This window comes from Conger conger, chromosome 2 (genome assembly GCF_963514075.1).
Source record: "Conger conger chromosome 2, fConCon1.1, whole genome shotgun sequence".
Classification (NCBI taxonomy): Eukaryota; Metazoa; Chordata; class Actinopteri; order Anguilliformes; family Congridae; genus Conger; species Conger conger.
This window is the reverse complement of record NC_083761.1, coordinates 62,789,948-62,900,509: the sequence shown is the minus strand read 5'-3', so window position 1 is coordinate 62,900,509 and position 110,562 is coordinate 62,789,948. Positions and strand designations below refer to the sequence as shown.

General features: G+C 41.1%; 6 protein-coding genes across 12 annotated transcripts; 3 read left to right on the top strand and 3 right to left on the bottom strand.

Moving 5' to 3' along the window:
• Positions 1-9,531: 9,531 nt before the first annotated feature.
• On the top strand, positions 9,532-44,212 carry cyth3a (cytohesin 3a). The gene is made up of 13 exons (XM_061223600.1): positions 9,532-9,934; positions 27,546-27,628; positions 27,896-27,960; positions 28,489-28,555; positions 29,030-29,148; positions 30,229-30,309; positions 31,062-31,174; positions 32,985-33,133; positions 33,746-33,857; positions 38,261-38,337; positions 39,133-39,204; positions 39,467-39,621; positions 42,525-44,212. The coding sequence occupies exons 1-13, from the start codon at positions 9,916-9,918 to the stop codon at positions 42,595-42,597; spliced, it is 1,185 nt and encodes a 394-aa protein (XP_061079584.1). The 5' UTR covers positions 9,532-9,915; the 3' UTR covers positions 42,598-44,212.
• Positions 44,213-44,302: 90 nt separating this feature from the next.
• usp42 (ubiquitin specific peptidase 42) lies at positions 44,303-60,683 on the bottom strand. 4 transcript variants are annotated; one of them, XM_061223570.1, is made up of 20 exons: positions 60,557-60,683; positions 58,832-59,078; positions 58,005-58,214; positions 57,811-57,921; positions 57,601-57,700; positions 57,327-57,394; positions 57,075-57,145; positions 56,735-56,817; positions 55,940-56,051; positions 53,736-53,876; positions 53,155-53,255; positions 52,799-52,952; positions 51,714-52,484; positions 51,308-51,444; positions 50,219-51,205; positions 47,815-48,032; positions 47,381-47,509; positions 46,374-46,475; positions 45,812-45,856; positions 44,303-45,582 (listed from the first exon to the last, which is right to left on the bottom strand). In XM_061223570.1, exons 2-18 carry the CDS (start codon positions 59,067-59,069, stop codon positions 46,378-46,380), a joined length of 3,729 nt encoding a protein of 1,242 aa, XP_061079554.1. In that variant the 5' UTR covers positions 59,070-59,078; positions 60,557-60,683; the 3' UTR covers positions 44,303-45,582; positions 45,812-45,856; positions 46,374-46,377. The 4 variants fall into 4 exon arrangements, with proteins under 4 accessions (XP_061079554.1, XP_061079561.1, XP_061079544.1 ...); XM_061223577.1 differs by lacking the exon at positions 47,381-47,509; XM_061223560.1 differs by lacking the exons at positions 44,303-45,582; positions 45,812-45,856; positions 46,374-46,475 and having other exon boundaries at positions 46,482-47,509.
• Positions 60,684-62,495: 1,812 nt separating this feature from the next.
• eif2ak1 (eukaryotic translation initiation factor 2-alpha kinase 1) lies at positions 62,496-76,639 on the bottom strand. Of its 3 annotated transcripts, none has more exons than XM_061227285.1 (15): positions 76,171-76,639; positions 74,203-74,370; positions 73,446-73,582; positions 73,298-73,341; positions 73,059-73,158; positions 72,864-72,944; positions 72,610-72,706; positions 72,286-72,343; positions 71,788-72,142; positions 70,003-70,111; positions 69,455-69,561; positions 63,836-63,956; positions 63,430-63,509; positions 62,868-63,101; positions 62,496-62,754 (listed from the first exon to the last, which is right to left on the bottom strand). In XM_061227285.1, exons 1-15 carry the CDS (start codon positions 76,304-76,306, stop codon positions 62,635-62,637), a joined length of 1,947 nt encoding a protein of 648 aa, XP_061083269.1. In that variant the 5' UTR covers positions 76,307-76,639; the 3' UTR covers positions 62,496-62,634. The 3 variants fall into 3 exon arrangements, with proteins under 3 accessions (XP_061083269.1, XP_061083268.1, XP_061083270.1); XM_061227284.1 differs by having other exon boundaries at positions 71,788-72,145; positions 76,171-76,638; XM_061227286.1 differs by lacking the exon at positions 76,171-76,639 and adding an exon at positions 74,782-75,038 and having other exon boundaries at positions 71,788-72,145.
• Positions 76,640-77,754: 1,115 nt separating this feature from the next.
• Positions 77,755-86,184, top strand: pms2 (PMS1 homolog 2, mismatch repair system component). The gene is made up of 15 exons (XM_061227283.1): positions 77,755-78,114; positions 79,724-79,863; positions 79,997-80,083; positions 80,183-80,285; positions 80,838-81,021; positions 81,324-81,491; positions 81,713-81,810; positions 82,061-82,160; positions 82,269-82,353; positions 82,591-82,743; positions 82,829-83,708; positions 83,968-84,135; positions 84,232-84,332; positions 84,692-84,861; positions 85,372-86,184. The coding sequence occupies exons 1-15, from the start codon at positions 78,101-78,103 to the stop codon at positions 85,513-85,515; spliced, it is 2,595 nt and encodes an 864-aa protein (XP_061083267.1). The 5' UTR covers positions 77,755-78,100; the 3' UTR covers positions 85,516-86,184.
• A 953-nt stretch (positions 86,185-87,137) lies between these two features.
• Positions 87,138-95,749, top strand: rsph10b (radial spoke head 10 homolog B). 2 transcript variants are annotated; one of them, XM_061232649.1, is made up of 18 exons: positions 87,138-87,391; positions 87,498-87,573; positions 87,662-87,730; positions 87,836-88,009; positions 88,282-88,367; positions 88,949-89,069; positions 89,495-89,671; positions 89,771-89,915; positions 90,371-90,495; positions 90,749-90,935; positions 91,100-91,208; positions 91,632-91,711; positions 91,964-92,100; positions 92,517-92,624; positions 92,864-93,046; positions 93,319-93,409; positions 94,847-95,042; positions 95,549-95,749. In XM_061232649.1, exons 1-18 carry the CDS (start codon positions 87,138-87,140, stop codon positions 95,703-95,705), a joined length of 2,475 nt encoding a protein of 824 aa, XP_061088633.1. In that variant the 3' UTR covers positions 95,706-95,749. The 2 variants fall into 2 exon arrangements, with proteins under 2 accessions (XP_061088633.1, XP_061088631.1); XM_061232647.1 differs by having other exon boundaries at positions 90,749-90,938.
• An 856-nt stretch (positions 95,750-96,605) lies between these two features.
• On the bottom strand, positions 96,606-110,091 carry ccz1 (CCZ1 homolog, vacuolar protein trafficking and biogenesis associated). Its single transcript, XM_061233139.1, has 17 exons — positions 109,949-110,091; positions 108,506-108,581; positions 108,292-108,388; positions 107,985-108,082; positions 106,621-106,714; positions 105,405-105,485; positions 104,959-105,006; positions 104,600-104,683; positions 103,435-103,610; positions 102,604-102,685; positions 101,863-101,924; positions 100,143-100,254; positions 99,752-99,785; positions 99,498-99,615; positions 98,199-98,357; positions 97,992-98,119; positions 96,606-97,139 (listed from the first exon to the last, which is right to left on the bottom strand). Exons 2-17 carry the CDS (start codon positions 108,517-108,519, stop codon positions 97,084-97,086), a joined length of 1,443 nt encoding a protein of 480 aa, XP_061089123.1. The 5' UTR covers positions 108,520-108,581; positions 109,949-110,091; the 3' UTR covers positions 96,606-97,083.
• Positions 110,092-110,562: the final 471 nt, after the last annotated feature.

Sequence of the window (110,562 nt, the reverse complement as noted above, 5' to 3'; positions counted from 1 at the left end):
GATATACTTACTTTTGATTCATAAAAAACCAAACAACAGAATTTAATTTCATGCTGTTCATTGCTCAAGGCTTGAAATTTTAAAGAATGGAAAACTGAGAAAACAGAGCACTTCCTGGATTGGACATCTGCTCTCCACACAGGAAATACTCCCCCAAACCAGAGGCCCGAGTCCCCTGGCTCCGTGCATCTCGTTCCCTCTCTTTCACTCCCTCACACTTTTCTCACTCCCACAAAAATATTCTCTCTCCCACTCATTTCACCTCTTATTTTCACATTAAAATGTGTAACATTGATAGCAATACACTGTATCTTTACAATGCAATCAACAACAAATGTAGCACTGATACAGGGCCAATTTTGATGCATCATTGATAAAAGAACAAGTAATAACACCATACAAAGCTACATACATTCTGTATACAGTACATATATCCAAATCAGTCAGCCAAATTCAAATATAACACACAGTGATAGTTGTCCTATGTTGGAGTTTTCTGTTCTACTCTAGAGAAAGTATCTGTAATATACTATATACAGAATACATTCAAGTCAGTAACTTCATTGGCCACCCCAGGGGGCTGAGAAGGATATGGGTGGCAATGCTGATGTTTTCCTGGATTTTTTTCCTGGATGTTCATTGGAAACCAGAATATAAAGAGCTCAGAGGTCTTACTCAGAAGCTTTGTAAAAGCAGGTCAAATTTGTCAATAAAGAAGGATAAAGCTCTGACTGTAGCATCTCCCTTCCTGTTATAGTTTGTCTGAAGTTCATAACATTGACATCCAGGACATATGGTGCGCTTCCCCTTTGCTCAGAATTTAGCCTGTAAGACTTATCTCTTCTTAGTCACACTGTCTTTCCCTTGTTGTTCTACCCTCTTTAACTTACATTACATAAATATTTCATAAAATGCTGATTAATGTAAAGCAATATGAAATGATTTATTGTGTTAAGTCAGTGAGATCACTTTATTTTTAGTCCTGATATTTTAATTTACAGTTGTTGATGCCTCAGAGGTCTCTTGCTGCTTGTATCACCTTCCTATGATAAAGTTGAGTTCACCGCTACAAAACTGAATGTGTACATAGGACCTTATTTGTTCATTCGTTTTATTTGTTTTCTCTCATCTGTTTTATTCTTATTCTTCCTCAATTTAGCTCAATGGATTGACATAGAAACAGAGAAATGAACAGAATGCACCTTTTAAGAAGATTGCTACATTCTTGATCTTTGAGGAAATATGCAGACAATGAACCAGCCCCTTGCAAAACTAGAAGCAAGACTAGCAAGAATGTGTTAATTGAATCCATGTGTGCTGCTGGATCACACACTCAGTGATAACCCTTTAGTAAAATTCTCAAAAAGAGTTGCCCAGCCCTTTAGTGTGGAGACACAATCATAATATCATCTTATTTGGTTTGCGCACACTGGCCAGTGCAGCAAGAGTAACAAATGCAAGTGAGCATTTTGTGCTGGAAGGGAAGCCGGCTGGTGGCAAGCATCCTCAGAATCAGCTCCTCCAGCTTTCTAAAATTTCTACTTCCTCTTGGCCCCTGTCACACAAATCACGGTCCTTCAGGGTCGAGAACCACTGGTTTCCCACCCTCCCTTTACCTGGGAGTCAGGTGTGAAGGCAGTCTGGTCAATCAATAGCACTAATTGTACAGTTAATTACCTGGGAGAAAGGTAAACCAGGGCCAGTATCTGTGTATCTGTGCCCTGTAAACTCTACTTGGATGATAAGCTTTCTCATAAGGCTGTTGTTGGATTTGCATTAGTTTCAACCTGATTACTTTTGGATTTGGTTATAAAAGTAGAGCAGACATGTATGTACACGGTCTGTCTCCACCATGATATTTCATGTTATTTGCTTGATGTGTTCAGATTTCTCGCAAAAGAAAAGCCAATTTGTTTTTTAGCATGCACTTCAAATCTGCTGGACAGATGTCAGAAGACATTATGGAAGGCTGAAATCTAGGATATCCAGAGTGTGCAGTTTGTCAGTCATACTTGAGATTAACAAAAATTAGCATTTAAGATTTGCCACTTTTAATAAAGCAATTTATCTGGGATTGTGAGATGGACGAGAAGCATCTGGTGTGAACAGATTAGTGTCGTACAAACCATGCAAATAACGTTACTTCAAACATTCCCTTTCAATAAGCAATTAGAGAAAATTTTTAAAGGCAGCACCAGTCAGTTAGTTCAGAATCAGAAATATAATCCATATGTATGGACAGTATGTGCATCTGTTTAACTACCATAATAATACAATTGACACATCACAAAAGATTAACACTGAATTTACATTACATTAACCAGCTTACAAACAAACATGTTTTATACATTTCTACATGATTCTTATTTCTTGTTTTACTATGGCTGTCTTTCTCTTTTCCTAATTGTCTTTGTATGTTTGATTATACTTTTTTTTTTTTAGGGTTGCAATTTTCTACACACATAAACATATTATTATATCCTGGTCCCCTACACCTGAACCCAGTCATCACCCATTAGTTAACTACAATTGTTAGATGGTAGATTTGCTGATGAGACAGAATCTGCCTTTAAAACATTTGAACATTTGTGGGACACTGCAGTAATTCACTGTGTATGGCTTTTTATTGAGATTATACTCATCCTTGTTTGCAATATAACAATATCATTTTTTTTGTTAGATACATAAAAGTGAGCTTCACATGTTTATTTCAGGTCACTGACATTTTCATCTCACCTACCCTTGTGTTCATGGCCATCTGCATAGCATAACATAATGCCCTTTATGTTGCGTCCAATTGTGTCAGCACAGGCTGTTCCAAGCTGAGAGAAAGTTTAATGAAGCCATCATCTTTAACGTCATGAGGTATGAATGCACACCTATAAACACATGTGTATATGTGCACCATTAATGCATGATTACTTTGTACTGCATCTCTAATTATGACCCCATGCATATGCACATATTTTCACAGTACATGATAACATTGTGACATTGTCAGAGACATTACACACACTGCTACACCCAGCCTGAGTAAAATATTGTCCATGTGGACTAATTCAAAATGGGGCTCTATAAAATGTATTCTGAAACTCCAGAAAGATATACACTCAGGGACCACTTCATTAGGTAGACCTGCATACCACATTGCAAATATTTAATCAGCCAATCAAGTGGCAGCAACTAACTGCATAAAAGCATGTAGACATGGTCAAGAGGTTCTTTCAGACCAAACGTCAGAATGGGGAAGAAATGTGGTTTGTGCATTTCAGAAACCGCTGATCGCCTGGGCTTGTCAAGCAGAACAGTTTCTAGAGTTTGCAAAGAATGGTGTGAAAACAAAAAACATCCAGTGAGCAGCAGTTCATGGGTTCATGAGAGAGGTCAGAGGAGAATGGCCAGGCTGGTTGAAGCAGACAGGAAGGTGACAGTAACACAAATAACCATGCAGTACAACAGTGGTATGCAGAAGAGCATCTCTGAACACACAACACATCAAACCTCTAAGTGGATAGGCTACAGCAGCAAATTTGTTACATGATATTTATATATTAGCAAACCACAGGATGAACTTATAATTTGTTAACCATAAACAAATACATTAACTGACTTTTTCATTCTAATATGAGCATGAATGAGTGGTGTAGAAATACATTAAGAGAGCTCTACAGATTAACTTCTCGGTTACAGATAGTTTACAACTACATTCCTTTATGACAATTCATGGAACCTTATTGTGAAGCGTTACTACTCTGGCCCCTTCATCTGTCCTGCCTGCCTCAAAAAAATCACCTCCACAGCTAGTTAACACTTCCCTCAAAAAACACTGCTTCTGCTGCTTTATCTGGAACCTTCTATCTCATCATCAACGACTTACACTTCTCATTATCACCATCATCCACTCACATTATTTCAGTTGTCACATTTCATTACATGATCATAATTTCTTGCCACTTGATCTCTAAAATTGTAGACCTTGAAACTCAGGCTTAATCTCAAGACAAATAAAATCTATGAATCCATCTAAATTCAACAGTGCAAACAGTTTATGCAAAATCTCACTCTGTCTCTTCCGTAATTCAACCACTGATCCCCCATTGGCGACATGGCTCAGGCAGTAAGAGCAGTCGTCTGGCAGTTGGAGGGTTGCCGGTTTGATCCCCCGCTGGGGCTGTGTCAAAGTGTCCCTGAGCAAGACACCTAACCCCCCATTTGCTCCTGACTAGCTGGTCGGTGCCTTGCATGGTAAATGGCAGGCATTTATAAAGTGCCTTTATCCAAAGCGCTGTACAATTGATGCTTCTCCATGCACACACTCACACACTCACACACCAATGGCGATTGGCTGCCATTTTGGAGCATTTTGGGGGTTGGGTGTCTTGCTCAGGGACACTTCGACACAGCCCAGGCGGGAGATCGAACCGGCAACCCTCCGACTGCCAGACGACTGCTCTTACTGCCTGAGCCATGTCGCCCCCTTGCATGGCAGCCAATTGCCGTTGGTGTGTGAGTGTGTGTATGAATGGGTGAATGAGAAGCATTAATTGTACAGCGCTTTGGATAAAGGCACTATATAAATGCCAACCATTTACCATTTACCATTTGGAACAAAAAGGCAATCAGTTTCTCAAAGCTGTTATTTCATGCACAAATTATATATGAATAATGTGCATTTCAGAAGAGCCACCGTGACACAACACACTATCGATCTCCAGTGGAGATTGTTCATCTTGACCAGATGGCAGGTTGCACCTCATCAGATGTGCGGACAGTGAAGTCATTCCACAGGAATCTCGATGTGTAGTTGAGTGAGCAACACAGCAGTTGTGACACAGTGGCAAAGCTCCTCTGGCCTTCTGACATGTTTCTTCAGACATGCACATGTGGCATTGATCTCAGAGGCAGACTGGAACGAGCAGTTTAACATGCCTCACAGATGGCCAGGGGCAGGACATCAGCTTTCCAACCTCTGCACTGATTCATTAGTTTTCTTCAGGGAAGGAGTTCTTTTTTGAATGGGAGATCAATTCCAAAAATAATGTGTAATGACAATAACTGATAGAACGGATATATAATCCCATCCCCAAATCTAAGCCATCAAAGAGCACCAATGCAGCGTTTGTTTATTTTTAAAGTAACTGTTTTATCAAAAAAATTTTCATCCTCCAATTTGTTCATGTATACCTGACCTGATGAAGACCTGAGGGTAACAGAGTTCAATAAATGGGAGCAATGAAGAGTTTTTCTTTCTTTTCCCAGAAAGCTACATTCCATCAATTTTGTCAAAGGCGCAATCTAGTAAACTTGTACAGGCACTGCAATCTGCCATTCAGCAGAGTACTGTACTAACCCAGACTATTGGCCTAATGGGCCAGAGGAGCAGTTGGTGATGACCAGATGAGGTTAGATGTTACCTGCTGACTGAAGCCCTGCTGCCAGCCATAGAAAATAAAACACAACATGCATCTTGTAGTGATTTACAAAAATGGCGATCACTGAAGAATCACATTTGTAGACATTGTCACCTGGCTGGTTTTTGGACCTTGGACAGCAGTGACCTCGCCTCCAGGTAAACATACCTGGGCCTGATTATTGCCCATTGCAGTTCTTATGTAGAGCCAAATTGTTTTTGGAGAGCCAGAGAATTGAAGAGTTCAAAACACTGCACCAGAGGTATTCATTTCTAACAGCCAAATGCCATGTTCTTCAGCTTATTTTTTGCCCTGTAGTTTATCTGTTGTCTTCTGTGTTTATTCCCATGTGTTGCCTATGACCAGGGCACTCATACAAAAAGAAATATTACTGTCAATGGTACTTTCCTGGTTAAATAAATTATAAATAAATACAAATTAATTAAATCAGATCACTCCTATTTTGAAGTGCCTTCTTAGCCTTTGCAGAAATACCCAGCTAAGTGCTTTCTGTTTGTATTTGTTTCGTTATTCATATTCAGTATTTCTCAAGCACAGAAGTGGGAATAATAATATGATTTTTTCTCTACTCAGAGCACCTTCCATAAAGTGACCATTGGCCTATTTACCACCTGCTATTCCTGCTCACCATTCAGCATGGTGGCCATACCCATCACCATGCTACACACCTATTATCCTCTTCCTGCTCAAACTTGAAACTTGATATTCTTCCACTAGGGATTCATATTTTTCTTGAAAATAAAATATTTAATTCTCTACATACGTTAATACTATCACATACACCCACACACACACACCCCTAAATAGATATAGCCAGCCTATGCAGGCAACACTGGTATATGTAATGGTATAATGGTTCCCTGTAAGCAGGGATTGAGAGCAGCAAAAGAAAGATATGACCAGCATTAATTCCATCACTTAAGGCCACGACTGTCATTAGATGTGAGCCACTACTCTCATTTATCAAACCCCTGTGAGAGCCTTGCATTCCTGAAAGAGAAGTTTTTTCTCTACTTGCTGATGTGGAGTGTAAGAATATCATAATTTAACAATTCAGATTATATGGTAGATTAAATACCTCTGTAAATTTCAAACCATTTCTACTGATTAAGAAATGAGTAAACTATTGCAAAATGTGGTGATATGAATTCACTTTCTGAAATAGTTACATAATCCTCAGTCATCGTCTGAACAAGGGAGTGTCTCCAACATATTTTTGCTACAACAGAATTGAGGAGACTACCCTTAAAAGCACCTACACCAAACCCTGAGAAAAAGCAGTTAGGACTTTTATTAACCTGCATATGTGGCTTTGGCAACCAAAATTACATTTACTGGACAGCTCAGCCCAGTTTACAGCCAAGCTCTGTGACCCAGTCCCGCAAAGTCAGGGCAGAAAATAAGCTTTCCATGTACAGTCATGTATTTGTCCCTCACATGAACCTTCCAAAATAATGCTTTTATGCAGCAAAGAAACATTAAAATAAATAAATAGATGTGAAAATGGTTTTGAATGCCCCACCAAATGGTACAAGTATAACAAATTTGATTTAAAAAATGTGTTGTGTATTTACTCACTTTCCATGTGTCTCATATTAAAGATCTGAAACCATTCAATGTGACAAATATGCAATAATAGAGGTGATCAGGAAGGCGGTGTATTCATTTCAGGGCACTATAGATCTTGTGACACAGCAAAGTGATCTTTAAATGGAACGGAGGTGTGGAAGTTAACATTTCTTTGAGAATTTTTCTCCCCAGAGAACTACAATGACAACGCCTTTCTTATGTGAGTCATTCAGGCAGAAGTCATAGCTGTGAGGGGGAATAAATGTAGTGACCAAGCTCAAGTTCCCGGAAGGCTTCAGAAAATGTCATGCCAGGTGCTAGCATTATTCTTGTATGTATGCGTTCCTCAACTATAGGTATAGGTATGCGAAGCAAAGGGAATTTCCAGTACGTCACTGAGTAAATTCCTTGAAATTCCGTTTGTGTTCCTGCTTGTGTAGATTTCCTTTGGAACATATCTGAATTCTATTCAGGTTTTAGAAATCCTCATTTTTTATAGTACGTGAAACAAAGCAATTGCAGCTAGACTAGTCTAAGCAGTGATGTGCTTAAACAGATTAACTTAACCCCTTATGTCTCATCTTTTCAATCACTATGGTAACAGGATATACCGTTTGAAGGGTTAAAGATACAATTGGTCATTTTGGACTTCTAACGGTCCGTTAGACTTCTAGAAATCTGAAATTACCTATTGTACCTTTAACCCTTCAAACAATATATTCTGTTACCATAGTACCTAACACCTTCAAAACACAACACTGTTTATCCCTCCCCCTCTCTGTAAATGCACTGATCTTGAAACGCCATTGCCTGTGGCAATTAAAACCAATTTTCATGAGCTATAATTATTGTACAGTTATACAATGTTTTGGTACAGAGCGTCAGGCCGTCAACTGTACATTTTGAAACCCGAATTTAAGGATTATAAAAACTGGCAGAGGGCGAGTCAACATGCCAGTGAGCCTTTTTCAATGATTGGAAGGGATTTACAATGGTCTTGTAACAATGTTTTAACACAAAAATCTTACCTATTGTACCTTTAAAACAACAACAACAACAAAAAAACAATACTTAAAATCAACAGTAGCATGACAAATATTGCCAATTTTAGAAATACATCACGACATGCATCGCTTCCTCTGTGAACCCATAGAATTCATTAAATTAAATGCATTTACATGTAATTCAGCAATCTAGTTGTCCACACCAGTTTCAAACAATTGTAAAAAGAACTCTGAACAATGTGACTGTGTTTTCCATTCTTGCATTCATACTGGCTATGGGGTTATTAAGGCTATAAATCTCCTCATGTTTACCTCAAACAACTGTTAAGCAATAAATGCATGGCCTAGAGCAACATTCTAACACCCAACAAAAACTATTTTTGGTCATATTAACTTCTGCCTGAAAAAGGTTGGGGAGAGGTAAGCAAGACAAGTATTGTGAACTTTCCTCTGCTGCAGAAGCCCATAGATTTGCAGTAACTTGTCTGTTAGTTTTATTTACAGAAAGTTAATCATTTACTGAATTTCCCTCTACATGAACCTTTGGGGATTCTCTGACCTAAAAGGGAAAAAAGGGATTTTACAGTGTAAATGTACCAAAAAGTTATAGCTTTCTGTGTTAGAACCCAAGTACCATAAACATACAATTAAAGATGATGATGTTGGTGTGTGTGTGTGTGTGAGAGAGTGTGTGTGTGTGTGTGTGTGTGCATGCTTGTGTGTGCACATCTACAACAGTGGAAATACAGTAATTATAGAATAAGACCCCAAGATTCCATGATCCCAATAGGAATGCTGAGTTTGACCTGCTGGCCTGTGCAACATTCCTGCATTATAAAAGCATGGAATATTATTTGTTGGATAAAACAAGATAAATAGGAGCATGTGACATTTTCTGAAAGCTCAGAAAATGTTTTGGCTAAATGAATAGAACGTTTTTAAGAATAAGCATGCAGAAACAACGCAAACATCATTGGTGGTATTAATTCAATGGTACATGATGGGGTGAAAAATATATGTATTATTACACAAATACAGCCTGCCTGACTTGGACTTGGACTGTTCTGGTAAATCAAACAGCTTGTATGTAATGAATCACGTTTAACCACGTTTAATCACGCAATTAATGAGCTCAGAGAAGAAAATACATGCACATGACTTATAGGTAAAATATACCATTTTCACCCTATGCTGAAACTATTCCTGTAATGGTCTCGTCTTTGAAATGGAAATAATTTGTATATGCCTAATTCATTTAAATAAATAAATAAATACATTCAACTCTACAAAGATAAAAAAAGAAAGCGTTTAGCAAATGTAATCTCTTGATGTTCAATTAAATTATGCCCATTACCACATCGCTGAAAATTGTACAGTAGTTTCCATTATGAAAATATGCTAACTCAATGTGAAACAACTGACAAACGTGCAAGGCAAACATGACTATATTCTGGATATATCCCATTTCATTTGCCGTCATAAATCACGTGCCAGTGGATTGTTAGCTATCTTGCTGAGGGCGGAGTGGGCTGATGACGTACAGCAAGAGGTGTCTAAGCCGACTGCTCTCATACAATGAGACCGTTCAGATGACCGTCTCGGTCTTATGGAAGCGTCCACATTTTTCAGGAATACTCAATTAAATTACTTGCAAAAATATTGTTAATGTACCCACGAATTATAGTGCATAACAAACGGTTATTTGAAATAATACATATTCTGTGATATCTATTCGTGTTGGTTACCTACCTTCTGCAAAGCAAAAGCCATCTATCTGTTCATTGACTATCCGTACAGTACTTACTGCAAAATAAAGCTGTCGTAGGCATATTCCAGTATATTACATTCATTCACTCACTCCAAGTTTCACATCTGCTACGTATTTTTGGACTGTTTGAACTGCAGTGAACATGGAGGAAGACAGTCAAGGTAAGCTGTGTTTCTGGTTATTTTTTCACTAGTATCTCTATTCGTGTTAACTAGAATTTCAATGTAGCTGACAGAATGAAGATTAAAAAATACATCAAGCTATAATTATTTATTTAAATAGTTAATTAGTAGTATTGTTATTATGAGAAGAATAAGAAGCGACAGCAACACTAGCAGTACCAGCCTACTGTCATCAGTGGTTGAAGTAGTGGCAGCAATAATAGGGAAATAAGCGAGTAGTAGCAGGTTCCCTTTGTATCATAAATAAAATGTTGGCTTCATTTTTCCGGCTAGTTTGGGAGTGAAGGTTAATGTTTTTCTCGTGTCATTGGACACTTCCGCTTTCAGCTCATTGTGATGTGAAATTTATCACTTTGATTTTTAAAATTGTTTTATTCATTTGTGGTTCCGTTGGCTTGGTTTAGTATTTTTAAGAGCCACGGTCTGAAGTTAATACTTAGGCTAATACCCCTGAATGGCTAACCGTCGGTTAAACTTATAATGTAGAGCGATAGGCTAGCCTGCCATGAGTGGCTGAAATGTTTCAGCTCCACGCTGCATGATGCACCGACAAACATAACTTTGAAATCATACACATATCATCAGTATTTCTCTTCGTTACATATTTTCGTGTTTCACATTGTGATTTTCGTCTTCTCCGTTTAAAATGTTGCACTTTAGAGCATTGCATTACGCTTAATTTGTCAGCTGTTATTTTGGATCGTAACCTATTAATTTCAGTGGCTATGGTGGGCTAAATATTCTTCGGTCTCCGAAGCTTGGCAAATGTGCTGTAGCCTCGTGAATATATCATGGAGAGCCTTAATCTTTGAGTAGCCAACGAAACCTATTTTTCTGCATCATATAAAGTCTGATTAGCCTACTTAAGACTGTGGTCTGGGGCCAGAGTGTGGTGTTGAAATCCATCTAAAACCAGTGGAGAAGCCGTGTGGGACAATTTCAGTATACCTGTAGCCTAGATGTGTGATGCAAGAAAAATACCCTGTTGCTGTCAACTGCCTCGTTTATTTGACGATATGTGAGGTGATGCTTTGAAGTATCCGCAGCGATAGTGCCGTCTGTCTTTATACTCTGATCTTAAGGGGTGGACATCTTATGCTGTTGACAAGAAAATTAACAATGACTAAAATAATAAATAACTGGGAATGCATGTCGTCCGTATTTTGTCAACACTATGCCACGCTTGTTGCCACGTCTATCAACTATCCTCTTGGATCACCTTTGTCTGAACTAGTGTTAAGCAATTCAATAGGCTACAAGGCCAAAATCTGCTTTGTTTACGAGATAAATGGACGGATACATGCTATTCTTTCCAACAAGAATGTAGGCTATTTTACGGGAGTTTGTTTTCATGTCTCTTGTCAACAACAGGGACATAGCATATCGCCTACACGGAAAATTCAGTTTCCTCTCATGCCATAAATGCGATGAATATGCAATCACATACTTCTTACGAAAAGCAGGAATGATACTGTGTATTTATGTAGTACAGGCTAAACTATATCTCCACAGTGTGTATATTTTTCCACTCACTCAACCATTCCTAACCCGGAGCGTTAACCCTTTTCATGCTCTATATAATTTACAGGCGCATTGGCAGCCATACGGTTAAATTGTATTCCACATCCTTACTATCATTCATCCGTTAACAACCTCAATGTTCATTTTGTGCTGCAGAACAGTTCCACAAAGGAAAATTGACATTCAATTAGTTCGCACATACGTCTGCGGAAATGTACACAGTGAAATTACGTTGTTTATGGTTACGAGAGGCGTGTTTGTAGTGATTAACTATAAACTGTGTGTCACATAACATCCCCCCTATCAAGACCCTCCCTCTAGTCAGTACATTGAATCGCCTGCAGAGGAAACTAGTGAAAGCACATAAACATGAAGGATAGATTTTGTGTAATGCGTATGCATGATAACAACTGTATAGCCTGCCTAAACTAGATGAAACTATTTATACTTGTTTTTATAATTCTATTTCAATATGTTATAAAAATATAATTGTTGTATTCAGACTGTGATTAAGTTCTTGATCACTTTGCTGTCACATTTTCAAAATGGTAACACACTTTAATGATTGCCTCGGGCAATCTTTAATGTAAATCCAGATCTTCAGAGTAGGATTATGGGTGTTGCTCAACAGAATGCATTGTCTGGACTTGCTTTTAATGCAGTATCTGTATATGATTGAGTTGCAAAATTTATGAATTTATTCAAACAACACCAGAAGCAGACATATTGTCAATTGTCTTCAACCAGATAATTTTAAGATGAACGGTATTATTCAATATTTCCTGTATTCCAAGTAGGGTACAATCATTTGATATAAATGTATCATGTGTTGTATATGACGTTGTTAATTAAAGTACAGTTTTTCTAGATGTGATGTCTCTGGCTTGATTGTGACCTGGGAGTAGGCCAACATTCTGCTTTAAGAACCACCTTCCTTCATATGTTATTCCTCTCTCTGTTAAATTAAGGGCAAAGGTTAATCAGAGAAAGAAGGCAAGTGTGGCACATTTAACATGTGGGAGGAATATGCCTGTCTCGCCACTTTACACAGAGGAGGACACTATGGACCACCTTTAGAAATAACCTTTACTGAAACTAGATCTTCCCTTCGGCTGCAGAGTCAGTTGTGTTTATTTATACTATTCTTACATTGCTGATGGAGGGCACAGAGATTTCTTTGTGCTTTTGAAAAATATCACCGTTCATGTGACTTAAGAACATCGACATAGATATGCATGCTTGGGATAAAAATGGTAAGGTCTGAGGCATGAGTTTTAGTGTAGAAACATGTGAAGCTACAGCATGAGAAACCCTTCATTTCATCTGGTGTTGTCCATTGGCCATGGAGAGACGACTAATGTGGTATTGTTATTTGCACCTGTGTAACCAAGAGTGAATTTAAGGTCCGTGTGTGAAGTAACACCTTAATTGATGTCCTTGGCCTTTACTGCAAAGGGTTTCTCACATTTGGAGTCACCACCCAGTGGTCATGGTAATGACAGCTCTTAGACTGGTCACTCTTCTCTGACGTCTCTTGTTTTACATATTTAAGTTCCACAGCAGTGATGACGGCCAGTGGCAGGGCCAGTGAGGACTGCGAGATGAACAAACAGGCAAAGAGGCCCCCTCAGTTTGTGATCCCTGTGTTTCACTGGGTCTGCTGCAGCAGTCAAAGCCTGCACAGCTGTGTGCAATGTGGGTGTAGGGAGCTGATGCTGTAGGTGCTGCTTGTTTGGATGGGAAGAGAAGCTGGAGAGAAAAGACATGAACCTGTTCGCTTTAAGAACAACAGTGTGGACAATGGCTATGCTAAGATGAGGATTGTTATGTTATTTCTGTTTCTGTGAAGATTGCAGTTTTTCTCACAAAGTAATTTGTCTCCCTTCCCCCGACTGCCCTCATATTTTTCATGTTTTTTCATGGTATTTCTTGCTGCAGTGAATGGGTAGGTAATACTATAGCAGTGGCACATGTTTCCCAAATCACAGCATTCAGAGAGCATAAAGGACATCCAAACCCTAATAATACATTAAAAGAATCAACTATGTACTAATGTGAGCTACTCTGCAGATTCCGCTTCAGTCTCGCCCTGAAACCAAAATCAGCCTTCTGTGTCGAGTAGCCATTGAGCATATGGTCAAAGTTGGGGCATCATTTGTTCTGCTTCAATTGTCCACTTGCTAATGGCACAGAGTGACAGACATAAATGTGCCATAAAGTGGAATTAGATCACATTATATCTGTCACTGAGGACATTGCTTTGCATGCATATCCCAGACCACACTGTCTGTGTGTAGAGCAACTGGCAACAGCCATATGGAATTCATTAATGCTCATAAATTCTCAGCAGGCATTTGTATTTGCTGCAAAACCACTTTTATTTTATATGAAAAACTAGCCTCAAAGTCATAAATGTTTCTGCAGTAAGGCTCTGTTTCTGGGATGATGACATATTTGGCTTGGGAAGAGGTGAAAAAGGACTCCGGCTCTCGGCTGTGCTCTTAAGGGTGCCTGGTCAGTTCTGATTGTGTCACAGTAATGAGATAACCTCGGTGACTTGCTTCCGTATTTTCCTTGGCATTGTTTGTGCCTTACACAAATTTGCTGCCTTTTTCTGACTGTGGGAATTACCGGTTAGAAAACCCTTTCCTCCCATTCTCTGGCGGTTTTACGGTAAGTAATTGGCCAAAGGTACTGGAAGTTCCAGCTGATATCCATTAGAACTCTTAAGTGGTAGTTGTTCAGTGATGCTTCTTTGGTTGTCACCAAACATGGGCATATCTTCACAATGCCTATAATCAATCACAACATAGAGGAACAGAAGTGAACCGTGTAGCCATTTTTTTATTTTCACACTTCTGTCTGCTGAATATACTGGTTGTTTATTCAGTCCACGCAAAACCTTTTTTTGCTACATAAAAATTACCATCTCTGATAATTTCATGGTAAAATATGCTTTTGGCAACAACTTACAGGGTAACTCGTAACTCTTTTTTTGATTGGTTTGTAGGGACACTATAAAGGAAGCCTGAACAGACAGAGGAAAACCATTAGTGGCTGTAATGCGCACGGTCACTGCTGCTTTGCATTCCTGTCTCTCGTTTCATGGGCCGCTGCCTGGCACGAGGCGTGGAACAAGCGGCCATTGTCACCAAAACAGCTGTTGGGCTGCATTCCTCCCTCAGCAGGACACTGTCGGGGCAGCAGCCCGCCGGTACCTCGTGCAGTCAGGACACTACGCTCGGGGTCACAGGGCTGGCTGTCTGTGGCCGCTGCCCTCCCCCCAAACCAGCAGCTCTGCCATGGTCACTAGGTGCTTTCAGTGGCACTCTGATACTCTGTCATGCTTCTGAAAGGAACTGGCCAAAGAAGGGCCTGTACTAAATAAATAAATAAAAGCCTCGCACTCGTTCAGTTTAGGGTAGGGCTTTGACCCTCCGAAGTGTAATTACAGCTGATCAAAACACTCCATGATGTCAAGGGGTGGGGTGGGGGGGGGTGGGGTGATTAAATGCTTACAGTCATTAGGAGGCCTTCCTCTTGAAATCATATTGTGTTATTTAAAGACTTAAGTAGCGATTGAGAAGATGGATAGGAATTTTGTTCATTTTGGCAAGTAAAATGATGGATTTCTGCTGTAGTTTTTAATTATGGAGGGTCCACAGTAAACGTTGAAACAGCTCTTGATGAGAGCTGAATCATCAGGCAGCCAAGAGCTGACTAGAGAGGAGCTTGAAATGACTGCTGGACACAGAAAAGTCTGGATACTACATATGGAATTGATTTGTGGAAATGTTGTAGACGCCTCTAAGAGGTTTTCTTCTCTTTGGAATGGGGTGCTTGAGATGTGAGATTGGCAGCGATGACTAAGGCTAACTGTTAACTTTCTGTCTGGAAAAAACCCCTTAACTGCAAAAAAAGAGAATCCAGACCAGCCTTGAATTTGCAGTAATAATTGCAGTTGAAAAACAGCTAAATGAATCGGATTTTGACCAAGGGGTTTGGGGGGGGGGGGGGGGGGATCGTAGAAGGTGCAAGGAAAATGTATTTTTTTTTTTCTTCTCCGAACAGGAAAGGAGATTTTCATGTGAAAACCTCTGGAGTTCCCAGCTCTGTGGGGAAAAGACCTGAAGGCTTAGGATCAGGCTTTCACAGTGTTTCCATTACCCCAGTAGAAGGATTTGTTCTGGGCTGGTTTTGGGAAAGGGAAGAGTACGTAGATGAGAGGAAAAGGCAGGGAACAATTATGTAAGTGCCCACCAATTGTTAAAACTCCTGAAGAAGCAGGAAGTGTGTGTCCTTATTACAGGGACATTCTGTCTCCCCCATGAAAGAAAGTCTTTTCTAACCCTAACCCTTCCTAACTGGCTAGATGGTATATCTCGTGAAGGGCCATTTGTGCTCATTAACAATAGTAACCAGGGCTGCCGTTTGGATGTATTTTTGTAGAATATAACAAATGGTTGCTGTTGCTGGGGAGATTACACTGATACAGGTGCATGGAGTTAGATGTGTGGTGATTGAGTACTTCAGTAGGAGGGAAGGACGAGCACCTCTCTCCTCCCACATGGTCATGCACACACACTCACACGCACACACACACCCACACACCCACACAATCAGGAAAGATTAGAGAAAAATTATTGAATTATTTATAGTAATGAAGTATATAAGTACTGTAATGTTACTGTGTGATATGTGCATGAATTTGTACCATTTAACAAAGAGTATATAAAATGGCAGCGATTGGGTTAATGGACTATAACATTCTCAGTAAAAATGTTTTGCATAACTGAATAATTGAAGTGACATGAGGCTGACATTTTACAGAAAGACTGAATGCTGAACTGTAAATGTCTTACGAGCATGAGAGGCATTTTATATATTGTAATCATTTATATATGGAAATAGCACAGCAGGAACACATGACCGAATGTATAGAATTCCAGGAAATGTCAGACCCCCTTCCCAAGGTATGTCCCACCCTTTCCTATTTCCAAACAAAATTAGACGCACTTGTCAAACTATGTAGTGGGTATGAGTCATCCGCAGTTAAATCTGAATTACATCATGCGTCCTGGCTAAAGTTGTATTATACTTACTTTAATGATTATTTTTAAAGCTAATTATAATGCTATCACATGGAGTTTACTCAATCTCTGTCCAGTTTTCATACTGCAGACATCACATTTGGCTCCCTAACTGCAGTGAAGATTAATGTACACAAGGAAGTCTGTGTTATATTATCACTTCCTGAGAAACTTTGGTGTGATGTCTACTATACAACACACTATTAATAAATACACATATTTATCTACAATATATACTGTTTTTCAGACCAAATGTCAGAATGTGGAAGAAATGTGATGTAAGTGACTTTGACCGTGGAATGATTGTTGGGGCCAGACAGGATGGTTTGAATATCTCAGAAACTGCTGATCTCCTTGGATTTTCACGCACAACAGTCTCTAGAATTTGCAGAGAATGGTGCAAAAAACAAAGAACTTCCAGTGAGCAGCAGTTCTACGGGCAAGAACGCATTGTTCAGAGGAGAAAGCTGACAGGATGTAACAATACTGCAAATGACCACATATTACAACAGTGGTATGCAGAAGAGCATCTCTGAACACACATGCCTTTGGATAAAGTCTAAAAAATAATATTTAAGAGTAAAATAATATTGAGTGTAAATAAGAGTGAAATGAAAACCAATACAATACATCTAATTAATTCCAGATGCATTTTAAACGACATTCATTGTCATCTGACTCATCGGGGGCTCCTTTAGGATTTGATTGCTGTCGATTTTGCTCTTCGTTTTCAGAATGCCACATAGTAGGCATTCATGGTAAAGCATACAGAATTTACTGTTAGATGGTTCCTCAGACAAACAGCCCATATGAATCACCAATCATGTAAAGCCGGATGCGTCAGTCACATTTGTATATGGCGCTAAAGTAGGTTAGCGGAGAGACTGTGTGCAGCTGCGTGGATCTCTCACTTCCTCTCTGACAGTCCGGGATGGGATTGTGGATAATCGCAGTGGGAGGGTGTAGGGATTACAGCCAGCTGGCAGCTCATTCCACATGCATATGAAAACTGGGTGAAATCGAGTTAGAGGGATTGGGGACAGTCAGTAGATTATGGGTACGAGGCTCTCCATCACTTGTTGTCGCTTTCTAATCTGAAGAGTAGAGCAAAAACAAGAAGCACTTTTCAAAATACCATTAGGTCGAAGCAGTGAGGAGAGCCCAGACCAATTATTTTGTCACTAGTGTATTGTGAGTGTATTGTGTCATAACTTGGAGGTTTACAGTATAAGACGCTTAGAAACCTCCTTGGATATACAAAGATGTAACTTAGTATCAGATATAAATCTAAAAGCCCTGTTTTATGGTGCTCAGGCAACATGGATTTTGAGTGAAAGGGGACAGTCTTTCAGCTATTCTAGTCGCAAGGTATGACTGAAAATACAAAAAAAATGTTTGCTGGAGCTTGCTGGCATGAGGACATTTATATGCTGAGTTTATAACTGCCTTCTCCTCTGTCACTGATGCAAATCCTGCCCTCCAGCTGCAGTAATATCCCTTTTTGCATAGGCGCAAGCACATAAAAAAAAAAAGTACTGCTACTAATGTCAAGGCTTACAGTTCTATGTAGCAAAGAATATAAAAAATTGGATACAAATTGTGAAAAAGACAAATGGCCTAATGAATTCCTTGCACTATTGAATTGAAATTTCAGTTCCCCCTCTCCGCATAATCAATTAGCTGAAAATTGTGACAGAAAATGCTCCCTCACGATTGATGTGCCAGCAAGGAAACTGCCTCTCCTCTCTCAGAGTCTCATACTCTTCTCATTTTCCATCCCAAATTGCTGCTCATGAGTCACTGTCTCTCAGGCATGAGCATGGTAGTCATCGCTATCACCATCTAAATAAGGCAGAATTACTGTTATATGGGAGGATTTGACGATTCCTGAACTGTATCTCTTAAAGCGAATATGAGACCTGGGAGCAGTTGAAGTAGGCAGTAGGATGGGATACATAGCTTGAGTGGTTGTTTGTTCTGGCCACCTGTTAGCGGTGAGGTAGGAGGGCTCTGAAGATGTTAATGAGGGCCTAAGGGCCACACAGGGATTTCTCTTAGGGGGGGGGGTTGTGGAATTCCTTCTCTTTTCATCATTTCTTTCACATTACTTAAAAATGTAGGTTGCCTTGCATACTGTGGTCTATATTTTTACAGGTGACAAACAGTGTACTCCTATGAGTCATCTTACTGCTGCAGGAGTTGAGTTTTCTGTTTGAGAAGCAAATTCTAATTCGAAGGACATCTTTTTTGGCATGCCATTTTATCTGGAAGCAGTTGGTGGTACTGCTCTTCCTAACTGAATCTGCATTTCCATGGAGAATCACCACAGAGATAATCCTTGACAGTTTATCAAGGTTCAAAGAGCTTTGAGGATATGCTGTAGGATCCTATAATGCTGGCATGGAGTTAATTTTGGGCTTTCATCTCAGTGGTGTTTCACAGACGGGGGAATGCACCCTTTCCAGCTGAAATGTATCAGAGTACTTCCTCTGGTTCTGTATTCAGATATTCCGATTTTTATCAATAAACCTAATTAGCAACTCAGAAGTTGGCGAAGGGGCGACAAATTTACCCATGATTTAATGAGTTATATTGTGACCACATTTTGGTGTGCAAGTTGGGCTTCCCAGTCCAGATGTGACTAAACTCCAGCTCATTCATCCTTTGATTTGTTAGGTTGCTCATAGAGACAATAAGCATCAACACAGAATACTGTATTGCACTTAAATTGTTTCGGTGGCTATTCTGTTGTTAAAACTATACTGACAGATCTGAGATTGTGTGCAGCTCTTTTGAATTCTGATATCAGCTCTGTAATAGTTTACTTCCTGGCCCTAATCGGTAAGATAACGTTTATGCAATCCTGCCTCGTTTAAAAACGTAGATGAGGCAGGTGGCCTTCCATTTGCATGTGGCATCTGTGCATGTATGTACTTCTCTTCGCATTTTTATGTGTTTTTTATTGTTCAGCGTACTCCTCTCCTCCTGAGAGAGGAAGATTTTAAGGCACTTTTCACAGACTGCTGCTCACTCCTCTCAAAAGGCATTTTAAATAAAGGCAGGTTTGTTTTATTTGGCCATAGTTTCTTATTTTTCAAGAAACTTGATGAGCTGTCAGGCAGCTGGATGGCCACTTTGTTCCTTGGCGGTGTCTTTTGGCTGGAGTGAACTGTGGGCATCAGTCCACTACTGCACCAGACACTGTATAGTATCCACAACCACTGAACACTTACTATAGGTAAAGAGGAAGAATGCATGCGTTGTTGGTTTTAAAAACGGATTTCAGTATTACAGTGTGTGGGAGAGACCTTTGCTCTTACTATGGTATGATTCCTGGTCTTCAAACTGGTGTGTTTAAGCTGCTTATTGAGGATGGGCGATGAAGTAAATGGACTGACTGACGTTTTGCTGAGACTAAGTTTCTGAGTGTGTGTGTGTGTGTGTGTGTGTGTGTGTGTGTGTGTGTGTGCACGTGCACAGCTCAGCAGTTGCAGCAGGCAGGAATATGAGTGAACAGAGGGATGCCCTAAGTGCGGTGGGGACAGTCATCTTCTCCGCCCGGATTGTGCTGGCGGTTCAGTTAAAGCATAATAGCACTTGGGGGAAAGGGCAGTGTGCACTGTATTAAGAGGTGTGCTTAGCACTATAAACTGGGTGGTGTGCATAGATAAAGAGGACTCTCTACTCTCATTCATCCACGAATATGGTGCTGAAAAGCTTATTTTTTCAATTTAGCTTTTGCCTATAAAAGCAAGAAAGACTGAAAGGTATCTGTGTTTGGCACAAACTACAGTGCGTCCACCTACAGCACTGGCTGGAGAAGATAGAAATAGCTGTGCCACTAGCGCTGCTCTGTTGGTTTCATGTGCAGTAAGATATGGTTCCATAAGGCAGAAGCAGGGCACTTCACCAATTTCCTGAAACAGTTGGAGAGTGCTGCAAGGGATTCAAATGGCAGTCTAATTTTTAGAGCCTTGTTAATGTCCACTTTCACTATCTTGTTCTGGCTCTCTCCAGAGCCTGTGTTTTTCCACAATCAGCCTTTTCTTCAGGCCTTAGACACAGTGGTGCAGAGGGCCAGTGGATGTCTACCATGAGCATCATGCCCCTGGATGTCCTGACTGCCCAGCCACTGGGCCTCTCAGTATGTGGTCTTAGGCAAAGTTTCTATCACAGACATCAAACTCACAGCTGATAGGAAGCTTGAGTGCACCCAGCTGTTTTCACCAGTATTTTACAGCTTAACTGATAACAGATAAGGACTTCTGAAAAAAGTCAATTTGCATGATACCTTGGCTTGTGTCAAGTGGAATTTTAATTAGAAAAGGAACAGCAGGGTACAACAAATAAAATGGCACAGGCTTAGTTTTTAGATTCTCTGGACGAGACCATAGACCCCTTTCTGACAAAATACTAAATTCAATCCAATGGTACCATTGAATTAATTACAGTTTAAGTCTTTCACTATATTTTCCAGTATAAATAAGGAACAGTAAATACAGATTCAGATAATCAACATTATACTTATATTTATGTCCTAAGCAAGTGGCTGCATATGTACATTAAGTCGTATTACACATTACACACCAAGCCAGAGATCATTCTGTGACCTAACTGACTGAATAAACCTAATTTCTGATTTATAGTGCAATACTTTATGAATATGTTGTTTTTTTCATGGTCTCTTCTGTTATGAATAAACATATATGGTATAAATAATGTTGACCCATGTTTGGGGCTTGGCAGAAAAACTCCCTGGTCAAACCTCAGCGATAAAGTACTGTGCTGCAATTTGATGTCAGGGAACTGATAATGAGGAACTGATCATGAGATAATAAGGAATTAAGAAGCAACATCGTTATCACCAACATGGCTCACTGGTGAATGGCATTTTTTTTTAAATGCATAAGTGTTCCTTTTATTTTATAGGAGCAATTATATTACAGCTTGATGTGTCACTGTGCAGGCAGTTCCTTTTTATTACAGTAGATTGTACTGAGTGTATTTGCATTAATGTGGTACCACTGCCTTTGTAAATGTTCCCTGGAACTTTAATTGTAAAGGGAAAAATACAGATGGGTTTAAAACCAGTCTCTGATCTCTGTTAAATTCACAATTATCTGTCTTTGTTATGATTAAAAAGGTTTGATGTTAAGTGCATGTATGGTAATGCTCTCACATTAGAGACAATTAAATAAAAAGGAATCAGCTCCTGGCAGACGATCCCTACTAAAACTGGGCATGTCTTTTAATGATGAAACACAGGTTCAGGATTATTATCAGTTCAGAGATAAGTCCTGCTTCTGCCTCTCCTGCTGTAGCTCACTGGTTGCCATTGGTGACAGCTCAGTCAAGGTTACTGGGGAGTGGCAGGGCCTATTGCACATAAAGTGAGAGGGATACCCGCCAAGGCAAGGTTCCTTCTGCTCTGTCCTACTGTGCTGTGTCTCTGCACTATTACCACAACTGTAGTACCTTACACACAATGCTCTGAATGCCTGTCTGTGAACCGAGGAGGGTTTATCTCCTTTAGCTTACTCCAGAATCATTTGTTATTATACTTACATTAACTTAATAACTTAATGTATGTGCTGCTTGTAATGGGTGATATTGCCCCATTTCAGGACCTAGGAGTTATCCAGCTGAATAGATTCATTTAGGTTACTCATGAGATACGTCCGTGTAGTTTATAGGGCAGTGGAGCAGGGTGAATCATGGGAAGCTCTTCTCAGTGCTGCCCCTGAATCATCAATGTTCTGCAGTAGGTAAATATTTGATGAACTCTCATTAAAGTTTGAGTGCGTGGATAGGGAATGGTTTCCTTAACATTTAGAACGTGTTCACCAAGTTTGGAAAGAACAGTCATCTAACAGCAGAGCACTTCAGTCACTCTGTTCATTGATACTATAGTGTGAACGAGAACTAAAAACAGACCTATTTGACCTGAGCTTGCTTGTAAGCTAAATCTATTTGATAAGGGCCATTGCATTCATGTGTGGAATTGTGTGGGAAAGTAAACAGGCATTGGAGGCTGGCAGGACCAGGTGGAGTGGTGTCAGTGAAGAATACAGGTCCTGTGAGAATACTGCATTTCACACTCATTGAAAAGTAGTGTCAGTGAGTCTGTAAAGGAAGCCTTTGAGGACAACAAATTGTGTTTGACCCAAGTCACCCAAGTCCCAGTAAACATTAAGTTATCAGTAGCTTGTCTCAGAAATGCTAAAGGATTTTGAATTTTAGGAAACAAACAAACATCCTCCAGAATTACTGATAGAGAAAGCAGCAGCACGGTAGGGCAACACAGGGAGAACCAGCTATTCTCAGTGCACCCTGCCTGCAACAAAGCAGCACTCTCAACCAGGGCAGCATCAGTGAAAATGACACGGCTTTAGAGAAAACCCCAGCCAGCTGGAAACTGTTAAACATTTTTAAGTTAGCAGATGAGCGGATGCAACCTTTTTGGCAGTCGTTCACAACCAAGTATTCAGTTGTTTTCCCTGTCATCCTATGTAATAAGTACACTTTGGAATACATTTCGTGCCCAACTTGGGACTAACTGACTGGCTTCAGAACAATGGACCCAATAATGAACTCACAGAATTTCCAATTAAATTCTTTATTGAAATTCGGGCAGGTTAAACTGGCAAAGGGTGGTTGCTGGCAAACAGGAATGTAGAAGGCAAAGCAGTTCGTAATCGATAAGGGTTCGGTAATGGGGCAAACAGACAAAGCAAAGGAAATCAAAAATGTAGACGTGGTCACAGGTAAAAGTTTGATAATGAGCAGGCAGTCCAAACAAGCAGATAAACAAAAACACAAACCAAGAATCCAAAGAAAGTCCAAGAACAGCGGGTCAAACACAAACAGAAGGAAAATCCAAAAGGCGTTAGTAGAGGTACACGAAACAGGTCAGACCACGGGTGAATCAGACAGAGTAAACGCTGGAGAGAATGGCTGGAGCACATTACAATTTGGCAACGAACAGATGGAACAGACAGGTTTAAATGGACAGATAACAAGGGGAAACAAGAATCAGGTGTGCACTGGTGAAAGAAATCAATGATTTAAATGAACAGAAAACACTACGTAGGTCATAGAGGGAAACAAATGGTGAAATGCTGGGGACTTGGACAAAAACAGATACAGAAAAGATCATTGCACCATGTTCAATTTTTGCAGGTCTGTCACTGCAGCCACATTCATGTGCAGACAAATCCATGGTTCTTCTTCGGAAAATGTGGTGTTTCCAAATTTTCAAACCACAGACTACAGCTAAGCATAGAGTGGAGTCATTGTGGTCAGTGTGTTCACTTGATAGCCAGGAAATTCGGACCCAATTTTGTAATGCCCAATCATGCTTACTGTATATAAACTCACAAAACTCTTGATATGGCAAAACGCAAACAAGCATGTAATATCAGCTTCTTATCACACCACAGTTCATAAGTCATGCTTGCACAGACATGAGCTGTAGAAAGACAGTGTGCAGCTCAACTGGCAGACACTCAATCAACTAGCAAGGGCTGATGGTGCACAAAAAGACACTCATTCAGCCAGCCCTTGGCTGGATTCTCCAGCCTGTTCTACACTGGCAGGGTTTAGATTCCATACTGTGGGGCCCATCCGTGTACTAAAACAGGATGCCACACAGAAACTCCACAGAGTACTTCTGACTCTAATGTAGTCCATATTGTATTCACATAGACATTTTTTGTGCAAGGATTTGAAAGTATTCATTTGGGCAGCCTATAGTCTAGTGGCTAAGGTGCTCGACCGGGGCCTGGAAAGTCCCAGTGTAGTCCCATATGATCAGTGCAGCCTGTTGAGCCCTTGAGCCCTTGAGCAAGGCCCTTAACCCCAGAGGGGATTGCTTAGTCACATTGTATCAAACGGCAATGTAATGTAATTTAAAATTAAAATTGTAACAGGCAATTGACATTACAATTTTTATTGTGTAAACTTAGCTTTAGCAGCTAAGATGAACTGTGCTATATGACTTTGTTATTGTAACATGCAACCCCACCCAGCTGACTGTGTCTACATCCTCGCCATTGTAAAACGGGTGCCGATAGACGGGCAGGATATCCTTCATTGCATAGCTCATTAGCTGCACTTGTTACATTTTTGTTATATCCAATAAACTAGATATACTGTATGTCACATAAACTAGGGGGCCTATGTAGGCATGTCTTTTCCTTAAGACATTTAAATGAGTTATTTTCAGTTTGCACATGTGTGTCTTAAACAGAGGCGAACAGAATTGTGAGGGTTGTCACAAACTGACAGCTAAGTGATGTTCTTTCAGTGCTGGATTGGTTTTCATCATGCATCCCTGACAGAGGCTTAGACAGAGACATAGGGAAGGATTCTAGTTGGCATCTGGAAAAAACACATGTTCATATGAAAAGTGGACTGAAATAAATGTGTAGTCTATAATATTAGAACCTGGTTGCTCTGTGTTTACAGAACACCGTTTGGACTGCAGGTCTGCTCAGCAGGCTTTGTTCAGCCGTTCCTCTGTACATTGAGGAGAAATGCAGCAGGACAGATCCACCTCACAAGTCCCTTCTCCTCATGATGGAGACCAGGGGCAGACAGGCCGCACAGACAGTTTCTGTAGCCTCCTGAGTACATCTGGCGGGGCCATTTGGCGTATTATGGATTTGAATGCAGTAAAATTGTATTTAGGTTTGATTTATTAACATGGGCTCCTCAAGGTCCTCTGGAAATAAATCTCTTAAAAATAAATACTGTGACAAGGTACTGTTTCTTCAGTCACCCTGAGAAGTAATAATGGTCATCCGAAGAGATAGTCTGCCTAAGATAATACGTTTAATGTCTGGATGATTAGATTTCAACTTGCTCAGTGTAGAAAGACCTCCCAAATTCAATATGGCTGCCACCTGGTCTTCTATTATTAATGAAATAGAACATTTGTAAGCATAGTTCAACTCAAGAGGGATTTCAGTGATAGAAATAAGTAAATAAAACACAAATATACATATAAATAGAAATAAGTCTAGTCATAGTCTGCTCTGATTCATAGATGAGTGAGCCAGTGTTAGGGTTAGACCTAGCTATGTGTAAAGTGTGGGCTTTCTTGTTGCTTTCATAGGTACTTGTTGTGTTGCCTGTATTTAGTCTGTTCTCCCTGAATCTGCTCTTCTTGCTGTGTTTTGATTGCAGTTAAATGTGGCCCAATCTCAATTTTTCCATCATATATGACACAGTTTGGATGTTTTGGAATGTTTGTGTACAAATCAGAACTGAAAAAATGTTTGCCTGTCTGTAGCCTACATAGAAATGAATTGGATAAATAACCAAGGGACTATTGTATGGGGGCTCAGGCAAAGCCCTGATCAGAGACACCATTGGAAGAGAAGGGCATTCCCCACCCATTTGAAGGTACACAGGCACAGCAGGTTTTACGCCACTCTCTATGTGACAGTTTAATGTCATCATAATTCTGCATTGGCAGTACTATTGGAAAAAAACATGGAGGACCGCAATGAAAATAAATATGATGAGTCAGATCTGAGCATTGAGCTCTGTCCACTCTGCTTCAGTGTTGTTTTCTATCTTGGTCTGTATTCTTAGGATCTTTAAAAGCACATGACATCACGTTTTCCTATAAAAGGATCCAGATTTCTGAACGTGGGTTCTGGACATGGTTGGCATATTGGAACCGGAGAACAGGTTCAGCTCCCATTCCATCCTAGCCATGTTTAATGCATTAAAACTGAACTTCCATGATCATCGAAATATCAAGTGTTTGACACTGCTGTCACTGTGCTTGCAAACACACAGCAGGGATTGTTATTAAGTTCAACTGCCATGAATGGGGCCACTTTTCTCCTTTTCCTGGATGGTATTCTTTGAAAAGTGTAGGAGGGAGCAAGCTCTGTTTTGCCCATTATGCAGCCTGCCTACAGGGGAGCGCTTGACAATCAGAGCTTTATGTACTGTATCAAGAGCCAGAGAGCATTGTGTGGTGAATAATCTCTTTGCCTTTGTATTTCTGCCACAGCGTTTGGTCAGCTGTGAATCCAATGCATTTTCATACATTTATATTTTTGGGCTGTACAGCTTTCGCCCTTTCCTCTATAATACGATTCCCTAAAGGCATGCTTACTACTCCTCTGGAAATAATGGTATGTATTATTGTTTGTTAAAAAGCTTTCCTTTTTTTAACAATTGAAAACTGTATCACAAAGCCACTTAGTGGACTGATAAAAGCTGGGGTTATCAAGACGCTGGGCTTGTTTTTACCCTGAAATAGATGAAAAGAGACATGAAGGGTCATTTTGATAACTTTGAAAGATGTTCGATACACATTCCTCTTTTTACAAAAGAGAGGGGCTGTTTGATTGTTATATGAATCATTTTCATTGACGATGTGCGGAAGTAGGTTTTGTGAAATGCCCTGATACAGGGAACGGGTAGAAGGGATTGGGGCAGCTTTTGATTAAAGTGGCAGTAATCTTTCATAATTCATGCCTGTGAAACAAACAATATCCTGTACTCAAGAGTAGATCTGGCCCATAACTCTGCCTACACTGCTGTGTTAATTAAAGCAAAATACAAGCTATCGCTGGCACTTTCAATGAGTAAACATGCCGATGCTCATTTTACCAGATGCCTTGCCCTTGTCTGTGAGTTGAGGTCCAAGGTTATTATAATTTATAGAGCAGCTTTCATTTTAATGGGAAGAACCCCCTTCTGGATAGCTTTTTATTAATGGTATACTTCAGAGGAAAGTATTCAGAGGAAAACACTTTAATTTCCTCATGGCAGGAGCACTTCCATGTGGAAGATTTATTTGTGCGCTCATATTAATTCAGGGAATGTCATTTTTCATCTTTATATGATCAAAAGGGTTATATGGAAGGAATTACAGCAATATTTCTGTCCTAGTGAGATACACTGAGCAGCAGGTATGTACATGGTCCTAGCTAATTTCCTTGTGCAATCTCTTGCAGTTCCCGAGGACCTGTCGCTAGATGAAAGGGATGAACTGTCTAACATACGGCGCAGGAAAAAAGAGCTGTTGGATGATATTGAGGTAACTGGAGTTATCTGTTTAAACCTGCCTTTTCCTCACCTCTTAACAGAGCATGGTAACATGTTGCAGTGATGACAGTTTTCAGCATTCAAAACCTTTCCGGAATAAGAAACGCTGGAATTCAGCAAGGGATTATGATATCTTCAGGTTAAATATTAAAGGTGTTGAAATAGGAAATGTCATGTTGAATCGTTGCAGTTCATCATTGCTAAATCCCTGTAACTACGCAAGTTAGAGGAAGTTCAAATGTCTGAAAATCTCTTGCAGAGGTTGAAGTTTGAGATCGCTGAAGTAATGACGGAAATTGAACAGTTGACATGTGTGGGGGAGAGGTGAGTAGAGCACGGCATGTACACAATTACATATTATCTCTGTCCTTCAATCTTAACTTTGAGTGCAGTCTGTATTCAAATATTTGTTTTAGGCAGTCATCAGCAGCCTATGCTAATTATGTGAGTTATGAGACCAGGCCTCGGTCCTGAGCCCCTGTGTTTAGTGGTTTGTCTCAGGCACAACCGCTTAATAGGACAGTCGCAGGTGAAATCTCCAGACTGTAAGTGATCACAGCTGTAGACTTGCCATATGTTCACAACTCCAGATTGTAGCATCAGTAGCATGCAGTCCAAAGCAGACCCAGCATTCGGTCTCTGAAAAGCACAGCACCGTATGGAGACCGTGGATCTCAGCTGTGTCCCTGTGCATCATCCGGCCCCGAATACCTGAAAAATGAATGTACCCGCATAACTCTAAATTATTTTGGAAAATGTAACCTTTTTTGGAGGCAAACATGGAGTGAAGTAACATGCAGCTTGTGGCAAATTTTTCATCAAAATGAATAAAACAAATTTCTCATTATGCAGCAAAACATCACAGAGAAACAAACAGATTGCCATGGGCAGGAAAAAATTTAATATGGATCCTAAAAAAGTAAGTCCATATATTTCCTCCTTCATGTGTCTGTAAAGCAGCTTAAAGTTCTCACTTTGGTTCTGCTCAATTTAATTGGGAGAATTTACGATTGAAAAACTGAGAAGTGATACCCAAACCACATGAGATTCCGTCATGTAAAGTGTGTTTATTTTTACAGGCAATTTTCTTAGGTTTGTTTCTTAAAAACATAAGAGTCATTTGCTACAGCTGCTGATGATTTACAGGCAATGTGTTATTGCGAAGATCAACTGTATTGTTTTTGCAAAAAGCAAAATGTTTGTTTGCCTTTTTTTTTCTTCTTAAATCAGAGATGCTTGTTTGGAGATGAATTACCAGTTTAACAAAGAGTTTGTGTAAATTGTCAACAATCTCTTAAGTATTTGTCATTTTATGCACAATTTATTCAGCACTGTACCCAGTGAATGTAGGCATCCTAGTGCTTTATAAAACTATAAACTGTCTTAATTACAGGGAATTCAGTTTCTCCTGGAAAATGACCTGCTGCAGAACACTCCTGAAGACATTGCACAGTTTCTGTACAAAGGAGAGGGCTTAAACAAAACTGTTATCGGGGATTACTTAGGGGAGCGGTAAGTGTCAAGATCTTTTTTCCACCTGAATATCTTCTCAAGAAATAATGGACATTTTTTACATGTATTTCCTGTATGTGTCTTATTTACGACTGTCATGCAATGCCAGTCAAACTGATCTTTATCCTGAGCTTCTGATCTTCAGGAAATTCCCAATCTGCAGTTATAGTTAAAAACAGTCTGCAGTTTTACAAGCAATACATAATTCCTGCCTTTGCAATGAAAACAAGCAAACATGTGGGATCTTTATTGTACAACCTCTTGTACGAACTGTCAAATCATATCCTCACAAATGATCACTGAAACGAACAATCTGATAAAAATCATGAAATAAAATCTTATTTCATTCAACGTTATGGTTGGTTCCACAACGAGAACAGTGTACAAAGTGTTGTGTATGCAGTACATATGGCAACTGATAACAATTAAATCTGATAACAGGAGTCAATGTCTTCCAATTAAATTAACTTCAGTGAACTTCAGAATTTTAATCCGACCCATTAAACAAGGATAGTTTTCCACAGAGAAAATGTGTTTTATGGCATCTACCCCACCATCAGTGGTTATGTATGCCCATGGTGGTTGTAATGCTAATACAGTAAGATTATTTTTACTAGCTCATTTTATGACAGAATGATGTGTCACCTGGTACAGTGTGAATGCAGAATATGTGGCTCAGTGGCACGGTGACATTTCTCAAGACCCCGTCCAATGCCATACGACCGGTATTTTTAGGTGTCAGCTCCCAGCTCAAGTTCATGTTTAACAAATGCATCTGTGATCATACTCAGCAATGCACACTGTGAACCCTGATACCCTGGAGGTATTTGAATAATGTTTAAACTGCATCCAGGAACTCTGTGATATGGGTTGATTTAAGAGGAAAAATATGGATGGAATGTTACTAAAGGGATATTTGCTTTGAAATGGCCTCCATTTCACAGCGAAAATATTGTTTATATATTACTGGCCTAACTCAAGTTTGTATGTTTAATATTTCTACAATTTTCCAAGGGATCTTGTGTCCACTCACTGAAAAGTAAACATTTCCTGACGTGAATTCCATTTTTCTTCTCTTAGGGATGATTTTAACATCAAGGTCCTCCAGGCATTTGTAGAGCTTCATGAGTTTGCAGATCTTAACCTTGTACAGGCTTTGAGGTAAGCCACAGGTTTCCTTCATCCTAAAGAACACACTGGAATGCAATGCCATTAGTCAACTGATTCCACATAACTAAATCCCAGATATTATAATATATAAGGTATTATATGCTCTAAATCATTTATTGTCTGTGTGCTAGAAGAAATGTAGCAAAACAGGAGATTATACACATGCATCCAATAGCTTATGTATTTTCGGCACGTAACAAAAGGGAATGAGAGTCAGCACACTGCAGATATTCCTCCCTAAATATGAGCTTTTAATAATACCACAACAGCATCATCAATGTTTCCACCCAGACTGGGTCGTCATCACAAAGGCTGAAGTTTGGAAAACACGTTTAACTCAGGGAGAGATCTGCACCATAGCAATAATGAAGCGCTGCCCTTTTTAACGATAGTCTGGTTATATTTCATTCTACCTGCTTCGACCCTAACTCCAGCTAATGACAAAGGAGCCAGATATATACGACGGTGACTCATAGCCTGTGATTCGGTGATTTGTCTCGGAATGGCTCTGTGTGCCGTGTCCGTTATGAGCAGCAGAATGAGCACAGCCAGAGCTGGCTGTCACCGGAGCCTGCTTCATTTGTCTCGATGCTTGAGAGAACGCAGATGATGACTGCTCCCAGACCCACTGTATAGAGCTATCCCGGAACACAGGACACCCAGGGTTTATTGTACACTTTTTGTGGATCATCCATCTCCCCTCCTCCCCTCCCCCTCTTTCCTGCCCTTTCTCACTGTACCAGACAGTTTCTGTGGAGCTTCAGACTCCCAGGAGAAGCCCAGAAAATTGATCGGATGATGGAGGCCTTTGCGTCACGCTACTGCCAGTGTAACCCAGGAGTCTTCCAATCTACAGGTCAGAGTCTCTCCCAGCGAAGCAGGGCTAAACCCCTCATTACATTCCAGCAAGATTATATTATTCCTTTCTAGGCAAGTTTCCTATATAACAAGATTGTGTGTAGACCAAATCAAATCATCTTTTTTGTAGTTTTGTAGTGTGTAGTTTCCTTTTTGATGTAAAATCCCTTTAAATCAGTTTATCCAAATAATGAAATATTTCAATCCATTGACCGCAATAGGTTTCTAGCAATGTTTTTTTAAATCTACAATATCTCCTGGTGTGGCACAGTTTTAAAGGTTAGTGGGCCCTATTCTGCTATACCATGACCAAAGATAGTTTTCCTGCAAGGTGAATATCATAGGTATAGTATGATACAGGTGTTGTGTAAATCAATAGTGCAGTATGTAAAAATGAATGTGAATTATGCAAGAGACTCTGGCTACTGTGATTAATAATGCATTACTATACTTGGGTGCTACAATCCCAAACAATCTATAGAAAAAAATATACAGCACAACAAGTAACAAGCCACTACGAAAAGAGTGCTACAAATTCTGTTAATAAATATGTATATAAATAGACCCACAATGACAATAAAATGAAACAATATGGAAATTTAAATTAGACCGTTTGTAACCATGCAGGGAATAAGTATCTGAATTAATTGACTAAATGACTTTAATATATTAGTGTGTAGCTGTTTCTGGTTAATGAATAAAATCACTGGGGGTTATGGAGTTGTAGACTGTGGTGATGGGGGAGCCATTTGAGGTCACGCTGTAGATTTGAGGCCACACTGTAGATGATCAAGTCATCCAAGTAGGCTGCACAGCCCTGAATGACCCAGTCCGTTTGAGAGGTTGCATGTGCGCCTTTGCTTTGTGTTATCAGATGTGATTAATTCATATTTGTGTAGTGCACTTTGTGAGGAAGGTATACGGCTGAATTATGGCTCTATGAAGAGTCACCTCCTCAGTGAGCAAAGCCTCAATTGGGCTGTCGGTACAAATCGGCATGGTCAGAGATGTAAAGACGGCATGCAGTTTGTGTAGGCTCTTCTTCCACTGAGCCAATCTTGCTCTAACCAGCAGAAAATAAGTGTGTCAGTAACTAGCACAGTGTAATGATTTATTTAGAGACAGGGACCTTTATGCATCAGGGCATTAATATACCAAGGCTAGAATCTTTTCCTTTCCAAACTGTTTTGATTTTCAGTGCGAGGCCACTGATCCGTGAATGTGCCTCTTCAGCCTCTGCATGGGATTTCAGAGACTGTATCAGCTTTGTCTAAAACGCTGTGATGAAAGTGTTCTGAATCTTTTTTGATGTGTTTGCTTAGAAATAACATTCATTTCACATGGCCTGTAAGACTGACACACAGCAGATTTAATTATAAAGGAAGTTACCTTCAGAAGCTGAGGCATATGCAGGTTTTTGGTTGGTGTATCGGAGACACTGTTCTTGGTACAGTGATGTGGCCCTAGATCTGAAATGTCATGAATATCTTTCCCAGGAGGCCTGTGGAGTGTGTGCCATAGCATCACCTAATGAGGAATGGCTACAGGTTATTCTCCATACTGCCTGCTCAAGCACATGTAGACTACCTGCACAAGCTGTTAAAGTTTTGCTGTACAGAGCTCAAGTTGTGGTTTGCAGAGTGAAAAGAATCCATGGCGTGGTGCGCACTTGCGCACACCGTCCAGGATTAATGGAGGACATTGAGACAGTGGCACGGGCCTGAAATTTGTATTGAACACAAATGGCTGTTCAAAAATGTATTACACATATTTCTCTGTGTTTGACTCAAAGTCTCTGCGCCCTGCAGATACATGCTATGTGCTCTCCTTTGCCATCATCATGCTGAACACCAGTCTGCATAACCCCAACGTTCGGGACAAGCCAGCGGTGGAGAGGTTCATCTCCATGAACCGTGGGATCAATGAAGGAGGAGACCTGCCAGAGGAGCTTCTGAGAGTAAGAGCTTCCCAGCATGCAGCTGATTCCTCAGCCAAAGTGTCCACAACACGCTATGAAAGCAGCTCTCTGAAGAGCCCCATACAGGGCCTATAGAGTGGGACAGTGAACTTCATCAGCATGTTCCCTACTTTTCCAGGCACTCTTGCTGCACTGCACACAGTGATACATGCACATATTCGATATGGTGAGATGTTATGTGTATAATGCATGAAAATGTCATTTGCGTAGTATAAAAGTGCTGACGTACAGTAATAAAGTATTTTTGGGCAACATACCGTATGTTTTCATCTAAATGATAAGTTCATCCTTTTGACCCAGATCTTTTGATGTACACACTGCATGGCCTAATTTCAGTATTCCTCTTTCAATGTTATTCAATGTTAATGTGCAGTTAGCCGGAAGACCAGTGCTGAAATATTTACATGCAGGCCGTGTACTGCTGCATTCCATTTCTCAGGCTTGCTCACCTGACATTACCAATGACTCAGAACAGATTTTATATCTTAATCTGGACTTTATTGTGTAGTCAATCCATTAGAGATCAACTATGGTGAGTCACCTTTTATGACAGTTCATACATCAACAACCCCCTATTCTCTGTTTTTTCAGAATTTATATGAAAGTATTAAGAACGAACCATTCAAAATCCCAGAAGACGATGGAAACGACCTGACGCATACATTCTTCAACCCGGACAGGGAAGGGTGGCTGTTGAAGTTAGGTTAGTAGAGAACGGATTTACCAGCAGCAAAAGGGGCCCTTCCACATGCTGTAATTCTGCCTCATTCATCTTGACACTGCAGCAAACAAGCCAGTCACTAAAACCTCTGAAACCTCTGAAACAGTGTTGTTTCAAAGTGGCAACTATAAACCTTTGATGAAAATGCTTTTTAACACAATTCATACAAACAATAGAACCTATTCGGGGAAACTACATCAGACCCTTCTGAGTGAACAGGATATGGATTTGCATCTTTCATCAGAGGCAGGAACTTACTGAAAGGGATAATCCCTTGTGGATGGAAGCGTATTCATAATCCCTTTCACCATCATACGAAATTCATATGATGGTGAAAGGGTGAAATTCTTTTCACAAGTAACAGAATTGTATCATTTGAAAAATATAATGAATCAATGTATTATTAGTTTGTATTGAGACTGAAAGGTAATTATTAGGTGTGAGTGCTGATGGAACATTCTCTGACATGTACAGTGAGTTCTGTCTGGGGCTGTCAGTGACTGAAACATTGTGGGAACCGTAAGGAGAGGACTCTGTGAGCCAGCAGAGCACGAAAGAGCACCACTCAACTGCGGCACTGTACAGTAACCATGGGGCTTGGAAGAAAAATTATAACAACACTGTAACCCTCAGAAAACACAAACCACACCCTGCTCCAAGGACGACTTAACATTGCACCTTGTTCAGTGAAGTTGAAAAAATGAACAAATCTAAACTGAATATTTACAGTAAAGATGGACAAAAACTTTGAATAGAATTCACTTTCAAAAGATTATTTTTTAGGCAAAAGGAGGAAAAAACAATATTTCCATTCTTTCGATCAGAATTCGAAGCACTTTGTTTTCAGGCTTTTAGTGGAGAAGCTGTGAGGAGGATTACATTTTTTATAAACGTATCTGAATGAAGGAAATCTTTCTTCAAAAGATGAAATGCGTTTTGTATTTTTCTATTCTGCCTTTACAGTCCTCTCCTCTCCTCCCATCCTCCCTGCCCTCCCTGGCATGATCTCTGTGCGTTGGTTTTTTCTATTTGCTGTGCGTTTTTGTTTTTGCTCGGTTTGCTGTGAAAGGTGGATGTTTAAATGTGCCTTCTTGTTTTCCCTATGCCCTATGACCTCTCACCTTTCTGTTCTGTGACTGGCTGTCTCTACTTACTCTGCACCAGGAGGTAGGTAACCTAGAGGTCCCCCCATCCCTCCCCTGCCCCCTCTGCTTCCATTCACATTTCTGCCTTTCATTCTTAATGTTCGCTCTTTTGTGTCAGATAGCAGCTATAATACACAGAAGCTATAGCTGCACAGTGCCTTCCATCTAATTTCCTGGTTGTTGGTCAGATCTCTAGATTAGTGGGCTATCGCAGTTAGGGGTGAAAGGTCAGCCCAACACTGAGAAGGTTGGGTTTGAGCTCCCTCACATGCTGGCTCAGACTGACACGCACATCTCACTGTGTGCAGGGCCCCAGCTCGTTCATCAGATCCAAATCTCTATCATCTCACGTGTGTCTCAAATGGCAAGAACGGTTTCTGGTATATCGTACTTTCTCAAGGAATATTATAATTTTGTATTTTATTGAATTAATTTCAGTCACTGATGTGCAAGTATAAGTCCTCAAAGAAAATACTATTATTTTATTTCCTTTCGTGGGCTATACATATTACGTATACTATCAGCATTAACTGTCAGGAGGAATCTGAAGGAATTTTAAGGCTTAGGTTGTGTTCAATTGTGTCATTTCTTTATCTTTTTTATTTTGAATTGATTCAGATACTGGAATGGAACTGAAGAAAAAACACTCACTTCATTCGGTAGATCTGTACACTTGATCTGTAGCTTGTTAATGCAAATATTTAATCTGCCAATAATGTGGCAGCAACTAAATGCATAAAAGCATGCAGATATGGTCAAGAGGTTCAGCTGTTTTTCAGACCAAATGGGGAAGAAATGTGATCTAAGTGACTTTGACCATGGAATGATTGTTGCCAGACAGGGTGAGTTGAGTATCTCTGAAACTGCTATTCTTCTGGGGTTTTCACGCACAGCAGTCTAGAGTTTGCAGAGAATGGTGCAAAAAACAAAAAGCATCCAGTGAGCAGCGGTTCTGCGGGCAAAAATGCCTTGTTAATGAGAGAGGTCAGTGGAGAAGGGCCAGACTGGTCGAAGCTGCCAGGAAGTACAGTAACCACACAATGCAACAGTGGTATGCAGAAGAGCATCTCTGAACACACAACGCATCAAACCATTTACTGGATAGGCTACAGCAGCAAAAGACTTACTGAGTGTAAGTTCAAACCAACAGAAATGAACTACAAAATGTCCAATTCCAGGTTTTTCCAGGCTTGACCTCTGTTGAAACACGTAGGTAGGGATGGTTCATGAAACATGGGAAAGGAATTTTCTGGAAGTGCCGTGCCACTGTGAGATTACCGCAAGAGCCACTGCCCACTTCCCACTGGCAGCCGGGCTTTGTCAGCATTCCGCCCGGATGGCAGGAGGAGCGGATCTCCAGTGAGGACTACAGACACGGTGTGCCGCTCATTACGCCTGCCTCGTCCCCGGGCCTGCCAGAACTCAACCTGTGTGCTGCCGTTGCCCAAGACTGCGCTGCGTCATTAGAGCTGTCACAATGGCTGGCCCGCAGCCACGGCGTTTCTCACTGGGGAACCCCTCCTCCCTCCTCAAGCTGCATTCACTCATTCCTCCTAATGACGGTTTTCCTCTTTCACGTTAAATTCAGCTGAGCTGCCCATGGAGTAATGTTCTCCTTTTACTGAGTAATTATTCGGTTTCAACGCTTTTCCAGGTAATTAAATGGAAGGCTGGCACTGTTGAAACTCCAACCCTTTTCTGTATGTGTTGCTTTCTTCAGTAGGACACATACACAGTGACTACAGTGTGTAAATACATTGACATGGGTTGTGCTGCTTTCGAGAGAATTCAGGCACAGCGTGATGGGCGGGTTATCGCATGGTTCCACTATGTTGAAGTGGAACACAGCAATTTCTGCCACAAATTCCCAAGTGGAATTCTGATATTTGTAATTGAATTCATCTTTACTAAAGGGGCGTGCTCGTGCGTGTCTGAGTGAGGGGGCGTTCGGACGCACTCCACAGTGCTCAAAACAAAAAGCGGCTGACGACAGCAGAACCCGCCAGCCTTGCTCAACAGTGGAGTGTATTAGCGGGTGAATGTGGTGTGTGCTGGGCGTGTTCTGCTCTGAATGAGCCTCATTGTGAGGGTGGTGTGGAGGGAGAGACGATGAGCTCTGCTGCACTGGCTGCTGTGAAACTGCAACCGCTGTGGCTTGAGGGCAGAACCAGCTACATCATTTTGTAACCGCATGGCACAACCCCCGACAAGAGACGCAATTATCCCAAAATACCCGGGTCCCTTCCACCAGGGACTGTTCACGCACTTATTGATTCACAGCGGAGGTGATGTCATCATCCACGGGGGATGCACAGACTCACTGCATCACTTTAAATGGAAAGGAAAGGGGTGTGAACGTGTATTTGACTTCTTTGAACCTATGTTCGGGGTGTAGTGACTGTTCCACATTAGTGTTGGCTAAGATCAAAAATTTTACAATTTTACAATAAAAGGAGTGTTGTGTGTCGGTAAATACAAGGTGCAATCTTTGCATACCTTGGATTTTACAGGGAATTGTTAGAAGACATCTCCAAAAAAAAAAAACTATTTAATTAGATTCCCTCTTCGAAAACAGCATCTTGTTTTGAGCAAATACTAAAAAATGGAATTTATTGGAATTAGTCATTATAAAAATGGAAATTATACATATAATATTTTAACAGGAGAAAAGGGCTGGAGTTTTGTTGGATGCATCTTTGCTTTTAGAAGTCGTCATATTTAAAATCTTAGTTTACACTGACATCTCAATCAGATACATTCATTGCAGAAATAATACGACTAAGCTACTTGTTTTCTTTTTTTTTGCCTGTTTTGTCTCATGCAGAAATATAGTTTGGCATGGAGGTAATAGAGTTATTCTATATCCCTGGTCCCTCTCTTGGCTGAGGAAGTGCATGCTGTCACACGTGAAAAGTTTGCATTACTTACATTTTTTATCAAATTGAATGCACATTTTCCCTGCCCCATTTCCTCTCTAGAGGGTGTTTAAAAACGTCTGACAGACTTTTGGGGAAGGGATTCCAGCAGATGTTATTGCTAAGACCAAATGTATCAAGTTTAATAAAAACTGTATATCTGCAGAGCAGTCAGTTTGAACAGAAGATCTTGAAAAATACATGTTATTTTACAAACTTTGGTAGTTTGCCAAGATTTGTATTCACCTCCATCTGCAGTGCTGGAGTGTTTTTCTTGAGTGGTTATCTGTCTTTTCTCACACATCGTATGTTTGTTTTACTGCAGGAGGAAGAGTGAAAACCTGGAAACGGAGGTGGTTTATTTTGACTGACAACTGCCTGTATTACTTTGAGTATACAACAGTAAGTTTCCATTTACACATGCACTGTAGACTCCTAAACTGGGTCTTACCAGTTTTCCTTTTTGATCTGTGCCGAAACTTAAATATTTCAGTTTGAATAACCTTTTCATTGTGAAAATGTGTGTGTGTGTCTGTGTGTGTGTGTGAGAGAGAGAGACAGAGAGAGCACTGCAAAACCATTTTCTTTGGTTGAAAAAAAAGAATTTGGACAGCATCATTTATTAATGATAATTAATAAACAGCTAACGGGTTTGGAGCTAACGCTCCTTCATCAGTATTTTAGTCTTACATTAAAACTTCAAATCTTATTTTTTTGCTAAATAAGAAAGGAAGACTAGGCAATGGAATAAAATTGCCAAACAAAAGATAAGTCTTATCACAAGTCCCTTGCAAAAATAGTCTAGCCAGCCCTCTGGCACAAATGCACTTACTGTGACTACCACTCACATTCAGCAATTAACATGAAGCATCAGGAATATCAGGGAGCTCTCCAGCAGAACATGTGGCTGGATCCCCCAGTTAAAATGCCCTCCAACCACAGGGACACCCTGGGAGACCCTGCTCTCACAGGAGGAGGCCCAGGCTCTTTCACTAGGACATGAAGGGCCTGTGCTAAAAAAGAGCCTCTGGCACACTTGAAGTTTCATATGATTGGGCAGAGTCGGTAGCTCCCCATTGTAGAGCAGTTTTCTTTTGTTTTATTGATCTACACCTCAGTAAGGCTTGTTGTCATGACACCCATTGAAGGAGAGATATTGGAAAACCATTGGCTTAGATATGTCAACGCTTCACACAGGACAAGGAGCCCCGTGGGATCATTCCTCTGGAGAACCTGAGCATCAGAGAGGTCGAGGAACCCAGGAAGCCTGTAAGTCACATGATGGACAGACCATGTCCTAAACAATACTGTCTGGTTTGGCATGAGTATTCTACAGTAATCAAGCATCTGTGTGTCAGACACTGAATTAATACTTACAAGGCTATTTTTGTTTTCTGCAGAACATTCTGGATAACATTCATATTTTCCCTGATCATTATCTCTTAATACAGCAGATGCCTTGAATTCCACAAGCGTGTTATAATTCAGGCTCATTGAAGATAAGCACATGCATGGTCTGCCTCTCTTTCAGAACTGTTTTGAGCTGTATAACCCCAATCACAAAGGCCAGGTGATCAAGGCTTGCAAGACAGAGGCTGACGGCAGGGTGGTGGAGGGGAACCACGTGGTCTACAGGATATCTGCCCCCACGCCTGAGGAGAAGGAAGAGTGGATCAAGTCAATAAAGTACGACCCCTTCTGTTTCCTATCCTTTACCACTAGATGCTTCAGGCTGAAGGTCATAACATTGCTTATTCTGGTTTTTATTTCAAGCTTTTATTCCACAATGTGAGTACCACTCAATAGTAATATTGACTTCATTTTATTATTGAAGGGAAAAGCTAAACCACTTTGATAATGATAGTGTGACAATGAGGATAATGTCATGGTATTATATTACTGTGCTATAAATATGTTTGTCATGGAAATATTTATGCATTAAATATTGCATGCATTAAAAGAGTGTAACTGTATATCCAGTAGGAGGACGAAACGCTCTCTAAAAATGTCCAGACCATAGCACTTTCTACATGGTGGTAGCTAAAAGGTTGTCTCATTTTTTGAGAGGCTGTGCAATCAGAGGTTATGCATAGCCCATAAATTCAGATCAAACTAAAACACTGTCAGGTGTACAGCCAAGTGCTTTTGATAGACACCTCACCGGAGCCTTTAATGTCAGTCAGCTGTGTCCAGAGCGTGGCTTTCTCACCATGTTTGAGCGATAAGAGAGTTATGTTCTCTGGGGGTCTAAATGCTTTTCTGGGTGATAGAATCCAGAGTGAAGATTATGCCTTGTTCAGAGTTTGTCTCTGTTTCAGCGTCTGCCCCCTGTCCTTGTAGGAGGCTAACAGACTGTTATGTTTTTTGTCAATAGAAATAACCTTACAAAATGTGTTATACTCCTCAATAAGACCTCTCCAATCATTTATGCATTTTTCTCAGCTGCTTTTGTCTGGAGATGCTACAGACAGCTATTTTGGTGCTTATGTTTATGCATTCAGGAAATATCTGAAATGTAAACAGTTTTACATCCGAGCAAAAATGCTGTCTTCACTATGTATTCAAAGCAGTAGGCAGCATTGGAAAGGTCGCCTCCATGGAAAATTCCCTTCAGTGCCATTTTGCAGCAGTGCAATTTAGATTATTAGATACCAGAGAACATACCGGGCTCATGATACATTGGGGGATGTTCTGAATACATTTGAATCGAGGATTCAGTAACTGAACAGCAAAGTGGTTTAAAAATAAGAGGCAAAATACACTTTGAAAGTATGTACACCTGATCCTTAGTGGAGAGAAGATCATTAAAATAAGTCCTCAGCATTAATATCATGCTGGCTTGATTCGGATTTGAGCGAGGCCTGAGAGTCCAGCCTGCTGTGTGTGGTTTGGCTGCCGTGGGGAGGCGCTCAGACGTGTCTGCGGCCCCTCCGCCAGCCCCCTCAGTCCCCCTCACTCCCCTCCGTGCTGGTGGCCGCTGCGGTCACTCCAGACTGTTTATGTAGGAACGGCAGCCTCAACAGGCCCCGCCATCTGAATGAGTCCCCCGTCTCCTCCGTTCTGTGCCTCTCTGCCGGGAAACAGAATTAGTCATCTGTCACACCGCCCTGGCAGGCAAAAAAAAAGGCTACTCAGCGGAGGATAGTCTGCTTTTCTAACATTCAAACAACCGGTCTGGGGCTTTGGGCTTTAACACACAAAGGGGAAAACATAACAGTAAAGCTTACACACTTACTCATAAAATGAGGGAGGAGAAGAGAACAGAGACAAGGGGAAATGAAAAAGCAGTCTGCAGGCAGCCAGGGTGCTCACAAAGTGCTCGCAAAACACAGAATGAAGGCCATCAGTCTTACTTTTTTATCCATATGGCTTTCAGCTTATCCTTACACCACAGCAGCTGAAATGTACTACAGTATTGTTCCTTTGAGAATAGGACTTCACGTTTTCACGTGGAAAGACAAAATTGACTCTGTAGATACAAGCTCAGTGTGTGGTAATACTGATATCCTCACAGATTACACCAAAGGACACACATCCCACTAATGGACAGACTCCCAGTTATGGGAGGTTTTCCTTCAACCTGGAACCTGCAGCACTTGATTTGATCATTTACTGTTGTTAACTGAAATCAATTTAACCACTGTTACCTGCTGTAAATTAGTTAAATTAGTTATTCTATTGATGAAATAGAATACATTTCTACATGCAAACTTTCCCCAGTGGTAAATGGTAAGACCAGAAATTAGATAATGTTATACAAAAGCAGACCATCTGATAATGCAGGGGTTGGGCACTGTGATGACCTCAGGCCAACCCTATTAAGTACTAAAAGCTTCAACAGTAGAACAAACTTGTACTAATTATAACTAGACACTAATGCGCCTTTCCTGTTTGAAATTAACATTGGTTTTCAAGGCCTGTGGCAACAAAACAAAGCAAACGGGTTCTCATAAGGTTGCAAACACTCGTGGAACATATTCGCTTGATTGACTTGTACCCAAAGAGCCTTGTAAACACTTGGCATCTTGCATTGTTTGTTTACTGAGGAAACTGCCACATTAATTCCCCAGGGAATAATCTTAACAAAATATTGTTGTTTTGCCTATCAGTCTATAGGGTGGATTTACTGATTAATCAGTGTATGGATTTTATGCCTCAACACTATTCTGTAAACAGTGCATGTGGGAAAACATCAATAAAAATGATCTCAGAAATACCAAATCCAATATATCAAGGCAGTGGTGGGTTAGAGGCTCTTCTCCTTGCACAGGGACATGGAAGTGAGTAGAATCTGTGTCAGTATCAAGGCACTTTACAGAAATGTGTTTTGCAGTAGGACCGTTCATTAACCTTTGAAAGGTATAGAGAAACAGATTTTGCGCTAACGGCTGGGAAATGCCTGGGAAACTCAACGAAGAGAGATGGAAAAAATCTTCAGAAACCATGGAAACCAAACTGGGTCATAGAACGAACACACACCTACATCCAGCAAGGCAGGGTTTGGCGAGAATGCACTCGCATTTCCATATCAAAGATGTTTTCTGTGTATTATTTTATATTTCATTTTTTCTTTATCTCTTCCTCTCCAGAGCGAGCATCAGCAGAGATCCTTTCTACGACATGTTGGCCACCAGGAAACGGCGGATTGCCAATAAGAAGTGAGAGCCAACTGCTCCTGGCCCCTGCCTCAGTGTCCACAGGACAGGCTGTGTTCTCAATGGGATTTTAAACACTAGACACTCGGGACCTGGCACTGGAGCAGGGCCCAGAGACTGGGATACAGGACCAGACAGAAAAGCTAAACAAGAGACTCTGAGACAACAGTGTGAGAGCAACCCTGTCAACCACAACCATTTCTCCTTTAGTTATTCTTCAGCATTGTAATCCCTCCCCTCAAGTGTGTTTGCCTGTTGTTTCAGTGACCTTCGTAGCACAACTGCCATTTTTTAAATATGCATGGATGTATGTACACAAAGGCAAAGGACTAAATGTGGCAAGGACAATCAGTTTTCTCATAAAAGGTCAGTATGACTTCTGTAGGAAACACGGGCATTTCTGGAGGCACTGAAGTGACCTTACGTGGACATTGTGAAGGACAGAGACCACAGACGAGAGGGACCAACAGCTCCAGCGGTGGTGCATATTCGCCAGCCTGAGATGGTAAATGGGAGGCATTTATATAGCGCCTTTATCCAAAGCGCTGTACAATTGATGCTTCTCCATTCACCCATTCATACACACACTCACACACCGACGGCGATTGGCTGCCATGCAAGGCCCCGACCAGCTCGTCAGGAGCATTTGGGGGTTAGGTGTCTTGCTCAGGGACACATCGACACAGCCCGGGCGGGGGATCAAACCGGCAACCCTCCGACTGCCAGACGACTGCTCTTCCTGCCTGAGCCATGTCACCTCCATAGCAGAGACCCAACAAAGGGTCTCCACTTTGAGCCCAGAGGTCAAAGGATGCTCCCTCTTTAATCCTTTGGATACCTCTTTCTCTCGCAAACTCAATCTTCATTTTGGGTTGCAACTGAAGGAACTGGGAATGATTACAAGTCAGCTGGGCTGATTACTTGCATTGTACTTGCAAAAATAATATTTATAGCCCTTTAAGTGAGCAAACAGCACCCGGTGGTCAGTTTATACATTCCTTTTAGAAGTCCTATATAAACAGTAGCACAGGCAGGGGTATCTATATCAAAGCAATACACTGTCTGTGCTCTTATTTTTGTAAAAGGTCAGAGTGTGCTTGCTTACAATTTGTGCATTGAAGATCCACTCCTATTATTTGCCTTTATATTTATTTTTGTTCTTAATTTCTTTAAAAATTGTAATTTTTTAAGTTATGTGTAAATAATGTAAAGCTTGTGTTTGCTTTCCGCGTTTTTGTTTGTGTCGTTGTTTGTGAAACGTAACGGTTGCAGCTGGCGTTGATGTTAAATGCATTATGGCATTAACAAAAACAGAGCTAGGTAGGTATGGCCTGAGGCAGCATTCAGGGCTTGTAGCATGGTGACAGAATGAAGATCGATGAAGCTGAAGCCAGCAGTGTTTGGCATGGAAATGGAGGCCCAGAGCCAGGGAAGTCTTTTGGTTAAAATGCCCTGCGGAAAGGTAACCCTTCTGATATCATAACCACGGGCTGTGTACATACACACATGCATATGGCATTTGCTCTTGAGTACTACATGAAGAATTAAATGTTTAGGACCTTCCTGTGCGTGTTTTAAAAAAGAAAAAAATCACTTACAAATAAATTCAAAACCAGTGACTAGTTTGTTGTAAAACGGTTTGGCTTTTTCTAACCCACTTGTTCCACTTTGTTGGGATTTGAGTTTGTGGAGAATTATAAAACCAGGAAAAACACAGTGGAAGAAGAGTATAATTTGCACCTTTTCGCATTTTTGAAACAAAGGAAAAAAACGAATCACGAAGTAATGCAGATGAGCATTATCAGATATCATTTAAGTGTACCACATACACAGGAGTACCATATACCAACTGGCTCACTGTGCTGGGAAATATCCCATGTCTTACACAGGCAAATATCGCCCCCATCAAAATGTACATGTTTATTCATCAGCATTTGTCCCAGATAATATGATAACTCCAGAGAAAAGAAAATTACAATTAGAAACAATGACATGTATTTTTAAGGCTTTTTCTTTATATGTTTTTACAATTTATAAATGTTACATGCTACAGTACAACCTAGGGTAGAATTTCATTCACCATTTGTTTTCTTTTTGAAGTAGAAAAAAACACAACCCATACCCATTTTCATGAGCAATGTCCATAATACACAGTCTGAACTATGTGGAGGAAATTTATTAAAACAGAAAAAACACATATCTATTGGTATTCCTGATACAGGACTGTTTATGTATAAAAATAACTGATAGTACAGTTCAAATTAAATTCACAGTATTTTTCTTAGGAAGCGAGAAACTCAACGTGATTTTTTTTTTTTTTAAAGCAAATCATTCTGTTTCATGAGCAAACATGATAAATGACTAGATTTTTCTTAATGGAAATCCTTGTTCGGTGAGAAATGAACGCCAATGGATCCTTTCCAGTGAGCGGCTACTGGAACCGTAGGCTTTAGAGAAAATAAGAATGTCAAAAAAAAGATCTCAAGTCTGTCCAGGCTTATAACTGCGGCATTGGGGCGCACAACACTACAGCCAGTTCAATCTGCGGTTTTGAGTCAATATTCTGCAGATATGCTGACATCACAACTTGCAGCTGAATGACAAAGTATTACAGTTTAGCTCCTCTTATGAAAAAGCTTAAATATTTCCGTTAATCCTCAGAAGTGAAATAGTCATTTAAACGTGAGAAAGTCCTGAGTCTATGACAGAGCAGCAGTTGAGATGTTAAGCTCCAGGCTCCTTCTTTTATTACTATGTTTAATTAAATATTTAAATTCTATACTTTAGATTTCCAACATGTTAGTTTTCACCACCGAAGAGTGACATTAAAAAAAAAAAAAAAAATTGAGCATATAAAAGAATTAAAAACTCTTCTGTGGAAAAAGAGAAGGTATTCCAGATGAATAAAGCACCACTTGCAATATCCAGGGTCTCATTCTTTCGCTGTTGAAATTCTCTGTTCTTAAAGAAAGGCTTCTTTCCCCATCCAGGTCTACACAGAGAAGAGAAAAACAAAGCAAGGATACCTGGTGAAATCCAATTACAAATTCATTAATGAAATTAGTGCAAAGATAGGACATCCGGAATGATCTGATAAACCTCAAATGAGCATCCAGTGAATATAAATGGTTTACTGATGGAACGGATCTAGACTAGAATTGATTTGTATGAGCATGCCCTGGGAATGAAGGTCAGATCTGGCAGCCAGCGTAGTCACTCACCTGGACTGAGAGTGAAGACCTTTTCCTCCACTGCCCGTTTTCATTCTAGGGGTGACAGGAGACATTTGCAATATTAGATTTCCTGATATTAGATTTAGATCGTAAGCTGATGTCTACATAGGTTTGGTTTGAGTAAGATATAAAACGTATGCCATACATCACAAGGCATTCACCATAATGACAGTCACTAGTCATTACTAAAAGTTAGGTGGTCACTAGTATATATACACATGTATGAATAAGCAAACACAAATACATACAAACATATATACATACAAAGTATGTCATACATCATACTAGGGGTCATTTCCATTAATTTTTTATATAGTGATCATTATTCACCTTTTTACTATTCCTTAATTTTGGTTTTGTATTGCATACTTCCTAACTGTGTGACGCAGTGTTAACTGTAATTGATACATCAGAGGCCATACTAAAAGCAGGATCAGAGCATCCATAAAGGAAGAAGATGCAGCAGGTGGACAGGAGGGCGCCCGCAGTAGCTCTGAGCACTTGTACCGGCTCGCTGTCAAAGCTTGTGAATCAGCCCCACTGCACTCACTTCATTAATGAGCCAGGTCCCTGTGGAACAAACCGCTCACAGGCGCTCCACACGCTCCCAGAGAAACGGACGCCTTAGACACACTTGCTGCGGAGGCTTCATCTAGGAAAAATACAATTCATACAAATCCATATCAATTCTGAATTTAGGCCCCTTAAAAAAGAGCAACGAAGAAATGAAACTACACGCCATCTCATCAACTAAGTTCATCTTTGGTGGATATGTGCCAAATCATTTAATCTTTCAGATTCATTAACTCTGCCCCTGAGCAAACTGGATATCCACACGGTCATCTATTACTGGCCCACATGGGAAAAATACTGGTGCTGTTGGTTTTGCACTGCTAGACCCACAACAATGAGAGGCGAGGTTATTCATCACTGTGGAAGGGAATGAGTAAAACATGCAGAAATCTTGCTGGTTGGCTGAGCTGATATCTTTTCCAGTTCATGAGTCAACCTCAGAGGAGCCTGGGAGTCACAATGGCTTTCCCATAACTCGCACCTCCAGCCGTACGGCAGTGTCCAAACTACAGCTACAGCAGTGCCATTACGCTGTCTTGACTCCGCACAAACAGCGGGAAGAGCGCCCTGACTGGCAGCCAGGCTCACTGCGTCACAACATCTTTCACAAATGGGTCATAATTGTCATAATGCTTGCGTGTTCTGGTGCATTGTTCTGGTATAAAACCGAAAACTCTTGACAGCAAACGTTTGACGGTGTCAATCCGTGTCAAGTTAATGAACAGGCTGGAAAGCATATCTATATATAAGATTCCAAGCATATTCCATCATATCTGCTGCAATGTTACTGGGACAGATACGCCTTGACATTTTTGGGTCATAGCCTGGTTGGCAAAACTGAAGTTTAGCACCTCTATTAGCTTTGTATTAAGTCTCCATATGATCAAGTGGCAAGCATTCTCAGCTTGTAAGAGCCTTCAGAGAACAACAGATCCCAGTTATGTCCAGGACAAAGCAGGCCCTTGTTTGAGGGGTGGCTCTTACCCCTGTAATGTCCAGCCTGGTAAAAAAGCACTGACTCTCCGCAGTTAGTGTCTCCCTGGCTTGTCTCACCCTCCAGACCATTCACACAGCCTGGATAAGCAGTCCCGTTGGACTGAGACAGCCCGTTACCTACACACAGGATAGACCACGTTTGCCCAGATACATTCCGAGCGTGTCAAAGTCCTACAGGCACAGAGAACGAAAACTGGGAACATGTCACCATCTGTTGTCGGAGATGGTGTACTGCAAAGTTGCAAACATTTTAAACAGGGTCTGAATCATTATTGCGGCGCTATCTAAAAGTGTGACGGCAACTATGGGGACGACTTTTAAAAGCTACTATTCAAATTAATTGAGAGAAGGCTATAAAAAGAGCCCAGGATGTGGAAGTAAATATTTCACAGTAATCCACTGTTGGTGGTGTGAGTTATTACCTGTGTGCATGCTGAGGTGAGGTGCATTGTGGGAAAGGCCGTTCTCAGAGTGCCGCGGCTCCTCTCGGTCGCAGTGGCGTTTGTGACTCGCCCGGTCGCTGTCGCTGTCTCTACGGGATTTCTCACAGTCCAGCTCCTCACGCCCTCTCTTCCTCTTCTTCTTGTGTTTCCACGCACTGCTGTCCTGGTTCCGCTCAGAGTTCTCAGGGTCTGGGCTCCTAAAGAGGGGATGGCATCAGCGCAACTGAGAATACTACCATCACACATTCATGGATTTCTCAGCTTGTGGTCACACAAGAAAAGCTGGATTTAAAAAGAAATTGTGCTGAGGTGAGAATTTTCATGAACAGAAAACAAACTGGCATTACATATTAAGGGCTCAAAGGTGGTGTCATACATGACAAATACTACTTCATATGTTAATGGACAACTATAATTATAAGAGCACACCCATATAACAATGATAGGCTAGTGGATCAATGTGCAACAACATGAATGCATCAAAATGAATGCAATGATTGAATAATTGATACTTGGAAAACATAATTGCCATCTGCCTGCAACTGAGCCCGCACATATTTCCTCAAATGATATGGTAGGTTAAATACTGCCATATGTCCAACCAAGTACTTAAAGGAGAGAAACAAACTTTCAGGGGAACTCAGTTGGTTCTATGAAGTAGGTCATTTCAAACACTGACAACCGTGAATAAATCCCTGGCCAGTAATGGCGTCTGAAGCTGTAGGGGTACCAATATCCGTCGTACCCAAGATAACGGGTGTCAGGCAAGCCAGATAAGTGCACGTCTAAGTAAAGCGCTGTGATATCCCCTCATAAAAACAGGGACAGTGCACCCATCAGTTAAACTCTTGCAAGCAATTACAGGCTCACATTACCAGACAATCACAGCAATAAAAAAATAATGTTCAATTCTCTAAAAGAGTATGCAAGGGGATACTGTACATTACACACACTGAGAAAACAACTGAAAACCCTTTTCTGTCAACAATGTACAAAAGCAAACTGGTGCTTTTTATTGCAATGTATCTGCCAAAGGAAAACTGTAGGAAAAAACATAAGAGGTATAGCTGCAAGCAGCGATACACAGGGTCCAAGCACACACAGAACTGCCAGTACTGTGCAGAAGTCTTAGGCACCTGTACAACATTCTGTACAGATAAGATTCTTTCAAAAATGCACCACTTGGTGCTAAATAAACGTACTATACGTTTTACATTACATTTTAGTCATTTGGCAGAATAGTTCAATATTGAATCAAATCAATATTTTTTGTGACCACCCTTTGGCGCTGAAACTGCATCACTTCTGAGACGCTGTCCTGCAGTTTTATAACTTGCCACAGTTCTTCTGCAGACTTTGGTTGGGTCCTTGCTTCTGATCTCATACAGCCCTGATCAAGTTTTTATGTAAAAAGTAGTCAATTGCTTAGAGCAATATGTTACTTTTTAAAATTAAATACAAAAATGCCTGTAAAATTTAATCTTTTGGGAAATTAATATTTGGAAATCTCAAATGTGTTCTTTTATACTAACACACACAAAAAAATAAACATAAATATAATAAAGTCCAGGGTGCCTAAGACTTCTGCACAGTACTGTATAGTACCCTCCAAATGTATATAGTCCAGATGTCATTGTGTTGATCAGAGACAACAGGGTAATTCTTAAGAGCAATTTTAAAAGATTTGTCAAGAAATAGTTCTTAAATGTTTTTTTCACAAAATTCTAGGTGGCTAAAATACAATATGGCACACATTATGGGAAATGTTCCTCTCCAGGCAGAGACATGAATGGGGATATAAAGCTCATGACAGGATTGACGAATTATAGGAACAGCGATTTTCACCTAATTTTGTACGCAAGCATATGGCTCCAGAAATACATTTCAAGATGATTGGACCTCATTAAGTGTGTCTAATGAAAGGCACAATTTCACTGGCCTGAGGGGTCATGTATGGGCTGTCTGGATCTGTGGCTAAGACACTGCAGACAAAGGTTCAAGTTATATGGTCATTTGGTTCAGGAGTGATGGACATTTTTAGTTGCAATAGCACCACCTATTGAACAATAAGAACCTAATTTAACATGCATACGCTGGTTACGCCGAATACTTGCATCAACTGTTGCATCCAACTTTGCGTTCAAAATAATTCACATTTTTGTGATCAGCCACACCCAAATCAATATTTAGTATTCAAAATTTCTGTCAATCGAGCTATTTCTGTAGGAGAAGAAGGATCTTAAATATTTATCTAAAAATGCAAAAGGAGGGAGGGGGTTCCAGGACGTGGACCTCTAAAAATCAGAACAATCCCGACAGGGTTCCGGCAGTGATTGGCCCTTTACTCGTAAGAATAACAGCAAAAAAGGTTCACTGAGCTCACCAGTGCTCCCGGTCCTTGTCTTTCGTCTTCTTCTTCTTCTTGGACTTTTTGTGTTTCTTGGCCCGTCTCTCCTCCGACTGCCTGTCCCAGTGGTGCTGCTTCCTGTCGGAGTCGGCCCTGTGGCCGCGGGCGGGCGGGGGCGTGTCTGAGGGCGAGTGTCTGTGGTGCCCCCTCTCCCGGGCCTCCTCGGGCCTCCTCCAGCGGCTGCGCGGTGGGTCGGGGGACGGGCGTCTCCGGTCCCGGTGCCGGCCGTCGCGGTACCGGTGGCTGTGCCGGTCCCAGCGGCGCTCGGCCTCCCGGTCGCGGTGGTGCCGGTCCCAGCTGCGCGACCGGTCGCGGTGGCCGCGGTGCTCTCTTTGGCGTCTGTGAGCGTGCCGGTCCCAGCTCCTCTCCCGCTCCCAGCTCCGCTCCCGGTCCCGGCGCGACCGGTGCCTCTCCGGGCTCTTGCCCCGGTCCTTGGCCGGGGAGAAGGGCAGGTGGTCGCCGTCTCTGGAGGGGTGCCTCTGCTTCTCCAGCGTGCTCTGCCCGTCTCTCCCGCCGGCCTTGCCGGAGCCGTTCTCTCGGAGCTCCGCCTGCCCGTCGCTCTTCGCCTCGCTCGTCCAAGTGTTCTTCCCGCTGTCGGCCGGGTCCTTCTCACGAGAGACGGTGGCGGGAGGATGGGCTGTAGCGGGGGCCGGCTCGGGGCCGAAGAAGACGTTCGCTCTGTGGGTCACAGTGGGGGAACCGAGGCTCTCTGCAGAGGCAGAGCCGTGAGACGAGGTGCTGGGGTCTCTACGGGCCTCGCTGCCCTCCGGCTGGGCCTTGGAGCCCGACGCGGGGCTGCCGGTAGAGTGAGGAGCGTGTTGCTGAGTCTGAGCCCTGGAGTCCTGGGTGGAGGGTAGCTTGCTGGGGGCGGAGGAATGTAGGAGGATGTCTTTGAGAGCAGAGTTCTGGTCCAGAGGATGGTCCGCCTGGGAGGGGTGTGCGGGGGCTGGGGGCGTCTCTTTGCTGATGAATAACAACATGCACAATTAGTTAAGCTCACTGAATTACACTTAATTAATTCATTAGAATCCTTTCTTTGGGCTGCAGTTGATCGAGGTTGCTTACCTAGGCCTGCTGACCACAGACAGGTTTGTTCTGGGCTGGGTTTCTACGGCAGGGCTGGCTGTGCTGCTCCCTGCAGTCTGAAACGTCGAGTGAAACGTTGTTTGAACGCTGCCCGTGCCAAATACTTTGGGGGAGGCCTACAGAATCACAACAAGCTTGTTAATGACAAGAACAGGAAAGCTCATCTATAAAACAGAACACATTTGGAGCAATGAATCACAGTTCATTCACCCGCACGGACTGCGCCCACACATATCTATGGTGTCCAACATCCATAAATAAGTGTGGCACCCTTTACTGGCATAAGGACTGATGTTTCCATTTCAGCAAGTATGTGTCAAGTCAAAGTGGCAAATAACACCGAACAGGCAGAGAACCTGTGCATTAGCAGAATGAAAGGAGTTACCGGCTCTGAGTGTTTGATGCCGTTGGACTGGTGCACCCCGTTCTGGCTGGGTTTGGGAATGCCGTTGGGAGGTCCGGACCCGCTCTCCTGCGCGAGCACCTCCAGGGCCACAGAGCCGTTGGTTCTGGGAGGGGGCGGTTGTGGTTGTGGTTGTGGTTGTGGTCGGGCGGGGGGACCGTAGGAGGCGGAGCCGCCCCCGTTCTTCCCGTTCACAGCAGGGGAGAGACGGGGCTTGGCCAGACCGTTCTCCAGGACACCGCCCTCCTGGTCGGACTCCTCGGAGGACTCCTGGCCGTAGGGCACCAGGAAAGTGGCGCAGTGGTTGAGGGGCGTGCCGTTGACACGGGGGGGCCTGGGGACAGGGGGGACGTCTGGGCGAGACACCAGCACCGCCCGGTTTTCTGAGGTAGACTTTGAGGGGGTGGAGGAGGAGGAGGAGGAGGAGGAAGACGAGGAGGCGGATGAAGAGGAAGGCTGGGGGTGCGAGATAGAGGAAAGTGACTGAGAGCAGCTGGGGTTGCTTTGAAGGGAGGGCTGGGCCTGCAGGGGTCGGACCGTCTTCCCCTGACCGATGGGGAAGGACAGCTTCTGCCTCTTGGCCGGCTCGGGGATGCCAGTGGGACGGCTGATGAGCTGTGGAACGCTGGAGCAGGAGGAGAGACTGGGCCCCGCCCTGCCAACACTGCTGCTACTGCTGCTGCTGCTGCTGCTAGGCTTGGAGCCACATGACAGCTCCTTTAAGGAGCCATTCCCATTGATGTGAGGGGGTTTCTGCACAACACACACACACGCACAGGTTTACATGGCAGCATGCAATACTGTACAATTCCACAATTCAAAGGACACTCAACATTACATTTATGAACACAGAAATACTTTTATTTTTTATACATACTGCGCTATGCCTACTTCTAGAAGACTGCGCTATGCCTACTTCTAGAAGACTGCACTATGCCTACTTCTAGGTATTACTACACAGTAATCAAGGCATATAAGGTAAACTACTACTCAGCTAATGCTAAACCTTTTCCTCCCTTGCACCAGCACTAAGGGCAGGTGAAGCTGGCCGGTGTCGCGTGTGGTACCTTGTTCATGTGAGCCGGGAGCTGTGGCCCGATGAAGCCGGTGGAGATGTGTCGGGGGCCAGCCGGGCGGGGGCTCAGGATGGGCCGTGGGGAGGACTGGCCAGGAGCGCGGCCGGAGTGGTTGTAGTCCCACCCGTTTTTCGCATCTGGCGACCTGTCAGCCAATACCACGCACGTCACTCAAAGGACACTCAACAGTACATTAGAAACACATATACATACGGTTTCTACTATTCATTCCCCAAATAAACCCTCTAAAAGGCGACTTCACAGAACTGAGCATTGGAAGACATTTGCAACACTGAAAAGGACAGTCCTAAGGTAAAGTGAAGATACAGAAAGATGGAGCTCCCCACCTGATGTAAAAGAGAACGTAAGCTTGCTGGTTGAGGACAGATCGAACATCACTGACAGACACTGAGGCGTCGTTCATCTCATACCACTGGCCATTGCTGGCCTGAGAGAGAGAGGGGGAGAGAGAGAGAGAGAGAATGGATTTCAACCACTTATTTCCACTCTCAACATACCAATCACATTACAAACATAAAAACAAATAAACAAAAGACCACTATCATGCAAAACACCTTATTCCAAACTTATTCCAAGCCTTCCCTATTCCATGTACAAAGAAAATCTCAGTTCCCTCCACTGCATGTAAAACACCACAAATCCTGAAACACATTCTAATATAGAACTATTATATTGTTTTATAATAATTAAACTCCACCATTACTCTGTCCTTGATCATATGCCGAACTACAGAGAGACAGAGAGAGAGAGAGAGAGAGGGAGAGAGAAACAGAGCGAGAGCTAACTTCCACTCACTGAGCTAACTTCCAACACACAAATACAGGTTACAAATTGAGCCTCCACCTGTCATAACACAGGGATATTTAGTGAAAGGGTCTGAACACTGTGACTGACAGCCTCAGCTTACCTTCACAAAGCAATAGTAGTGTCCAGCGTGGCAGCTGAAGCCGGAGTGAACCAGCACAGCGTACAGGAGGTAGACCAGGGGTTCCCCGTGAGACTGCGACATAAAGGGCCGCATGTCCAGGCACTCGGGATACCTCACATCCTGCGGAGGGACGCACAAGGTCAACGGACCCAACACAGTGTAAAAGTCTCCTCACACATGGCGTAAAAGTCTCCTCACGCACAGCGTAAAGTCTCCTCACACACAGTGGAAAAAGTCTCCTCAAACACGGCGTAAAAGTCTCCTCACGCACGGCGTAAAAGTCTCCTCACACACGGCATAAAAGTCTCCTCACGCACGGCGTAAAAGTCTCCTCACGCACAGCGTAAAAGTCTCCTCACGCACAGCGTAAAAGTCTCCTCACGCACAGCATAAGTCTCCTCACACACAGCATAAGTCTCCTCACACACAGCATAAGTCTCCTCACACACAGCATAAGTCTCCTCACACGCAGCGTAAAAGTCTCCTCACACGCAGCGTAAAAGTCTCCTCACACAGTGTAGCTGCTATTCACCAAGCGTGTACAATACTCAAATGAATGTCACTGCGATTCACACCTTTCCTTTGTTTCCTATATTTAAAAAATAAAAGAACTGCAAATGCGTTTTAAGTAAGCAAGAATATCATGTCATGAAAAGGAAAACCTAACCGTTTTCCACTGTGCTCCCTCAACAAAGACAAACTCTTAAACAATGTTTTCAACAAAAAATAGTTTTCATTCAAGGATTAATGCAATTATCAGTTCAAAAAAAACATGATTTTAAGGGGGACAGTGTGTACTTTTAAACTGTTAAAATTGAGACATGTTTGAAAAGTATTAGCCAAGTTACATGTACAAACAATTTGTGTGGTCTAGCCTTTTATCCTTTTTTAACGATACAAGCACTTCACACAAATGGACACATTATGGACTGCCAAATTCTCAACAACAAACTCAACACAGATCAACAGCCATAAATGAAACTAGACTTCACTATTGCGGTACAAATTCAAATTGTTATAGTGAGTCATCCGGCCAACTACCTTGTGCAATAAATTGGCATATCACCAACTAGTTAACAAGCTAGACAAACTAGTTTTTCAATAGAAAGCCAACTGGCTGGCTTTCTCAAAGTGAAATCTATAAAGTGTATGTGGGGGCGACATGTAGTGTAGCGGTTAAGGTACATGACTGGGACCCGCTAGGTCGATCCCCGGTGCAGCCACAATAAGATCCGCAAAGCCGTTGGGCCCTTGTCTCCTGCTTAGTCTAAATCAACTGTAAGTCGCTTTGGATAAAAGCGTCAGCTAAATGACACATAATGATAACAAGCACCCTGCCCAAGTCAGGCATTCATACAGATACATACATACAGATCCCTTTGTTTGATTAAGTGGAAAAGGAGCCAGCCACTTATCAGACTGGTCGGACTCTTTCGTGATTTTTTTAACTGAGCAAAGCCACAGCGTCTGTTCCAAACAGACAGCTGCTTTCTCAATACACTGCTGAGTGTGCGACACCAACTGCCACCAGTTGTCCATAGAAAATAAAACAGTTATTTTACTGCCAGGCTGCACATAACCACCTTCAAGATTTCAGAGCGTGCAAGAAGCAACATTTTATTCCAAACAAAGTGTTGATCTCAGATGTAGCATTATTTTAAACAGGCTAAACTTATTCCTTTCAAATTTGATGATTGTTCTCAGCCAAAGAGTATCATAATATAATAACAAACTATTATGATAATGCTTTACAATGCGCCACTGAAATGCGAAAACTCAATACGCCTCACACGTGTCACTCTGTCATCTGAAATTCAATGCCTCTTCAAACACAAGAAGACAGGACGGGCTAAGGGTGGAACATTCAGCACTAAATTGCGTCAGATATAAAACATTTATCCTGAACTGCCGTTGCAGGCGGTGGGGTGATTTAATACATGCACATATATAATTGCTTGAAAACAGTACATGAAGAGTGAATCACACTGGTACTGCACATGTAGCACAGAAGGCTTTTCTGTTCATGTGCGCTGGATCAGATTCACATTGTGAAGTGAACTGCGCACAGTGCAAGATGAGAAAATTAATTTCATTCAAGTTGTTCAGTTAATGCGCATCTATAATTTCTCATCTAAAGATCCAAACACACTACGATGGACCGTACATATGGAAAGTAGTCCTACCTTCGCGATTTTCGCTCCATTGTAGTTTGCAAAACGACTGAGTGAAAGGGTCAACACGTTGGAGCTTCGGTGAATCGTAAATCTTTTTGAGGCTGGAACCATTTTCTTGCACCTACAGATGTTATAACAGAAACAACATTAGTCAAAGTGAAACCAGAAATAGAAAAAGCAGCTGATTAAAAATCTATTCACAGGGAATACCAAACATGTGCTTGAATCTACAGAGCACTGACATTTTGTTTTCCCAAGTAGTTTGCATCTTCAACAAACAAGAAGTTTAATTCTTATTTGGCCAACGTTCAAGTAAAAATTATCATAGCATAGCAATACCTATGCAACATGCATGTATTGCAATGTATTTCTCAGTTCTTGTGATAATCAATGAAATTGATTTGAAATGTTTTGCAAATCAATTTCGGAAATCAGTATCAGAAGAATTCCAGTCCCTTGGCAGGGACGCAGGCCCTGAATTCTCAGGCCTGGGACCAAATCAAAAATAGCTACACCTCATATCCTGCACCCCCCACCCCCCCAGGCCTGGTCCCAGGACAAAGTGTCCCCGTTGCCCCCCCCAACCTGTCTGCAGCCCTGCCCCCAGGATAATGGAAATGTTCATCACACTGAACATGTACAACAGAAAAGTTCTAATTGCTTCCGTTTTTGAAGTATTAACAGCCAAAAACCACACAAATTTCATTTAAGATAAATCAATAGAGTTTCAGCTGCTCCAGTTTTGATGGTGAGGCCACTACACCTTCCCATTAACCCCTAAAATGAAATAAGACTGTTGCTTACTTGGTACACTTGTAGGCATTCTCTCCATCTAGTTGTTCAGGTTTCACAAACTGTTCTAGAGCTTTGGTGATGTTCTGTGCAGTCTGGAAGTATGCAAAACAAACAGTTCAAGCCACAGTAGTGAATGGTAATGTGATTTTCAGCCAATTTCAATGCACTCATATACTGCACGCTCCTTATTTCAATCAGCCAATTTTTCAGAATGCAATGTAAAAAACTCAAATTTAAGGTATGCTATAACTACAAAAGTAATTATATTTTTGTACCCGTCTTGTACCTTTTTAAGTCCCTCTATCGACACCATAACCATAATGAAAAACACAAGGGAAACATGAATTACCTTAATTTCCAAGGCAACATCCAAGTATGGATCATACGTGTCAGACACAGCTTTGCAGTTCATACATTTTACTGGAAACAAAACAAAATAAAAGAAGCATTTGTCACATTGACATCAATTGACACATTTCCCTGGGTGCCAATTTTTTTTTTTTGGCCAATGCTCTTCGCCTGATGATTTGTCCAATAAACAGAAAATATATGTATCACTTCAGCTGAATCCAGGCTCAAGACGTCCTCAAAGATAGCCTACCTCTAGACCTTAGGTAGCCTCCAAAGACTTGATGTATTAGTGTTGTTGCCTGTGTATGCCTGTCCAATCTATGAAAAAACAGAAACAAAATTAGTCTCTGAACATGTGAATTTATCAACATAGAATTATTGAAGAAAGCAACTCAAAACTGAATATGAGTGCATGTATCTAAAAAAGATGTGATTTTTCAGAAATAGTTTAACTGTATAATATAGATAATTTATAAAAACGGGCACAATGACCTCTTGGGGCCAAACCCACAGAGTAAACGTACTTGTTTCCAGACAGGCAAGACTTTTGCATAGCTTCCACTGTGTACCGGAGGAACTCATGGGCATCCTCTTGGCTCCCAAAGCGAAAATGTGTTGCAATCCCTGCAAACAAATCCCAAATATGAAGTAAAAAATATGCATGGCTTGAGGGCCTTAATAAGAAAAACCTCCCTAATAACCTCGGTAACAAGATCCAGGCAGCTACTACTCACGTTTTAGTTCATTAAGAACACCAATGGGTTTGATGACATTTCCAGAGTTAGCGAAGACCTGGGTGATGTGATTCTGCATGGTGCACATCATACAGAATCCAGGCTCATGACCTGTGTATGGAGAAACACACAATAAGTCCTGAAAGTGACAGACCGTAAAACTATGAACTTCACAGTGGGCACACAAAACGTACATGTCTTTGAATGCTCCCGGGACAGCAGGTAGTTGGCGAGGGGGGGTGTGTAAGTGAGACACTGGAGGGCAGAGTTGAGGAAGCAAGTGTTGCCGAGGTTCTGGAGTCCAGCTCCAACACGGTGGACTTGGTTCCATTTTAGATTGAGTCGCTCTGCCGGAAAAAGAACTTTCTGGGGGACAGCGATGCCATCTCCACTGGTCATCACCACTAGACAATACACAAACATTTAGGTCACTCCAAAGAATACAAGAACAGTGATCTGAAGTTATCTCACTATTTCACAATCCCAAAAAAATCCAGTTTAAACTGCAAAAACACCGACACTGCCAAAATACTAAAAGATTCCGATATACATTGTCAGAAATGCAAAAACATGTAAAAGTGTTTCAGGACTGATCCCAAAACAAAATACTAAGGCACTAAAGTATTAAAAAAAACAATATTACACATTTATTCATGTGGCTACATGATTAAAAACCAGCGACTTTGACCTGACAAAGACCAGCTCTTGGTCTATACGTGTTGGTCGCTGTTCTTCAATCATGATTCAGCCAATGGAAACTCCAGTATCTTTGAGCATTGTTGCACCCGCCTTCCAAAGAGCACCCGTTTCTCTGCCAATCATTCGCTCAGATCCAAGAGGATTCCATGTATTTTTCTAAGACCGCCAAAATACTGTTTTGAGACTGTAATCTAGGTATGTAATAAAACAACAATAAAAACACAATACATTAAATCATTACATGCAGATTTTTAACATCTCATGGAGTGTGCACTCCTCACATCGACAACCACACAAACTGTTGATGAAGAGGGCTACTTACTTTGCTCCTTGGGCCTCTCTCCCGTGACAGTTACACTGTTGCTGTACACAGCAGCACCAGGGGTGGGGCCCACATAGGAGGTTTTGGTTTTTGGGGTGTCAGAGGGTGAGGATCCAATGCCCCAGCTGGTAGAGCTGCCATCCATATCTCCAGAGGTGAATGGGGTTAATGAACCAGAGCGCTTGGGCCGATCTGACTCAGGGTCAGACTTCTCTGATGGTTTGTCAACTATGGTCATCGTTCATTGCTGGCAAACAAAACACCAGGGAGATTTAGATGCAAAAAGTCATGAGCAGTAAAAATCACACATTTATATAAGTTACTAAACAATCCAAAAACCAAGACCAGTTTAAGCTGTATCATGTTTTAAGCTTCCCGGAAGAGACTTGGGGAGATACAGTATATGATGCAAAGAGATGTTTTATGTGTTAAAAAATGAACTGGCCAATTATCGATTATCTTTCTTACAGCTAACCATGTAAATTCTAACAAAGTAACATAACGTGGTATTACCGAATATCCATTCTGTTTTAAAGCTAACCAGTGGACGTGCTCACACGTGACATACGAAAAAGGGCGTGTTGGTTTTGGCCACACAAACCATGCGAACTGTAGGCTAATTGCCAATTGGCGAACACATATCATGTGACAAATCTGGCCCAATCAGAGAATTGAGAGTAGTGAACTACGAGGACAGCAATAATCAAAAGCAGTTAATATAAAAGCGAAAGCTAGATATCTGTGAAGTGACGAATACAATACTTAGACAATGACGACGTTTCAGTGTTACAAGGTTATGAATACGCTACATTGCAAATTCGATATATTAGCCACTAAATATTAATGTCCGTAGTAAACTTCCCTAACAAGCTCACATCTCCACTGAGAGGTTTAGCTGGCCAACCACCATGGACACCAAACGTTAGCTACCAAAACCGCCCCCTCCTCCACAACTGCTAACTAGCTAACTAGCTGAGCTCTGTTGCCAACTACTAGGCCTCTTGTTAAAAAGCAACAAAATACTCACAAGGAAATGAAGTATCGAGCAAGCCAAATGAAACTGTTCGCAAAAAATAAATGTTCCATTGTAGGCTATACACATGCGGGATATTTGACTTAAAGCGTGTTCCCAAGTCAACTGTAAACGCCATGGTAACAGCAAGATATACACCCGAAAGAAGACGTGCTACTACCTCTATATTTAACATTATTTTGAAGCAACAGTAAACCTACATCGCATGAGAAACTGATTATAATGCACAGGTAGGTTGTGTTAGCCAGCTAGCTAGTATCGTTTAGCAATATTCAGAAGCCGGTGGACACGGCAAAAGTAGGAAACATTCAATTAGCTAGCAAGCTTTCTAGCTAAAGAAAGAAGTACAAATTGTTCTTTATATCCGTCCCATTGGCAAAAGACGTAACTATATAGGAGCCCAAAACAATTTAATAATCTAATTAGACCTATGGCCTTTGGTTATGTTTCAGACAGAGGTGGTGAAGATTTTTAAATTCACCGGTGGTCGCGCACATTCGTCCCCGACACCACATTCTCTGCGATGAGGAACCGGTGGAGTAGCAAGCTAACCAGCTAGCTAGCTAATTACACAAAGCTTTTACGTTATGGAAAAACACACACATAGCAACAGCCGTTGATGCTATATTTATTTTGTACTTTGGAACATAAATTAATTACTTCATAGCCATTATTTTAAACAAGGCCCTTACCTGTTATTTTTGCAAATCTATCAGTTATTGTAGCTGTTTCTGTCCATCCCCTTATCCAGCGGGCGTCCGGCGGTGAACAATGACGTACATTCCTCACGGTACATCCGGGTATTTACTTTGAGCCGTTCAGTACGTGCTGTACATGTCATGTACATCAGGGGGAGCTACTGGATAATATTATCAAAGGCAATTGAGTTGGTAGTTGTAGTGGTTGCTGTTTTGAAAAGTCTTGCGATAAAAGCAGAAATCATTATTTTGAAGGCGTACAGAATGGGCACACAAAATACACTTGGCAATACACTGTATGTACACAAGATATGCAGATGTAGCTATGTATTAAAAATAACGTTGACGTAATCTAACATCCTAAACCTGAATATGTTGAAGACAATAACTCTGGAGAATTGGCAGTCACAGAACATTTTGCCAAACCAAAAATACAACTACTTTAATATAGGGTGACGGATTTCTAGGAATGTACAATCCATTTAAAAAAAAAAGAATGGTGAACGCTTTTGGGTGGCAGTCGTCTTAGTTGCAAATGTGTTTGATTATTGTGTTGCGTGCACTGTAATCTGTGCATTTCAAGAACCCTTGAGAAGAATCAATATTCTACCAGTGTGTATCCGGAATCTGGATATCGGTATATCCATGTAATTCTTCATAGACTACGCTATGACAGCAGGATTATCTTGCCCTACTGTATGGTATCCACTACCCAGCAAACGAGAAAGTGGTCTTGCAACGTGATCATGACATCATCAGAATGTGACGAAGAGGAAAAAGGTCGGCCTTTGTGAAACGCTGTGAGCAGCACGTTCTCAGTTTGTAGTAGGTAATGGCACTGGAAGACAACCGGCATTGCTATGTTCACAATATTGGATTTGTTCTGTATCATTGAATTTGACCCCATTTATACATTGTTGGCTGCGAAGATGTAAAGAACCGATTTTTCAATCAGCATGTTAAAATTATACGAATTTTCACACGCCAAGACGGTGCATCCGGTTCGGGCGCATGTAGTGGCCTAATTTCCTGTGTCTGCAATCACAGCCGGTCTTGTCGTGTACTTATTCTGAATCCTTTTGTATTCCTTTTTATTGACTATGTATTGAAGTCAACATGAGTTGTTTCTCAGTGTGCTTTTTAAATAAACTTTTCAACGTGTCCATACAATCAGCAGATACCCATTTAAATGGATACGCTCTAAGAAAAGGAGACTACATTCATACTTACTATAATGCAATTTTGATGCATTAAAATAAATAACTAATTTTCTTATCTTTGTTCAACACACTGAAATGTATGGGGGCGGTGTTAGTTCAGGGGGTAAGTGCAGTCGGAGGGATGTCGGTTAAATCCCGCCCTGGGCGCTTCGAAGTGTCCCTGAGCAAGACATCGAACACCCCAATTCCAGCTCCTGACATCAATTGTACAGCGCTTTGAATAAAGGCGCTAAATGCCGACCATTTAACAATACTTTTAAACTCGCCACCTTTTGTCAATTACTCAGCTTTCACATACCATACCTAAACTAAGGCAGAACAATGCTAATTACCTTGACCTTGGTCTATGGATGAGGAAGGCTCTCTAAAATCTAACCATAAAAAAACCTCAAATAAAAACTCAAGATTAGAAAATGAAAATAAGATAATTAACCGTTTTCCCCCTCATTTTCGGTATTTTGAAGAAATGGCATTAATACGGCGTAACTGTATTGATAATACTTCTTTCTCAACTAATTGATTCATTTACAAAAGACCTGTCTATGAATAAGAGCATACATCTAAAAACTAAAGGATTTTAAATAGTCCAGTGAATACACGTACTTGTCTTGTATATTTACATATACTGTTGAGGCGTATTATGAATTGATAAAAAAATAAAAAAAATAAAAAAAAATCGAACCCAACCCCCAAAAGATAACACAGTGGCAAAATTCATTTTACAGTAACGTTTTTAGTAATGGCACAGTGAAATGTAGAGAATGTGATTCTCATAAAACTGCAATTTGTAATACATTATTCACATATTTTACACATAAATTTAAGCCTGATCGAAGCAGCTTCCATTGTGTGTCAAGTCAGGTCCGTCTGTTGCATTGCATTTTGTGAGCTCTGCATTTCACTGATTTGTCTTTTCAGCTGAACAATCTCCTGTTCCTGCTCCAGAACCTTCCGCTGTAATCCGCAGATAACCTTTAGGAGAGGCAGAGAAAGGACATAGAAAACTTATCAAATCGTGTTCCCATTAAGAAGGGAACCAGTCTTGAAATCATGAGGGAAAATGATTTGCGAAGTCCTGTGCGTACCATGTCTGTGCTGCTGAAGAGTTCAGACTGCAGTAGCTGGGCCGCACTGGGCCGGAGAGAGGGGTCTGGGCTCGTCAGGAGGCAGATGGACTTGGCCAGTACTGGCCAGCGCTCAGACAAGGTTTCTGGGACCTTCCCCTGCCGCAGTTCCCCTAGTCTCTGCACACGCTCCATCTCAGTCCCAAACGGCTGGAAGAGCTCCAGTGCAACCATGCCAACACTGTACATGTCCGACTGCAGTGAACAAGAGGGAACAGTCCTTCAGCCTGTGGGACCTGCTCTTACTCTACAACACAACTGAAACCAACATCTCCTGTTAAAATCCTAATCCCACTAATATATAATCAAATGTGTAACATCTATCACCCCAATCATTTTTGGCAAATTACACACTTAAAGAACAAGAACAAGCATTTATCACATCTATTTTCTTATATCCTTTGGGAATTGCATAAACCTGTTGAAAGGACTGGTCAGGCAGAGCAGACATTCATCATGTTATTCCCTTAGGGCAGTTGGACTAGAATTCAGAACCAGCTATTTTTCCCTGTTGCATCAATACCTTTGAGTCATAATGAGAGCCTTCCAGTTGTTCAGGAGAAGCATAGACAAATGTTCCAACCCCAGTGGTGTGTGAGGAGCCTGAAAAAAAGAGGCTAATTATGTTGCATGAAAAATACATATGCTAGTATTGTATTAGATATTGTATTATATTGTTGTACTCTGGGTATTCTAGCTGCCAACCGTGGTATGCTAGTTCATAAGTTGATTCAAGGGTTCCAATTGTATCTATATGGTCACGCTAGGACTCGGAACTGCACTGTCCTCTAGGTTCCTCATCACACTTGTCCTTGTGTTCGATCTGCACTTTGTTGTACGTCGATCTGGATAAGAGCATCTGCTAAATGCCTGTAATGTAATGAAATGTAATGCTAGCTATGTTTTAAGATTTCAGTGGGAGTTCTCACCACTAGTGTGTGAGCTGGTGGGTAGCTGCATATGGTCATCCACAATTATATCCCTACAGGCAAGGCCAAAGTCTCCAATCTTCACATGACAGTCAAGTCCATGAAGGAAAATATTTCTTGGCTGAAATAAAATAATATATTGAGTCACACACAACTACAACAAGGGCTGCAGAAAACATTAGACATTATTTAATATTTTATCATCAACAGTATATTTCGTAGTACAGTCTATACTGCACGATAAATTACAAATTATAAACTGAATCCAGAAACAGTTCACAATGGCTGAGCACTGTGGCTGTTAATCATCTGAAATTGAAATTTCATTGCAGTGTATGAAGATGAACATCTATTACTGGTCATAAAATTCACCAAACAACAGCCTTCAAAAACAGGCACTAAATTGGTTACACATTATTGGTTAAAGTGATTGGGCATTAATTCAAATAAATAACATGGTAAATGAAAATATACATTAACAAACATTTAGTTCTCCATTTTAACTTCCGAAATTAAATTCAGCTGATACTGTGTAATTGCTGTGGTAAAGCTGAAGTGACTGTTTCAGAAATTTGATGCTCGCAACCCTTGAGGAAGTAAGCAAACAGTTTTAAAATGGATAGCTAAAAAAAAATTAAAAAAAATGAAGCTAATAAATAGAATTAAAAATATAAAATAACAAGCATCAGTGTCAGTCTGACCTTGGCCATTATCAAAAATTCTTAGTATTCCCAATATGTTAAGATATACTTGCTGCTGAAAAAAACTAGAACTGATTTCCCCTAAGGTAAAGTGCTGTGTAAAAATGTGTATTATTAATTACAAGCTTTTTGCTGTAGACCATTCAAGTAGAGTGGTACAAGACACAAAATTGAAGGGAGATTAATGGTTATTATGCATATTCTTTAGTCAGTCAGTATTGAGGTACACTGTCACTGGAATAGTTACCTATCCCACAAGGTCTAAAATCTAACATGCAATTGGTTAACCTGAGGAATGTGAGAAATGTCAGACCATGTCCGATCATGTAGCATGATTCACATGGAACGTACCCTATGCTGTGTAATCAAGATAGTAGAAAACACATATAATGGAAACCTCACAGACAAAAATGAACCATATTTGGGTGAATCTTCATACCACATCTTCTAAGGATGTTAATTCATGTTGCTATGACTTGAGAAAACAACATCCTGAGGCCATAATGGGGAAGCTCTTCCTAGATCATTCAGGGAACACCCCACTAGAACATTCATATTGCCAATGTTATTAACAGGAACAGCGTGTAGTGACAGGAGTCTGTTTCAGTCTGCAACAATGTTGGTAATGAATTCTTAAGAGCAGCAAAAGTCTACAACTCTTGCAATAATCTGTCACTTTCAGTAATATATAATTAAGAAAATATATGCATGAAATAGCTGCAAAATACATCTCTTAGTATACACTCAGTGAGCACTATTTAGTGAGACTTATTGTTTTAGACGAGAGGTTTGACGCGTTGTGTGTTCATTTGGTCTGAAAAACAGCTGAACCTCTTGACCACCATGCTTTCATGCATTTCGTTGCTGCCACATGATTGGCTGATTAAATATTAGCATTAACAAGCTGGTGTACAGGTCTACCTAATAAAGTGATCAATGTGACAATATACTGTAGTAAATTCTGTTTTAGAACAAAAATGCAAAACTTATGCAAAGTTTTTTGTTATTTGCTGGAGAAGATACCATACCATAAAATAAAAATAAAAAAAGGTTTAATCAAAAAAGTAATTAACAACAAGCAGAAAACTAGACTCTGATGATGCTTGGGTACTTGGGCATTGATTAAACCTGAAACTGGAAATGCTTTCACATGTAGTTTAGTCGGTTTCCATACAGCAGAAGCTGCATTTCAGTCTTGCATCAGACACACCACTAGAAAAACAGGAACTTCAGCTGTGGTGTGAAGATAAGGGTGTGTTGCTGCTTGTGGCAGTCAGTGCTGGAGCTGCAAGCTTCAGAGTTGTGAAAGCTGGCAAGCAAGCAAATTTCTTGCTACATTTTACCATCATCAACTAACATACAAAAGCATGAATATTCTACAGAACCTGGCAAATTAGAATTGTAGCAAGTCAAGACAGGAAATGGCAGCAAACTCTGACGGGGAACTTAATCAGCATTCACTTAACAATGCGCTAAACGATGCCATTTTGACAGGAGATGCACTGGCGATTAGGAATATTCTGAAGATCCGCTCAGCTGATTCTCCACTCCACTCACCAATTGGACTTCTCGGGAATGGTCATTCACAGGTAGCAAAAGCCTCATACTTCAACAGGATACATGTTATGTGATAAACTAAAAGCACTTTGCGTTTAACTCAAGTTTTGTGTCATTTTGTTTTAACTTCAAAAACATGCTAAACAATCTTCAAGGGAAGATTGGTGAAACATTCCTTTCATTCTATCAATATCTAGTTCCGAATTTTTGTCTGATTAAAAACATTTTCAAATAATCAGATTATCAGAGCATTATACAGGAAGACTGTGTTTACTTTCGTGTTGTTGTACCACTTAGGCTTGACTGAGCTGTTGATTGAGAACTGACCTGACCTCATTGGGCAGTCATCTGCCTTAAGCACTTGAATGCTACGGAGGCACGACAAAAAATAAAAAACAGCTACACAAAATTAGGTTACCAACAAAAATAGACTGTGACTGCAAAACCAAGGTTCCAATGTTAAGTGCCTGTATTTTTAATCTGGACTGCTGGTGACAGGAAGAAATAGATTGCACGTTACTGCACAAATTAAATATAATTAAATTGATTTAGTTGTTCCCACACGGAACTCATAATTTACATATTATCAGTTCAAAACACCTCACCCATTTCAGACCTCAGTTGGGACAAAAACCAGCTTTTCCCCACCAACATGAGTCTCTGAACAGGGCAGCACTTTACACTCCTGTTTTGTCCAAATTGTGTTTTCACCTGTATCAATACAGCTTTCTTTTCCTCACTGATAGCATCGTGCCACCTTGCCCATTCACCTGGCTGCAATCTACAGGAAAGTAGAGAGCCTGGAAATCCTCTTGCATTCTGGTGCTGACCCAGAGAGAAGGTAATGGCTAATACAAACTGACCTGTATCTAACTATCCATTTCAAAACAGCAGATTTCAGGGGCCATATCATGTTATACACAATATAAAACTCTCACTCAGATCTCTCAAGTTTACATGCACATCATTACTCTGATATTATTTGGAAATCTAAAGTAGGGTTCAGCACATGTAAATACCTTATTCCAAAAAAGAAACCGTTGCATGCTTCTAATAACCCGCAAATGAAACCCAAGTAAACATCCTGTTCCATTTAGAAGCGGTCTGCGCATGTACATATTCACAAGGAGTCTTGGGTGTTGAAGTCAGCCAGCTAGTCTACTGTAAACATGTTGTGGCTAGCCCAGAGCTCTCACTTCTGAACCGATGAGGAGACAGATATGCAGTAAAATAATGAAACATGGTGGAAAACAAGCAATTTGTTCAAGGCCGCAGCAGAGAGAATGAAAGCTGCTGCGTTCAGTCGAACCACAAAACAAATTAGACTCCCTGAAACAACGTATTTAAGTATGGCTGTCAACATCAAGTCATGACTATTTTTAATTACAATTATTAATTTCAATGGTTAAAGACACATGGGGCGGTAGACAGAAAATCTGCTCATAGATCTGCATTTATGGGGGCTGTCCCCTCAATGCAACCCATTCACAATAAATACACTATATTTGAAGTCAGTGAAGTAATGAGCATCCCTGGGTGCCCGATACATAATATGAAATATTTCAACCCTTCATCAAAATATAACCAATCATTTGTTTTATTGACTATTTTAAACAAAACTCTCCCAAGAACAGAACAAAACCATCCAAAGTTAATCCACAGTCATTATTTACTGGTGGCCCAGTCTCAGGATAAAACTGACAAATCAACAAAATCCATGATGTTCCAAACATTTGTTTCAGTAAGCCTATTGTTTGGCCTATGTCCTTGACTTTCATTGGCAGAACTCTGGCCCTCATATTGACAAACAGCAATAACAGACAGGCAATGAAAAGCCAAGAATCAAGACTAGATACTGAAAGCTTTCTTATACTGTGATACCTTTTTTACCTTGAAGGAATCAAATCAATACCCATGACTCATCAGAAACAGCTGAGAGGCCAACTGACCAACTAGATTTGGTCCCACAAAATGGGGATGATATCATAAAAATGGATGTAGTTCCTATTTGGATCACCCAATATGGATGTAAATACCCTGAAATTAAATGTGACAGACTGCACTTTGCATTTTAAATGCAACATGAGGCCAATGTCCTGCACTACAGTATCAAAAGAAGATACATTTTACCATTGTCCAAATACTTATGGACTGCACATGAACAGGAACAATTTTAATGAACAATATAACCAATGTAACTATAATTCACTACAGGGACCATCGAGGGTGCAGCGCTCTACATCTAGTGATCACTCACTGGCCCAAAACCGGTAGGACCAGGTCCAAACCCCAAGGCAAGTTTCAGACCGCCATTGCAGCCAGGGAGCAGTGCGCAGAGGCCTGCCTGAGGCTGCTGTGCCGCTGGGGAGCGGATGTAAACGCGCGGGTGGGGGAAGAGAGCGGGGATACCGCCGTGCACCTGGCCGTGCACTACGGGGCCCTGCCGGCCCTCGGCATCCTGGCCAGCCATGGGGCCCGCGTTAACGCCACGGACAGCGCGGGCATGCGGCCCCTGCACATGGCGGCCGGCACCCTCAGCACGGACATGGCCGCCTGCCTCCTCCGCCACGGAGCGGAGGTCCGCCGGGCCCTGGGCCCGTCCGGATCCACCGCCCTGCACATGGCCGTCACCGCGGCGGCGTGCGAAGCCGGGCGGGGCCGGCCCGTGGACCTGAGCTGCGTCAGAGAGCTGCTGGCGCACGGGGCCGATCCCAACGCACAGGACCAGGCGGGCAGGACTCCCCTGCACCAAGCCTGCCAGGACGGCCAGGAGGAGACGGCAGTCATGCTGCTGGAGCACGGGGCCGACGTCAACATCCACACCTCCCTGGGGGAGAACTGCCTCTTCCTGTTACTAGACCGCACGGCCAACCTGGAGCGCGCGTCGCTCCTGGAGAGACTGCTCAGCCTGACCTATCCCCTGACCATCACCAACGGCCAGGGAGAGCTGCCCAGGGCCCTGCTGCTACCCCAACACCGCGCCCAGAGAGACCTGTTCCTGGAGCTCTGCAAGCAGCCTGTCAGCCTGCAGGACACCTGCAGGGTCCACATACACAGGCACTACGGGGAGAGGGCCAGACTCAAACTCAGGGAGCTAATGCCGGAGAAGTTACACAGCTTTGTTTACAGCAGTTGGAAGTGCCCCGTGGGAATATCATTTCCTGGTACGCACCAGAGTGTGGACAATGAAACACCAGGGGATTTACCCAGAACCCCTGGAGATGTGAGCACTGGGGAGACACATGCGTCCATCGGCTAGATGTGATGTGTCCTTAGTAATCGAAATACATGAAGTCATAAAGAATAGGCATCAATATGTTTACACATTATGGTACTGTTATCCTTGATAGCAACGACATACCTTAAGGTCTCTGTGCAGTATTCCCTTTGAGTGAATATATTTCACCCCTTCAAGTATTGTCCGAAGAATGCTGAACGTATGTTCCATATTCACACATGCGTAAGGATCTATGGATTAATACAAAAAACATTCATTCAAAATGAAGATGCAATCACTCTAGTCCAATATATGCAAATTGTTTTTAAATGCCTTGCTTTGATTATGGTGGATTTTATTGTTAATCTACCATAGATTTTGTTTTATTGCATCAAAACAACGTATACAGAGACAGATTATTTTCTTTGCAAAAAACAAGCACATTTAAAATCCTGTTATGTAGAAGGTAATTTCAAATGAAATTAAGGTTTGTTTTAAAGAATAAAATTTTTGCTAGAACTGTCTGGTTTTTGAATGAATTGAATGATTTTGAATTTTTACAGCAACAGTAAAGGGAACATATGTTGTAGACCTTGTTATTATTGTTGCTCCAGTGATTTTTATGGAATGTGTCATGCCTTGGTTGCCTTGCAAATAAAGGAATAGTACAGCACAAGGTGTGGTCTGCTCACCCGGGTCTGTGGGGTCCTCTTTGGGCCTGGTGTTCCTCTCCAGGATCCAGTCCCTCAGCGAGCGCTCACACAGCTGCATCTGGATGTACAGCAGGAGGCAGAACTGCACCTGGGGCACACAGACACAGGCAACACTGCTGAGCACTGTCGAGAGAACAAGTACACTGTATTTCCATATTATTCAAATGTTATTAACATATTGCTCAATGTCAAAAACGCTGTCCTTCATTTGGTCTTTGGTTTGGAAAAAAAAATTAGTAGCTGCCAGAATTGGGTTCAATTCCTCTTCAGCTTAGTGATTTAAGGAATAAAATGATGATGATGTTTTACTGGGAATTTGTATTTTTAATGAACCAAGCCTCAAGTTAGTACTAAATGAGTTAAATTAAAATTGAACAAAACTGTCCAAACTCCAGTGGCATAAAGTAAATACATATCAAATGTTCATCAAACATATTTTCATATTAAATAAGATATATTTTACTTCCTTCACAATGTCGCATCAATTTAAGAAATAATCCGTATTAGATGGGATGTCTCGGTGGCGCAGCCCGTAGAGCACTGACTGCATGCTCATTGCGAGCCGCGATGTCAGCGGTTCGAATCCATTCGTCGCATGTCTTTCCCTCTCTCTCTCTCTCTCGCTCCCATTCGTCCTGTCTCTCTATACTATACTGTCCAATAAAAAGCTGAAAAAGGCCTAAAAAAAAAACATCTTTAAGAAATAATCCGTAATAGAAAGTGGCAGACATTCCTCTTTCTCACTTATCTAACAGAGACAGGCCTAAATGTTGTACAAGTAGTAGTAGTAAAGGTGGTATAGCCTACTACTGCCCCTTACAATTCGTCCACCTTAAACCTTAAACAATACTAGCTCTAAATCTGTCCATGGTCACATATCCAAAAATTGTCATTTTCCTACTGGGCCCCCCAGTGGAGGAATGAGGTATCTGCACATACTGTCTCAAAGTGCAGAATCACTCACCAACTTTAAACCCATCTGTTCAGAACTTCGGACCACATCCTGTTTGGTATCATCTACATAATGAGGCCAGTTACAGCTACATGTTTATACGTTGGCCCAATCTTTTTTGATACTTTAATACTGATGTCACTGGAGGTTCTTGTAAATTAAAACATTACATACATCCATCCATCCATCCATTATCTGAACCCGCTTATCCTGATCAGGGTCGCAGGGGGGCTGGAGCCTATCCCAGCATACATTGGGCGAAAGGCAGGAATACACCCTGGACAGGTCGCCAGTCTATCGCAGGGCACACACACTATTCACTCACACACTCATACCTACGGGCAATTTAGACTCTCCAATCAGCCTAACGTGCATGTCTTTGGACTGTGGGAGGAAACCGGAGTACCCAGAGGAAACCCACGCAGACACGGGGAGAACATGCAAACTCCGCACAGAGAGGCCCCGGCCGACGGGGATTCGAACCCAGGACCTCCTTGCTGTGAGGCGGCAGTGCTACCCACTGCACCATCCGTGCCGCCAACATTACATACAGTAAATTATAATTATTTATCTATTCATTAAAATGGGTAAACCACATAAAATAAGTTGTGGAGAACAGAGTGTGCCAGTTTTCAGGATAACATCATTAGTGCTGCTGCTAAAGATGAACTATTATCATCCATTTTGACTGGAGCGGTTGATGTCAAGGGATGCAGCAGCCTTATAAGGACCTTCTACGCAGCCAGATATTGAACAGTGAAACTTGAGCGTTATGTGTGAGCTGTAATGTACACGTCAGGAGGCTCTCTCACCTCCTGGGTGCACTGCTCCTCCCACAGCTGGCTGTCCATGTCTATGTAAGAGTTGTTATTGATCTCCAGCTTGTTTCTGCTGAGATCGTCCTCTGTCAGAGCCGAGCCGTCTCTGCTGGCGGCGGGGCAGCCGGCGGCCACTGGGCGCTGCTTCCCCAGGAACACGCAGGGGACGTAGTTCACTTCGCTGCACACAGCCTTAGGACACACCGCCGGGCTCTGCTGGTCTGAGGAGAACGAGCCTTCCTCCAGGGCACACGCTGAGGCCTTTACATCTTCTGGCTTTTCCTCCACACTCTCAGAGCTCCTGAACACGATGGAGGAGCCAATGCTGCTCGCTTCACTTTCCTCTGCACTGCTGATGAGAGTGACAAACAGAAGTTAAATAAGGGAACTGGATGGAAAACACACTACAATAGAGTCATTCCTTCTTGCCACAAGTATGACTTGAGCAATGCTATTACTTTAATGAAGAAAGAGGAAATGTTGTGGCCTTACCCATCTCTTAATGAGTGAGTTTCCAGAGCCGGGAATTTGGAAGCGATGGATTTTGTACCTGAAAGAGAAATCGGTCACAACAATTCCCAAATCCTTGTACTGGAAAGGGATCTTGTTTTAACATTAACAGTGATGTTAATGTAAGAAATAAATCAAAGCAGGAAAAAACATCTGCATCATAACAGTCTGGTGTTTCTTGGGAGTTTAGCATATTTGCAGTGTAGGGTCTTGACTGCGATAGACTATATTTCAAATAGGCTTTATTGAATCATTACATAAAACAGATGCCCCACAGATTATTTGTACGGTTAACAGGAAACGTACCTTTCGCTGCTGGCTGCACATGCTCCATCCAGGCAGTGTGATAGCCCACTATATTGACGTGCTGCAGACTGGACAATACCTTCACCTCCCGGAGCACCTGCAAGTAAAATCAGTAAAACCTTGTTCACCTCAACTATCACCTTTACATTACATTATTGCCATTTGAGCACACCCTATAATGTACACAAGTTTAGAAACAGCACTTATTTTTTGTCTCTGTGGAGTAAATGTGTGTCTGAAACACAGGAACAGACCTTCATGCAGTCATCCCTCGAGACACTCCTGATATGAACCTTCTTAACAGCATAATTCTGTCCATCCAACTTGTTGAGCACCTGTTGAGTATGAGAGATTGTACAGTAAATACACGAGCAAACAGCCTTCATGAAGAGATTTATCATATTGTTTTGCTTTGGTCTTAACTGCGTTAGAAGAATGAACAGTGGTACCTTGAAAACTTTGCCATATGCACCTTTGCCAAGTGTACATATTTCCTCAAACTCACTGAGGTAACGAGACGTCTGTGCTTGGAAGAGACCTTCCTTTGATCTAAGATGACAGAAAGAAATATATATATGTGATAATGTTTATGAAGCAAACAGCTACTAGTGAATTCAACCAGACTAAACACAATACATTAAAAACACATCACATGCAATTTCTTTTTTAATCAAAACAATATTCTTACCTTAATGCAAAGCTCTGAGCATCAGAATTGAAATAGTTTTGATCCTAGAAGCAATAGAAACACACATTCAGTTTTGTATAGGGTGGATTGTGGCAACTGGATGTGAGAAAGCAGTAGTGTGTGAGTAGAGCATGAGACTCATAGTTACCTGGGGGAAGAGAGAAGAACTTGCAGCATGGAGAAGCTCAGTGAACGCTCTGTTGTGCTGCAGCCTCACTGTGCTGAACTCATCACTGACCGCCAGTGGAGACAGCAGGTTCATCGAAGCCAAGCGCTGGCCAATCACTGATGAGGCAAGCATGAAAAGAACAAATGACAAATTAGACAAAGAAAGGACTAAACATCAATTTTTGAACAGACATTAATAATGACATTACAAGACAATATAAAATGCACTGACTATGGCAAGTGTAGTAACATGCTTGTTTCCAATGTATGATGGTTATTGTCATATCCAAGGACTCAATGAATTAAGGTTGTCTGTCTTGTCGGCATTTGCAATTACAAGTCAGTCAAAAAATGTAATCCATTTTTTAAGGAATAACACAGCACATTACAGAAAATGAAATTATTAATTTACCATACTAATTTTAAATCATAGAATGTGGGACCTTTTTCTTCATAGCATGCATCGCTATTTCTGATGTAATATGCCAGTAAGAGGAGAAATCATGCGTCAGCAAACATTGTCTAATTATGAATAATTAACGGCCTGTAGGAATTCACAGGTTGCAGTTACCACTGAAATTAACATTTCAGACTTTTGATTCTCATGCCAAAAAAGCCTTCCGAAATAATTTCACCCAACCAAACTCTCATTTGTTAGTACATTAACAGTATACAGTATACAGTATGCTCATGTTCGTGAGGCTGCCAGGAGAAAGCTGCAGCCAGGGAGCGTTCACCTTTGAAGAGGAGCCGTGAGCGGTGTGGGTTTTTCTCATACACAAAGCACAGGTGTTCCAGCAGGGAGCCCAGCAGCAGATGGTTTGGGATGGCAGAGGCAAACTCCTGGATGGACGTGTACTGTTTGCCACCCACCAGAACATCACTGCTCTCTAGAGAATCTGTAGCTGCATTAAAAACAAGGGGAAACAAAGTGCTTTTAAATAATGTGACAATTTCATTGCAAAATATGTTTTCGTCACTGCTATTTATTTGCTTATCCAGCTTACATTTTTAATCAGTATCCTTTTATGCAGCTGGACAGTTACATTTCCAGTTACAGTTTGCTGAAAGGTGCAAAAGTAGTATCCTGATTCGGGATTTCAATCTTCAACCTTGTGCATTTATGTTGAGTTTCCAAACCATTTTCCCCTTCCCCATGCTGTTCAATACCCATACAACTAAATGATCAGACCACACTGCAGCAGAGACATTCACAGGGAGAGTTCACTGCAAGGAAAATACTACACCTACAAGACAATTTGTTGACTAGATTATTAATACATCAACAAATGCAAAACAATAACTGTTGTACTTACCTTCTGCAATAGCTTTTGCAATCAGCCCCAAAAAGTCATTTTTCTCAACATCCATTTTGTATGAAAGTAAAATAACAATTTAACATGAAACCGCACTTCAATATTCAAGCAGCTTTTTGCTGGTGTTTCTTGTTTATGCATGGGGTGTGTTCATTGGTAAGGCTTATCAGTTTGAAACACAACGTACGCCCCAGGACCCGACCCACATCACAGCACTATAGAAAACTGGTAGGAAAAATGCACCCATAGGTAACATAAATTGAATATGCTTCTGTTATCATTATTAATTAATTCATTAATTCATTCATTGAATGCATAAGTGTGAACGAGCTGAGATGTAGGTATTCATTCATGGAAAATTGCCTTTGTGAAACATTTAAAAAAACGACTTACTAGCATATCTGATATAATAAAAGAGAATAATAAAAATGACTACATGCATTACAAATATTAACTCCATGAAAAATATGATGTACATAGGATGTGTATCGTCATTTTATATAATTATTGTCATATCATTATGAAGAAGGATCCACGCAATGGTTTCATCAGTTGACAGTACGCTTTCATCACCGCTGCTGGCTAAAAAGCCGAAAGTGCCATGTCAAAGTGAAATCTAAAGACCCAATTTTTTTCGTCTGTTTCCCATTTCATATCATGTTTGAGCGTATAGTGCCATATCCATTTTCTGCCTTTACTTTTAATATACAAATGTAGAATTTGCATTACGCTAAAATGTCCCACTCCTTTTTCTCAGGAGCAGGGGTCGTTAGGCCAACCTTGCGGAAAAAGCACAGTTCGTTGGTGGGGAACTAGTTTGCCACTCATCTTGAATTATTTCTAATTCCTATTTAAAGCCGAATATAGTTTGACCATTTTGTTATTAATGTCACAAAGCTCAACACATCTAACGTTGCTAGCTAGTTAAATATGTAACTAATTAGCTAATCATTTTGCAATGGAATAAAAAAAAACTTCATTTGATCTTATCTACAGACTGTTTCATCTGATATGCTTATCTAGCCTAGTATCAAACTGTATTAATTTACCGTATCGTTAGTTTTACACATAAATGTCAATTTAGCTAACGTTAGTATCCAAACCCCAGATTGCCGAAAGACTGCTTACAGAAATATGAGATTACATTATTGGCATTTGGCAGACGCTCTTATCTAGAACGACGAACAACAAGGTGCATACCCATAACCAGGGAAAATATCTGAATGAATTATTACTAATAATTAACGATCAGAACAGGAGCAGTGCCAGTACAGGGACGTAATTTAGTTGACGTTCAGGAGTGGTTGGCAAGCTAGGCTATTCAGCTTTCAGCAATTTACACGAATAAAGAGGTTTATTTGGGAAGCCAGTTGACTTGTAACTACTCACTGTCAAATTCAACGTCCTCATCCTCCTCTTGAGGAAATGGGAAGATATGTTTCGCATGTCTTCGGCTGCTGCTGACAAACGACGTTAAATTCCTCCGAACTTGTACGAGGTTACAATCACTCGGAATTTCCTCCATTACATTTAACTTTCCTTTCCCATCGAACACGAATAAATAAATGTAACACTAGATAATACATGTAATAAGTGATTATTTAAATATGGTTGATTAATTAGCCAATATACGGAATATTCTTCCAGGCCTGGTGACACTGACACCGTCAAAACTTGGAGTCGGTAGGGAACTGTAGAGGGCCATGTCGAACTGCCCAGCTATCTTAAATTGTGGGTTGTCATAACTTTGTGGTCGAACATGCTACTGGACATAAAAGTACAGTGTCGAAAGAAAATCCATATGTACATCACCCGCATACGTTCTTTAAAATACAGAAGATTGTCTGAATATGACTCAACCCGTACATTTCGTATTTACACATAATTCGTATTTGCATTTGTGTATGCATTGTCAGAGGGTCCCTAATGTAACACTGAAATTACATCATCTCTGTACGGTGAGCCATTTAGACCAAACCGTTTTTTAACGGTATTCCCCTGGTTCATGCCAAAACCGGACGGAAATGTATCATTTTTACCGCATGTTGGCTTTGCAATCCTCTGTGTTTGCAAATAATGCAATAAATTGAGGTATCATCATATTTAATTTATTAACTGAAGTTTGAATCAAAATTAGTTGTACACATTGTCTGAACTTCACAATATTGTTTTTGCCATTTCTGCATGTGCATCATGCATTGGCTACCATGATTTAGAAACCTTCACAACAGAAAGCTTCCAGAAAAGCTTTGTAATTTAAAATGCTTTTAAGATATCTTTTTATTAACAAAATTAAGATACAGAACAATGGAAACAAGTCAACATACAGTATACAGAAAAGGCAAGTGATTAATACAGACATAGAGAAGTAACAAAAGAGAAGAAAAACATGTTAGGGGTATGTGTTAAAGTAAGGGCAATTCCAAGATTATTGCAATACTGTTTCTGGAGATAGATAGGTCATAGAAAGATAAATTCATATTAAATTAATTTTCTAAGGTAATGATCAACAGGGTATAATTTATCAATTATCTTAGTGCATGACACTTCCTAAATATTATTAACCAGCAAATACTTGGCAACAACCAAACTTTCCCCAGTAAATATCCTCCACAAACGGATTCCAATAGAAGAGATTTTTAAATAGCTTACAGTAGCTACCCCAAGAGAAATACAAAGCTCCTAGGTGTTACTGGGAAGTAAATTGCCATCTCTGTTGAAGAGTTGACACAAAAATGCATTTATAAATCAGTGGTCTAAAAGTAAGGTTCTGTTTTTGTACATAATCTCTCTATTATTCTAAATGAAATATTTGTAGGAAAATATGCTTGTATATTCATGATCAATTAATCCCAGTGGCCTTTCATCTTTCTCCGTCACAGTAGATGGCGGTATACATCTTTTAGTTGACTTGAAAATAGGAAATGAACATAGGAAGAACATCATTTGTGATTTCTGGCGCGCCAAGGTTTTGTTTTGCGAAGCACAGAGCCAGTGCTACAGAGTTTTGTAAGACTGAGTTGAAGTGTTGTGGTGAAACATGCAACATTGTTATCGGAAGAAGTCCACGAATCTCAATGAATAGGAGAATGGTGCTCGTACAGTTTTGCTCTGATTTAAATAATCAAAAGGATTATAGCTGCCTAGCTGCTTAAAAAACTAGATATATTATTGAGCTTAGTCTGGCTAATGGAGCTAGCTAATGCGACTCGGTTTGCTGCGTGGTCAACAAACTAGCTCACCTAGAATGTTTAGAGTGAGCAACGAGCCATAAACACCCTTCTCTGAATTCAAGACAAATGACAGCCTGTCAGACAAAATGAATGACGCTTGGTGAGTTAATTAGCTAGCTAAGTTAGTTACTTTTTTGACGGAAATAATGTAATTACGTTAAGACTGCGGGTCACTTAGTGGGCTGGCTAGTCAAAGTTGCAGCATACACCGTACAACCAATGTACTCTTTCCAATTGTAACTAACGTTATAGTCTCTGCTTAAAACTTACAATTTGAACTGAGCTAACGACGCAAAGTAGCCGATAGATTCTGTACAGGTACAACTCATTGGGTTACTTATAGTTATAGATGTGACACAACGTTAGGTAGAAGTGGCCTCCAGCACATTGGATTTGAAAGGAAACCATAAATATGAGGTTGAGGTGCAGTGTCAGCTTTAATGTAATGGTATTTGCATAATTATTTTATGCATAAGAAAGCCAACAGAAGGTCTAGAATTGGCCTCTGTCGCATTTGCATCTCGAGTCTGTTTCTGTTGACTGTCATCACGAGGCCAAAGAAGTGTCAATGGCAGTAAACCGGCCATCATGAGACTGGAAAAATCGGAATAAATATACCAGTGACTTGGCTGAAACATTGGGCGTGTCACAATCAATTGTTTAAGGCATTGTTAAGAAGCAGGAATAGTAAATGACTGGGTAGACCATGAATGAACACTGTAGAGGCAAGTTGGGATGTGTTGGCCACTACTGTCTACAGAGGACGTCACAAACAAACTGAACCACAGAGGCTACACGACAAGCTGCAAACCACTAGTTGGCTGTAAAAGCAGAAACAGGATGGCCAGGTTACAGTTTGCGAAGAAGCACCTAAAAGATCCTGCACAGTTCTGGAAAAAGATGTTGTTGACAGTTGGGACCAAGATTGACTTATATCAGAATGATGGCAAGAGGAAAGTGTGGAGAATAAGTGGAATTGCCTAAGATCTAAAGCAACTGCCCTCATCTTTGAAACATGTATGGCTGCCACACATACTGGCTCACGTACTGGCTCTTCATTGATGATGTAATTGCTGATAGCAGCAGCAGAATGAATTTTGAAGTGTACAGAAGCCTCTTATACTGCTAAAGTGACTAAGGAGTTTCAGGTACAAGAAGTGGAATTTTCTTTACTGACCAAATCAATCCAACTGAACATGCGTTTCACTTGCTGGAGACAAGACTGAAGGTAAAAATCCCCTGAAACAAACCAGAACTGAAGATGGCTGCAGTACAGGCCTGGCATCACCAGGGATCATACCCAGCATCTGGTGATATCTATGCCACAGTCTGTGATTCACAGACGACAGGATTTGCATCCAAGTAAAATATACAATTACTTTGTTTAAGATTTAATATTAATATATACAATTGCATTTGCTCCGCTAAAATGGGGGAACGCTGTATTTAAATGGCTGTAATTCTTGCAAGGATTACTTCATATGGATGTAAATGCCCCCAAATTAAAGCTGACAGTCTGTTCACGATTCTCATATTGATGGTTCCATTTCAAAATCCAATGTACCTTAGTAAAGAAACCAAAACAACAAAAATGGGCCACTTTCCCCATTTGTTGACAGTGTATATTGTATGCAATGTAGGCAGCTACATAAGTGTAAAACATGTTGCAATCAAGCCACATTGATCATTTATTAAAGTGTGTCTCATAGTTCGGAACCGGCCCGGGCCATCAAGCCCATAGACCGTCACTCTGTGCATCAGATCTGCTCTGGACAAGTGGTCCTGACCTTGGCAACAGCTGTGAAAGAACTGGTTGAAAACAGCATAGACGCAGGAGCTACCATTGTTGGCAAGTAATATTTTTAACAAGGATTTGTTTATAGAGAAGTATCTCTATCCGGAATATCTTCAGACATTTTGGTAGTTGAATATAACCTTAATTGCTGAGGTGCCGTGATTCACTGAGCATGTAATACTTGTAGAAATCAGGCTGAAAGAGTATGGAGCAGAGCAGGTGGAAGTGTCCGACAATGGAAAAGGGGTGGACGAAGCCAACTTCGAAGGACTCAGTGAGTAGCATATATGTAATTCCTTCCAAATATTCACTGAATATAATTTGCAATTCATGTTCTGCTAATGTTATACTGCATGTTTCTGCTTGGTCACAGCCCTGAAGCACTACACTTCCAAATTGAGCAGCTTTTCAGACCTGATTCATGTGGAGACATTTGGGTTCCGAGGTGAAGCCCTCAGCTCGCTGTGTGCTCTCAGGTAGGGCTGTATGTTTATTGTGCATAAACTCACATTGAAGGTCAGACATTTCCAATTTTGAATATCTTCAATTTAATTTTCCTTCTGCTTTACTGCATGGCAGACTATTGTACACTTGATGTTTTTAGCGTGTTTGAATTATGCTGTCATTTAGAGATGCTATTGTGGCAGATACTGTGTTAAGTTTTGTGCTTTATGGTATTTAGTAAGGTGCTACAGTACCTGGTGGTGAGTCTGTGGTTCAATTTTAGAGGAGATATCTGTGCTCTAGATAATTTGGTAATGGTGTCCTCAAACTGCTTGGGCATAAATAACCACAATTTGCAGCTGTTTTGCATTATATAGGTTCCCAGATGGATTTATGAATTTCTACAATTCTCATTTGTTTTGATTGTTGTGCATATTTCTTTGCTTGTCATTTATATAATCTCTTCTTATTCAAATGAGGTGATGATGAAAGCAGGTTGGTGTGTTAATATAAAACATTCTGTGTAATTACCTTTGTTTTCTTGAAGTTTGAATGATGATATGAATTCCGTCGTCTGTCTGCAGTGACCTGAGCGTGGTGACGTGTCACGAGTCTGCCCAGGTGGGTACACGCCTGGTGTTTGATCACAATGGCAAGCTGACCCAGCGCTGCCCACACCCTCGCCAGCAGGGCACCACCGTTACCCTGCAGCAGCTCTTCTCCACTCTGCCTGTCCGCCACAAAGAGTTCCAGCGCAACATCAAGAAGGTACTGTCAAGTAACTGACTTTTAGTTTAACGCCCGCTTGGTAATTCCACTCCCACGGGTCAGTGTACTCCTGGTAATATTTTCTATCCTTATCCAAAAAGGGCCGGTGCAGGTGTTCGTTCCAACCAAGCAGTAACACACCTGATTCTACTGATGACTCCGTGGCAAGGAGTCTACTGGTTGACTAGTAGAATCGGGTGTGTGACTGCTTGGTTGGAACAAAAACCAGTCGGTTGAATTTTTAGTTGATGTTGGAAATGGCAGGTTGAAATGGTTTGGTTGTGTGCAATATGTTTTTACAGGAATACTCCAAGATGGTCCATGTCCTACAGTCATACTGCATCATCTCCACTGGAGTGCGCATTACCTGTACTAACCAGGTGGGCCAGGGCAAGCGAAGTGTTGTTCTCTGTACCAGTGGTAGCCAGAGCATGAAAGACAATATCGGAGCAGTGTTTGGACCCAAACAGGTCAGTTACTCTTATGTGTCTTCAGCTTGCACAGTCAATTTAACTTAAACATTTTGTCTAAGTTGCACCTAGATTGGGTTGCCTATCACAGAGGCTTTCTGCATATAATTGTATTTCATTCAAAGTTGTCTTCATTGCTTATCTTGCATCATATTTATACTTATTTTAGTATCACCAAGTTTAGTTATTGTACATTTAACAGATGTACGCATTTTCTGTAGCTCCAGAGTTTGGTCGCTTTTCGGCAGCTGCCTCCCACAGAGGCAGTGAAAGAGGATTACGGTCTTGGAGGGGAGGGAATGCCTGAGGAATTCTTTACGTGAGTAAATATTCATGCATGATTATTTCCTATTCTCAGGATCTGTGGTCTTAATGCTGAATTCCCAACATTGAACATACAAGTCTGTACACTGTTGTAAGGTTTATGGAAAGAACAACTGACCGAGTATCTTCTTTGGTTATATAATTCAAAAATGAAAGCTGAATATGAAATTATTTTAAAATAAATGTTATATTAAATCATTGATTTTGGAGGAGCAGTTGTTAGTATCTGAATGCATGCGTTTCAGGATTGCAGGTTTTGTGTCTCAAGGAGATCATGGTGTGGGCAGAAGTGCCACTGACAGACAGTTCTTCTACATCAACACCAGGCCCTGTGATCCATCAAAGGTTCTCAGATTATACACATAAATAGTTAAACTGTCAAATTTGATGTTTTGCAGTTGGTTTGTGTTTTCACCTTTTGAAGTAAAGTTTTTATTTTTATTTTCATGCTAGGTCTCCAAACTTGTCAATGAAGTCTATCACATGTTTAACCGACACCAGTATCCATTTGTTGCCTTGAACATAACTGTTGCTTCAGGTAGGAGAATGCTAAACTACAGACCTAATTAACAATTGATCATTTTGAGGGTCTAAGCTAATATGCTGTAACGTCAGTTACATTGTATTTGAGCTAGTGTGTTTTTGAAAGAAATTATTCCTCTGTGTAAAAAAATAATTCCAGCTTTGTTTATAAAAAGATCAAGTGAAAATGACAAAATTGAGATTGCAAGTGGCTGTACTCAGAGGGCTCCCGTGGTGTGTGCTGTGCTCCTAGACTGCGTAGATGTTAATGTCACACCGGATAAGCGTCAGATCTTCCTCCAAGAAGAGAAATTGCTGCTGGCCACCATGAAGAGCTCACTGATCGCCATGTATGAGAGTGGTGTGAACAAGATCAGCCTCAGCAGCACAGCTCTACTCATGCCCCGTAAGCATTTCACACAAACTGTTATACTAAATAACAGTATCAGTGATCAAGTGCATGCTTACACATGCTTCCCTGTTTTTTCTAGTACATAGGACAGTCAATACTTCTACCTCTGTGGCAAACCATGAAAGCGTACTTGATTCTGAAGCTGCTCTTGAAGTCGAAGATATGGTAGAACCTGCTCTTCCGCACACAAAGTCATCACTGAACCTCACTGGGCTGAGGGCAGCCTTCTCACTGCACCAAACGGCAGGAGTAGACACCAAGGAGAATGTGAGTAAAGTCTGTCACCAGGGCCCAGCTCAGAAGAAGCTGCAGTCCTTTTTCAAGAGCACTGAAACCAGCAGACCAGCTCTACCGTCTCTCTTCAGACATTCACGAGATGGATTGAAATGCTCACCTGTGATGGGGCTGAAGTCACAGGAGAACAGGGGTGAAGGGAAAACGGGCAGTGACATAGACTCGGGGAGAGGAAGCACCGTATCAGAACGGGACTCGGTCACGGACACCCCGGAGAGCGCGCGTGGGACTGTGTCAGAGTTCAGCTCCCCTGACACAGAGGGGGTTGAGGCCGGCGTTAAGAGTGAGAGCACAGAGGGATGGTGGGGTGAAGATCATAAACCTGCCGTGTGGAACGACTCCGAAGCTTCCCGTTCTGAGGGCCGCAGCTCAAGTCCGGGAACCAAGAGGGCGAGGCTGGATGAGGACCTCTCTGCAGTCTGCACTGCCCAGCCACGTTCAGACGCTCAAGCCCCTCCCAGCGGGCTCAAAGTGGACGCTCCTGTCCGAATGCACAAGAGGACCGTTCCGCTGCAGTTCTCCCTGCCTGAGCTCGCAGCTGGGCTGCAGAGGCTGCGGGAACAGGAAGCCCAAAGGGCAGAGGGGCTGAAGTACAGGCGGTTCAGGGCCAAGATCAGCCCTGGAGAGAACCAGAGTGCTGAGGATGAGCTGAAGAAAGAGATCAGGTACTCGGGACAGTTATTGGGTACTTGCATAAAATTCTCTTTGCTTTTTCACATGCGTGTACCGTAACATTTTCAGTGTATGAATAGTTCACTATGGTTATAATGCATCTATTTTATTTCCGTGTTTTTCTACCAACCAAGCAGTTACACACCTGATTTACCCAGTTAATGATAAAGTGCCCAAATTATTGGCATCCAGAAGCAAAAAAGGTGAATGAAAGTTGGTTGAAAAATGTTTTGCCATATGCCTCTGTTACAGCAAGGACATGTTTAGGGAGATGGAAATCATTGGACAATTCAACCTGGGCTTCATCATTACCAAGCTGAAGTCCGACATCTTCATGATTGACCAGCATGCCACTGATGAGAAGTACAACTTTGAGATGCTGCAGCAGCACACTATCTTACAAGGGCAGAGACTCATAGCGTGAGAAATTATATACTTTGTTTATTTTTTCAGGGTAATGCAACAGAGATTCATCCATTTGTTTTTGTGTGGAATTATAATGGTACTTATTTTTAGTCCACAGAAACTGCATCTTCCAGCAGTCAGTGAGACTGTACTGATTGAAAACTTGGAAATCTTTCAAAAGAATGGCTTCGATTTCATCATTGATGAAGAAGGTAGGGTACAACATTAACTGCCATAACTGAGCATTCAGAATATTAGACTGAAGTGTGGCATTCTGGGATGGGTGGTCTTCTGGGCATTTGCATTGTGTGCTTGCATGTAGTATAGGGGAGTATAGGGGCGGCCTGTAGCGTAGTGGTTAAGGTAAATGACTGGGACACGCAAGGTCGGTGGTTCTAATCCCAGTGTAGCCACAATAAGATCTGCACAGCCATTGGGCCCTTGAGCAAGGCCCTCAACCCTGCATTGCTTCAGGGGAGGATTATCTCCTGCTTAGTCTAATCAACTGTACGTCGCTCTGGATAAGAGTAATGTAATGCATGTAGGTGAAGTGTTATGCTCTGCTTCGCAGCCCCAGTCATGGAAAGGGCGAAGCTGGTATCCCTCCCCACGAGCAAGAACTGGACTTTTGGCCCTGGTGACATCGAGGAAATGATCTTCATGCTGAGTGACAGTCCTGGAGTCATGTGCCGGCCCTCTCGTGTTAGGCAGATGTTTGCCTCCAGAGCATGCCGCAAGTCGGTGAGAGAACCTTTTTGAACCTTTGCAAAGAATGACCAAGGCCAGAAAGACTAAGACCTTAATTTTCTGTTAACATCTATTCACTGTTGAGTCACAATTATAGTTTGTTATAAAGTGAATGCTCAGCTGCTGGGTGGCTCATTCTGTTAAGGCACTGCACTTATTTAGATAAGCCCCATGATCTCTAATGGAATTTGTACCGTGGCAATCCTGACTGCAGCCAGTAGCTCCATAGGGGGACCTGCAATTGCCACTTGCATCACCTAGGATACAGGAGGGTTTAGCCGGTTAGGGGTCTGCTATTCATCCCTCTATGGCCACCCCCACTGGTTGCTTGGACACCTGCTGACTACATTCCAAAGCCACATATGAACCAGTCCCCAGGGTTTATTATTTTTTAATGCACAGTTAGTGCATTGAACTTTGTGCAGTTAGTGTCTGAACTTAAGTAATGGCTGGACAAGCCAATCATTTTCCATGCGTTTCATGTTATGTGTGTCTCCCATTCAGGTGATGATAGGCACTGCTCTAAACAGCAGTGAGATGAAGAAGCTGGTGGTGCATATGGGGGAGATTGAGCAGCCATGGAACTGCCCACATGGTAGACCCACCATGAGGCACCTGGCTAACCTCAACATGCTCTCACAGGATTAAAGCCCACACTGGGCCTTGCTCAAGCCTAAATGACTGCTGTCAACTGAGAAACACATACTGCTACACACATTTCATTCATCTTGTCACTTGAACCAGATTATTACATAGACCACTTAACAAAATGGAACTGAATTTGTACTTAAGAAATACTGTCTTGTAAAATCTGAAAGCCTTAACAAGAAATTTCAAGTTTTATTTTTCAATAAAATGTATGTTTTGTTTAAAGAACCTTTTTATTAAAATGTAAAATAGTTTTTCCTAATTTTATATCAATGTAGCAGTGCATTGTTTGCCTAGGAATGCTGTCGGTTCCATTTGTGTTATACAAATTTAGCAGGTTTTTATAAAATTCTCAGTAAAGTATTTGCCTTGGTGGCATTTAAATGTTAAACAAGGGACAGACAGCCTACCAAAGAGCTGTGTTAGAATAGAAAGATTTAAATATCTGACGTGATATTCACTACCATTCAAATGTATGGAATCGCTGAGAGATTGTTATGCTTTTGAAAGAAATGTTTACCTTAAGTCACAAAGTAGTATTACATTCATTTGAAAAATTACAAAACTAACAATAAGACTATGAAACAAAATAATGAATCTTTGTCTTATTTGTATCTTTTGGAAAATTACTAAATGCTTAAATCCATTAAACTTGACTCTACTTCGAAATCGGAATGATCTGCACAGCACACCGCTCGCTATATTTGCACAGAAATAGCCCAACACAAGTCAACTTTACACAGACTATTCTTGTAGTCATCTTTGGTTTAGGTACTCACAAACTTTTACCTACAAGGTTCTCAGAGAAGTACAGGGCAAGCAGTCTCTCTGTATAGCTAATGGGACCTGCTGTGCCCTACAGTCTTAACTGCTCTGTATACAGACAGCTACTGGCAGGCTATTGTAAGTGGGGTTTCCATCCAACCATTTTTATGTGAACTTTGAACTTGTGCATAAGTAAACCTGATTGGCAACACCAAAATATCACAGAAGGTTTCTAGGCTTGACCAAGGTGGAAAAGTTGGTGTTTCAATAAAGAGAAGATGTGATTAAGTTGGATGTAAGCAAACTTGCACACTTGTGCATCTAGGCCTTCCACTTGTTTACAATTGTTTTCAGCTGTTAATAGGAGTGGTTTCTCACATACCAGATTAGCATGATTAGATGAGGAAAACTATTTATACTCTGGAGTAATGGCTGCTGAAAATTACACATCAAATTCTTTAAAAACATTTCTCAGGGATTCCAAACTTTTTAACTAGTGCACATAAATAATGTTCAGAAATGGGGGGGGCTACTACTTGCTCGCAGCCAATTACGTACCACTGTTGGTTCTGGTGGCTTCTCAACGGAAACTGTAAATAAGCAATAAATTATGAAAGACATTGATATATTTAATAATCCGTCATGATCTCACACTGTATTTATCAATTTATACAATACCACAAATTAGCCAGTGTATTGTATTTGCCGGGATGCACCTGAGCATGGCCTTATAGTTTTGACACGTTCGAGGTTCCGTACATGTAGTGCCTTAACAACTGTCTTGAGGTGTAAACTAAACACCGGTTGCTATGTGATTGTGTGCCGTGGAACTCTGCAGAAGAGCAGAAAGGACAATAATGGCAAAAGGAAAGAAAAAAGTTGAGAAGTCGACACCTGAGGGGTCTGTCTCTAAATCGGCTAGTTGTTCCGCTACTAGTGTTGTGTCAGAGCCACCGCTAGAACAAGCAGCACCCGAAGAAGAGGATTCGGGTCAGATCACGAACGTCAGTTCAGCCTCCTTGTCTTCCCAACCACCACTCCATGAAAACCCAGCCTCAAGTTGTGATGAGTTCTACGACATACCTGTTCTCTCTAGCATCATTGTCGAAAAGTAAGGCCTGTCAGTATGATTCTATGAAATTATTTGCATTCAATAATGTACACATTTAAAACTGTAATTCGCGGGCTAAGATGACATGAAAAGGGGAAACTTGCAGGTACGAGGGTGAGAAGAATGGAGAGGTTTTTCACGGGGACGGTGTCGCGTATTTTCAAGGAGGTCACGTGTACAAGGTACATAAAACTTGCTGTTGTCTTAACCATCATGTTCATCCAATATACTGCCAGACAACCATTGATACTGTTGGTATGTTCCTCTAAGGGTATGTTTTCAGAGGGATTCATGCATGGATATGGCACGTACACATGGGCAGATGGGGTGAAATATGAGGTAGATTCTGGCTCTGAATTCGATTTTTAAAATTACTCCATCAGACAGTAAATACGACTCATGCAGTAGCGGATTTCCTTAATGTTTGGCATTTGAATTGTGCAGGGAGAATTTGTTTTTAATATACCATTGGGACATGGAACGTACACCTGGGTCGACGGGAGCTGCTATGAAGGCGAGGTGTACAATGGAATTCGCCACGGCGTGGGAACGTACATATGTGCCACAAAAGCAGTCTCTTACAGAGGCGAGTGGAATCTCGGCAAAAGACACGGAAAGGTATCAATGTTCGAGATCTAGAACAGTAGTCTTTATTCCAAAGAAACTGAATTTCGTTCAGTTGTGAAATAACTGTGGCTACATTATAACAGAATATAGCTATTCCCTCAAAAGCATTTAAACCTCTTTGACTCGACTTTTTGACAGGATAGGACAGAATATTTCAATATCCACAGCAGAACATAATGATGAGAACTTATGTGAAATGTGACTTGAAATGCCAAGGTTTGTTCAGTAACTTCATTTTTTTTTTTTTTTGTATTTTAATGTAGGGCACAATATACTATAACCCTGAACTGACATCATGGTATGAAGGAGACTGGGTGAGCAATATCAGAGAAGGATGGGGAGTGAGAGGGTATGTGGCTTGAATTAAACAAACATACAGAAAAGACATACTGATGAAGAGCATTGTCTGGGTTTTGCATCTATTGTAGAATGTTTTTTCATTCATATATGCACAATATAACAGGCACAATGTAAAATATACAGTATGATGATGTTGATGAGATAATCTTTAATCTATTTTGTCAGCATTTTTGGGACACATTTTTGCCTGTTATAAGCATATTATACAAAGTGTGCACATAGTAGCTGCACAACTGGTATTCTCGTATCGAGTCTGCAAGTGACTTAATAAAGCAAGTGAAAATTAAAAAAAGTAAAAAATCAGGAGCTAAAATGGCAAACAAAAATACTTTATTGTGGACATACAAAGCATTAGAAATGTGGGATTTGGATACTTATCATGTTTTCATCAAGCATTTGATAATGGTATAGCATGTATTTTCTGAAAGTGGAAAGATTGTGAAAACCTTTAGAGTGCATTTGCCCAGAATAGTTCCAATACATGGCTCTAAACACTGAATCAGATTTTCAGTAGGCTGGTATAGGTGTAAGTGATGCATGCATGTGTTCTCCTCTCCTCTTCTTGTGAAGTTACCCCTCTGGTAATGTGTATGAAGGCCAATGGAAGAACAATGCCAGGCACGGAGAGGGCAGCATGAAATGGACAGAGCTTGGTCAGCAATATAGTGGCCAGTGGGAAAATGGGCTTCAGGTAAATCAAGCACTCAATATCCCACCCATATATGTTTCAGTGAGAATGTGGGTATGCCTGTGTCTCTCAAGGAAAAGGAAATTACCTTAACCAGACTGAATATTTTTAAATGTGTGTTTTTATGTGTTTGCCAGTTTTTAATGCATATAATGCCACTGGAAATGTGTTTATTCAAAAAGGTATGGGATGTTCACATGCTGTATAACATACATATGTGGTCATAATATTTATTCATATGATCATAGTTTTCCCCCAGCACCCCAGGTCATAACTCCTTGATATTATGACCAAAGAGATCATCTCTAATAAACAAAATATTTTATTTATTACATTTATTGTAAATACTGTTAATACATTTGGGTTCATTGTTGATTTAAACAGCCACACAATCAGGGAATGTTGACAGTTTTTTTATGCTTTCTCAGCATGGACAGGGGACACACACCTGGTTCCTGAAGCGAATCCCAGGCTCGCAGTACCCTCTGAGGAATGAATACATCGGGGATTTTGTGAAGAGTTTGCGCCACGGAAGGGGAAAGTTCTACTATGCCAGTGGGGCGCTCTATGATGGAGAATGGCAGTGCAACAAAAAACATGGCCAGGTACAGCAGCATCTTACATGCGTCCACACTGTAGCGTAGCCAGACGCCATACATTCACACTTTGCATGGATTTGATGAGACGTGTATATGTCATTGCAGGGGAAGTTTACCTTTAAAAATGGGCGCATATTTGAGGGGGAGTTTGTTGATGATCACATGGCAGAATTCCCTGATTTCTCAATGGATGGCATCCAGACCCCTGACCTCAGTGGGATCCGAACTGAAACTCCTCCATGTGGAAAAGGTAAGCACTATCACAGCAGATTGTTGTTTTTCACTTTCTTTTCATCTAAGACACTTTGATCATGATAAATCACTTTAGTATGATTACAGCTATTTACATTATGTTTTACCTTTAAATTGTTGGGTAGTAGTTATATATTGCCTTTAAGATTCTGGTCTGTTACTTCATAACCTCTATAAGAACTTTCTTGGTGGGAGTAGGTATTATGATATTAGTTGAACACTGTGGGGAGGGTAGAAATGATGAGATGGCAGAGAGGGCCAGTTTTGTGTAAAGTTAAATGTTTAATAATAAACTCTTTAATCTTGTGTGTTGTGCATTTTAGAAAGTAAATTATGCTTCACTAAAAGATAAAATCATGCATTCTTATTGCAAAGCAAATCATCTAAGGTGTGTAAGGTAGTGCGTAAAAATATGAACACAGTCTGTTTTCTGTGTGTGTCTGTGCCTTTTAGGTGACCCCCGAGGTGCCAAAAGTTTAGGCTGTGGCTCATCATTGCTGGGGCCTGACATAACTTTAGAAATCCAGTCCTTGCTTGAGAGACTTCCTGAGGAGCTGAAAGATCTTGAACTTAGACAGGTCAGTTCATTAAGGGGATGTTAACCTATGGAGTATAACTAGCCATTTCTCCCTAAGAAGCAGATATAAATTCTCGACACTGTAGGGAAGATAGCAATCTGAATAAAGAATGAAAAAAAAACAAAAAAACAACACCGCTAATTGTCTGCTCATAATTGTGTTGAGCCATTGAGGCACTGCTGATGAAATTGGGGAGCCATGCGGTGCTCAAACCTGGATAATACAGTTGTGCGGATACTTTTGCCTGTGGCAGGTGGAGTTTGCAGTGCTGAGGCACATCGCAGAGCTGAGGGCAGTCTACAGCTTCTACAGCAGCCTGGGTCATCAGCAGTCCCCAGACAACACCTTCCTCCTCACCCGCATGCAGTTCTGGCGCCTGCTGAAAGACTGCAATATCCATCACCACAAGATCACTCTGGCCCAAATGGACAGACTCATCAGTGGCAAGTGCACCGAGTTAGCAGTACCGAGTACTGGCAGAGCGAGAGACCTGCTTCTCTAAAGTAAACCACAGGATGTACAGGATGAACTTACTACTTACTGTTCTGTCTTACTGTCACTTTCTCTGTTATGTAATTCTATATTCTGGCCATTTTCATTGCAGAAGATGTTCCTCCAGAAGAGGTCCACTCTCCATTCGGTACTATGCTGCTTAGAGAGTTTGTTAGCTGTGTTGTGGTCCTTGCCTATCACATCTACCACGGGGAGATTGAGTGAGCAAAGCTTTTATCTTTAGCTGAAGACAAATGTAAACAGTGGACAAATTGCTATAAAACATAGAGTGTGGATCTTCATGTATTGTCCTGTTGTTACAAATTACATTCATATTTAACCTATATAGGCATTCCAAATCGTAGTAAACCCTGTCATGTGTACAAGAAAAGTTTAATACCTTTGCATTATATCTCTGATATACATTTTAACAATTGCTAAATAGTCACTTAAATACTAATAATGACAATACTTGTCCTGGACATCTACTTTACATTAGTACATTTTATATTAGTTCAGGTATCTTTTATTTTTTAAATAATGAACTATACTTTGTGATATGATGTGTCTGTTTTTTGTGTTTTTATCTGTTGGATTTTTGGTGACTTCCCATTGATTGCATCATTGCAAAAATCTTCTTTTAGGTCATCTAATAATGTGCTTGTGGCCTGCTTCACCAAACTAATGAGAGAGAACATCATTCCAAATGCAAAACATGTAAAAGGTAGAGTACAGTCCACCATATCATTGTACATAGTTAATGATAATCTTAAATTATTGTGTTAAACGTGGTCTCTTGGGATAGGTTCCAACATGGCATGTTTATAACAGTGGACATTCAGATAGATCACATCAGCCGCCAAACAGAGAAGAAAAAATAGCCCTCCTAATTTCCAGAACAACCTCATTTGATGTATAAATTTGGTGTTTGGAGATACTGAGATTATAACAACATTCAATCCAAATATGAACGCAGGGGCTTTCCTCTGCAACCCCTTGTGTGCCATAATTTCTGCGAACTACACTGAGAAATGCTGGGAGATATACCAGAGCCTCTGCAGCGGCCTGAAGGACAGAACCATGACCATGAGGCATTTCATTTGGATGCTAAAGGTACCTGTAAACCTTAAATCTATTTGTGCTGTGAATGTATTTGCGGCCTTTAATCTCAGTTTGTGGCAGAAAAACACATTCTTAAACATGTTGTGCTAACTTGCCCATGAGATAGGAGTGTAGTATAATGCTTAGAGGCTTGTAACTGAAAGGTTGCTGGTTTCAGTCTCAGGTTCTTGAGGAAGTGGGATTCTTTGTAAAAATGTAAGCTCAAAACTCTGTAAATTGCTTTGAATAAGAACACCTACTAAATGTGTGAATGTGCTGAAGTGGAATGTTGAAGACATAATTCAGGTTAATTTAAATGTCAGTTAATTTATAACATTCACATGGAGAAATTATATTAATATGTTAGCACTATTTTACTACATCACAGTGCGTTTATTAATATAAGGTTCATGTGCTGGTATGGGCAGGATCTTGGTCTCTATGATGATGAGCTGACAACAAGGAAAGTTCTGGAGATCCTTTCTGCAGAAAATCCTGCTCCTTATGATGTGTCCAACACTAACCTGGATCTGGAGGTGAGCTCTGGATGCCTCTGATGTCTCACTGAGACCTCTTCATGGCACTGTTTCAGCCGGATACCCAAACTGGTTCAGACAATGATAACACACAGAGAACATGACAATGGGAGGAACCTGTACTTCCTTCTGTTTGTAACGGTTGGAAAAACATGAAAAAAGCTTCTATTGCATGTATAGAAGGGATTGTCCTAAGAATAAAAGGATTATGAGGATATGCTGACTGTTTCTGCTTTCAGATGACATTCCTGGAGTTCTTTGAGGCTTTGCTAGGCTGTGCAAAGGTGAAGAGGTGCCACTCGGTCAGGTCCGACTGCCAGAGGCTGTCAGAGGTCTGTAGGCCTGTGGAGAGTGTTAGGACACCACTGGGAGAGGAGGTCAGAGACAGTCCGGTACTGGCTATACAACGCACCTCTCCTCTGGTGAGTCCCACTGTCCACCCGGGTTCTCATCCAAAAGTGCACAGGCAGGTTTAGTGCTGGCTAATGACACTGAAATGCTGGCTCCTATTCTATCACATGGAAGAATGCCACTACAGATTTTACAGTCTAATATTTCCTCTCACTTTTTATTGTCCTGTCTAATATACTCAATACATCCAAAAAGTAAGTTGATGTGTGATGATGGTGTGTTACCATGTGGAAATATATAATGTGAGGAATATTAGTTTGTTGAGAGTTGCTTTTCTTTATAGATGGCAAAGTCTGTGGAGATGTTGCAGTTGTCCACATCTGAAGAGAAGACACTAAGACAGAAGTCAGCTGTTAAACTCAAAACTCAAGAAGGTATATACTGTACACAAGCAGGGTTAGATATGAATATGCTTGAAATTCAGTGCTTCAGGCAGGTATGCAGGTACAGTGTATTCATACGTCTCACGTGGCAAATGTTTTGGCCAAGGCCTTTGTCTCATTATGTTCTGTGTTGGCACATTTATTGTTCAGTTGCAGTATTGTTTTGTTGTCATTATGTTGTCATTGTGTTGTTCTGTCATTCTCTCAGTGCATGTTTGTGTGAGTTTCTCGATGTGGTGTGTGTGTTTAAGATGTGTTTAAGATGATTGTGTTCCCCTGCCAATGGGCTCGCCCTCAGTAGAGCTGCCAGGCTGTGAGAGAGGTCCTCATGGGGACACTGTGGAACTCTCATTGCCAGCAGTGGATAGACAAACAGCCAGCTCTCTGCTGTCCCCTGATATAGGTACACACCAGCAGTTTCACTGCCAGTACAGTATAGCACAAACTCCCACAACATATGTACAGTATAGCACAAACTCCCACAACATATGTACAGTATAGCACAAACTCCCACAACATATGTACAGTATAACACAACCTCCCACAACATGTACAGTATATCACAACCTACCACAACATAAGTACAGTATAACAAACTCCCACAACATAAGTACAGTATAACACAAACTCCCACAACATAAGTACAGTACAGCACAAAATCCCACAACATGTGTACAGTATAACACAACCTCCCACAACATAAGTACTGTATATCACAAACCCCCACAACATAAGTACAGTATAGTACAAACTCTCCCAACGGAAGTACAATATTCGCAAAGGTCCACCATTGTTATGGAACAGTTGTTCTGGTGAGCTGCTTGTTTCTCTGCCAATGTAATATTCTTATCTGATTGGGAATTATTACCCCATATTGTTGATTGAAATGCTTTTTACATTTGTGATGAAATAATGATGTTGATGTGTTCAGATTTAACACCCCAAATTCTACCAAACAAAATCCAGAATAAACTGCTACTGAAGTATTGAACATACATGTCCACTAGAGGCCAGCACAATACTACTTTTGACTACTAAAGGCACAGAAAGGATCACATATCTGTTCTCGGTATTTGAAGAAGTACATATCCTTAATAGGTATTTTGAGAGGGTACTATATCTGTAATAAGTATATTGAATGCTAATATGACTGTGACAGGTATAGTGGGTGATACATCTTACATCAATAACTATTTTAATAACATATAACCTGGGCATACTGCAGGTGTATTGAGAGGTAAATACGTAGGTGTATTAGATTTGTTACACAGCTTTTCATGATCTAGGTAACATTCATAGGTATATCAGTGAATGTGTTAATACATTTTTAAAATGGCGGAAAAGGCATGAGGTATATTCAGATAAGCAGGCTTTTGTCTTGAGGGCTTATCGAGCGTAAACGCGTCCCCTACCCTCGGTGTTCTCCAGAGCCCGCTGGAGACGGAGGAGAGGAGGCGGAGAGTGAGGCGGAGCGTGGGATCCGCACGTTTCAGTGGTTCTTCAGCGAGGCCCTGTTCCCAGCGTATGAGCACAGCCTGCTGCTGCAGAGGGAGGTGCAGGAGGACCGGCTCAGGAGAGCTGCACAGGCCAGGATCGCCCTGAGCAAGGCCCAGAGGGCGGCCAGGTACAGCACCTCATCACACACAGGACATAACATACAACTTGCGATTTAACATAAATATTTCCAGCAATGCTTAGTATCGCCAATAATATCTCTGGCCATAGATAGCTGACGTTACAGCGCTCAAGACTAAGACAAGCTTAACATCCTCTTCATTTTCATAAAAATGATGGAAAGCATAAGTTGTAACTGCGGCGAGGGCCTGATGCCAGTGTAGAACCCTAGTAAGAGTACGTAAGGCAAAAGGCTGGATCAGAACAGTCTTGTTTAAGATTTCCTTTCTGACTGATAGTAGAACAAACTGACTCTGTTGACCCATCAGGTGAGACAAGGAGTTCTTTTGAAGCCATTTCAGATTTCAAAAGCAGTGTGATATGTGCACTCTGAGGCTCCAGTGGCAGAGCCGGCAGCACACCTCTAAGCCCTCGTCTGCTCTTCACCTGCTGAAGCTGTAGATCCCACAGGGGGGCTGTGCTGACTATCAGCTGAGCACTGTGTTCTCCTGCCAGACTGAGAGAGACGTCTGAGGCAGAGGAGGAGCGGCGGAGGGAGGAAGAGGCAGAAAAGGCTGACCGCCAGGAGGGCAACCCCACCCCCGTGACCTCCGTCACCTCCATCCCTGAATCTAAGTCCCGTGCTGCCAGTGGGATAAAGAAGAGGAGGTAGAGTTGCATACTGTACCATAACCCCTGGTCTGTTTTGTTATATCTGTGTATTGAATTACAGAATGTAATCCTACCTTAATGTAGAGGTTTTCAAGATTTTTAACTTTTATTATGAAACCTTCATGTCAGACTTCATTTGGCCTACAGGTCAAACTTAGGGCTGAAGAATGAACTCTAAATTACAATAATCAATACAAACCTAAGGTAAAATAAATGCAGTAAATAAAGCATACAGTATGGTAGTGCAATGTTTGGAAAACTGCACATGTCCTAACTGAGCTTTCTGTTCCATGTTGAATCCTCATTAAGCATTCAGTTTGTTTACACAAATTCCTAAATATCACAAAACACAGGAACATAGAGTCCTGCATTTGTACCTAGAAACGATTTAGTAAATTTGCTTGTTTACTTATAATTTACTGTTGTACTTAAATTATGGATGCAGCAGTCAGTCAGTTGAAATGATTTTGAAAGATATGACAACTTGGAATTTTAGTGTGGTAGTGATATTGCAGTGAATAATGCAGTAAAATATTTTCTAAGCAAACTGCAGGGAAGACTCTCTTTGTTTATTCAGTGCATTTATGAGAAAATGATCTTACTCTAATTATTAATGTGCCTGACTAGGGTCCTGAGAGGACAACTCTCGTGTTGAATTCATCATTCATGACTTTTAAATGCCAAATATACCCCTCGATCCACAGATGGGTATATTAACTAGGAAGCAGCTCACCAGCCTCAACTGCTTTAACAACAGAAAACAAAAATAGTCTTAAAAAACAAGAAACATGTTTTTTATTTCAGTGTGAGTGATTTCTTTCTGAATTTGAAAAAACTGTAAAATATAAACAACAATGATTGAATTTTAGTAGAAGAAACATGGTGACAAAGTCACACAAAGGAAAATGATAATACCGCAGTTTATTGAAGTCTGGGTTGTTTACAAACCAAACACTGTAGACATGATGGCATTCCAAAGAAATCGAACAGTTCAAGACAAAAACAAAGAAGTACAATGTGTGTGCATGTCCATGAAAATGCTCCAAACATCACTGTGGTCTTAAATTAAAGAAAAAGAAAGCAACCAAAAAACAAAACATTTTGAGAGTTGTAACTTGAGACATTTATATACAATTGAAAATAAAAGTGAAGTTTAATTTACAGTAAAATTCTGATATTACAGTTAATTACAAGGATGAAATACAATTTATTGGTTAATAAAAATCTAAAAAATTGCATGACGTGATTTTTTACAATGCAATTATTGCATTACAAATTATGCTGTTCTTGCCATCAGCATAGTCGCCAGTTCTTAAATAGTGTTGTAGAAACAGTTCATAGCTCTTTCAAGTCATCGCCTTCAATTCCAGTGTCCACTTTTAATCCAAGAAGAAAATATTATTGAATTGTGTTGCACAGAGTCTCTTCACTTCTTCTGTGAGGCAGAAAGAAACAACACACACTCAAGTTTGGCACTCCGATACTGTCCTCAAACAACACACACTCTGATACTGTCCTAATCAGCCATATGCCTGTATTGAATCAACATTTGTCCTTAACTTTGTAAATGAAAATAAATTCATATAGTTACACGTTTTCTTCACAAACAGCTTGACAAGTTTTAAGTCAACTTTAACTAGTTTCGTGATTGTTGAACTCAGCAAATGTATTTTAATTGTTAGTCAAGGCTTCTGACAAAATAAAACTGAATAGCAGCCACAGCTTTCCAAGAGTTAAGTGTATGGTGTTGAGAACTAAATTGGGATCAATCTCAAGTCAGATAAATTTAATCAATCATTCAAATCAATTTAAATGCATTTTATCACATAGGACATGAAATGGACCACATAATTGCAATTCAATTTGGACCTGCCCCAGCACTGCTATAGAGCCGTGTTGGGTAATTGGAAGATCTGGTGGCTGCAGGCGGAGGCCGCAGCCGAAACTGAAGCCTGGTGTAATTCCACAGGGTGGTGTTTCCCTCTAAATCATGTAGGACCAAGGGCCAGTGAAGGACACTGAACACAGCCCACTACAATAATGACATGCTAAGATGTCAACATGCGGGCTGAGAGGGGTCCCTTATGTTAGAAAGTCTCAACCTCAACCAAAACCTACATCATCCTTTACCACCTTACCCAGTTTTACAGAGTAGTTTCATTTGTGACCTAATGTAGAAGTGAAAGCATGAAAAAAGGTAGTTTGTTTTTAAATAACATGCCAGCAGTACTGTATGGAGAATGTTTATACAAATGCATTTTCCCTTTAATCTTTAATGCTGACTTACCGTTCACTTCGATCAAGTTGGCGTTCTTCTGATTCAAAATGACATACAGTTCCCGCTGGTCAGACTTTTTTCCAACAACCCAGTAATCCGTCATTGCCTTCACAATGATTTCCTCATCTTCATCAACCCTGTAGAGTGACACAGGGACATTAGTATAGTGCCTCAGCAGCTCACCATCGGACACGGGTCTCAGTCACAGGGCTTTACCGGGCGAAGTCGCAGTTGATGTCCCCCAGGATCTTCATGAGGTCGGGGTGCACGGAGGTCAGGGAGACGCTGGCCGTCTTGCGCATGTGGATGGTGCTCTTCTCCGCCAGGTTCATGTGGTTGAAGTAGATGAACTTAAACTGGGGCTCTTTCTCCGGCCTGTGTGCAGAGAGAAATGCCTTCTGTAGCATTTCATCCAGCCCTGTCATCTCAGGGTTCAGCCCACTTCGCTTATCAGACAGGGTCTTCTCGTTTGGAAAATGGCCCTGAAATCATCTGTACCAGCGCCTCTTTGCATATATGACGTGCACATATTGGGTACTGGGTGAATTGGAGGCATTAATTGTAAAGTGCATTATATTAAATGCAATCCATTTACCATTTATGCAATCACATCTTTGAAATGTACAGTACATTCATGTGTGCATTACATTTCTGTTCAAAATGATCTTCATTATAATCTCAAAATTCATTTTCCAATTCTGCTATTGTACACAGAAGCAGATTAAGTCTATTTTAAGCTTATAAGAGGGCAGTAGTACGTATTCCCAGTGACCTAATACAATTATAAACCAAAGGGGAGGTAGTGTGGAAATGAAAGTAACCTGTTGAACTTGTCCTGAGCAGGGCAGTCTACATTATGGATGAGCTCCTGACCCCAGTGAATGGTCACTGCCATTGTCGCAGTGAAGCGGTTGACATTTTTATGACAGGCATCCTGACGTACACTATCAAGTGACTTTCACATGGTGCGATCAAAGCGTGACATGCCAAGCAAATGCATTAAATCATCTCTTGTGGAAACCTATAGGTGATCTGGTCTGCCCGCCTCCTTCGGCTCCATCACATCAATGAGGATGGCACGTACATTAAATTTTCAGACAGACTTAATAAGTAAGGTGAGCCAGCTCTAAGTAGGAGCGTTAGTGACAATGAACCAAAGGCATCAATAATTGAGCCCCTGGAAGCAACCAGGAGATACCCTCTGAACTGCTGGGTCTGCAACTCTCTGCAGCTATAACGCAAATTTAATTTGCACAATCATTTTAGATGGCGTTACTCATTCAGATTATTCCTCGTGTTTTGGATTATACAGTACATGACCTTCAAATCCTTGTGGCTAGACCTTGGGTTGCTCCCTGCTAATCCACCGAAATCTGGCGCTGTTCGGAGCGCAGGCTCAATAGGTCACAGGTCTTGTTACTTTTGACATTAGTCTGTATGTGCAGAGATACGAGTGTGAAATCACTCTATGTTTCTTTGTGAAAGGCCGAGCGGGGTCACGGGATTAGCACTGACCCTGATATTCGGCGATTGATGTTGTACTGCTCACATATGTCGGAGGCCAGCAGGGTGAGCTGAGGGCCCACCAGGCTGTCCAGCTGTTCGCAGAACTCCCGGCTCAGCTCCACCGAGGCTGCGGAGGAGAAGAGGGTGAGTGGCGGGGGAAACGCGACACTGCTCAGCCCAAAAACAGACACGTCAATACTGCCCTCCCCGCTGCGCTCTCAAAACTGCCGAGAGCACAGCACCCTATTCAACAGGACACGTACCACTGATCATGAAACAAACCGCTGCACTCATCGCCTGAAAAGGAAAATAATATGGTTACTGTAAAACCCAGAGCCTGCTCCCACATACAGTCAACAATGCATTTTTTTTCCCCAAGCGTATTTGAAACTGTTTTCTTCTTAAAACACAGATTAACCCTTTCAGTTCCGAGAGTGCCATATGGCACTCAAGGATAACTACCGTAAAAAAACCATATTGCACTCAACCTTTTAAACCAATCAAAATGACATCTATGCTATTGTTTTGAGCCCCAATTAAAACCCTACTAAATTCTTAACTCTCAATTTTCTCAACCAAAGCCTATTGGAATTTAGGTAGAGCCACTTCACATTGGGTTTGGGACTGAAAGGGTTAAAGTAATATTTCATGTACCTTATAAACAATCAAGTGAAGTTCTTCATAGCTGTCCCCTGTGTTCACAAATATTCTTGGGAATCTGAATTTTGCTTCAGGATCTTTGAGGTTCGAGGGTCCTGTTAGAAATCTGTGAGAGGACAGAACATAATGATAATGATAACAATACTTGATGATTCTGCCTTTGCAGACAAATTTTGAGGGAAATTGTTTTTTAGTTTGATCGGGGGGGGGAGCAAAAGACCAGTGTTTTAGTGCCAAGACAATTGTTCATTGTGAGAAGTTATCTGACTACAGTCATGTGAAACTCATGCAATGGATTTAATACTTTGTGGAATTAATACTTATTTCCGGAATTGTAAAATGTTCCCTCTAGGGCAAGAAAAATGTAGTGACAGTATAGAAGCAATGAGCAGCACACCAAAAACAGACACGCTATTGTAACCAACTCCAATACCACTGCTAGTAGGGTCTGTTATAGTCCCACTTCCCTGTAGCATGTGCAGCAGATAACTCTTTTTGGCCATTCTTTCCTAAAGCATCATGTGCAACAGTTCACGTAGTCTCTGGCTTCATGACATTTATTTTGCTTCCAAACATGGAACTCATGAACTGTACCATACTCATACAAAGTGTTGAAGCTGAATCTTTTATTCAAAATATTTTGAGCTCACTGGTGAAAAGTATTGAGTACCAAATTCTGGCAATAGGGTCTGTGCTACAGTAACATTATAAAAGGATGTACTTAATAAAGTTATGAACAGTGGTTGCACGCAATTAAGTATATGCGACGTCTTCAAAGCACCTACTTGATATTGCGTGTAACCACTGTCCATCAGTGTATGTTTTTAGTGTAGAAACAGCACAGTGAAAAGGTGTATGTTTTTAGTGTAGCTAGAGATACAGCACAGTGGAAAGGTGTATGTTTTTAGTGTAGGTACAGAGATACAGCACAGTGGAAAGGTGTATGTTTTTAGTGTAGGTACAGAGATACAGCACAGTGGAAAGGCATGTACAGCATGCCGGTAATGAATTTGCATGTCAATGACTCCCTGCTCTGACGTCGGCCTCCCACCCCCCGGAAGATCAAGTGGATCACATGCCAAAAAAAAGTGTGGACACCCCTAAGAGGTTTCCTCTGCCCTACTGGTTCACATACAGTGGTTGTAGTTGACTTGGGAGTAATGGTGAATGTTTGCAGTCACCGCTCCTCCTGGACTCCTGCCCTTGGGCCTGACAATAATCCTGTTACTCTATCCTTGTGTATCGTCCTGGGAGTGAGCCTGGGTCTGCTGTGTCCAATTTCCTTCCTGTCGTAGGTCACTTCTGAGCCTTCTGCGGTCACCTCTCATTTGTAGAGTTACAAATGGGCTTCCCTGCCTACCCTCGTCTAATCAAGAATGTCAGGGGTCCTTCTTCAGTGTTCTTCAGAGGGAAACACACCTCTCTTAAATTAATCTGCAAAGCTCATTAATGCCAGTCAGGTTTCGACACACATCGATGGATCTGTGTTTAGAAAGCTTCCAGTGATTCAGGATCAGATGTTTTTTTTTTTTTTCCTGGGGCTTATCACTAGCAATTACCAAATAAATCAAAATGGCTTTCTTCATTTCATTTTTCATTTGCCCTGTTCGATTTGTGCCAGAGAAGCAGTGGTCGAATTGGATTTAGGATGCCATTGTGTGAGAGCCTTTTTACCAAAAGGGCAGCAGACCCATTTCAGAGAATGGTACCTTACCTCCCATAGTGTAAGAGATTCCCAGCTACCTCTGGCCTCAGCGGAGAATCTCTGCCTGCAAGCTGGCAGAAACAGGAGAACAGGAGTGTTAATACACCTTTCACAGCTGAGTAGGGAAGCCATACAGCAAAATACAGGAGAGCTAGCTAGCCTAACTCAGACAAAGTAATTTAAACACTCCATGCTTGAAACAGCCCAGACCTGAGCTAGCAATACCTAGGCTACAGGGCTCAGCTTACGCTTACTGACTGAGCCACCCCTGGGCCGGTCACAACCCACAAGCTGAAACATCAAGACCAAAAATGGGAGCCTTTTTGCATGTGGTATAGCAGTATAAGTGTTTAGTGTTAAGACAATTGTTCATTGTGAGAAGGAAATTTATCTGACTAGTCATGTGAAACTCATGCAATGGATTTTATACTTTGTGGAATTAATACTTATTTCCAGAATTGTAAAATGTTCCCTCTAGGGGAAGAAAAATGTAGTGACGGTATAGAAGTTAGCAATGAGCAGCACACCAAAAACAGACACGCTATTGTAACCAACTCCAATACCACTGTTATTAGGGTCTGTTATAGTCCCACTTCCCTGTAGCACATTTTTGGCCATTCTTTCCTAAAGCAAAGACAATCATGTGAAACAGTTCACGTAGTCTCTAAAATCGGAGGCTTTTTGCATTTGGTATAGTGGTATTAGTGTGTACACAGTGTAGCAGTAGTGTATCTAGTGTTTCTCTCACACCTCTGGTTCAGAATGCCTGGGAAACAAGGATGTGGTCAGGTACTTGTACAGAATCCGCATGTCCTCCTGTTCCAACCCACTCCTGAAATGGAAACAAAACATGTAAGACCAAGACCAACAGAAGTTCTAAAAACTCTTTAAAAATTTAACAAAACTATAAACATATAACTAATATATGTCCAGACAAAGCCAGGCAAAAACATATGCTATTAATAGGACTAAATCTTTGAGTGACTGAATTACATTGGGTAGTTCATCCACACTGTAGCTAAACAAACTGTGTGGTTTTATTGAGATTGTGTTTTTGCATCGCATGAGCCATATCGATTTGTCCTTTGAACAAAGCATAATCCTCAGAATTCATCTCATGCCACAGCGCTGGAACAAATCCTGCATTAGGAAGAATTACGTCTAGTGTGACAAAGGGAAACCCACCTCTCTCTTTCAATTATCAAAGAAATCAAAAACTAGATAGCATTTAAGCCTGTGTAATCACAACCAAGCAAAAAAGTAATGATATTGTGTTGAATAAGAAGCTTACACTGCTCCACGTGCCTGGAACCAAGCAGAATGTACTACGGCTACAAATACAGCAGTGCCAGAGCTTTGCAGACCTTCACAAACCAAGAGCAAGCCAGGCTGTGAGAAATCTTTCGGCATGCTTAAAAAGTAAAAAGTGCTCGTCAACTTAAGGAATATGAATGAAATATCAATGTAATATTGATGAATGTGATGTAAATACAATGTCTGCACTGTATTTCTTCTCGAAACACACTCATACGTGGGAGTTTTGTTGTCGCTGTGAGGCAGTGACAGTTGAAGTAACCGTACCAGATGAGCTGATCGTTGTAGAGGAACGCCGTGTACTTGATCAGCCGGAGACTCTCCTCCACTCTGTTGACGAAGGACTGGATCTTCAGGTAAGTCATCTTGTCCAAGGGGAAGAAGCTGATTCCGGCGAAAACATCCAGCAAGTCACAGGAATGAAGGTGCAGTGTCTGGAGATACTATGGAGACCAAAAGCACATTGACCCATGAATTTTCTTACTGGGTTCAAGGTTACAATATTTCTGCATTTATATATTTAAACATCCTTTCATCCCCAATTTCACTTCTTTAATCACAGTGCTCAATTACAATCTTCAGCCCGTTGTGAATAAGCAGACACTCTTACAGCCAGATGATACTGCATTTTTCTGTTACCCAGCAGTCTACTGGCTGAGCCGTGCAGCTATTGCCATGGAGGACTGCACTTCCTACATGGCTGGTACAGGCCACAGCAGGCCATCATACACAAAGGTCACTGAGGAAAAGTCAAACCACCCCTCTGCAATGCTAAGGCCAGTTATGTGTGGTAACTGAACTTCCAGCCACTAGCACGGTCAGGGTTCAATTCTGGACTGTGAAGTGCTTTAGCCAGACGTGCTACCTTGGGGGCCCCAAATTACATAACCTAAGCCATTCATTTTCTTCATAACATCAAGCTTTCAGCTGTAGTTGCAGAAGGGGAGAGGTTAGTGTGGCTACCGCACATATCCGTGTGCCCTGAGCACTTTCCTCTACATGTAAGGAACCACAGGTTTCCCTCAACTGGAAATGAATAATTCAGACCTGTAAGTAAGCAAATGTCTGAGAGAGAATGATTAATGCAGACACACCTGACACAGAGGGGAAACTGAAGCCACATGACAAATCACACACGTCTGCTGTGAACAGGTGAACAAGACATATATACCTGCCTTTTACCAAGTGCAGGTGTACAATTACACAGAAGACTGCTGTGCCTTTGTATGTTAAATAAGGAAACCTAGTCATCGCCCACCCTCTCCCACACCAATGAGCATTGTGTCTGGCATACTTAAGGTAACTGCTCAATTGCTGACACACAATGGGATTACATGGTCATTTATTTTTCAAGCTGTTGCAGATGTCTTCAGACAGAAGTCCACTCAGTCACATGACAGACGCAGTGATTTACAGCTGAAATCCGTCTTACCCTGTAGAAGAACTTTTCAAGTTTCTGAGTGAGCAGCTCCACTCCACCAGCCTCCATGGCCCTGCCAAAGGTCCCATTGAAGAGCTGAAAACAAGGGAGGGCGAAAACTTAAGCCACATTCACAGCCGCAGCTAAACACGGCTCATTTCAGCTTTTCAGAATTCAAAAAATATTCCTCTCATCACATGCCAAAGAACTGTACATTTAAAGAAGTAATTATTAACCACATTAAACAAGTTAAGTTCAGTACCAACTTCTGGTAATGAACCCAACAAACATTGTTAGCTTAGCGTGCAGGCCGTCAGCATTTCCTCTGTGTTGCCAGTAGTGCCAGGCAGTGTAAGATATTTGATTCTCACCTTGTACATACTATAGCACTGCTGTAATACTGCTCCATAAACAGTGTCCTGCAAAACATTACAGAGTAAGGCGATTATCTGCTGTAGAAACTTGCATCAACAGTCCTAGCAAAACCATGCTTTTACATGCAGATATAACAAAATAAATTTAATGATGGTTTTTAAATATCATAAGTTGCCCTGGCAGTTTGCATAGAGCCATGATTCTTACACTCCATTATCCATTTTTACAAAGGAAAATAATCTAAAAATGCAAACTCTGACTACTGAGACATTGCTAAGCAACCAATAACACGTCACATTAGTGTACTGTAAATGCACTTGAGGCAACAAATGGAAATACAAAGACATACACACGTATAATAAAACAAATGGAAATACAAAGATATACACACGTATAATAAAACAAATGGGTGTACACAAAGTGAATGAAAGAAATTACATACAAGAATTTCTTCTTCCTGATATTCTATAGTTGGCGGTTTCCCTTCCTTATTAGGTTTTTCTACCATTGGGTTTCGTACCACCTGCAGGGGGTTTGGTGAGGGAATTTAGAAATACATTTCACACATGTACAGCAGCAGTAAGGACATTTCCTATGTTGTCAAAGTATTGACAACTACATACAGATCAGTATGGCATGTTATCAGTGTCTATTTTCAAGAAAGACACACACAGTGACCAGTAAAGCAATTACAGACTTGATAAAAGATTAAAATGAACAGAATAGTTCCCCTGAAAGGTTGAGAGACCATGGACAGACATTCCTGCCCTCAGCATCCATCAGGAAATTTTACATTGACCCTGAGACAATAAAAAGGCACTTTTTCAGCCTTTGTTCTACTGAAAAAAAAAAAATCTAATTTTCAGTCAAATTGACCTTTTTCTGTTTACTGCTGCAAATCATCCCTCAATTTTCATACCACATTTTCAATGATTACGCCGAGTATGGTGAAATTAGTATAATTATGTACCATTTCTATTTTTGGAGTCGATTTTAGATGATGCATCATCATCCTATCACAAAACTTTGCAAACCTTTACTCCATACCCAGGAAAGTACTTTGAGCCAATTATTCTCTTGTTATATGCTTTAGGGGCTGGTACAGCATCACAAATCTCATTGTTAGATCCTGAAATTTCATCACTTTTCTTCACAAAAAATCAGAAATTTCTAGAAAAATGACTATCGGCTAGGGGTCATAAAGACAAATGGCTGAAAACAATTTAAAACATGTCTTATTTTGAATCTGAAAGAAATTTACAAGAATAGCATTCGTGTTCGCAAACTATTATACTACACGGTATGTGGTCAAAAGGACTTTTCATGTTTGAACAATGAATCATTTTAGGAAATGTGGTGCACAAAATGGTTTACCATTCCTTTGTGAATATTTTTTCTTGAGATAATATGGGAACCAAATGCTTCTCAGTTACTCTGATTGAAGTATGACGCACGTAACCCACAAAGGCAACTACGTTTATGGTTAATCAGAAAACTGTTAGATAAATGTTCATGCCATTTTTCATCTTGGTGCACATTCACACTTACAGGTATTTCTGTAACTACTGCATGTTCTTACTGATTAACTGAAAACATATTAAAAGTATATTGCAATGACAGCCATGAATCTCCACAAAATGTATGAATAAATAAAGCACCATGACTATCCAGAAGTTATCTTCTGGCTCGAAGAAAAATTGCCTGTTCTTCTGTGTATGCAGGGATTTGGCAGGCTTAGATGGACAGAAGGTTCTAGAAAATGGAAAAAGGAAGGTTAATGAATAATTAAATTACAGTACATTGCAAATTACCTATGACAGTACTTGTGAAAGAAAGTATGTTTCCAAAATATCAACGCTTTGCTCCTTTCTTACAGAAGTAAAACATGGCAGGGGTTTAAACAAATGGAAGTAAACTAAATGTTTTCAAAGTAATACTTTGTAATCACTTTTCAAGCGCCTTTGACGACTGCAATCTCCTCAATGCCTGAACCAAAGTTTGCCCCTATTTTGGCCTGAGCTTTTACATTACATTAATGGCATTTAGCAGATGCTCTTATCCAGAGCGACGGACAGTTGATTAAACAAGGCAGGAGACAATCCTCCCCTGGAGCAATGCAGGGTTAAGGGCCTTGCTCAAGGGCTGTGCAGATCTTATTGTGGCTACACCAGGGATGCAGTGCATGCTGGTTTTTGTGGTTTGCTTTCAATCACTAGCCAACTTAGGACTTGGAAACAAGATGTGCAAACTCTTTAGTTAATCTAAATTAAGTAGTCAAGCACAGGAAAACCAGTAGACACAGACTCCAGGATTTCAGTCTGAAATCTCTCCTTTACAGCACTAATAAACTGACATTTATTCAGCTAAAACGAGGCATCTCCCAATCTGATATTGCCCATCCACTGACCGATACATACCCAAGAATTCATATTAAAATTCTCTCTTAACAATTGGGAGTTGTGAATGTGAAGTTATGCCATTTGTACAGAAGCTATCAATTACTTTGCTCTTGATTACTCTATCAAGTTATAATAATCAAATAATCCCCAAAAAAAAAAATATATTTTGAAAAATGGAACAATTTATTGACAATGATCTCAACTCTGACAGACGTTCCAATCTCACAATCAATTTCTTAGATTGCCTTTTATTCTATTGTATCCCCCCCCCCTCCACCCCCATCCTTTCCCAATCATTTCCCCAAAGCGATCAGCAGCATAGGTTCATTAACACGCCTCTTTGGGGAAATGCTGTGGACCTTAAATTATAATAGAGATTAATCACCATGCCAAAATTCTAATTGATTATTTTCCGTAATATGTGAAAGAAACTGATTAGTTTGATTAATTGCAGCATCCCTAAATGCCATACATTTCAGCTTACAGTACGCCAAGACCCAATTATGAAATGGTAGTTCCTTCTTAATACCAAAGAAGGAACCAAACCAAAGTAATCATACCAAAGTTGTGTTTTGAAATTAATTCCATTCTAAATGTACAGAACAATTGTAAAATATGATTACCTGGTAAACTGTACAATGGCTTCACATAGACCAACATTGCGGATTTTTTCATTTTTCTCCACTTCACTAGGGTGGTAGAAGAGGATTTTCTTCTCCTCCTGTAAAAAGCACAGCAAGCAACAATGAAATCTTTATGGAAGAACTCTGTTGAAGCATAGGCCAAGAATTAAAACCCTGATCTGAACCCTTCCACAGAGCTTAAATGCATTATGGTTTACAAATTAAAGATAAATTACGATAAATTAAAGATAAATTATGTTCACTTGAAATGTTCGCAAAGAAAAGTGCAAGAGTAAAAGAGCCGTACCTCTCCTTCACGTGGTCCAAATTTGGGATTATAGATGAAAAAATTCAGCAAAGATGGTGTGTACTGTTTCTCTTGCATCCCTGCAGCCATTCTGGGACTACAAATTAAGAAAGCAGAAAGTTTAGAGATCCAAAAGTTAATCATTCTACTAAAATAATTATACATTGGGTGTTCTTCATACAAATTTCAAATGGCTGACCTGTTATAAGCTTACCTTATCATGAGCATTAGTGTACTTTTGTTCTGGAATTCTTTCCAATGGTGGTAAGCCTGGTGAGCATACCTTGGGCCTTTGAATGCAAAGAACAAACCAATTTAAAGGACAGAATTTCAATCTCATGTTTTACAAAGTGGAATTACAGTAAAGGAAACAGAAGCAATCAAATAATGACACTAAATTGGAACTCGATTACTAGTATTGAGTCCAACAATGTTTGTCACGTAAAAGTAACACCGTTAATCGTTTGGTAACTGTCAGTCACTGGCCACCATTTAACTCAGGTACGCATGTCAAATTAGGTGATTTTTTTTTTCACAGAACAGCCCTAGTTCCCCTTTGACCAAGGCCCTATTCTGAGTGAAATACCACGAGCATGCAGAATTGATAAAACTCGGATTTGGTTAGCGTTTCTCGTTTCAAATCATCTAAATTAAATTGCATACCGAGTTTGTTTTGTAATTCTTTAATAAAGAGAAACATATTTCAGATAGCCATGTGAGGAATTAATCAAGGAGTGAGCAATATGAGAACATGCGATGCATTTTTATCACTCCGAGGACACTCCATGCCAACACCTCCTGGAGCGGGCCTCCGCTGAAAAGGGGCGTTATCTAGAGAGCTCATTATTTTTGGTATCCACGTCGACGGATGCTGCTGGTGGGTCACCCAAATTATGGTGTATCAATGCACTCGTTGTTATTAGTGATCGTTAGTATTTAAAGACTAGCATCATAATCCAGCTAATTTTGGCTAATTCACAGCAAGTAAACGGTTAAGAACCAGTACTCAGCAGAAAACGCCGGCCTTAGAATGGATCTCAAGAACAGCAATCAAAATAGCAGGTGTTAGAGAAGAATCGACGCGCTGGATTTGTGTACTTTAGTGTCAGCGAAGTTAGCTGAATGAACCGAATTTCGTGCGTGAAAATAAAGCTAGCGTTATAAGAATTCCAACACTAACGTTTACCATTAAGTCGACTAAACTGTCAAAGCTCACGTCAACATACAATACAGTTAAGGACATAGTTGGCTAGTTAGGTCGTTCACCACTGCATTTAGCGAACATAGTAAAAGAGCTAGCCTACATAGCTAGCTAACGTTCGCTAGGAAGCTTAAGCCGGAAGTAAGGAGATTCAGGAGCATTGACTTGCATGTCATAGCAATATAAAGCATGCAATTGGAAAATATATGTTTTCAACCCATTTGATCTGGTAGCGACTGTACAAAAATGGATTAATGAGTTAGTTAAAGTGCCGTTAATTCCGGAAGCGAAAGCTAGCTAAACGAAGTAATATCGCTTCTGCCAGTCAGATTAGCCACATTAGCAAACTACTATTTCCCTTAGCACAAGCAGTGTGGTGGTGTTTTCTCAACACGAAGCTAGCTGTTCCAATACCACGATTAAAGCTGGGTACAACATTACAATAAATAAGCTTACCTTTTAACGCATATCAAGTAATCAAACCGGGTAGCTAGCGTCTTTTTAAAATAAGTAACGATAACTACCTAGCAAGTCAAGTGACAAAAACACATCCTTCCTGTTCTTATGACAGATGTCTGTGTTCCACAAGAGGAAATAGTCGTGTGGGACCAACATATCCCGATAACATGGTTCCTACACAGCAAAAATGTTTTATTTTGCTCCGAAAGGTTCATGCTCTAAAAGTTTTGGAAACACTTTTCTAATAAAGCCTATTTTATTTAAGTGTAAGAAAAACATACCAGTGAAGCGCAGGTCAATATAATCGAATCATTTATCACTGCAAAGCATAACAAGGTGGACATTATAAGCTAAAGATAGCTGTTACTCTTCATGTGATTAACAATATGCTGACGCAAGTGAACACTGGGAGAGAATTAACATATGTATGTAATATCTTTTCAAAACGATTAAAATGTATTAATTTCCTCTAAAAATCAATATAACAGGGTGGATATGTTATTCTCGACCCCATCAGTCAGGCATTCTAAAACATTGAAAAAGAGGTCAAATTAGTATGTAAGGCATGCTAAAGCAATATACATATGGTGGGAGTTTTGCAAGCAGAGTAA

Coding starts and splice junctions, on each gene's coding strand:
- cyth3a (XM_061223600.1), top strand. Junction 33,134..33,745: donor TGCCAGAGGAGCTTCTGAGA/GTAAGAGCTTCC, acceptor CTGTTTTTTCAG/AATTTATATGAAAGTATTAA. Junction 33,858..38,260: donor AGGGTGGCTGTTGAAGTTAG/GTTAGTAGAGAA, acceptor GTTTTACTGCAG/GAGGAAGAGTGAAAACCTGG.
- usp42 (XM_061223560.1), bottom strand. CDS start 59,069: ATGACCATAGTTGACAAACCATCAGAGAAGTCTGACCCTGAGTCAGAT. Junction 57,922..58,004: donor CCGGGAGCATTCAAAGACAT/GTACGTTTTGTG, acceptor CTCCATACACAG/GTCATGAGCCTGGATTCTGT. Junction 53,256..53,735: donor ACTACTATTGCTTTGTGAAG/GTAAGCTGAGGC, acceptor TCTCTCTCTCAG/GCCAGCAATGGCCAGTGGTA.
- eif2ak1 (XM_061227284.1), bottom strand. CDS start 76,306: ATGGAGGAAATTCCGAGTGATTGTAACCTCGTACAAGTTCGGAGGAAT. Junction 74,371..76,170: donor TGAGGACGTTGAATTTGACA/GTGAGTAGTTAC, acceptor TTTTTAATGCAG/CTACAGATTCTCTAGAGAGC. Junction 72,344..72,609: donor TGTGCAGCCAGCAGCGAAAG/GTACGTTTCCTG, acceptor TTTCTCTTTCAG/GTACAAAATCCATCGCTTCC.
- pms2 (XM_061227283.1), top strand. Junction 81,022..81,323: donor TCCAGCGCAACATCAAGAAG/GTACTGTCAAGT, acceptor ATGTTTTTACAG/GAATACTCCAAGATGGTCCA. Junction 83,709..83,967: donor GAGCTGAAGAAAGAGATCAG/GTACTCGGGACA, acceptor CCTCTGTTACAG/CAAGGACATGTTTAGGGAGA.
- rsph10b (XM_061232647.1), top strand. CDS start 87,138: ATGGCAAAAGGAAAGAAAAAAGTTGAGAAGTCGACACCTGAGGGGTCT. Junction 87,574..87,661: donor AAGGAGGTCACGTGTACAAG/GTACATAAAACT, acceptor TGTTCCTCTAAG/GGTATGTTTTCAGAGGGATT. Junction 88,368..88,948: donor GAAGGATGGGGAGTGAGAGG/GTATGTGGCTTG, acceptor CTTCTTGTGAAG/TTACCCCTCTGGTAATGTGT.
- ccz1 (XM_061233139.1), bottom strand. Junction 101,925..102,603: donor CCAGGCATTCTGAACCAGAG/GTGTGAGAGAAA, acceptor TGTTTCTGCCAG/CTTGCAGGCAGAGATTCTCC. Junction 100,255..101,862: donor AATCTCTTACACTATGGGAG/GTAAGGTACCAT, acceptor GTCCTCTCACAG/ATTTCTAACAGGACCCTCGA.